The sequence below is a fragment of the Taudactylus pleione genome, unplaced genomic scaffold, assembly GCF_031769625.1.
Source record: "Taudactylus pleione unplaced genomic scaffold, aTauple2 ptg000478l, whole genome shotgun sequence".
NCBI classification, from domain to species: domain Eukaryota; kingdom Metazoa; phylum Chordata; class Amphibia; order Anura; family Myobatrachidae; genus Taudactylus; species Taudactylus pleione.
In genome coordinates this window covers 3640894-3785072 of record NW_028284880.1, presented here as the reverse complement: position 1 = coordinate 3785072, position 144179 = coordinate 3640894, and the positions used below count along the sequence as shown (strand labels likewise).

At 45.7% G+C, this 144179-nt stretch overlaps 2 protein-coding genes and 1 pseudogene across 2 annotated transcripts; 1 reads left to right on the top strand and 2 right to left on the bottom strand.

Annotated features, from left to right (window-relative positions):
* Nucleotides 1–28381: 28381 nt before the first annotated feature.
* Nucleotides 28382–29410, bottom strand: LOC148503036 (uncharacterized). Its single transcript, XM_088449021.1, has one exon. It carries the CDS (start codon nt 29408–29410, stop codon nt 28382–28384), a length of 1029 nt encoding a protein of 342 aa, XP_088305147.1.
* Nucleotides 29411–66107: 36697 nt separating this feature from the next.
* RAB38 (RAB38, member RAS oncogene family) lies at nt 66108–141367 on the bottom strand. Its single transcript, XM_088449033.1, has 3 exons — nt 141119–141367; nt 111297–111577; nt 66108–66627 (listed from the first exon to the last, which is right to left on the bottom strand). The coding sequence occupies exons 1-3, from the start codon at nt 141318–141320 to the stop codon at nt 66475–66477; spliced, it is 636 nt and encodes a 211-aa protein (XP_088305159.1). The 5' UTR covers nt 141321–141367; the 3' UTR covers nt 66108–66474.
* Nucleotides 107719–107836, top strand: LOC148503035 (5S ribosomal RNA; annotated as a pseudogene).
* Nucleotides 141368–144179: the final 2812 nt, after the last annotated feature.

Genomic DNA, 144179 nt, shown 5'->3' with positions numbered 1-144179 from the left:
CCGATGGTCGCGATGGTCTTGACCATCGAGACCATCATCCTGGCCGCTCGCATTAGCTGTGGGTGGCAACCCACAGCAATGCGAGCGGACAGGAGGCCTCTCCATTAAAAAAAAAAAAAGAGGCCCTGATTCAGAGCGAGCGTTCTGTCAGAGCGTCCGGCTCTGAATCAGGGCCTATATCCTGCCTTTGCTCATTAGCAAACACAATGCACTTTTAGACAATTTTATAATAATTTTGTGACATAAATTGTCCATAGAGACAAAAGAAAATCCCTGTTTTCTCTGTATCAATAAGAAACCTCTCCTACTTGAAATTGCTTCTGAATGAGCATTTAGTTGAGCATCCCATTAAACTCTAGGGAGGAGATTAATCCTCTGAAGTTCATTAAGTTGCAGCTTTGTGCCACTGATGGAGATCATTGCACTTCAAAGAAATTAAAAATCACTTGTTTTGCAGAGCATATTGGGAACATTAAATCACAATCTCTGTTATGAGATGAATCTACTGAGATTGCGCATTTAAATGTCCCCTGTAGCCTAGCTCTAAAGTCCATAACTGCCTGAGCAAGGAAAATTAAATTGTTTCCAAATGTTTTAATGTTCCTATGTAACAAGAGCTCTAAAGTCCATAACTGTCTGCACAGGAAAAATTGAATTGTTCTTCTGTAATAATGAAAGATAACTTGTAAAGCGTTTCTTATAAAACAATAAGAACAACAAAAAATAAGGTAAATTAAAACTAAACATATTCAACAACTGTGGATATAGTGGAAGAAAAACATTTCTCAGACTTAGGGGCCTATTCATTAAACGTAAAAATTCAATGGAGATAATTAGCTTTAGAACTCTCATGGAGTTCTAGCTAATGATAGGTGGAATTCATCATTCCACCTCTCCATAAGTATCTATTCCGAAAAGCTGTCATTTTTGCGATGACAGCTTTTCGGGAAATAGATACTTTTCCCTGCCTACACTACCTTATCGCATCTGGAAACAGAGCTGCGCATGCGCTGTTACATCTGTAAAACCAGCGCATGCGCAGCACTGCCTACAGATGCGTTACGTTTTGTACCCCCCCCGACCCTCCCCCCCTCCGCTCACCTTCCCCCCCCCCCGACTTACCTGTCCGCGCAGCAGCCTCCGGCTCCGTCCTGCTGGTCTGTCATGTGGTTTCCCAGCAGACCACATGACAGATTAGAAAAAAATTTTAAAAATTTTTTTTCTTTTTCTAAACTTTCTTGTGCTCTGCTGGGGAGCACACATGACAGACCAGACTCCGGAGCCGGAGGACGGAGCAGAGCGCCGGAGGGACTCGTCGGGGGACCTGCACACGCTGATACAGGTAAGTGGATTCTGCTATTCGCCACCTCACAGTGGCGAATAGTAACTGCATCAAATTCCGAAAATTTATAATTTTCGGAATTTGATGAATACCACAATTTCCACATCCCCATACTAATGTACTAATGTATGGGGAGTGTGGAAATGAACGCAGGGGAACTTAGCAAGGAGATATCTGTGATATCTCCTCTGTTAAATCTGTTCATGAATACCAAAATAACGTTATTTAAGGAAAATGTCCTTAAAAACGTTATTTTAGTGTTGATGAATAGGCCCCTCAGGGGGATATTTATCAAAGATGGGAGAGAGATAAAATTGTGAGAGATAAATTACTAACCAATCAGCTTCCAGTTTACATTTTGACAGGCTGTGTTTAAAAATTGATAGGAGCTGATTGGTTTGCAATTTATTTTTTACAATGTGATCTCTCTCCCAGCTTTGATAAATACCCCCCTTAATCTGGGTACACACTGAGACAATGTCGTTATGATTTGGCCAAATTGTAACAAAGTATCATGCATACCGTGCAGCGTGTATGCGTGATATGCGCGCTCCCTCGGTCGCATGTGGTGTCATCAGGTTTGATGTGCTGCACATCAAACTTGATATCGCTTGCGGCTCCATGCATGTTAATGAAGGACGGAATGAGGGGTCGTTCATTACATCACTCAAAGTGTACACTCGCAGTACAATATGTTGACCCGCTGGGCCAGTAGCAGATTCAGGGGGGGGGCGATAAGGGCAATCACCCCCCCCCATACCACACACAGCCCTAGCCCCGCCTACATACTGATCCTGCAGGCAGGAGAAGCTGGGGCCAGCTGCTGGGCGCCAGCCGGGACCTGGTCGCACCGGCCACATACAGTTAAGGGCGGGCAGCTGAGATGAGTCAGCTGCCAACCCAGGCACCAAGCCAGCCAGCGAAGGAAGTGGAGTGACATGGGATTTGTAGTCTTTCTTTTACTGCTAAAAGACTCTGAGCAGTAAAGATAAACTATAAATCCCATGAGTCATTGCGTCCTTTACAAAGATGGCTGGCGCTGGAGCAACCGAGCATGTGAATAGGGAGAATAAAGGTGAGACTCAGGGCCGTATTCATCATGATGAAGTATCCACCTTGCAGCGGCCCCGGTAGATTACACCATCTTCAGATGGTGCAAACTGCTGTAAGCCTATGGAGGCTTAGGAGCAGGAGTTAGATCTTCCGATCTCTCGCAGCCTACGACTGGCTCCGGAAGCTGACATTATGCTCATGAGCTGTGTCAGCTTCCCCAGGAAAAGTCTTATGGCAGAAGCAGTTTCTCTGTCCGTGTATGGTCTCCTGTATGTGTGCCTGTGTATGCAGCCACTTTCACCAACACGCCTGGGACACTCACATAACACACCCAAAAAGTGGACCATCTCCGTGCGATGTGTGTGCATTGCCTCCCTGTCACTGCCCAGGAACGCTCACTACATTTTTATTACATTTCTCCAAGCGTGCACCTGAAATAACAACTGCGACTCTGCACGGAGACAATGGGGGCGCATTCACGGTGTTACTTATACACATGCACAGTAGCAAAAAAAATTGCTACACTGAATCCAACATCAGCAGTGTGTGCACCTCCTAATTAGGCCCATAATGTGAACTGAAGACACCGTTTTTCTTCTGGAATATTGGGCCTGATTAAGAAGCAGTGTCCATGTTTGCGCAATTGAGCGGTAATTTGCTACGTGACAAATGCTGGAAGCCCCTAGGGTGAATGGGTACCACTGAGTGGAAACAGAGGCTGCTGTTGCGAACAGAGGGCCTGATCATTACTGATCGCAACTGCGAGTACACGCACGCAATCGGCCGATTGTTGCGTTCTGTGCATGCGTCTGCGCGAACCAGTCACTACGCAGACCCATCGCAGAGTGATTGACAGGATGTGCCATTTGCGGGAGGTGACGGGGGGTAGTCGACGATACGCATGAGGCTGCGATGTTACCGATGGTTTTGCAGTCTTGCTAAGGATTACGGATGTGTGTAAGGTAAAGTGGGCGTCCTTATGTGGTGCTGTGACGGCATAGCGATCGCAGTGGATTAGCATACTATCGCAGTCAGACTGCATCGCTATTGCAACCGCAGTTTTGGTCGGTAGTGAATCAGACTCAGAGTCACTTACAAAAGAGCTGGAGGTGGTCAGCCAATGGGTGTTTCTGGATGGTACCTGGGAGGCGGCTTGAATGCAAAAAAAGGCTCATGGGCATGTTATGGGAGGGTCACGGGCGAGTCAGTTACTACGACTGCATTCTCAAATGCAGAGCCGCAGCCACAGAGGCCATGCTTAGATAAAATACTGAAGGAGATACTAAGGGAGATGTACTAAGCTTTGCACAGTGATAAAGTGGAGAGTGATAAATTACCAGCCAATCAGCTCCTAACTGTCACTTTACAGGCTGTTTGAAAAATGACTGGAGCTGATTGGTTTGTTCTTTATCTCTCTCCAAGGCTCAGTACTGTATATCTCCCCCTTAGTCTAATTATGATGATACACTGTATCAAAACATTTATTATACTTACTGCAGGTTCCCATAATTTCTTCCAATACTGATATTTTAAAGCTGTGGGCTTTATCACAGAACCCATTTTTCTGTTTTCCATAGAGAAGTGATACTATGATCCTACTTTTGTAGAAATTAATTAACGAGCCATTCATTACAAAAGATAATATAGGAGATATCATGGATACTTCAGTCCAGATGTGGCTCGGCATCCACATACACCAGCATGAGGGGTGGGGTGGGGGCTAAATTCATCCAGATTCCAAAAACATTAAATTTTCAGAACTTAACAGCAGGAGCCTACACCGTCTTCAGGTGGCTTTGGTTCCCAGAAAAGGAATCCTTTTGGATCCCTCTGTCCCTGTACGGCTCTCTCCTTAGGACTAGAGATGTGCGCCTGCCCCAGTGTTTTGATTTTGGTTCTAAGTCAGCATCAGGTTTTGGTTTTGCCAAAACTGCCCTCAAGTGTTTTGGTTTTGGGTCAAAAATTTATAAAAACAACTACACATAATTTGGGCCTGTTTTTGTTCCAGTTCAATTTCAAACATGGTACATCTGGGAAAGAGAGTGGCACTGCAGTGGCTGACAGGATGGCAGTTTAATATAAACTATTCCAAGCTATAAAATGTTTTCATTAATCAAGAACTAGATCAGAGGCCTGAGGGCAGTACAGTTAAATGGAGGTGGAGTATGTAGTGGAAGAGATATTGGTTGGTTGATTGAGTGTGATTGATTGATTAATAATTATTTTATTACTGCTATAAAAAAACAAAAACAAATCAGAGAAGCACCCAAAATGGATGAATGAATGTGGTGCATTATTTAATTGATTCATTGATTAATTAATTATAATTGATTGATTTATTAATTAGGAAAATTTAATTTATGACCAAAAAAGATTACAATGTTAATAGCCAAGAATTCCTCACAAGAGCTGAAAAAGAAGCCAAGAAAATTAATAGTTGTACTGCAGAGCAGCAAACTCCAAATCAGCCTTACTTATACTAACAAATATTAAGAGGCTGACCTCCTGACCATACTACCCCCCATCCCCAATTGGGTAACACACTCCTGTAGTACATTTATGAGGTGCAGCAGAGAGTCTGACTATGAGGTAATACACACACAAAAAAAAGATTATTAAAATTGATTTTGATAAAAGTAAAACAAATAAAACAAAATACTGGCCACCAACTGCAACACACTGTGCAGATATTAAGACGGTGGCTCTTGACCTACTGATTATTAGTGTTCTTAAATACTTCTGTATCAAGGCCTTAATTTTTAGAACACACAAAAAATTTTTTGATTTTGATCAAAGTCAAACAAGAAACTGTCCACCAGCTGCAACACACAGGAGGCCCTTGACCTACTCACTGTTACTGACTGCTATATATCACAGAAACAGTATCACATAGTTTTTATCACAAAAAATATACTATTTTCACTCGTGGACACACTTAAACTCTCCTCAAGGATTTGTGATGTTTCTGAAAACACAGTTTGCTCAACTGGCTTAGTGGTTTCTTTCAGGACTGATTTCCCTGTTTTCATTTTTTTTACACCTCTTCTACACTCTGAGAAGGGCCTGCATTGTCATGAGAAGCGGAAGAAAATGCCTCACTGACAGCAGTTGCAGAACCACCAATCAAAAATAAAAGCCAAGGCCTGAGCCTTTCCTTGCCACTGAATGTGGTGAATAACATGTTGGCAATTTTATGTTTTTCTGCACTAAACTCTCTTTATTAGAGGTGTAAAATATTGTTTTTTTTTATTTCAGATGCCCTGACGCTTTAATAGATGATGTTAAAGGAATAGTATGGGATTCGTCATGACTGGTGGCAGCAGCTGCAGCACTAGTATTTTGTTGCTGCTCCTGCTCTTCTCTCGACTGATCTCAGGGCCTGATTCAGAGTTGGGAATAGAGAGAGAGATAGCACTTAACTGTGTACCTGGACAAACCATGTTGCAATGCAAGGGGTGTAAATAATTTTTTTTTGTATGTAGGGTAAATACTGGCTGCTTTTACATGTAGCCCACAAATACTGCACAGCTTTATTATTACTCTACAATTTAGATGTCAGTTTGGACACCTCCCTCCCAAATCTAAATCTCACTGCATATTTTAAATCTGCCCCACCTGCAGTGCTGCATGGTTTCATCAAGATGATCAGTTGAGAGAGATATCTCTCTCTATTTCCAACTATGAATAAGGCCCTTAATCCATATAGATGAATACACAGACATAGGGCCTGATTCAGACTTGGGAATAGAGTGAGATATCTCTCTCAACCGTGAACCTGAACAAACCATGTTGCAATGCAAGGGGTGTAAATCCATACATTTTATTGCATATAGGGTAAATACTGGCTGCTTTTGCATGTAGCCCACAAATACTGCACAGCTTTATTATTATTACTCTACAATTTAGATGTCAGTTTGGAAACACTCCTCCCAAATCTAAATCTCTCTGCACATTTTAAATCTTCCCCACCTGCAGTGCAGCATGGTTTCACCAAGATGATCAGTTGAGAGAGATATCTAACTCTATTCCCAAGTCTGAATCAGGCCCATAGTACAAACATTAGAAAATATATATATATATTTCTACTTTTTTTTAATTCACAGCTCAACTCACATTTGTATGTGAATAAACGCACTGGAGGGCAGAGCACAGAAGTAGTACAAAAAATAGAATATATATATGTCCAACACAGCATTGGATACTCTGCGGAACATCAGCCGGCTAAGGTGACACATGGGGTCACGCAGCCGGCCGCCGCAGATGAGAGGCAGAAGCCAGGAAATCTTCGTTACCCGATGGGGATCCCGGCTTCTTCCCTCCCCCCAACGGCTGAGACCCACCTCCCTTTTGGGAAACGGAGACCATCGCCGCACCCTCACTACCCACAAACAGCAGCAGACTGTCAATCACTGACAATCTGCTGCCAGTCTCCGTGCGGGATCACAGACCCGTTCTGCCCATGTGCAGAACAGGTAATGCGCCCGCGTAAAGTCCCAATCATCGGGAATCTGCGTTCAGCAGTGCACTAGCGTGCTCTGCTGAATAAGGCCCTATGAGCGGATGTTCTAATAAAGCTATGTGTATTTTCAGAACGTTACAGACATTCACTAATGTATTATACTTGTGCCCATATACTGTATCAGCTCACCTTTGATTGGTGGTAAACAAGCGTTGGACAGAGATCATGCCATTGTCCTACGTTGGTTGCTCGGCAACACTGCTCTTACTGCCGTACTGTTATAATCCAGGTTATATGTTATAAAAAAAAACGGTTTATTTATTGTAATAAAGTAATATATGCAATAACACAATTGTATACATATATAGAAAAAATATATAATAATCTCAAAAAATTAAAGCAATATAGAGCAGGAATTAGTAGATAATACCAGTATGTGGCTACATGTTTTGCAGAGCCTACATCTGCTTCCTCATGCTGTTAAATAGAGAGCGAGCAGTTTGGCTTTAGATAGCGGAACAGAGTGGCTAAATTAAGAGTGACAGGTCATGTGACCTCAGACTAAATAAATAGGATTAAAAAGAATAATGCATGAAAGTAAATATCCAAATTCACCATGACTGAGGAATCTGTGTCGGCATCTATAGGTTATCTCTTTACCCCGCGCAATATTTTTCTCTGTTTTGTTTTTATCGTCACTTGGCAAAGCCCCCTTTTACATCAAGGGCACGGCTCCAAGGGAAATAGATTCTGCTGAATAAATTAGGAGATGGAAGAGAATGATGTATCTCAGATTGTAATCATTTCTTGGCATTGATAAATGCTCCTCTCTTTGCTGATAAGGAAAGTGGTGGGCTGGAGAGGAAAGGAGAAAACATAATAAAGATTGCACATTTAACGACGCCAGAGAGAGTCTTTGAAATACACGTCAACTGTCTTATTGTCTTGCGGTGAATGAAATGTGATGGAATAAAGCAGCGAAATCATAAAACATTTATTCAGCCTATTCATATAGCCGCCAAGACAACAGTTTCATACTGTTCATACGTTTGTCATATAAAACCGGAGGTTTTCATTTTGTTTTAGAATAAATAACAGGATTTGCTATGGCTGCTCCTTTTCAGCAGGAAATTAGCAACTGAAAAACAAAGTAATTCTGTTTAGGAAACCACTTTGTAACGCACAAAAAACAAAAACGCGAGTGTAACAGATCCTGTCCTGGTTTCCAGGATCGCTTTTGCTATGCAGGCTGGAGCCAGGAGGGGGAGCTCTTGTACTTCTTCGGTCATGGAAGCGTCAGTGCGCTTTGGAAAACAAAAGAATGCTCCTAGTTCTTGGTATTAGCACCAAAACCAGATGACAAAGTGGACGCTTTGTTCTTGCACTCGCCCAGATGCCAGTGTTAAAGCACAGCTCCTGACCGCCCGTGGACGCAGCTCCAGTCCCTGCCTCCTGCTGCTCCAGCATCAGATAGATTGGAGGGAAGAAGGAGGTGCCAAAATTAAATTATATATTGCCCACCTAACATAAAAGCGTTCCGACGCCCCTGACTGCATGTACAGTATCAGGCTTGCCTACCCTCCCGATTGGTCGGGAGCCTCCCGATTATCGGGTGCCGCTCCTGACCCCCCGGAAAGGCAGGTAAGCCTCCCGGCTGCTGCCTGCCCCCCCCCCCCTGACTACCTACTAGAAACCCCCGCAGCGGGGGGCCCGATGACGCAATTCGCACTGAATTGCGTCATCGTGGCTCCAACCCCTGCTTCACAATGCCTTTATCTTTGGCATTGTGAGGAGGAGGCGGGACCATGATGACATAAATGTGTGGCCCCTCCCCTGGCCCCGCCCCCAACACGGACCCATTGCCCGGCCACGGCCCCCACTGTTTGCAGGCATTCAGCTCCCTCCCAGAAGGAGGGAGCTGAATGTCGGCAAGTATGACAGTAGGTGTGACTCTTTGTGTCTGTACACGTCTATGTGTGAATGCGACTCTGCTGTTTTGCATCTATGAGAATCTGTGCATGTCGGGGTGTCACCTGTGCATGCCTGTGTGACTGTGCCTGTTCGTGTGTGACTCTGTGCATGTCTGCATCTGTGTGATTGTCTGACTCAATATGCGCAATTCAGTTGTTAGGGTCGGCAGCTGTCCCCCCTTTGCGCCCTACGGAGCTATTCAATTGTTGCTCCTGTCTGACGCAAACAGTTGCCGGCGCTGGCACTTCAGCTAGCAGCCCCCGGGGGTGGCGAGCTGAAATGCGCGAAAAGTGACCAGTTTGGGCACCGAAACAGCACCTTTCACTAACGTGCCCAGCACTGTCGTCTGGTATAGCTGTTTTACGCGGCTAAACCTGCCCTCTTTGGGCGCTATCGGTGCGATATTCTGAATCCATTGAATATCACCCTGCGATCTCCCGTCACTTTAGACTGGGGATCGGCGTGATAAAATAAAATAAAATTATTACCTCATTATGTGTGTCTGTTTTGTTTATGTAGCTGTTGTGGAGTTTGGAATGACAAATTCTCATGTACAACTTATTATACAAAGACAAAAACGCCCTCTACCTTGGACTCCCAGCAAAAGAATTGCAGCGCTTGCAGATGGTACAAAACGCAGCTGCCAGGCTATTATCCAACCAGCCCTGTTCCAGCCACATAACACCCATTCTCTACTCCCTTCACTGGCTGCCTGTCAGATGGCAAATTATTTTCAAGATCGGCTTACTAACTTACAAAGTCCTACATGACCATGGCCCAGGGTACCTAAACCAGCTTCTGATTCCTTACCGTCCTACTCGATTACTGCGATCCGTTGACGAAGGACTATTAACAGTACCTAGAATCTCCCGGAATTCGTCTGGGGGGTCAAGCTTTCAGTTTTGGGGCTCCAACCTTATGAACTCACTTCCCCGCACAGTTCGAGAGGCCTCCACTCTAGAGTCCTTCAAAAATAGACTCAAGACTCACCTCTTCACCCAAGCATTTCACTAATGTCCCTTGTTTAAGCTTATTTTGTATTTTGTACTGTAAAGGCAAATGTAAAGCACTTTGAATCCTTTAGGAGAAAAGCGCTATATAAATAAAAATATTATTATTGTTATTATTCTTATTATAAATTATAATCTTTATCTATATTATTAATTTTATATATTAGGATTAAATATAATTTTGATTTATTTTAAAATATACCTGTATTAGACCTGTCATACAGTACGGCAGCTGTGCAATCAATTATTGTGTCATTAGTCAATACAATCTTGTGATTCATTGTTGGAAGTGTTAACACTAAAAATAAAACAATAATTAATCATAATTGATTTTTGTTAATTAAGTTCAATTTAGTTACATTGTACAATACTCATATTTGTTGACTGGTTACAGTTAAGCCATTGAGTAGTGCAGTCATTATTATTCTTTATTAGACATTCTCAACATATTATACCAAAACATAATCATCCTCAATCTGCATTATTCCATAAATTGATCTCCACTAGTTAATTACAATTTATTTGTACTATAAATGAATGTGAATTATAGTTGATATCCCAGTTAAGAAATTGGGAGGTGTACTGTAGTCATTAGACAACTTTCTGAAAATTATATACAATTTAGATTTTTTTATAAAATGAAAATATTTGGAGCATTAGTTGACTACATTGTGAAGATCACAGTCACTGGTTACTGATTGCAGAGGAAGATGCTGATGTTCACCTGGCCTGGGGTTACAGAACTGGTACACACAGAGCAATGTACACACTGTGGTGCTTTGTAAAACACGTTACACACTGTGGCCATGATTCAGACCCGCTCGCTGGTCTGAAGGGCATTTTTTTTTTTTGACCGGCCTTCTGGCCACACGCTAAGCTGTGGGTGACCACCCACAGCTTTAGTGAGCGGCCAGATGATGGCCGTGATGGTCCCGACCATCGCGACCATCAGGGCTTGCGACGAGACCCTTGTGGTAGGGTCTCGTCTGCCGCAAGCCCCAGTGAGCTTCCGGCTAAAATAGACCCGGAAGCTCACCACTGACATCACTCGTAATGTCAGTGGGGCCGCCCCCAAATGGCAGGCGTTCCTTCGGGAACGCCTCTGCTTGCAAGCCACCCCCCCGACCCGCCTACAAAATGGGGCGAGCTGTCGATCAACATCAACATCGACAGCCGCCCCGTTTGTAGCGAGCCCCGGAGCGAGTGAATTTCTCACTCGCTCCGGGGCTCGCACATGCGCAGTGCGCACTGCCCGGCCATCGACCCGCTTGCGAGCGCTATGCGCTTGCAAGCGGGACTGAATCAGGCCTTGTGGCCCTTAGGTGAAATAGTCCTAGTCCTACTCTACTCTATTATTTTGCCAGGATCGGCAATCCTTCTATGGTGTCCTCAGGGGCGCCAAGAGAGGGGGGGGGAGGTACTAATTACCCTGGCTCAGGCTTGTTGAAGGGGCCCATCGGGGGCCGGGGTCAGACATTAGCGCCAAAACCAGATGACAAAGTGGACGCTTTGTTCTTGCACTCGCCCAGATGCCAGTGCTTTCAGCAAATGACGTGTGAGTACTGGAAGATGCAGCAGGTTGTAGTCACACAATGTGCCTGTATGATGGTGTGATACATATGTAGGAGCATTTGTTATCACTGACTGTGATGCTGGAATCGTCATCAGTGTTGGTGGATCACGTGCAGTGCAGGGGCCGTGCAGCCTATTGCTATAAAGCACAGCTCCTGATTGCCCGTGGACGCCGCTCTAGTCCCTGCCTCCTGCTGCTCCAGCAACAGGTAGGTTGGAGGGAAGAAGGAGGTGTAAAAATTATTATTATATGCAAATATTCAAAATACGGAATATTCCGTTATCCAAAATACCCCTGGTCCCAAGCATTTTGGATATGGGAGACTCAACCTGTACTGTATAAAAAAACTCAGTGAGTGCCATTTTGTGGGCAAATGTTTAGGATTGAGGACAAATGCTCTCTGTACCTGTTGTGGAGTTTGGAATGGCAGATTCTCATGTACAACTTATTATACAAAGACAAAAAAAAGTAATCTTTATCTATATTATTCATTTTATACATTAGGGTTAAATATAATTTTGATTTATTTTAAAATATACCTGTATTAGACCTGTCATACAGTACGGCAGCTGTGCAATCAATTATTGTGCCATTAGTCAATACAATCTTGTGATTCATTGTTGGAAGTGTTAACACTAAAAATAAAATAATAATTAATCATAATTGATTTTTGTTAATTAAATTCAATTTAGTTACATTGTACAATACTCATATTTGTTAACTGGTTACAGTTAAGCCATTGAGTAGTGCAGTCATTATTATTCTTTATTAGACATTCTCAACATATTATACCAAAACATAATCATCCTCAATCTGCATTATTCCATAAATTGATCTCCACTAGTTAATTACAATTTATTTGTACTATAAATGAATGTGAATTATAGTTGATATCCCAGTTAAGAAATTGGGAGGTGTACTGTAGTCATTAGACAAGATTTTTTTTATAAAATGAAAATATTTGGAGCATTAGTTGACTACACTGTGAAGATCACAGTCACTGGTTACTGATTGCAGAGGAAGATGCTGATGTTCACCTGGCCTGGGGTTACAGAACTGGTACACACAAAGCAATGTACACACTGTGGTGCTTTGTAAAACACGTTACACACTGTGGCCCTTAGTTGAAATAGTCCTAGTCCTACTCTACTCTATAATTTTGCCAGGATCGGCAATCCCTCTATGGTGCCCTCCGGGGCACCGAGAGAGGGGTGGAGAAGGTGCTAACTACCCAGGCTCAGGCTTGTTGAAGGGGCCCATCGTGGGGCCGGGGTCAGACGCTGCCCCCCTCTCTCTTACCTGTCAGTAGCCCACTGCTGAGCTGTGGTTGGGAGAACAGAGAAACTGCCTGTGGAGGGGGGAGCAATCACACTGATCGCACCCCCCCACCCCCATACTTGCCCCTGGGCAGAGAGGCTCATAGCGCCCCCCTCCCCAGCATGCTGTGCTGCAAATAGAGTTTTTATTTGTTTTTTTTATAAGGGTTTGTGGCCACGCCTCCCTCTATTAAGCCACACCCCTGATATTAATGGGGCCTGGGCCAAACCTGGGTGTCCTCTGCCACAATATTTACCTTAGAGTCTCACCCATATCTGTGTTTATCTCCAAATATTTCTTCTGTCTTCTTATCCCTGAACTTGGGACCACCAACCCCATATCTGTGACCATGGGAGAAATGCGGAGGGACACACGTGACAGTGAAAGAATGGGGAATACATATATGACATATGCTACACTGCCACTCTGCCCTTGTCATGTGTACCACAAGCCCCACCTGCTGTGGCACCTGGTGAAGGAGGTTTCTGCTCATTACTGCACCCCCCACTTGTACTCCATAAGACAGTGATTCCCAACCTCGGTCCTCCAGGCACACTAACAGTCCTGGTTTTAGTGATATCCATGATTGTGCACAGATGGTTAAATAAATATAACTGAGGTACTAATTAAGTCACTTGTGCTCAAGTATGGCTATCCCTAAAACCTGGACTGTTAGTGTGCCTTGAGGACCGTGGTTGGGAACCCCTGCCATAAGGAGTAGGAGCGCCAGTGGCTCCTACTGATGATGTCAATGGGGCTCTACACAGACAGCCCACATCATGGAGTGGCATCATGAGTTCTCCTCCACCAGACACTGCAGCAGGCTCGGAGTTACTTGCAGGGATGGTTAGTGAGTGCGTCATGAAACAGGACATACCTTCAGACTGGCAAGAAGCACAATGTTGGGACTTCCATCACAGTCAGGAGAGTTGGCAGACTGTACTACTCTTTTCACCTACACATATTTGCAGTCTGCTGCTGCCAGCATGTGAAGCCCTGTTGGCCGGGTTCTGGAATTATGGGTCCCAACTGGAAAAGGGATAGTTACTCTATTTACATCCTGGAAAGCCAAGCCATTGGTGATCACTGTAGCTCCATCTCCCACTGATACCAGCTTTACCATTATACAATCAACAGGAACATAGTAAGATAAACCAAAGCGCTGTCTGAGAGAAGCTGGTGAAAAGGGGGTGTCAGCCCCTAACGTCACAAGGTAAACACTAAAAAAGAAAGGAATACAAGCGCTAGTAAATTTGAGCTATATTCTTATAAGACAGTCAAATGGACGGTTTCTAATAAAAAGTTTAACATTTATTAAAAAACAAATAACATCTTAGTATGTTTGTGTACATGTATCCATCAAAAAAGACCATTAAATATAAAAAGATCGTAATGGGGACCCCACATCTGAAAGAGCAATTAAGTCTCACAATTGAAAATCAAAGATTACTCCTCTGTGTCCAGAAATCCCAAATAAGCAGCAGGATATTACCGGTTCCAGAATCACAAAATTCAAAATTGGGAATGGCCACTATATGTTGCACGTTTCTAGTACTAAATAGTGTTACATAGCAGTACAATCCCCATTGTGCATACAGTACATGCTGGGCACTAGAACCCAGAGTATGCAGGGAGCTATGTCCTTCAACCTCATATGCTACTACACATGTGACTGCAGCCATCTTAGTACTGTGTGAGAGTGTCACAGTGGAAGACAGATGTCTTCAGATGTCTTCCACTTAGCTCCATGTTCAGTGGAGTTAAGTTCCAGCATCCAGCACCGCTACCTGCAAGCAGCATACACTCAGTCACCAGCTGGTGAGCTGTATAGGACCCAGTTCAAGCTTAGCTTTATTACCATTGTGCATATAATAGTGAGTACAGCTGCACATGTTATCTTTTGATAAACCAACACCACTGGTTTAGTAACTGGGCTGTTCATAGTTTGAGTTATCCATTGATGTGTGCCTATAAAACAACACCAGCACACACATCATTTCAATCAACATGCTGGAAAAATTCCTTAGAGACTCTGGTCCATGGCGAACATAATAGAATCACGCATTTGCTGCAAATTTGCCGGCTGCACATTCATTATGCAAATTTCCAATTTACCACATCTCAAACATGCTCTGTTGGATTGATATCTGGTGACTGTGAGGTCAATAGAATATACTGAGCTCGTTGTTATGTTCATGGAGCCAGCTTGAGACGATGTGTGCTTTGTGACATGGTGCATTATCCTGCAGGAAGTAACCATAAAGCATTGCACAAGGTTAGCAACAACACTTAGGTAGGCTGTGAACAAATACATAGGTGAGGTCGATACTTTGTTGACAGTGACTACATTGACAGCACAGTGTCGGTGGCACTATCCTGACATTGTAATAATACTACTTAGAGCATTCCCCTGTCAAAGTAATCACTGTCAACAAAGTGACCACGGATATTCACTGCATGCCAGTTGTGGCATTTGAGCAATGCTCAGTTGTTATTAATGGGCCTAATGGGTGCCAAGAAAGCATTCCCCACACCATTACACCACCACCAACCTGCACCATTGACTCAAGGATGGATGGATCTAGGCGTTGCACCTAATTATTAAAGGCGGGTGCTATTGATTTAATGCCAGGGCTGGATGGAGGGAAAAGGGCCCTAGAGTGTGTGCTCATTCCTAGGCTTCCCATATTTACTTTTCTTTTTCCGAACATGGATAAAACATCCCAAAACTTAAGATTAATATACAGGCAGCAACAGGTAGTGATAGCTACTTGAACAGGGAAGAGAGAGTGGGACAGTCTGCCAACTGTCCTGATTCTGGTGGGGCTGTCAAAACTTTCAGTGACTGTCCCGCTCACTCAGAACTTTGGGCCTGATTCGAAGATGTACGCTAACCTCATAGTTAGCGACATCTCCAATGGTGGGAGGACTGCGCATGCACTGGGTGTGTACTGCACATGTGCAGCTCTCCATCTGCGTTTGACAGGCTGCTACATCTGGGAGGCTTAGCGGGGGCATTCCTGGGCTGCGAATTTGGGGGCATGTCGTCCCCCCTGTTTTTCCGGGAGGGACAAGGCCATTGTCTTCCTGGCCTTGCAAGCCGCCAGGACCCAGTAAACTTCAGCTACCGCAGCCTGGCCAAAGGGGCAACAATCGCAACCGATGGTCGTGATTGTCCCGATGGTGAACCCAGGCTGTGACCTTGGTCGCTGCGCTGGGATCACACAGATGCCGCAAGGTGGTGTCTGCCACTCCCTTCTGCATTTGCATTTTAGATGGACAGAATTGGGCATTCGCTTGTGTGCGGCTCTGCAGTTCCATTGATCTCTTAATCAGGCCCTTTGTCTCAACTTTCCGACAGTTGGAAGATTTGTACCACTGCCCTGGCAGCACAGAATGGTTATTCTAGTTGTGGTTTTTTAATTTAAGTTATACGTATCTTAATATATGACTGCATGTTCTGCACCAAGTCAAAATTTGCACCTAACTCCAAGTCAGCCCCTATCTTTCTCTCCACTGTGGCCATACTGTACTATACTGGACGACATTGTGGTCATGCCCTAAACTTATCATTGCAACGTGGCCTTGTATAATAATTAGAGATTAGCAGCACTACACAAGGTTACCCACTTTACCTTACACAGATCCGTAATGTTTAGCAAGACTGCGAAACCATTGGTAACATTGAGTACCATCGCAGCCTCATGCACACTTGCACAAGCTCTGACCTTACTCAGAAATTGCTAACTTCATCACACGCTGTGAGTCCTCAGGCTGCGTATGGCATCACAGTGAATAATTTATGCACGCCCATGCAACGGCGTTCGGACGCACTGGCACGCCTGCGTTTCGCCGACCACCACCCACGTCACCTCCCACAAACGTCACTTCCTGTTAGTCACTCTGAAATGGGTCTGCCTAGTTACTGCGATCGCAGTCCCAATCACAGTGGCCGGTTCGCGTACGCGCACTGCACTGCATATGCATGCGTAGAACGCAACAATCGGTGGATTGTGTGCTTAACCGCAGTTGCGAACGGTATTCAAATCAGGCCCTTTGTTCCTACCATTTTATGAACTTCAATAACATTAATTTCCAGTAAAGATGTGCGGTTATCCAGAAATCCTAATTTTGTGAATCTGTAAAGATCTGAGGGCCTGATTCAGAGCCGCTCGTAAGCGGCCGCTCGTTCGCTCTGAGCGATGTTCGCATAACTGCGCATGAGTATGGGTCATAATGCGCATGTGTAAACCAGTCATTGCGGTTGGAAATCGTGCGCTCGCAAAACAGCGAGGGGCTGCTAATTTGATTGACAGAATGTACCGTTTGTGGGTGGTAACAGGGGAAGGTGCTTGAAAACGGGGGAGTGGAGATCCGAACGCAGGCGTGCCTAACAGTAAAAAGGGCGTTTAATGGGAGTGCATAATTAGTAAAGTAGCGTCATCGACCACGTCACTTGGTTGTCTTTTACCCTGAACTGCTCGCAGTGATTGCGGTAGGAAAATCCTGCCACAACCACTGCGAGCAGTTCTGATGCCTTTCGATGTTCACGATTAATCTAATAAATACTGGAGATGACGTGTGTTGCGAGCGGCAAAGAGGCGTCTTTACAAAATAGCGAGCGCACTTTTAGTTCGCTCGCTCAGACACAGAGGCGTCAACAAACCGCAAAGAGCGAGCGCTCAATTTAAATAGCTGGCCCCTTTCTTGGAACGACCGTCCGCAAATAGTAAAAGCCTAGTAGAAAAGCTAATATATTACCAACACACTTCTTCACACAGCAAATCACTGGCCTCAGATCAGTACAGGTGATTGCTATTGGAGTAATGTCTAGTTGAAAACTAGATCACCATCAAACTTCAAACAACAAATCACAGTCCCAATTCCAGTACAGGTGATTGGAGGTGGAGTATTTAGTGGAAGGTAAAGCATTTATTAATACAGATGTGTCCTCATACATCTAGCCTTAATTCGCCCCACAGCGCGACTTGTCTGGGGTGAGAAAACTGTTTGGTCATGTCCTAGTCTACTGGCATCAGGCGTCGTTTTTTGCCTCTAAGTCACAATACACGAGGATGCACCAGCATTTGAGTCTGTATATGAGGCACAACAGAACTTGGAATGAAAAATGCTGCGGCCACTACATTGTAACACTTTGTATACAGATTCACACAATTGCACACAGATATAGAAATGTTGCATATAAAATTAATCTTCAATCTGCTGGTGTGTCCTACTGTAGTTGCATCTCATGACACATTAGATGCATTTTTGGAAAAAGAGATGCCCAGTTCTAGCGGAGTTTCATGGGACCTGGCTAGAGAAGAGGGGCTTTTTAACATGACTGCAGCAAGAGGACATATCTGTATAAGGAAAAGTAAATCTGAAACATGGAACAAATGATTAAAGCTTCCATACAGTATGTGAGTTTTCAAATGAAAACTTCACCAACCAGCAAATCATAAGCCTCAGGCCAGTACAATAAATGGAGTAACAGGCTAGTAGTCTATACACCAATACAGCAAGGTGGACAAAGCCCATACTGAAAAGTGGTTCACAATGGAACTCTCCGTGGGTCATCCCATCTACTCTTATTTTGAATGTTAAAAATACATGATTTGTTTACCAAACCAACAGGAACTTCCACTTTTGTGACTAAAGGGCTTTGCTTGTTTGGACCCCCACAAAAGAGGTGGATTGGTTAAACCAAGCTACCAATGGGCTTAAGGCTAACAGTGTTAATCACCCTAAAAGTTGAAGATGTCATTATCCTCATCATTACCCACATTGCTGTTGTTAATATCATCATCACCACCACCACCACACAATATTAGCTCATCCCCACTGGAGTCCACCTTTACTTTGTTGTAATTGGCAGCAAAGGTCTGCCTCATAGAATTTGTAGTTCATTTTGAACATCAGTTTAAAAAAAAAAAAAATTGGAAGTAGCCTCCTACTCAGGTCACTGACAAGGTTCCCAGCTGTGCTAAACACTCTTTGCTTTCTAGGTACACACGGGAGGGTGGGCAGCTTTAGTACATCATAGCCAGATTGTACAGGGGCTCCAAATTGCCTTTTTTACCACCAGTATTGAAAGGGACTGTGTGACATCCTAGTTTGTATATTGTCATTACAATCCTCCACCATTATATTGATGCTTACTGTAACAGATTGAATCATGGTAGAAGTGTCAATATATGTGGGCATTTCCTTTAAGCCTGACAGATATCATAATGTTTCACTCAGGTGAGCTGAGTTGATTTATCATCATCACCAGTGGGTCTAAAAGGTCAGTGTTTTTCCACCCAGCAGTATTTGCAGGTGAAACTGAAGCAGGAGATATGCCATGTGCCACTGGAGCTTGCAACTTGCTCGCAAGGAGCTCTTTACAGAAAATTTGTCAGATTTCTCTGAATCCGAACCACTCATCTCTACTAATAATGTTTAATAAAAAAGCTTTCTTAGTGATCATGCCTAATTTTAGTTAGAGTAGAGTGGTTCTCCAGTCTTCTCGCCAAGTTTGGAACTCAGATTTAAAAACCGGATCTCAGGTATTTTAGATTGCATTTAAGTCCTTCCATCATGATTTCCAGTGCTGTGAGGTGGAAAAATGTTAAATGTTATTGATATTAATAATACTATAGGAACAAAAAAAGGTCCAAGTTACATGAGTGTAGCTGTTTTTATTAATTTTAAAAGAAAAGTGAAACCAAATCAAAACATTTGAGGGTAGTTTTGCCAAAACACAATGATTATTTAGAACCAAAACCTAAATACGGGGGTCTGTGCACATCTCTAATTTTAGTATCAGCCAGTGGGCTGGTATTCCAGTGACAATGTTTTACTGTCTGCACACTTAGCAAAGCTGTAGCTTGCATAACTATATTTACATAATAATTATGGGAAGTAAAAAAGATCAAGGCCATGGAATTCCTGACTCTCGTCACTCCTTTGTAGTGTAACATGAGCGTATCCTGCGAGTTACTGGATGAAATGAGTGCATTGACCTACATGACCTTAGCTTTGATCAATTATGAAAACTTTCCTCAGATTAATGAACCACTTTAAAAAGAAATTGATTATTGCGAATAACCATGTGCTGTGCAGTGCTGGAGGGGGGAGGCGAGACTTCAGTTACACAACGCAATTTAATTGCACAGAATCATTGCACACCATTATTGTGCAACTTTGTAATCACCACAACGCCCCCCTCCTCTTTTAAACCGCCCCTGCTATCAGATATACCCTGGGCCTGATTCAGAGAGGTACGCAATGCCGATTATTACGCAGAACGAGCAATTTTTTGCTATTGCATGTGTCAAAGTGGCGCTTGTCCACGTGCTGCGATTGTCCTGCGATTCTGCACGCACAGAGAACCCATACATATGGCAAAAGCTTACTACAGTATGAATAACAACAGAGCCTGGCATAGTGTGACATTAAATGTCTGAGCAGGGCATGCTGGGACTTTTAGTTCCACAACAGTTACTGAGACCCAATTTGCCTAAGGCAGGCTTACATTATAATTGTAACAAACAACCTAAGGTTCATTTCCATATTTATACACAAAGCTGGTGATGAGTGACAGAGCTTCTAATCCTGCGCTTAGAACACTATAAGCTCTTGTCACACAGTCACGACTTCCGTTCTTGAATACTGTATGTATTCTCTCCTGGCAATCTGAGCTATGTTACTGCAGTAGCATGCCAATGACAAGTTACTCGCCTTTAACTCTCACTTGCACAGTGTCCTCATTATATTATTCCTACAGTGCATGATTTGAATACATATAAGTGGTCATTCCAACTTGTTACAAGTTGGAGCCTTGACCAAGAGTCTCTTTTCTTTTCTAAACAGAATTTCTTGTTTATCTTTTAATGGTTGGTCTGATACTATCACTAGCAAAGTGGGACTGCTGAAGAGTTGGCGACAATATCAGCGTAACCGCAAAAATAGTGTTTTCCGCTCATATGCAAAGTTGGAGATGAGTTCTGGTTGATGAGTAGCATATGTGACTGCTTTATGCCAGGCACTTGTCACATAAATCCTTGCTCCCATTTGTAAAGCATTTATTTAACGTGCAACAAATGCATTCGATATTAGAGCCTGATTCAGTACGTATCGCTATTGCGATAGCGTATGCAAACGAGCGATTGTTACGTACTGCGCATGCGTAAAAGCCGCAGTACACGTGCGTGACCGCTGACATGCGATGGCACTGCGGATCACGCAGAGCACAGTAATTCCATTGCAGAGTGAGTGACAGGTAGTGAGCGTTTGGGGAGCGGTGATGGGGGAGTGGGTGACAAAACGTAGGCGTGCCGGCCCGTTTGAATGCCGTTACATGGGCGTGCATAAATTAGCCACTGCGATGGCATATGCAGCTTGAGTACTCACTGTGTGTGATGAGGTTAGCAATTTCTGAGTAACCTCAGACTTGCTGTAATTTTGCATGAGGGACTGATGTTCCTTGATGGTACCCAGTGGCGTATCTATAATGGGTGCAGTGTGTGCGGGGGGGCCCCGTACTGCACACACTGCACCCATATTATTTTAGACTTACCTGCTCGTGGTCCCACGTCAGGTGTCTGCGCTGCTCAGAGCATGGGAAAATGGCCGCCACGGCCATTTTTCCCGTGTTCTGTGCATGCGCAGTAGACTCCAGGCACTAGAGTGTGCCCGGAGTCTACTGCGCATACGGAGAATGCCAGAAAAATGGCCGCTGCGGCCATTTTCCGGTGTTCTGTGCATGCGCACTAGACTACGGGCACACTCTAGTGCCTGGAGTCTACTAAGGCTCCGGTGGCTGGCTAGCCGCGTCAGTCGGCTGCCGGCCACCGGGGAGAGAGGAGGCAGTGGCAAACGCAGGTTTTCTAGAGGCCAGTCCATGAAGAGGGTATAATTAGCACTTATCCAGCTTTAATATGCATCATACAAAATGTATTGTGTGTCATAATTCCAGCATGTACAGGACCAGTGATCACAGTAACCCATTACATGCCTCATACATAGTGTATTGTGTGTCATAATTCCAGCATATACAGGACCAGTGATCACAGTAAGCCATTAGATGCGGCAGTAGGGCCATCCTGCCTGAGCTGAATGCTTTTATTTTAGATGTGGGCACCATTCCAGAGTATTAGAGCAAGTCCGGGAGTCTGGGAGCAGCAGACGAACCTATCACTGCCCTGGACATATATGTACATATTGGGCTCTATAGCAGCACATCCTTAACAGTGCATGTTTTCCAGAGCTCCTAGTTGGTGCACAGGTTATTTATTACTGGCTGATACATGTTAAAAGATCCACAGGTAGTGCTAATTATTACATTTGTGATACTGAGAATAAAATGCAGCACTTGTAAAATTGTATTATATTACTATTTCTATTGTGGCCATGGTGTGGGCTTTCCAGGCAGACGGAAACCCCCTCTGCTTTTGCCTATGGGAGGGGGGCCCCGCACGGGGAGTGCACACGGGCCCCCTCCTCTCTTAAGACGCTCCTGATGGTACCGATGAATACGCTGGACAGCAAGGTATTACGGATGTGAGATAGGGGAAGTGGGTGTCCTTATGTTTGCCATCGCGATTGTAAACATTAGCATATTTGGCAGCGGATCTGCTTACGATTATAGAGCCTCGATCGCAATAGTGATCCGTAGTGAATCAGGCCCTTAGACATTAATTAAACCTCACAAACTTCTCTAATACAACAGAAAAGACACCACATCTAGTGCTTGCAATTACATAAAAGCCTTTTGATTAACCTCGATCACAAAAGCATAATCATCAGTGCCCTCGAGGCAGAAAGCAACATAAATTACAAGTAATTTGCTAGACCGTCATCTGCGTCATCCGCTGTTTGCACCCACAAATTATACGGCTTTCTCAGTCACATATGCGTCATTTTTCCCTGGTATTCATCTGTTCACAGTTGCGCAAACATGCCATTGCTGTACTTGACCTAAGATACACTACCTCCGTCCTCCCCCATTATGCCCATCCAGCAGGGGCCGCCAACAGGGGGGACTGCCGGGACTAGAGTACCGGGCCCAGCAGCAGATGGCGGAACAGCAGCCAGGCATTGAAACAGCACGAGCATGATGGCATTTCAATTCTCGAAGTTGGTGTCAGCCGCAGGCCAATCACAGCTCGCGACGCGGAGGCCAGTCCCGGTTGGCTGCCGGTACGCGAGCTTTGATTGGTCCGCTGTCTCTCCAAGCCTGGGCCCTGGCTGCCAGTCCGCGATCTGCTGCCAGGCCTCCCTTTCTCTCCAGACTGATGGTTCTCGCACAGAAGAGGACATAGAGAAGGGACCTTACTGCAGAGAGCAGCGGTGTGTCTGTACAGTGGGATCCCACTGAGAGGCAGCATCTAGGGGGGCTTAAACACCGGCATCAGACCCTACACCCACCTCACCCCCAAACACCAAAACTCCCACCTCACCATATTGGGGACAGAATGCACAGTGCACTTCATGTCCATCACTGAACTCCATCCCAAGAAGCAGCTGCAGCAGATTCCGGCTCTATCTCATATATTAAAACCCACTGAGAACAAGTATTATGAAAAACATGTGTCACTCACCGAGGGTTGTACTAATCTCTTCTTCTGGACAGAGAGGTGAATTACAAAATTCTCTAACACTGTAAATAACACTTTACACTTCCAACAATGAATATATTTTAAACAATATACACACAAGTAAAGTAGGTAACGCTTTACAATAATCAGTTTTATTAGACAGGAACTCCGGAACTGGAGCTATGAATGGAAAAGTTATCATGTGACAGAATTAACAATAACAATACATGTAATTTCCAAATAACATTGCTTCATAAATAAACATTCTTCCACTTTCAATTTTACCTTGCTAACTATCTACTAGTAGTTATCTCCCCTTCAATCAGCAGGGATTCCATGCAGAAGCAGTGACAGCTCCTGCTGTCACTCACTGGAAGCTAGACACTCCCCTCCAGCTCTATTGGAGTCCGGAGTCCGCCTCCTCTCACCAGGCCACGCCCGTCAGTCCCCTCCGGTCGCTGATAGACAGCTGTGCTTCCACCCCCGGCTGTTAGTGATCGATCGGGAGGCGGATCAACAAGCCTGGTTCCACCCACCTAATGGCCGCCGAGATGCAGGGTGAACCACCGCACTGAGATCTCCAGCACAGCTCCGCTTTCCGCACCCCAGCCGCACAGTCACCTCCAGAGGATCTCCCCAACCGACCCCACCAACGGTCAGTCCACCTATTTAACTCCGGTGCTCTTGTACCCGGATGTTTACCGCTGGGCCCGCGGGACACTGTGCAACTGAGCACGTGTTGCTCCAGCATCCCCACACTCATGCCGGCTCCCGCACCCGCCACTCCAGTGCCCACTGACACCAATACACCCCAACGCAAGGCTGCATATGTTTAATAAAATCAATAGGGCATACATGCTCCCATGGGAATGCACCAATCCCAACACCCAACCCTCTAGTGGGGTATCACATACTTCCTTGCTTGAATTTTGCGTGTCCTCACGCAACTATCAATTGTCAAAGTTCATTAAAGAATAGTTTGTTCACATATTTTTCATGAAACATATTTACAAGGAATACATATAATCATATCATACAATTTGTATCAGAATGTTACCATTAAAAGTAGGAATTTTAGCATCTGTATCTGAGAGGTAGAATTCCTTTGGTAGTTCGTTCTGACCTTCTCATCACAGATGTAGGATCTGAGATAACATGACTCTCTATTGACACATCACACTCTGAAACATCTGACATGGGAGTAAATTCCTTACTAGCAGGACAGAATATTCCCCACAACAGGCCACAACATATGCATGGGGTTAATTAGGGTAACATCAAGGGGTTGTCCAGTTATTAACGTCAACCTCTCTGCCTCATTGTACTCATTGTCTTTCTCATCTTCTTGTAAAGGGGCCGAATGGATGCATTTCTTAAGTTGGTTTCGATGGACCACCAGAGAGTAACGTCCATCATTCTTGGTGATTCGGTATACAGCAATATCAGGTCTTGGTATCTCAGTTACAACGTAAGGGTTTTTTTCCCAATGACTATCCAGTTTGCTACATCGTTGGTTGTTTTTCTTCAAAACAGTATCACCAATAACCAAAGGTGTGGCCAAAGCGTTTTCATTATAATGTTCAGCTTGTCTCTGTCGCACCTGGTCCATTCTTCGGCCTACAATAGTTTGCGCCGCTTTCAATCTTCGTCTGTGCTCTTTTACCCAGTCAGTCTGTGGAATTATTTCCTGAGCAACCTCTTGAGGTACTTCTAATCTTACATCCACTGGCAATTTGCCTTCCCGTCCGAACAGTAAATAGAACGGCGTGTATCCAGTCGAACTGTGCTCTGTATTATTGTAGAGAAAGGTGATCTCTGTCAGTAGTGTAGGCCACTCCTGTCGTTCCGGCGATGGGATAACTCTCAGCATATTTATCAAGGACTGATTCATCCTTTCACATAGGCCATTACACTGCGGGTGGTAGGCAGTAGTCCTCAATTTTCTGCATCCGTATAAGTCACACAATTCTTTGAACAATTTTGACTCGAATGCGGGTCCCTGATCTGTTAAGATATTTTCCGGATATCCGTAGGGGCGCACCAATGCCCTCCAAAATATCTCAGCTGTTGTTTTGGCTGATAAATCTCGAACAGGGAGAGCCACTGCAAATTTGGAAAAATGATCTATCATTGTTAGCGCATACTGATATCCGGTTCGACTGGCCTCCAATTTCACATGATCAATGCATACTAATTCCAGAGGATGACTGCTGACGATGGGATGTAATGATGCTTTCTGGTTAATCCGTGATTGCCTTCGAATGGCACAGTTGAGACAATTTTTGCACCATCTTTCGATATCTTCACGCATGCCAATCCAGAAGTACCGCTTACGTAAGTGGGCTTCCAATTTTTGGGTACCGAAATGACCCGACTGGTTATGATATGCCTGAAGAAGGAAGTGGGTCTTTTCACGAGGTATGATAATCTGAGTGGTAGGACAGTGTGTTTTAGGGTTGACACTACGGCGGATTAAGAGACCCCTTTGAATCCGAAGGCGCTCTCTCTGTCTCCACAGCTTCATAAGTTCAGGATCCGTGTCCAGTCTCTCTTGTTTTGTTAAAATCCTTCTAGAGTGTAAGAGAGTCTTTAGTTGAGAAAGTAGTGGACTCTCTTCCTGTAGCTGTCTCCACTCCACAGGAGGTTCTTTTTTAGCCATTTCTTGACATTTACCCTTAGATGGGGAATTAACTTTTGCTGACACTGATTGCTGATGGGTGAATAATGCGTAGAAGGCTGGCATCTCCACTTCCTCCCACTGATCTTTCTCCTCTTCTCTTTTGCCCTCGTGAGGAAGTCGTGACAACGCGTCTGCATTAAGATTACTTTGCCCACTTCTATATTTAATGGTAAATTGGTAGTTGGCCAATCGCGATGCCCACCGTTGTTCCAGTGCTCCCAGATGGGCAGTTGGCAGATGGGACAGCGGGTTGTTGTCTGTAAAAGCTATAAAAGGGGTGGCCGTCAAGTAATATTTAAATTTCTCGGTGACGGCCCAGACCAAAGCCAGAAATTCTAGCTTAAAAGCGCTATAATTGGAGTCATTACGTTCAGTCCTTCTTAAGCTTCTACTGGCATAAGCGATGACACGCTCTTGTCCATTCTGCATCTGAGATAGAACAGCTCCTAATCCCTGGTTACTGGCATCGGTGTGTAGAAGGAAGGGCTGACTATAATCAGGGTAGGCCAACACTGGCGTTTCAGTCAACAGATGTTTTAGTTGATCGAATGCGGCCTGCTGCACCTCTGTCCAAACCACTGGGGCATTTTTACTGTGCTTAATATTAGAGATTCCACGGAGTAGTTCATGCAGAGGGGCTGCAATCTCAGCAAACTTCTTCACGAACCTCCTATAATATCCGACAAACCCCAGGAATCTGCGTACTTCTTTAAGAGTCCTTGGAACTGGCCAATCTCGAACGGCTGAAATTTTCTCTGGATCCGGGGTAACTCCTTCTTCGCTCACAACATGCCCAAGGTATTGTACACTGGTCTTCAAGAGATGACATTTGGAAGGCTTTACTTTGATGCCGTATTCTGCCAGCCTGATGAAAACCTCCCGGAGGTGCTGTAGATGTTCATGGTAAGTCTTTGAGTAGATTATGATGTCATCTAAATACAATAAGACCATTTCGAAGTTCTTGTGGCCCAAACAGTGTTCCATCAGTCTTTGAAAAGTTCCCGGGGCATTACATAGGCCGAAGGGCATCCGATCAAATTCATACAATCCCATTGGAGTAATGAATGCTGGTTTTTTCCTATCTTCAGGTGCCATTGGGATTTGCCAGTATCCACTTGTTAAATCGAGTGTCGAGAAATAGGTTGCTGATTTCAGTGCTGTTAAAGACTCCTCTATTCTGGGCAATGGATAGGCATCTTTATGGGTAATTTGATTCAATTTCCGGTAATCTACACAAAAACGTAGACTCCCATCTTTCTTTTTCACAAGGACCATAGGTGCTGCCCACGGGCTATGGCTTTCTCGTATAACTCCCGTGGCTTTCATCTCTTCTAACATTTTACGGACCGGCTGATACAATGCTGGTGCCAGAGGTCGGTGTCGCTCCCTAATGGGAGGGGCGTCTTCCGTCGGAATATGATGTTGAATATGGACGACTCTCCCAAAATCGGATGGGTTCTTGCTGAAAGTGACGGAATTCTCCTTCACTACACGCAAAACACCTTGTTTCAGTTCTTCTATTGTGTCGTGGTCCCCGACTTCAATCTCCTCCCACCATGCAAACTCTTTTTCACTTCCTTGGTTCTTCTCAGCTGTTATGCTCATTTGAATTGTGTCTGGAACAGGGTCAATTACATCTTGGAATGTAGTCCAGGTCAATTTTGCCACTGCATGGTTACGATATAACTTCACTGTATAATCATGAGGATTGAGAATCCTCATCGGAACTCTTCCTTTCTCTACAGTGACTAGAGCACGGGCTACTACCACATAATCTCTGGAAGAAATAATACAAGGTTCCACTAAAGCATAATAGCTTCTTCCTTGAGGGCCACAACGAGCTTTTCCCCAAACTATGGTTTCTGTGTTAGGATGTAAGATCACTGGTCTTCGGTCCGTAATTCTTACTTTTCCAACATCTCCTGTGGGGCTGACAAACTGCTTCTGATTTTTAAGAACTTTAATGGTCTTTTGCATAACCTGTCGAGCTACAGGGGATGCATTGGACAGCTCCGTTGTCAGAGCAGTGATTAGTTCCTCTAAACAATTTTGTAGTACGTTCATCCCTATTATAATAGGCGGCATAGTATCATCATCTACTTTTGTGATAATACAACCTTGCCGTGATAGATTAACTTTTCCGATCTTGATATTGGCTTCACAGTACCCTTGGTAGGCAATACTCATCCCATTGCTGGCCATTAATTGCATCCAAGCAGGTGGTGGGGGAATCACTTCTTTCTCACCCCACAGTTGTTGAAAGGTCTTTAATTGAATGGTTGTTACTTGAGATCCGGTGTCAAGGGTGGCAGGAACTTCAATCCCATCAATTTGGATTCTGATAACGGGGCATTGTCCCACATAACGGGGCCACCAATCTTCTCGACGCGGACCTATTCCATCTGTTCCCCCCGAGGAGTGGTCTCCGGCCTCGGGGTGCTGGCGTTTAAAGTCTCTCGGTTACACACCCGCTCCACATGGCCACTTCGGTTACATCTCCGACAAATAGGCCTTCCCTGCGAATCAAAGCAGTCAGTTGGTCTACGCCCTCTCCCTTGAGGTGGTTCCCACCAGTCATTCTGAGATCTACGTCTCTCTGTTTGCCAGCTGGATTCAAATTGCTCTTGAGGTTGACGTTGGATTAACTTCTGTAGTCCTTTACTAATTTCAGTCACGCCCAAGGTAAGTTCCTCCATCTGTCCCTTTAGTGCATTAATACGGTCTGGTGCTTGAGTCTGTGCGCTTTGGACTATAGCATTTTTTATCTGGTGTAAGTCTCCTGAAGTACAATAATTAGTTGCAGAATCGAAGTTTCGTTCTTGGTATCCCGGCATTTCAGGGAAAGATGTTTCTTTAACATGAGTATGGCCGACCATCTTAATGGCTGCTTCCTTAAAATCCAGAAATTCACTATTAGGCATTTGCATCTGCAAGAGACGTAACTGAGCTCTAACAGTTTCACAGCTGGTCCCTTCTATAAACTGATTTACTAGTGTTTCGTTTACTCTTCTCATTTCCGTATCGTCAATTTCTTGAATAGATCGTAAAGCTTCTTGTAGACTTAACGCAAAGTCTCGAAGTGATTCTCTGGGCTGTTGTTTTCGAGCATAGAACCGAGACTTTAACTCTGCTATTGTATTAACATCAAATGTTGTTGCTAATCTCTGAAATATTTTATCTACAGTATCTTTTTCTTCTGGAGGCCAAGAGGTCACCTCCCTTAATGCTGATCCTTTAAGTTGACCGATTACGATCTCTACTTTCTGCTGCTCAGATAGTGGGTACAGGCGGAACATAGACTGAATCTTCGTTTTAAATTCTCTATATACATTCGAATTTATCCCGCCTATATCTCCCGAGAACGTGGGGAGCCATGGGGCCCCAAAATAATAGGGCAATGTAATGGGGTTAATATTAGCCATGGCTGGACGCACGTTTGATGAATCTCCTATCGACATGCTATATTAAGCTTTTCCTTCACCTTCTGTTCTGCTAATCCTGTTCGGGGACGCCAATTTTTTGTCACTCACCGAGGGTTGTACTAATCTCTTCTTCTGGACAGAGAGGTGAATTACAAAATTCTCTAACACTGTAAATAACACTTTACACTTCCAACAATGAATATATTTTAAACAATATACACACAAGTAAAGTAGGTAACGCTTTACAATAATCAGTTTTATTAGACAGGAACTCCGGAACTGGAGCTATGAATGGAAAAGTTATCATGTGACAGAATTAACAATAACAATACATGTCATTTCCAAATAACATTGCTTCATAAATAAACATTCTTCCACTTTCAATTTTACCTTGCTAACTATCTACTAGTAGTAGAGATAACAATAAGATACCAATAAGATAACAATGAATATTTCTAACTCAACTTATCGTTAACTTTAAACCTTAGTCCGGACTAATGTAACTCTCCCTTAAAGTCTACACTTATTGGCCAATTTGCTGTCGGTGGTGCACAGTTGAGGTAATGGACAGTTTGACAAACTGAAGAATATTAACTGAATCCTGAGCTTCCTGACAGCTGATATCGTGCTTAATAATAATGTCAAGTTATTACGGTTCTAACAATCCTGAGCTAACTTAATGTTATTAAATCTTTCCGGTGTGAATTTGATCACTGTGTGTGTGTGGCTTGTTAAACAGTTCTCTCCTGCTATGAAGATATTTCACAGTAACTCTCTACCTTCTGGCTAACAAGGGGTTATCCGAGCACTACTATCCTGGCTTTGTTCAGTGAAGAAGTTTTCTGTTACTTTTGGGGCTCATATATGCGGAGAAGTGATTATAAAATAGTCTCTATATCACTGCCTAATAATTTCTAGTCTGCTTTTGCCTAGGTAATTATTTCTCAGTCTCTGAATGTTATCTCCTGTATCTTCTAACAAATGCTGCAGTAGGAGGAGTAAAGTAATTCGTCCCCTAGTACTCACAGATCAGAGCCTGTTATCTCCCCTTCAATCAGCAGGGATTCCATGCAGAAGCAGTGACAGCTCCTGCTGTCACTCACTGGAAGCTAGACACTCCCCTCCAGCTCTATTGGAGTCCGGAGTCCGCCTCCTCTCACCAGGCCACGCCCGTCAGTCCCCTCCGGTCGCTGATAGACAGCTGTGCTTCCACCCCCGGCTGTTAGTGATCGATCGGGAGGCGGATCAACAAGCCTGGTTCCACCCACCTAATGGCCGCCGAGATGCAGGGTGAACCACCGCACTGAGATCTCCAGCACAGCTCCGCTTTCCGCACCCCAGCCGCACAGTCACCTCCAGAGGATCTCCCCAACCGACCCCACCAACGGTCAGTCCACCTATTTAACTCCGGTGCTCTTGTACCCGGATGTTTACCGCTGGGCCCGCGGGACACTGTGCAACTGAGCACATGTTGCTCCAGCATCCCCACACTCATGCCGGCTCCCGCACCCGCCACTCCAGTGCCCACTGACACCAATACACCCCAACGCAAGGCTGCATATGTTTAATAAAATCAATAGGGCATACATGCTCCCATGGGAATGCACCAATCCCAACACCCAACCCTCTAGTGGGGTATCACACATGGGAATTATTTAAAGCTATTGTCTTAAATCTGACAGGGGCACAGTTTAAGTGACATTGTAATGTCCTGTGCCCCCTTCCCCTGGTGCAGGCTTCCCAGTCTTGGGGCGGATTGGGCCGCCGGGAAGCCGAGCTGGTTCCCACTGGGCCGGTCCCTTAGCTGCCTTTAGGGGCCGGTGGCCACACCTCCCTCGCCCCGGAAGCCCGGCTGCCGCGAACGGGGCTCAGCTCCGATCGCGCAGCGTTACAGGCTGCTTCCTGTATCTAATGTAAAATGGCCGCCGGGGGCAGTGGCGGATTGGCCCCCCTAGCACAGACAGTCTGCATCATGCACTGAGCTGAGCAGTCTGTGTTCAGCCTGTGCTGTGATCGGAGCCTGTGTAATGCATGGAGCGCATTACACAGACTCCGTTCACAGCACAGGCTGAACACAGACTGCTCAGCTCAGTGCACGATGCGGACTGTGCGGTAGCCGGAGGCTGGAGTTCTCCTCTGAACTCCAGCTTCCGGCTCTCCCCACAGGCACTATGGGAGAAACGTCATGACCGTCTCTCCCATGGTTCCGAGGAGCAGCCTGGCGGACCAGAGGGCGGAGGAAGCAGGAGCAGGTTTACGGTAAGTTTTTTTTTTGTTTGTGTGTGTGTGTGTGTCAGTGGCTATAAGGGCACTCCAGGGGGCATCGCTATAAGGGCACTCCAGGGGGCATTACTATAAGGGCACTCCAGGGGGCATCACTATAAGGGCACTCCAGGGGGCATCACTATAAGGGCACTCCAGGGGCATTACAATAAGGGCACTCCAGGGGGCATTACTACAAGGGCACTCCAGGGGGCATTACTACAAGGGCACTCCAGGGGCATTACAATAAGGGCACTCCAGGGGGCATTACTATATGGGCACTCCAGGGGGCATCACTATATGGGCACTCCAGGGGGCATTACTATAAGGGCACTCCAGGGGCATTACAATAAGGGCACTCCAGGGGGCATTACAATAAGGGCACGCCAGGGGGCATTACAATAAGGGGACTAAAGGGGGCATTACTATAAGGGCACTCCAGGTGGCATTACTATAAGGGCACTACAGGGGCATTATTAATAGGGTATTACCATATGGGCACTACAGGGGCATTACTATAAGGGCACTACAGGGGGCTTTACTATAAGGGCACTACAGGGGCATTATTAATAGGGTATTACCATATGGGCACTACAGGGGCATTACTATAAGGGCAGTCCAGGGGGCATCACTATAAGGGCACTCCAGGGGCATTACAATAAGGGGACTCCAGGGGCATTACTATAAGGGCACTCCAGGGGCATTACAATAAGGGCACTCCAGGGGCATTACAATAAGGGCACTCCAGGGGGCATTACAATAAGGGGACTAAAGGGGGCATTACTATAAGGGCACTCCAGGCGGCATTACTATAAGGGCACTACAGGGGCATTATTAATAGGGTATTACCATATGGGCACTACAGGGGCATTACTATAAGGGCACTACAGGGGGCATTACTATAAGGGCACTACAGGGGCATTATTAATAGGGTATTACCATATGGGCGCTACAGGGGCATTACTAATGGGGTATTACCATATGGGCGCTGCAGGGGCATTACTATGGGGTCATTTCCATATGGGGACTACTACAGGGGCAATACTAAGGGGGCATTACTACGTTTAGAGTGCCACTCATCCATTTGCTATTATATATATATTATGGATATATATATATATATGGAATGCCACCACTCAGGATCCCGGCAGTCAAAATCCAGACTCCGCTCCTGGTTACTAAAGCTAACCTCCCCATCCCTGTGCCCTAACCCTAACCCTTTTCCCTCAGTTCCTAACCCTAACCCTCCCCCTGGTGCCTAGCACCTAACCCTCCCCCTAGTGCCTAGGCCCTAACCCTCCCCCTAGTGCCTAGGCCCTAGCCCTCCCCCTAGTGCCTAGGCCCTAACCCTCCCCCTAGTGCCTAGGCCCTAACCCTCCCCTTAGTGCCTAGGCCCTAACCCTCCCCCTAGTGCCTAGGCCCTAACCCTCCCCCTAGTGCCTAGGCCCTAACCCTCCCCTTAGTGCCTTGGCCCTAACCCTCCCCTTAGTGCCTAGCCCCTAACCCTCCCCCTAGTGCCTAGCCCCTAACCCTCCCCCTAAACCTAAAAATGGTGTGGCACTCTTGACTGTATCTGTATTGCTGTTTCGCTGTATTTATCGCTGTGCATCATGCAAGGGATTAGTAGTAGCCGCGACTGCATCCAATTTTGAATCAGGTACTATAATGAGGGAGTACCCTGTCCCCTCACCATACCCCGTCCTCTCAACTGAGCCTGTCCCATTAGGGCTGCTTCCAAAAATTTCCCGGGCTGGTTTTCCATCCCAATCCGCCCCTGTCCAGCCCTCCCGGTCCTGCACTTCCCCTTGGTCTAGCCTGCCCTGCTCTGTGCCCCCAGATCCAGCCGTCCCTGCCCTGGATCCCCCAGGTCCAGTGTTCCCTGTATTGTGACCCCCCAGTTACAGCTCTCCCTGCCCTACCATATCTAGACATAAACGATCTCCCATATATCGCCCCCACCACCCACATAATGGTGGTACTTTATGTGGAAATGGATATTTTAATATTTTTTATGTGAAACTATTTCAATGTATTTTATGTAAATTAGGATTTTTAGAGGTATTTAATTTGCATCCATCTTGTCCAATGTATTTTATGTGGATCCGGCTATATATGAATTTACAGCAGTGTTTTCTCCTATATTTCTGTATTTGTATAGCTTCATATAATAGATTAACAAGATATAATAACACGCACCCCCCCCCCACAGCCCAAACTTTGTAATTTTTTTTAAACTAGTCACCAATTAATGCGCCAGCTCCGCTGTAGCTCCACCCACATTATCCATAGCTCCGCCCACATTGAGCTGCCTCTGCCCCCTCCCAGGGGGGCCCTGCCTGTTTTCTCAGTCCCAGGCACCACAATTTCTGATAGCAGCCAGTGGCAGGTAGGGGTAAGTGGCAGAATCGTGCCAATCTACATTGGCGCATCAGCTCAGTGCAAAAGTCTCACAACATACACGATGCCAAATTGCATGTTACTGGTATTCAGTCAGCAAGTCGACAATGACTATATAGACATCAGAAGGACAAATTTTACCATGTCGATATGGTTAAAAAATGTTGACGTTCTACATGTTGACACCTGCACCATATTGGCAAACTGAAAATGTCAACATAAGAAATGTCTACATAGTGTCAGTGTTAGGGTAAGTGTTAGCATTAGGGTCAGCGTTAGGGTCAGCATTAGGCTATACTTGCCTACCCTCCGACATGTCAATTCCCCCCGCAGTTACAGTATAAATGCCGGCAGCGGGGGGGCGGTGACGCGATTTGCACTGAATCGCGTCATCGTTGCCCCGTCCCCTGCTTCACAATGCCATTAATATCTGCATTGTGTGAGCCCCCAATGATGCGTCATCTGTCGGGCCATGCCTCCTTTTACAGCGACGCACACCCCGCTGTGAAAGCCCGACAGCTCCCTCCCAGAAGGAGAGAGCTAAATGTCGGCAAACATGCATTAGACTTAGCATTAGGTTAAGTGTTAGCATTAGGGTCAGTGTCAGGGCTAGGGTTAGTGTTAGGATCAGCGTTAGGGCTAGGATAGGGTAAGTGTTAGCATTAGGGTTAGCATTAGAGTAAGGGTTAGCATTAGGGTTAGCATTAGGGTTAGTGTCAGGGTTAGTGTTAGGATCAGTGTTAGGGTTAGTATTAGGGTTAGTGTTAGGGCTAGGGTTAGTGTTAGGATCAGTGTTAGGGTTAGTATTAGGGTCAGTGTCAGGGCTAGGGTTAGTGTTAGGATCAGCGTTAGGGCTAGGATAGGGTAAGTGTTAGCATTAGGGTTAGCATTAGAGTAAGGGTTAGCATTAGGGTTAGCATTAGGGTTAGCATTAGAGTTAGCGTTACGGTTAGTGTCAGGGTTAGTGTTAGGATCAGTGTTAAGGTGCATACACACTAGACGATATGCTCCTTGAGCGATATCGTCTAGTGTGTCCCCGGCAGGCTGTGCTCAGTGTCGTTCATGACATTGAGCACAGCCGCTGAACGATATAATTAACGATATCATTCAGCGCTGGGCTCTCTCCCCCATTCCCTGACATGCAGCAACCTGACGAGATCGTCAGGTTGGCCTGCATGTCAGCCCGATGAAAGATGATGACGAACGACCCGCGGGAACGCGCGTCGTCGGCATCGTTCATCTTTTTGGGCTTAAAAATGGATGATAAAGTGGACAACTGAACGATAACGTTAGGGCTAGGATAGGGTAAGTGTTAGCATTAGGGTTAGCGTTAGGGTTAGTATTGGGGCTAGATAGGGTAAGTGTTAGCATTAGGGTTAGTGTTAGGGTCAGTGTTAGGGTTAGTGTTAGGGCTAGGATAGGGTAAGTGTTAGCATTAGGGTTAGTGTTAGGGCTAGATAGGGTAAGTGTTAGCATTCGGGTTAGCGTTAGGGCTAGTGTTAGGGTTAGTGTCAGGGTTAGTGTTAGGGCTAGGATAGGCTAAGTGTTAGCATTAGGGTTAATATTAGGGTTAGTGTTAGTGCAAGGATAGGGTAAGTGTTAGCATTAGGGTTAGTATTAGGGCTAGATAGGGTAAGTGTTAGCATTAGGGTTAGCGTTAGGGTTAGTATTGGGGCTAGATAGGGTAAGTGTTAGCATTAGGGTTAGCGTTAGGGTTAGTATTAGGGTTAGATAGGGTAAGTGTTAGCATTAGGGTTAGTGTCAGGGCTAGGGTTAGTATAAGGATTAGCATTAGGGTTAGTATCAGGGTTAGTGTTAGGGCTAGGATAGGATGTGTTAGCATTAGATTTAGTGTTAGGGCTAGACAAGGTAATTGTTAGCATTCGGGTTAGTGTTACGGCTAGATAGGGTAAGTGTTAGCATTAGGGTTAGCGTTAGGGTTAGTGTTAGGGCTAGGATAGGCTAAGTGTTAGCATTAGGGTTAGTGTTAGGGCTAGGATAGGCTAAGTGTTAGCATTAGGGTTAGCGTTAGGGTTAGTGTCAGGGTTAGTGTTAGGGCTAGGATAGGCTAAGTGTTAGCATTAGGGTTAATATTAGGGTTAGTGTCAGGGTTAGTGTTAGGGCTAGGATAGGGTAAGTGTTAGCATTAGTGTTGATATTAGGGTTAGTGTTAGGGCTAGGATAGGGTAAGTGTTAGCATTAGGGGTGAGCGGGTTCGGATTTCTGAAATCCGAACCCCCCCGAGCCCCCCCGATCCGAGTCCGATCCGAGTCAGGCTCGACTTTTCCCGCCTGACTCGGATCTAAAATCGAGGCAAAACGTCATCATCCCGCCTTCCGAGTCTCGCGGGTTTTGGATCCTATATAAGGTACCCGCGTCGGCGCCATTTTCTCACTCGGCTGTGGACAGTGAAGAGGGAGGGTGGGAGTTAGGGCTGTGTAGTGTAGTGTAGTGTTGTGCTGCTGTTGTCCACTACTTCAAAGTCCATAGGGGCTGGCTGTGTTGTGCTGTGCTGCTGTTGTTAATAGGGGCTGTGTCCACTACTTCAAAGTCCATAGGGGCTGGCTGGACTGTGTTGTGCAGTCAGTTCTCCATAGGGGCTGTGTCCACTCCAAAGTCCTGTGCAGTGTCCCAGTCCTAAAGGGGTGCTGTAGTGTTGTCCAGGGGGTGCTCTGTCCATCAGGGGTGCTCCCCCCAAGTGCTAAAAAAATAATATATTTTCTGTGTTTGTGAATTGTGTGCGCAGTAGCCGCACGTGCATCAACAAAGTAGTGCCAAGCGTGCGCCTGTGTCATAAGTAAAGGGCCGGCTGGCTTGACCGTTAAAGGGTGCTGTAACCCCCGAAAGTACACTCCAGTCCAAACCAAAAAAAAAATTATTTTCTGTGTTTAGCCGCACGTATATATCAAATCGATATAACATAAATGGAGGACCAAACTTTCTCCGATAAAAATAAAATAGAGAAAGATCAAGAACCACTTCCTCCTAGTGCTGAAGCTGCTGCCACTAGTCATGACACAGACGATAACATGCCATCAACGTCGTCTGCCAAGGCCCATGCCCAATGTCATAGTAGAGGGCACATACAATCCCAAATGACAAAGTTCAGGAAAATGACCTTGAAAAAAACATTTAAATCAGCTGAAGAGAAACGTAAACTTGCCAATATGCCATTTACGACACGGAGTGGCAAGGAACGGCTAAGGTCGATCCCTAGTATGTTCCTGACTAGTGGTTCAGCTTCACATGACGATGGAAGCCCTCCTCCCACTAAAAAAATCAAAAGAGTTAAGCTGGCAAAAGCACAGCGAAGAACTGTGCTTTCTAAGAAGATATCACAAATCCCCAAGGAGATTCCAAGTGTGGTGGTGGTTGCGATGCCTGACCTTCCCAGCACTGGACGGGAAGAGGTGGCTCTTTCCACCATTTGCACGCCCCCTGCAAGTGCTGAAAGGAGCACCCACAGTCCACTTGCTGATATGCAAATTGAAGATGTCACTGTTGAAGTACAACAGGATGAGGATACTGGTGTAGCTGGCGCTGAGGAGGAAGTTGGCGAGGAGGATTCTGATGGTGATGTGGTTTGTTTAAATCAGGCTCCGGGGGAGACAGTTGTTGTCCGTGGGATGAAAAAGCCCATCACGGTCATGCCTGGGCAGAAGACCAAACATTCCACCTCTTTGGTCTGGCAATATTTCTATCCAAATCCAGACAACAACTGTCTTGCCATATGTACCATATGTAAAGGTGAAATAAGTAGGGGTAGGGACGTCAACCACCTAGGAACATCCTCCCTTATACGGCACCTGCAGCGCGTTCATAAAAAGTTACTGTCAAGTTCAGAAACTTTGGCTAAGACCGTAAGCAGTCCAGGGACACCTAAATCCCGTTGTCCTGTTGTATCCAAGCGCCTGCAAACCACACCGTCAACTCCCTCCTCGTCAATTTCCTCCTTAGTCAGGATCGGAAGTAGTCCTGCAGGCCATGTCACTGGCATGACTGACTCTCCTATCCGGGATTCCTCCGGAGGATCCTGCATTGCTACGCCTACTGCTGCCGCTGCTGCTGTTGCTGCTGCTGGGAGTCGTTCATCATCCCAGAGAGGAAGTAGGAACACCACTACTTTTACTAAACAATTGACCCTCCAACAGTCCTTAGCGAGGAGGATGAAGTACAACAGCAGTCATCCTGAAGCAAAACGTATAACTGAGGCCTTGACTGCTATGTTGGTGTTAGACGCGCGTCCGGTATCCGCCATTAGTGCAGTGGGATTTAGACAATTGATGGAGGTAGTGTGTCCCCGGTTCCAAATCCCGTCTAGATTCCACTTCACTAGGCAGGCGATACCGAGACTGTACAGAAACGTCAGAAAAAGTGTCCTCAGTGTCCTGAAAAATGCCGTTGTACACAATGTCCACTTAACCACGGACATGTGGACAAGTGGAACAGGGCAGACTAAGGACTATATGACTGTGACAGCCCACTGGGTAGATGTATCACCTTACGCAGCAACAGCAGCAGCGTCACCAGTAGCAACATCTCAGAAATGCCAGCTCGTTCCAAGGCAGGCTACGCTGTGTATCACCGGTTTCAGTAAGAGGCACACCGCCGACAACCTCTTAGAGAAACTGAGGGAAATCATCGCCCAGTGGCTTACCCCACTTAGACTCTCCTGGGGATTTGTGATATCTGACAAAACCACCAATATTGTGCGGGCATTACATCTGGGCAAATTCCAGCACGTCCCATGTTTTGCTCACACAATAAACTTGGTGGTGCAGAATTTTCTGAAAAGCGACAGGGGCGTGCAGGAGACCCTTTGGGTGGCCCGAAAAATTTCTGGCCACTTTCGCCATTCAGCGACTGCGTACCGAAGACTGGAGCACCAGCAAACACTCTTGAACCTGCCCCGCCATCACCTGAAGCAAGAGGTTGTGACGCGGTGGAACTCAACCCTCTATATGCTTCAGAGGATGGAGGAGCAGCAAAAGGCCATACAAGCCTATACATCCACCTATGACATAGGCAAAGGAGGGGGTATGCACCTGACTCAGGCGCAGTGGAGAATGATTTCCGTGTTGTGCAAGGTTCTCCAGCCCTTCGAACTTGCCACACGTGAAGTCAGTTCAGACACTGCCAGCTTGAGTCAGGTCATTCCCCTCATCAGGCTTTTGCAGAAGCAGCTGGAGAAAGTGAAGGAGGAGCTAAGACGGAGCGATTCCGCTCGGCATGTGGGACTTGTGGATGAAGCCCTTCATTCGCTTTGCCAGGATTCCAGGGTGGTCAATCTGTTGAAATCAGACCACTACATTTTGGCCACCGTGCTCGATTCTAGGTTTAAAGCTTATGTGGTGTCTCTCTTTCCGGCCGACACAAGCCTGCAGAGGTGCAAAGACCTGCTGGTGAACACACTGTCAGCTGAAGCGGAACGTGACACGTCAACGGCTCCTTCTTCATTTTCTCCCGCAACTGGGGCTGCCAGGAAAAAACTTAGGTATCCTAAGCAACCCGCTGGCGGTGATGCAGGGCAGGCAGGACCAAGTTTGGACATCTGGTCTGGACTGAAGGACCTGGCAACAATTTCTGACATGTCTACTGTAACTGCATATGATACTGTCACCATTGACAGAATGGTGGAGGATTACATCGGTGACAGCATCCAAGTAGGCATGTCAGACAGTCCATACCTGTACTGGCAGGAAAAAGAGGCAATTTGGAGGCCCCTGTACAAACTGGCTCTATTTTACTTGAGTTGCCCCCCCTCCAGTGTGTACTCCGAAAGAGTGTTTAGTGCAGCCGGGAACCTTGTCAACGAAAGTTGTAGGAGGTTGCTTCCACAGAATGTGGAGAAGATGATGTTCATCAAAATGAATTATCAGCTCTTCCAGGGAGACCAGCCTCCAGAACGTACAGAGGGACCTGTGGTGGTGGATTCCAGTGGGGACGAGTTAATACTCTGTGAGGATGAGGATGTACACACTGAAGAGGGTAAGGAATCGGTGGATGAGGAGGATGAGGATGACATCTTGCCTCCGTAGAGCCAGTTTGTGCAGGGACAGATTAATTGCCAGATTGTTTTGTGGGGGCCCAAACGAACCAATCATTTCAGCCACAGTTGTGTGGCAGACCCTGGCGCTGAAATGATTGGTTTGTTAAAGTGTGCATGTCCTGTTTATACAACATAAGGGTGGGTGGGAGGGCCCAAGGACAATTCCATCTTGCACCTCTTTTTTTTCTTTGCATTATGTACAGTTTGGGGCCTAGTTTTTCAAACTGCCATCCTGTCTGCCACTGCAGTATCACGCCTAGATGGGTCACGTGTTTGTGCCGCCCACTCGTGTCGCTTAGCATAGTCATCCAGCTACCTCGGTGCAACCTTTTGGACATAAAAACACTATTGTGAGGTGTGAGGTGTTCAGAATAGACTGGAAATGAGTGGAAATTAAGGTTATTGATGTTAATAATAGCATAGGAGCAGAAAAACCTACAAATTCTGTGATTTTAGCTGTTTTTATGCTTTTTTTCAAAAAAATACAGATCAAAAACACAAAACCCAGAACCCAAAACACGGAAGGGTGGTTTTGGCAAAACCAATCCAGATCCAAAACACGAAGAAAGATCCAGATCCAAAACCAAAACACAAAACACGAAAAGTGGCCGGTGCACACCCCTAGTTAGCATTAGTGTTAATATTAGGGTTAGAGTTAGGGCTAGGATAGGGAAAGTGTTAGCATTAGGGTTAGCGTTAGGGTTAGTATTAGGGCTAGATAGGGTTAGTGTTACCATTAGGGATAATGTCAGGGCTAGGGTTAGTATTAGGATCAGCATTTGGGTTAGTATTAGGGTTAGTGTTAGGGCTAGGATAGGGTAAGTGTTTGCATTAGGGTTAGCGTTCGGGTTAATGTCAGGGCTAGGGTTAGTGTTAGGATCAGTGTTAGGGTTAGTATCAGGGTTAGTGTTAGGGCTAGGATAGGGTAAGTGTTAGCATTAGGGTTAGTGTTAGGGTTAGTGTCAGGGTTAGGGTTAGTGTTAGGATCAGTGTTAGGTTTAGTATCAGTGTTAGTGTTAGGGCTAGGATAGGGTAAGTGTTAGCATTAGGGTTAGTGTTAGGGCTAGATAGGGTAAGTGTTAGCATTCGGGTTAGCGTTAGGGCTAGTGTCAGGGTTAGTGTTAGGGCTAGGATAGGCTAAGAGTTAGCATTAGGGTTAATATTAGGGTTAGTGTTAGGGCAAGGATAGGGTAAGTGTTAGCATTAGGGTTAGTGTTAGGGTTAGTATTAGGGCTAGATAGGGTAAGTGTTAGCATTAGGGTTAGTATTAGGGCTAGATAGGGTAAGTGTTAGCATTAGGGTTAGCGTTAGGGTTAGTATTGGGGCTAGATAGGGTAAGTGTTAGCATTAGGGTTAGTATTAGGGCTAGATAGGGTAAGTGTTAGCATTAGGGTTAGTGTCAGGGCTAGGGTTAGTACAAGGATTAGCATTAGGGTTAGTATCAGGGTTAGTGTTAGGGCTAGGATAGGATGTGTTAGCATTAGAGTTAGTGTTAGGGCTAGACAAGGTAAATGTTAGCATTAGGGTTAGTGTTACGGCTAGATAGGGTAAGTGTTAGCATTAGGGTTTGCGTTAGGGTTAGTGTCAGGGTTAGTGTTAGGGCTAGGATAGGCTAAGTGTTAGCATTAGGGTTAGCGTTAGGGTTAGTGTCAGGGTTAGTGTTATGGCTAGGATAGGCTAAGTGTTAGCATTAGGGTTAATATTAGGGTTAGTGTCAGGGTTAGTGCTAGGGCTAGGATATGGTAAGTGTTAGCATTAGGGTTAGCGTTAGGGTTAGTATTAGGGCTAGATAGGGTTAGTGTTAGCATTAGGGATAGTGTCAGGGCTAGGGTTAGTATTAGGATCAGCATTTGGGTTAGTATTAGGGTTAGTGTTAGGGCTAGGATAGGGTAAGTGTTTGCATTAGGGTTAGCGTTCGGGTTAATGTCAGGGCAAGGGTTAGTTTTAGGATCAGTGTTAGGGTTAGTATCAGGGTTAGTGTTAGGGCTAGGATAGGGTAAGTGTTAGCATTAGGGTTAGTGTTAGGGCTAGGATAGAGTAAGTGCTAGCATTAGGGTTAGCGTTAGGGTTAGTGTCAGGGCTAGGGTTAGTGTTAGGATCAGCATTAGGGTTAGTGTTAGGGCTAGGATAGGGTAAGTGTTAACATTAGGGTTAGCGTTAGGATTAGTGTCAGGACTAGGGTTAGGATCAGCATTAGGGTTAGTATTAGAGTTAGTGTTAGGGCTAGGATAGGGTAAGTGTTTGCATTATGGTTAGCGTTCGGGTTAATGCCAGGGCTAGGGTTAGTGTTAGGATCAGTGTTAGGGTTAGTATCAGGGTTAGTGTTAGGTACTAGGATAGGGTAAGTGTTAGCATTAGGGTTAGTGTTAGGGTTAGTGTCAGGGTTAGGGTTAGTGTTAGGATCAGTGTTAGGGTTAGTATCAGGGTTAGTGTTAGGGCTAGGATAGGGTAAGTGTTAGCATTAGGGTTAGCATTAGAGTAAGGGTTAGCATTAGGGTTAGCATTAGAGTAAGGGTTAGCATTAGGGTTAGCGTTAGGGTTAGTGTCAGGGTTAGTGTTATGATCAGTGTTAGTGTTAGGGCTAGGATAGGGTAAGTGTTAGCATTAGGGTTAGTGTTAGGGCTAGATAGGGTAAGTGTTAGCATTCGGGTTAGCGTTAGGGCTAGTGTCAGGGTTAGTGTTAGGGCTAGGATAGGCTAAGAGTTAGCATTAGGGTTAATATTAGGGTTAGTGTTAGGGCAAGGATAGGGTAAGTGTTAGCATTAGGGTTAGCGTTAGGGTTAGTATTAGGGCTAGATAGGGTAAGTGTTAGCATTAGGGTTAGTATTAGGGCTAGATAGGGTAAGTGTTAGCATTAGGGTTAGCATAGGGTTAGTATTGGGACTAGATAGGGTAAGTGTTAGCATTAGGGTTAGTATTAGGGCTAGACAAGGTAAGTGTTAGCATTAGGGTTAGTGTCAGGGCTAGGGTTAGTATAAGGATTAGCATTAGGGTTAGTATCAGGGTTAGTGTTAGGGCTAGGATAAAATGTGTTAGCATTAGAGTTAGTGTTAGAGCTAGACAAGGTAAATGTTAGCATTAGGGTTAGTGTTATGGCTAGATAGGGTAAGTGTTAGCATTAGGGTTAGCGTTAGGGTTAGTGTCAGGGTTAGTGTTAGGGCTAGGATAGGCTAAGTGTTAGCATTAGGGTTAATATTAGGGTTAGTGTCAGGGTTAGTGTTAGGGCTAGGATTGGGTAAGTGTTAGCATTAGTGTTAATATTAGGGTTAGTGTTAGGGCTAGGATAGGGTAAGTGTTAGCATTAGGGTTAATATTAGGGTTAGTATTAGGGCTAGATAGGGTTAGTGTTAGCATTAGGGATAGTGTCAGGGCTAGGGTTAGTATTAGGATCAGCATTTGGGTTAGTATTAGGGTTAGTGTTAGGGCTAGGATAGGGTAAGTGTTTGCATTAGGGTTAGCATTCGGGTTAATGTCAGGGCTAGGGTTAGTTTTAGGATCAGTGTTAGGGTTAGTATCAGGGTTAGTGTTAGGGCTAGGATAGGGTAAGTGTTAGCATTAGGGTTAGTGTTAGGGCTAGGATAGGGTAAGTGCTAGCATTAGGGTTAGCGTTAGGGTTAGTGTCAGGGCTAGGGTTAGTGTTAGGATCAGCATTAGGGTTAGTGTTAGGGCTAGGATAGGGTAAGTGCTAGCATTAGGGTTAGCGTTAGGATTAGTGTCAGGGCTAGGGTTAGGATCAGCATTAGGGTTAGTATTAGGGTTAGTGTTAGGGCTAGGATAGGGTAAGTGTTTGCATTATGGTAAGCGTTCGGGTTAATGTCAGGGCTAGGTTTAGTGTTAGGATCAGTGTTAGGGTTAGTATCAGGGTTAGTGTTAGGTACTAGGATAGGGTAAGTGTTAGCATTAGGGTTAGTGTTAGGGTTAGTGTCAGGGTTAGGGTTAGTGTTAGGATCAGTGTTAGGGTTAGTATCAGGGTTAGTGTTAGGGCTAGGATAGGGTAAGTGTTAGCATTAGGGTTAGCATTAGAGTAAGGGTTAGCATTAGGGTTAGCGTTAGGGTTAGTGTCAGGGTTAGTGTTAGGATCAGTGTTAGTGTTAGGGCTAGGATAGGGTAAGTGTTAGCATTAGGGTTAGTGTTAGGGCTAGATAGGGTAAGTGTTAGCTTTCGGGTTAGCGTTAGGGCTAGTGTCAGGGTTAGTGTTAGGGCTAGGATAGGGTAAGTGTTAGCATTAGGGTTAGGGTTAGTATTGGGGCTAGATAGGGTAAGTGTTAGCATTAGGGTTAGCATTAGGGTTAGTATTAGGGTTAGATAGGGTAAGTGTTAGCATTAGGGTTAGTGTCAGGGCTAGGGTTAGTATTAGGATCAGCATTAGGGTTAGTATCAGGGTTAGTGTTAGGGCTAGGATAGGATGTGTTAGCATTAGAGTTAGTGTTAGGGCTAGACAAGGTAAATGTTAGCATTAGGGTTAGTGTTACGGCTAGATAGGGTAAGTGTTAGCATTAGGGTTAGCGTTAGGGTTAGTGTCAGGGTTAGTGTTAGGGCTAGGATAGGCTAAGTGTTAGCATTAGCGTTAATATTAGGGTTAGTGTCTTGGTTAGTGTTAGGGCTAGGATAGGGTAAGTGTTAGCATTAGGGTTAATATTAGGGTTAGTGTCAGGGTTAGTGTTAGGGCTAGGATAGGGTAAGTGTTAGCATTAGTGTTAATATTAGGGTTAGTGTTAGGGCTAGGATAGGGTAAGTGTTAGCATTAGGGTTAGTGTTAGGGTTAGTATTAGGGCTAGATAGGGTTAGTGTTAGCATTAGGGCTAGATAGGGTTAGTATTAGAATCAGCATTAGGGTTAGTATTAGTGTTAGTGTTAGGGCTAGGATAGGGTAAGTGTTTGCATTAGGGTTAGCGTTCGTGTTAATGTCAGGGCTAGGGTTAGTGTTAAGATCAGCATTAGGGTTAGTATTAGGGTTAGTGTTAGGGCTAGGATAGGGTAAGTGTCAGCATTAGGGTTAGTATTAGGGTTAGTATTAGGGTTAGGGCTTGGATAGGGTAAGTGTTAGCATTAGGGTTAGTATTAGGGTTAGTGTTAGGGCTAGGATAGGGTAAGTGTCAGCATTAGGGTTAGTATTAGGGTTAGTATTAGGGTTAGTGTTTGGGCTAGGATAGGGTAAGTGTTAGCATTAGGGTTAGTGTTAGGGTTAGTGTCAGAGTTAGTGTTAGGATCAGTGTTAGGTTTAGTATCAGGGTTAGTGTTAGGGCTAGGATAGGGTAAGTGTCAGCATTAGGGTTAGTGTTAGGATCAGTGTTAGGTTTAGTATCAGGGTTAGTGTTAGGGCTAGGATAGGGTAAGTGTCAGCATTAGGGTTAGCGTTAGGATCAGTGTTAGTGTTAGTATCAGGGTTAGTGTTAGGGCTAGGATAGGGTAAGTGTCAGCATTAGGGTTAGTGTTAGGATCAGTGTTAGGGTTAGTATCAGGGTTAGTGTTAGGATAGGGTAAGTGTCAGCATTAGGGTTAGTATTAGGGTTAGTGTTAGGGTTAGGATAGGGTAAGTGTTAGCATTAGGGTTAGTATTAGGTTAGGGTCAGCATTAGGGTTAGTGTTAAGAGTGGAAATAAGTGACTTAATGAATATGTCAACAAGTGCTCTGTCAACATACACTACCTGCAGACATAATCTTGTCGACAGTATGATTATCAACATTTTGAATATTTACAAATCATAGTGAACCCCACAGAACTCTGGTTCAGCCTCATTTGTCTAAGGGCAGCATCAGGTGGGCATGTTAACTTATAACACTGCTGTTAGCTGTGTTCTACAGCTCTTAAAATACCTTTACAGGTACCTGTGTGTAGGAGTCTTTATTTTCAGAATGTTGATTTTATGTAGTTAATGGAATACATGTACAGCCCATCACTTCATCATCTGCCCACCTTAAGATATTTCAAAGCACTTATGAAGGTAAGTTTACCTATTTGCATATGATAAAGTGCTAAACTGAATACATGGGGAACAGTTGCGTAACAGGTTGATGGCACCGAGGACAATAAAAAAAATGTCCTAAGTTGAAAACTGATCTTCAAAACACTGGGCCTGATTCAGAGCCGGACGCTATTTGCGCTCGCTCGTTCTAAAAAAGGGGCCGGCTATTTAAATTGAGCGCTCGCTCTTTCCGGTCTGTTGACGCCTCTATGTCTGAGCGAGCGAACAAAACATGCGCTCGCTATTTTGTAAAGACGCCCCCTGGCCGCTCGCATCCTACATCATCTCCGCTATTTATTTGATTAAACGAGTACATCGAAAGGCGTCTGAACTGCTCGCAGTGCTTGTGGTTGGATTTTCCTACCGCAATCATGCGAACAGTTCAACCAAGTGACGTGGCCGATGACGCTGCTTTGTTAATTATGCACACCCTTAAAATGCCCGTTTTGACCGTTTGGCACGCCTGCGTTCGGATCTCCACTCCCCGTTTTCAAGCACCTTCCCCTGTTACCACCCACAAACGCCTCATCCTGTCACTCAAATTAGCAGGCACTCGCAATTTTGTGAACACACGTTTTCTGACCGCACTGACTGGTTGGCGCATGCGCATTACGACCCATACACATGCGCAGATGTGCGAACATCACTCGGAGCGAACGAGCGGCCGTTTACGAGCGGCTCTGAATCAGGCCCACTGTCTGAATTTTTATATTGAACCACAAAATTAACACACTGAAAACACAAATTAGGGAAACGCACGAGGCAAAACTTCGAATACCTTGTGCACAATCATTTCCAACGTCCACGGCTTCCAAAACCCTTCAGTGCTCTCAGAACCTTCATCCCTACATCATATATTCACCTCATCTTTATTTATATTCCTTATTGCTGGCACATGATGCATCTCTGTGTACTGTACATTAAACTTCTCTACCTCCTTCAACACCCTCCTTACAAGCAAACTCTAAGTTGGTGGTGTTACCTTGTCCCACCATCACCTGACTTTGATGTGCAGATGTGGTACCCCAGGTGTTGGTTTGGGCACAGATAAGTTAGGTGTAGACGGTACCTTATGGCAGCTTTAGCAGACTTTCCTTCTTTGGCAAGGACTTCTCAGGCTGTAGCAGAGAGGCTAGCCCCACATACTTACAGTAAAATTACATAACATGACAGAATCGGTATGTAATGCCTCCGGATGTATTGCTGGCGGACTAAATACTGATGCTGGAAGCCCGTACTGTCAGGATCCCAAGTGGGGCTGGTAAGTATCCTAACCCTCCCCTCTCCCCCCCAACCCTCCCTTAATGGTGCCTAACCCTAACCTTCCCCCAGTGTTGCCTAACTCTAACCTCCCCCAGTGGTGCCTAACCCTAACCTACCCCTGGTGATGCCTAATCCAAACCTCCCCTTCCCGCACCCTAAACCTAACCCTCCCTGGCGGTGCCTAACCCTAACCTACCCCCAGTGGTGCCTAACCCTAATCCCCCTTCCCCTAGCCTAACCTTCCCCTGGGGGTGCCTAACCCTAAGACCCCCTCAGGTTCCTAAAACTAACCCTCCCCCCCACAGCTAACAGCTAACAGTCCCCGCTTACCTTTGTTTGAGATGCCGGGCATCTGGCTAAAGATAAGCATTGGTATTTAGATGCCTATCATTAGTACAGAGTAGGGATTTCAGCATCGGGATTCCGGACGCTGGTAAATGAACTGCATCAAGAATAATCAAGTTTAATTAAAGGGGTTAAGAGGACATGAAGCCAGGGAGGGTCACTATATGATGAAAATAATGATCTCCATACATATGACATTAAATTACAGCACAAAAGGGATGTAGCAAATAAAACAGTAGTTTGCAATATGGTGAAAATTAGGCAAAAGGTCATAACTTTCTTGGATAGTAAAATAGACTTGTTTATGTTATCTGATGCAGCACCTCTTTGGCTATGACTAGGAAAAACGCAATTTCTCAGTGGTCTTTCCTGATTCCAGAGAAACAATAGCTTTGTTTTCCAAATGTTAATGCACAATAAACACAGTTCCACTTTCAATAGCACAATTATCTTCAGCACTTCACAGTAGCTCGGTCCCAAAGTGCTCTTTTTTGTCAGTTTAAGATTTTCTCACAAAATGACCTTCTCTCTTTACACTGATAAAGTTTAGCTGAATGTCTTTATTAAGTTAGGGTTACACATTACTTTCAATATGCTTCTTAATATACTTATACTTTATTTGCACTTAACAGTTTTCAGTATCTCAGTAGGGATATCTCCATTTTACAGCTTTTACTCACACACAGCCTCCAAGGATCTTAGCTGCAGCTCGCAATGCTGACACACTGCACCCAGATCTCAGCCTCACTCTGCTGACACTCTGCATCAGTCCCCAATACACAATAAGTGTTCAGGGGACCTGTGGCAAAACACCCCACTCTGCTACTTTGATCTTTATGTTTCTCCAACGCTACTGCACAGTAACTCCCTGTTGGCTTGTTTCTTTTTGGTGCATTGCGGCTACACCTAGTTGCAGCCTCCTACTGTAAATGACAATGTTCATTGGCAAGCACCTGACTGTGAAGTGCACCATCACCTTACTCTGCAGTGCACCATCACCTTACTCTGCAGTGCACCATCACCTTACTCTGCAGTGCATCATCACCTTATTCTGCAGTGCACCATTACCTATTTTCTACAATCACACATACAGTACCTACACATAAATGTGAAGTGGGATAAATGCCATTTTCAAAATATAGAAATGGAATTTTTGCTCTTTTAATCATAAAAATGCTGCACCAAAATTTGCCACACATGGCACGTGGCCCACTCTAGTTAAGTCACTAGCATGGACCCTCTAAAAATGGAGTCCATGGATTTCAGCCCTCTAATAGATGGTTATTTAACCAACAATTAAAGTGAAGTCATGGACAAGCCATGGATCCAATTTAAAATAAGTGCAAGAGGAGTGCTTGTCCTGTGTATTAGTTGAATTGCAGCAGTGAACCAACTCTAAGAATAATATAAAAACTGTGCACATTTACTGACAGTATATTTGCAGACAGTATAGGGTTTAAGATTGAAACATGTTCAGAGACACTGATGGAATATTGGACCTCATTCAGAGTCAGTCGTAAGCGGCCGCTCGTTCGTACCCAGCGATGTTCGCTAAACTGCGCATGCGTAAGAATCGCAATGCGCGTGCGCAAACTAGCTGTTGCGATCAGAAATTTCTCACTCCTAGAACACAGCCAGGTCATTAGTTTGAGTGACAGGATGAGGCGTTTGTGGTTGGTAACAGGGGAAGGTGCTTGTGAACGGGGGAGTGGATATCCGAATGCAGGCGTGCCTGACTATGCAAACTGAGTTTAATGGGAGTGCATAATTAACAAAGTAGTGTCATGGCACACGTGACATGGGAGGTTTTTACACTGACTAGATCGTAGTGCTTGAGAGAGGGTATGGTCAGTCTTAAGCTCTGCGATCAGCTCCGATGGATCCTGATGGGTTCGATTAATCCGTATAACCCCGGAGATGATGTGTGTTGTGATCGAGAATGGGGCGTGTTTTTAGTCTTACGGCCGCTTCTTACCCTCGCTCGTTCAGCTAACGATCCCATCTTAGCGACGTAACTTGCGATCGCTTCATTTGCATATCCGATCCATTTCCCCTACGACCGAGCGGCCGCTTACGACCAACTCTGAATGAGGTCCATTGTCTCAAATGTAGCATAAATAGGTGCCTGGGTATCCAAACGGTGCACGTGTTAAATACAGTAACTCCTGAGTAGGACAGAGCACAGCATCTGATATAAACAACACAAGTATAGTAAAGTACGGTTTATACTGCCTGTAATTTGGTTGTGGCATAACCCTTTAATCTGCACAACAATCGATGTGACACATATTGTATACATTTAATTCAGTCCCATGTAAGCATTCAATATGTTGATATACACTTGTATTGGGAACTTCACCAGATAATTTTGTGCAGTATGTGGTGAACAGATCAAGAATATCTAACCAGTCGCTTGTAAACCGTGAATGTGTAGCCAAAGGGTACAATTGTCCCATACAGTTAACAGTCGGAGACTCAGAAGACTAGCGGAAACCAAGAGCCGGTAAAACACAACAACAGGTATGGCTAACGCATTTCTCCCATGGGCTACCAGTTGTAGAAAGGGTCTATTATAAGTAAAAAAGCTAATAATAATTTAATGCTTTTAAAATTTTTATTTATAAATACGTTTTGTCATATGCCTTAAAAAACTAACCCCTTGGAAGACTTTCTGTAGTTTTTGCTCTCAATATTTTTTTTTCTTTAGTTTTACTCTACATGTTGTCCTGGATTTAAACCAGACGACCTGGTGACCCCACTTAAAATTACAACTTCACACGAACAGAAATTTGGATGATTATCTGTTAAAGACAAATTGAAGCTATTGCAATTTTCTATTGTCACCTCTACTGGGTAACAAAATGTGTCATCACCTGCAAATGGAAACTGTCATCACCTGGTGGACTTTCCATTGAAAAAAAATTGTTTCAGAACAGATGTAATTTTACGTGTTTGCGTGTTCTTTCTTACATTATTCTCTGGAAAGCTGGTAAAATATATGCTTGCAGGATTTTTTGCAAGCGACCCTTCAAATTATTGTTAAAGCTTAAAATTAACTGATTACCTACATACTATAGAGAAAGGAATCGTGTGCAACTAATCAGTTCACTTTTAATGTGTGCCTTATGCGATCCACTGATCGTCAATCAAAAACGCTGATCGGCGGACATTGATAATTCGTGATCCATCGGGGAATCAGCAAAATGCAGCATGTTAAAAATCCCTGGCCTTCCAATTACGATCATTTTTTGGCCAGAATCAGAGAATTGTAACATGTTGGTTTTACCGATGCCCAAACCCAGGCATCGTTAAAACAGGGAATTGCCCTGACAGTGTGGATTGTGGGTAGTTTTTATCTTGCCCCCAATTTGCTTTGGTTGTGAGGGTATGCATTGGTATCTAATTAATTAGTTGGTTAAATTTCAGTGATGTCACTGGTCTTAGTAAAAATAAAAAATAAAAATTTTCATCGCAGGTGGGCGGTAGGGTGGTCATACTGCATTGCTTACCTGGCTTATCATATTCAGATGCCCATGTCTGTATGTACAGTAGGAGAGAGCTTCAATACATTGTTGAAATAGTGTCACTATAGGTTTTTTTTTTTTTTTTTTAAACAAAGTTTTATGAATTTTATCAAAATTGTGGGGTACACAATGACAAAAAAGGGGAGGTGGGAAAGAAATACAATCAGAAAATAGATAAAGGATGAAATTAGAATCATAATATTCAACATAAAGTTTGCAAATATTGAAAGATGAAAACCGGTCTTGTACTGTAGTTAACAATGGAATCTAAGAGTGATTGGGTACATTAGGGAATCGTCCGGACAGAAGGGAAAATGATTGACATTAAGGGAGTCAATTAACTGTAACAGAGTGTATCAAGCTACAGTATGAACAAAGATCCAATATAGCCTAAGTTTCGGGCACAACCACCATATGTGGGCCAGGGAGCCCTCATTGCCACAGTTCCTCCAGCACCTGTCAGTTGAGGAAGGGTAAATGACTTGGAGACGGGTAGGGAGCATATACCACCTACGGGTAGGGGATGCCAGCACTCGGAATCCCAACGCCAGCATCCCGACAGGGTTAGCGCACCGACACTTATTGGTCAGTATGCTAACCCTCCTCCACTCTCTACCCTAAACCTCCACCCCTAGTGCCTAAACTTAACCTCCCCCTCCTCGCACCCTAAACGTAACCCTTCCCTCTTAGTGCCTAAGCCTAACCCTTCCCCTAGTGCCTACCCTAACCCCTAAACCTAAGCCTTACCCCAACCCCGCTACTTACCTTCGATATCCTGGCGATCGGGATGCGACGCCGGATTTTGACCGGCGTCGGGAATGTAAGCGCTGGCACCCCCAGTGGCAAACACAGGATTTCTTGTGGGGGGTTTCCAAATGCTTGATTTTAGAGTGAGTGTGGCCAGTCCATGAAGAGGGCATAATTAGCACATAACCAGCTTTAATAAGCGTCATACAAAGTGTATTGTGTGTGATAATTCCAGCATATACAGGACCAGCGATCACAGTAACCCATTAGATACGGCAGTAGGGCCATCCTGCCGAACCTGAGTGTGTTTATTTCAGATGTAGGCTCCATTCCAGAGCATGGGAGCAAGTCCGGGAGTCTGGGGTAGCAGCAGAAGAACCTAGCACTGCCCTGGTCCTATATGTACATATTGGTCTCCTTATGCACTGGATAGTGTATTATTATACAGTATTAATATTTAACCCTATTGTTGGTCTATAGCAGTGCACCCGTAACAGTGCATGTTTTCCAGATCTGCTAATTGGTGTATAGGTGTATTTATTACTGGCTGACACATGTTAAAAGATCCACAAGTGGCGCTACTGTAACTGTTTCATTTGTGATACTGAGAAGAACATGCAGCACTAGTAAAATTATATTATATTACTATTGTGGTCATGGTGTGGGTTGGGGAGGGGGTTTCCAGGCAACTGGAAACCCTCCCTGCATTTGCTTATGACCCCGACCGCCGGGATGCCAAACGTATCCCAATCAATCACTTGTAAACATTGTCCTTTTCCCTAACACAAATGGATGATTTTGCAGCAATTACTCTAATCCGATCCCATTCCTCAGGGTCCAAGGTCTTCCCTATGTCCGCCTCCCAGCCCCAGGCCAACTCATGCAGGTCCTTTTCAGGTTGGATATGATCAAGTAACATACTATATAATAAGGAGATCAAGCCCTGAGAGGACGAGCGCTACAGATAGACTGATTCCAGGGGAGAGTACAGGGTACTTGTAGCAGTGCCAACTAGCACGGGGTAAAGATCCTTCTAGGATGCTAGATCGTCCATTGTGAGGGTTGTGAGGGTATGCATTGGTATCTAATTAATTAGTTGGTTAAATTTCAGTGATGTCACTGGTCTTAGTAAAAATAAAAAATTAAAATTTTCATCGCAGGTGGGCGGTAGGGTGGTCATACTGCATTGCTTACCTGGCTTATCATATTCAGATGCCCATGTCTGTATGTACAGTAGGAGAGAGCTTCAATACATTGTTGAAATAGTGTCACTATAGGTTGTTTTTTTTTTTTTTTAAACAAAGTTTTATGAATTTTATCAAAATTGTGGGGTACACAATGACAAAAAAGGGGAGGTGGGAAAGAAATACAATCAGAAAATAGATAAAGGATGAAATTAGAATCATAATATTCAACATAAAGTTTGCAAATATTGAAAGATGAAAACCGGTCTTGTACTGTAGTTAACAATGGAATCTAAGAGTGATTGGGTACATTAGGGAATCGTCCGGACAGAAGGGAAAATGATTGACATTAAGGGAGTCAATTAACTGTAACAGAGTGTATCAAGCTACAGTATGAACAAAGATCCAATATAGCCTAAGTTTCGGGCACAACCACCATATGTGGGCCAGGGAGCCCTCATTGCCACAGTTCCTCCAGCACCTGTCAGTTGAGGAAGGGTAAATGACTTGGAGACGGGTAGGGAGCATATACCACCTACGGGTAGGGGATGCCAGCACTCGGAATCCCAACGCCAGCATCCCGACAGGGTTAGCGCACCGACACTTATTGGTCAGTATGCTAACCCTCCTCCACTCTCTACCCTAAACCTCCACCCCTAGTGCCTAAACTTAACCTCCCCCTCCTCACACCCTAAACGTAACCCTTCCCTCTTAGTGCCTAAGCCTAACCCTTCCCCTAGTGCCTACCCTAACCCCTAAACCTAAGCCTTACCCCAACCCCGCTACTTACCTTCGATATCCTGGCGATCGGGATGCGACGCCGGATTTTGACCGGCGTCGGGAATGTAAGCGCTGGCACCCCCAGTGGCAAACACAGGATTTCTTGTGGGGGGTTTCCAAATGCTTGATTTTAGAGTGAGTGTGGCCAGTCCATGAAGAGGGCATAATTAGCACATAACCAGCTTTAATAAGCGTCATACAAAGTGTATTGTGTGTGATAATTCCAGCATATACAGGACCAGCGATCACAGTAACCCATTAGATACGGCAGTAGGGCCATCCTGCCGAACCTGAGTGTGTTTATTTCAGATGTAGGCTCCATTCCAGAGCATGGGAGCAAGTCCGGGAGTCTGGGGTAGCAGCAGAAGAACCTAGCACTGCCCTGGTCCTATATGTACATATTGGTCTCCTTATGCACTGGATAGTGTATTATTATACAGTATTAATATTTAACCCTATTGTTGGTCTATAGCAGTGCACCCGTAACAGTGCATGTTTTCCAGATCTGCTAATTGGTGTATAGGTGTATTTATTACTGGCTGACACATGTTAAAAGATCCACAAGTGGCGCTACTGTAACTGTTTCATTTGTGATACTGAGAAGAACATGCAGCACTAGTAAAATTATATTATATTACTATTGTGGTCATGGTGTGGGTTGGGGAGGGGGTTTCCAGGCAACTGGAAACCCTCCCTGCATTTGCTTATGACCCCGACCGCCGGGATGCCAAACGTATCCCAATCAATCACTTGTAAACATTGTCCTTTTCCCTAACACAAATGGATGATTTTGCAGCAATTACTCTAATCCGATCCCATTCCTCAGGGTCCAAGGTCTTCCCTATGTCCGCCTCCCAGCCCCAGGCCAACTCATGCAGGTCCTTTTCAGGTTGGATATGATCAAGTAACATACTATATAATAAGGAGATCAAGCCCTGAGAGGACGAGCGCTACAGATAGACTGATTCCAGGGGAGAGTACAGGGTACTTGTAGCAGTGCCAACTAGCACGGGGTAAAGATCCTTCTAGGATGCTAGATCGTCCATTTGAGGCCAATCGTTTGATACTTTATGCAAATTACGCTACAAAGTTCTTCCCTGGTGTAGATCCTATTAGCAGACTAGAATTAACAAGATGCTGGCGGTCTGGGTACTGGATCCATAACCTATTAGCCATTTGTGTTAGCAGAGTAGTGTTGTAATATAACACATAGCAGAGTGTGCAACAGACAGTGGTGAATAAGTGTTTGTCCTAGACAGCTTGGTAAACCAGGGTGATGATACACTGGCGCAGAGGTCTGTGTTGCCCAGTTGTTTGGTGCTAGTGGCGGCTAGTCTTTACCAGTTATCAGGTGTATTGAACCTGGTAGAAACAGCAGGTAGCAAATAACACAGGGATAGAGCAGATACAATTGCAAGAGAGTAAAAGCAGGCTGGAGCTTTTTGGGGTATTGCTGGGTGTTGTAGTGCACATGTGGGTAGTGTTAATGCCCCTCTAATGCAGCAGTGGTAGGATAATCTACTTGCGGCAGCCTAGGATGCTGATACTACTAGTGACTGCAGGAGAGTCTCAGGGTTCCATCTGCTCAGTATGAACGCCAGTGAGAAGGATGCGCGTAACGCAGGGCTTGTGAGTTGGGCCTGCTGGTAGCGCTCCGGTAGGTCCTAGAGACTGCCGGATCAGCCTGTCTACTTGCCTCATCCAACAAATCCGCGCGTCCGAATGTGCAAGGACTGAAACGTCCACTTTCCGCTACCGTAGGGGCTGGAAATACCAATTGATGCATCTTTAGACGCACTATGGAAACTTGCACCAGCCCTTTGGCAGGTACAGTTACTCCATCCGTGTATGGCCTCCTATGTGAGTGGTTGATCGTCTGTGTGCGCTACCAATTGTCCGCAACACTCCTGTAACACGCCCATAATGCGGACCCCCTCCGTATGGGCGCTAAGGAGCGCCCAGCACTTTTCCAAGACATTTCCAACATCGGCGGCAGATCAGTTGATTATCGGCCTTCTCAGTAACCCTTTGGCCGCATAGAACGGCCGTGGAAACTGAAACGCCGCAGCCATTTTTCTTGTGAACAGGGTCACAATCACAGGCTGAAACATGCCCTCACTAACAATGACAGCATGCTGCCCGCGTTTGAGTCGCCACAAGTCCTCACCACAAACTACATCGGTAATGAAACGTGACGCGTGCGCAGTGCGACTCAGAGGCATGCACAGATCACCGATAATTTCTCAACTGCGCAAACATTGGCAATGCGCTTATCTCTGGATCAGGGAATGTTGCGATCGGTACAGACAGGAAAAGGTTATCGGTGAAGAAATATCACATAATTGAGTAAAAATAGGCACAACCACATTTATAAGGTTATATTATCAAAGAACAAAACAGAGGTAGAAATACAGTCTATTGGTGCAACAATACTCAACTTATATGTGGTCACACATGTCCTATCTTCATTCATGGGACGTCTGCTTCATATGGATAATGGATGGTCACACCTGCAGACAGCTAAGCACAGGTGCATGCCGTTCCAGTGCCTTACACCAGGGGTTCCCAAACTTTTCGGCTCTGGGTCCCCAGTCTAACAATAAAAATGATTACAGAACCCCAGCAAGTTACTGCAGAACGCTAATGGGATCACTTCATTTCTTGCACATCGCAGGGTCGAGCTCCTTTCAAAGCCCCTATCTCTGCAAGGAGAAGCAGGGAGGGACTGGGAAAATAGTAGGTGACTGGGGAGGCAAAAGGGTGACGTAGGAGGCAGCAACAGGGAGCAGCAGTGGGTGAAAGGAGAAACAGAGGGTGACGGGGGGATGCAGAGGATTACTGGGAGAGGCAGTGGGAGACAAAGGCTGACGTAGGAGGCAGTGGGTGACGGGGAAGCAGTGGGTGACAGGGAGGGGCAGGTGGTGACGGGGGTAAGTAGAGTGTTTTACAGGGAGAGGCACAGGGTGACTGGGGAGACAGTGAATGACTAGGGAGGCAGTGGGAGGCAAAGGGTAGCATAGATGGCAGAGGGTGACAGGGAGATTCAGAGGGTGGCAGTGGGTGAGGGAGAGGCTATGGGTGGCAGGGAGAGGCAGAGGGTAGCAGTGGGTGACAGGGGGTGGCAGTGGGTGAAAGGGGGGTGGCAGTGGGTGAGAAGAAGAACCAGTGGGTGTCTAGAAATTGTGGGGGGATTTTTTGCACCCACTTCAAATCCCACACTGTGTGCAGCTCTCCTTCCTCCTCATGCTCCCCTGCTGCTGTTTCTACCCCCTCCAGAGCAATCATAACACAATTCGTCACCCCCACCCTGATAGTCGCAGTCCTCCTCCCCTTCCACCCCCCAGGCTGCATTTACTTAAGAACATCTTCACAGACTTTAAGAGAGAGTCTGATTCTGACCATTGCTGGTGATGGGTGCAGCTGCCTATGTGTCAGCTTCTGCTGCTGGGCAGGAGGGCAGGAGATGCTGACCACCGACGTGGGGTCGGGGCTGCTGACTGCTGCTGGGAGGTAGGGCAGGAGGCATTGAGCACTGGGATGGGGGCAGGGCTGCTAACTGCTGCTGGGAGGTAGGGCAGTAGACAATGAGCACTGGGATGGGGCCAGGGCTGCTGACTGCTGCTGGGAGGTAGGGCAGGAGAGATTGAGCACTGGGATGGGGGCAGGGCTTCTGACTGCTGTCAGGCAGGAGGACAGGATACGCTGAACACTGGGGTGGGGGCGGAGCTTCTGACTGCTGCTGGGAGGGAATGTAGGAGACGCTGAGTGCTGAGGTGGGGGCGGAGCTGCCTAATAACTCCTCGGATCTCTCCACCAGTCATCCGAGGAGTTTGAAGTAACAGACAGGTCAACTGGTTTCAGACTTCTCGTATAACTGGCTGAGAGATCCGAGGAGTCATCACCCTGATACCTATGGGAGTCGTGTCTCCAAGCTGAGATGGCCGTGACCCACTTTGGGGACATGACCCACAGTTTGAGAACTGCTGCCTTACACAAATCCCCTATTCTTCCTTCTGTTGGATTCCCTTCCTCTTGACCTCTCTTCAGACAACTCTTCATAAAGCATTCTGACCACGCTATTCTGTGTCTCTCTCACACTGACCATTCATGGCATGTGGTTTGCTCACACCATATAAGGTACTTCTATTACCAACTGTTTCAAATGAGCTCTCCACTGTACCTAGGTCCTATAATGTCCTGTTTGACCTAACAGTTGGCCATTCTCTAAAAATAAACATGAACATAGACTGCATGGTACATTTGCTGTTTGAGATAGGTAGAAATTAAATTATTCAACCCATGATTACAGACAGAGCCGATGGCGGCACCTAAAGAAACACCAGCGGTGTTTACAGCGTGAAGAAAGTCGCTTAAGGTGTGCATCTCCTGAGGAGATCCGGACAGATGCAAGTTGCGGTTAAATCCGAATTTAGTGGTTGGGATTGCAATAATTACATGATTTTAGCTGTTTTTAAAAACTTTTTAGCAATTTAAAAAACAAACAAAAACAAAACACAGGCCCAAAACCAAAACAATTGGGGTGGTTTTGCAAATCCAAAACCAAAACACGAAGATGAGTCTAGATCCAAAACCAAAACACGGGGGTCACTGGACATCTCTAATAATAATATTGTCCAATTGTCCTGCAATGTTTTGTACTATATAAGTCACTGATCTCTTGTTCTGCTCAACTGTTTATGTACTTTGTTAGCTGCTGTGAAACTATTGTGGCACCATATAAATAAAGGATAATAATAATGATAATATTTTCGAACTCATAACCACTATTATCCAGCCCAGGGGCGTAAATAGGTATTTAAAGTCCCCATAACAATAGTTTTTAAGGGCCCCTATGTATCACCAAATGGGAAAAAATGTATATAACACATGTAACTGTGACAAGGAAAATGAGCCCCCTCCAATTCCGGGCCCCATAGCAGCTGCACCCCTTGCATCTATGGTAGTTACGCCCGTGACAGTTAAATAGGAGTCTTGTCATTAGTAGAAGGCTCACATTGATAAGAGGCTATCATTTAAGTATTGTACTATGGGCCTGATCTAGAGATGTACGTTAATCCAACGATTAACGTACATCTCCGATGTTAAGGGGTCTACGCCTGTACAAGATCCATTCTGTGCATGTGCAGAACGGGTCCTGCGATCTCTCTCGCTGACCCCCCCAAGCTGCAGCATGATTGACATGCTGCAGCGTTTGGAGGGGCAGAGCGGGGGCGTGCCTAGTCCCCGTACACGGAAATGGGGGCAGGTTTAGTACAGATGTAGCCACGCTCATTCAAACCGCGATGCGTGTGCATCGCAGCATGGATGGTGTGACTAGTGTGCACGCATGTGCATGCCATAGACTTCTATGGAGTGAATGCCGGCTGCGACTAGTCACGGCCCGGCGAATGCTGCGCTATGCCGTGATGCGTATGCCCATGATTATGCATTGCGCCAATGATGACTGTTGCTACATCTGTACATCTTCCCCAAAGTTGCCAAGTATGACTCAAGAATAAGAAAACCCTGAAAAAAACAGAAAAGAGGAGAAAACAGAGAAAAAAATAGGAAAGAAAGAAAGAAAGAAAGAAAGAAAGAGAAAGAAAGAAAGAAAGAAAGAAAGAAAGAACTGACATTTTTCCAGGTAAGTGCATGTATGGTATTGTAATATATTATAATTATTAATTCATGGCTAACCAGCTGATGTGCCCGTTGTTATCCGGCTCATTTCTTACATTATTTAGCAATTTTTAAGAAACGCAATGCGCAGTGGACAAAGGATTTCTAACGTTATTGGGCAGTTTTCAGAATGTTGTGTGAACGGATCACTTACGTTTTTTTGGGGAAAAAATGGCTCTAACAGTCAGAAACGTATGAGAAAACAGAAAGGACTACATGAAGATTGAAGTTAAAAAGTTTACATTAAAGACAGAACTAAGATAAATCGTTCATATACACAGATAGCCACATCAAACACCGTATTGTGGGCCTGATTCAGAGCCGGACGCTATTTGCGCTCGCTCGTTTAGAAAAAAGGGGTGGCTATTCAAATGAACCATTCGCTCTGTGCGGTCTGTTCACGCCTCTAGGTTTGAACGAGCGAACAAAACTGTCGTTTTTTGGAAAACTACGCCCCCTGGCCGCTCGCATCCTACATCATGGCCCTGATTCAGAGCCGGATGCTCTGACCAGAGCGCTCGTTCTGAATCAGGGCCCACCTCCATAAATATGGAGCGTCCTCCTGGACACTCGTATAGCTGAGGGTCACCACCCACAGCCTATACGAGCATGCAGGATGATGGTCGCGATGGTCTTGACTATCAGAGCCAAAATCACTCCCACTGACATCACTAGTGATGTCAGTGGGGCCGGCTTCTTACGGTAGGCGTTCCGTCTGGCAGACACGCCCCCGGCACGCCCACCAAAGGGGGCGTGCTGTCAATCAACATCGACAGCACGCCCCCTTTGATCAGACACAACGAGCGAAGGAAAGTCCTTCGCTCGTCGCGTCTCGCGCATGCGCACGACAGAGCTCCCTCCGTCGTGCGCATGCGCAGTGCACACCATCGACCCACTTGCGAGCGGACAGCCGCTCGCGAGTGGGTCTGAATCAGGCCCCATGTCCGCTATTTATTAGATTAATCGAGTACATCGACCAGCGTATGAACTGCTCGCTATTCTTGTGGTTGGTTTTTCCTACCACAATCTTGCGAGCAGTTCTGGCTATAAAATAACCCAGTGACGTGGTCAATGACGCTGCTGTATTAATTATGCACACCCATAAAACGTCCGTTTTGACCTTTAAGCACGCCTGCGTTCTGATCTCCACTCCCCGTTTTCAAGCACCTTCCCCTGTTACCACCCACATACGCATCCTCATGTAACTCAAAATAGAAGGCATTCGCTATTTAGCGAAGAAACGATTTTCGGCCGCACTTACTGGTTCGCGCATGCGTATTACGATCTGTACGCATGCGCAGTTGTGCAAACATCGCTCGGAACGAACGAGCGGCCGCTTACGAGCGGCTCTGAATCAGGCCCTGTGTACCATACTGTTACAATGTATTGCAGTGGGAGGATTTCTTCCCTTTGAAAACAATTGTCTGTTCCTGTGCTTGTGATGGAAGCGCTTATTTGAAACTTTGCTGACACACAATCATGAACTTTCAATGCTGAGAATGTCAAGAAATTCAAGAAAGGACCTAATTATAATCAGCATCTCTGGTTGTCTGTTTGGAGCGAGGAATTGTTTTCTCAGGTTTAATGCGGTGTATCCACTACACAATATAATGAACGATTGAACGATAACAATATCGTTCATTATATTGTGCAGTGGACATTGAGCCCACACTGAGTGATATATCGTTCAGTGCCGGCACCCTCCCTCATCCCCGAACCTGCACAACCTGACGATGTCACAAAAAGGGAAAGAGGGCCTGATTCAGAGCCGGACGCTATTTGCGCTCGCTCGCTCAGAAAAAGGGGCCAGCTATTTAAATTGAGCGCTCGCTCTTTGCGGTCTGTTGACGCCTCTATGTGTGAGCAAGCGAACGAAACATGCGCTCGCTATTTTGTAAAGACGCCCTTGGCCGCTCGCATCCTACGTCATCTCCGCTATTTATTAGATTAATTGAGTACATCGAAAGGCGTCTGAACTGCTCGCAGTGCTTGTGGTTGGATTTTTCTACCGCAATCATGCAAACAGTTCAGGCTAAGAGACAACCAAGTGACGTGGCCGATGACGCTGCTTTGTTAATTATGCACACCCATAAAACGCCCGTTTTGACCATTTGGCACGCCTGCGTTCGGATCTCCACTCCCCGTTTTCAAGCACCTTCTTGTTACCACCCACAAACGCCTCATCCTGTCACTCAAATTAGCAGGCATTCGCTATTTTGCGAGCGCACGATTTCCGATCGCACTGACTGGTTGGCGCATGCGCATTGCGACCCATATGCATGCGCAGATGTGCGAACATCGCTCGGAGCGAACGAGCGGCCGCTTTCGAGCGGCTCTGAATCAGGCCCAGAGTCCGCACAGACCACTTTCTCTATATCATGAAAGTAGTTTATATTATGTCCTACCACTTACAAATCATAGGCTATTCTACTTATTTATCACCAAGGGGGGGTGCACCTAGGAATAAATGGATACCAAAAGAAGGGAAACGAAAAAAAGTATTCCTATCACAGGGCACTCCAGGACAAATATAATATATTCAAATGAATCTAATTCAACCTAATCACAAGCTATAACAGTGACCCAATTAACAACAATTGTTTAAAACTTAACCTTTAATAAATCCTTAAAATAGGATGCCGCAAAATATTATTATGTAATTTTTAATAAAATTAATCAATGAATAATACCACTATTACACGTCTTATATAGGAATGGGTTCGATTCCCGTCAGTGGTGGCCCGACAGGAGCAGAGTGCGACGCAGCGGAATCCCGACAGCACTGGAAATCCCTATCTTGGATAGGTAAGTATCCACTAACCTAACCCCCTAACCCTAACCCTCCTTAGGGGTGCCTAACCCTAACTTCCCCCCAAGTGCCTAACCCTAATCCCCCCTCTAAGTGCCTAACCCTAACCACCACCTTCCCCGCTACATAAACCTAAGTTCCCCAGGGGGGTGCCTAACCCTGAGTCCCCCCCGGGGGTGCCTAACCCTAACCCTCTCTCCCCCTAGCCTAACCCTAACCCTCCCGGGGGGGTGCCTAACCCTAAGTCCCCCCCGGGAGCCCTAAACCTAACCCCCCCCCCCCACGGCTGTCCGCTCGCGGGCGCCCGGCATCACTACGATCGTGATGTCGGGCACCGGTCTCCCGGCGTCGGGGAAATGCGGGCGTCTACATCTAGACGCCCGGCATTTCACCCATGCCGGGATAAGACAGTCGGGAAGCCGGCTGCCGGTATATAGGCAGTCGGCTTCCCGATTGCTTCCCCTTATATATTGTGTATTTGTTGGACTAACCACATTGATTTATGTGATATCACAACTATCACTATTAGATTAAGAGGTAATTTATAAATGGCATATTATTAGTGATGGGGATTATTACAAATTATATATTTGAGTTTTCACTTATAATTTTATTATTTTTATCCAAATTAATATTTATAGTATCATGGGTGTACATATATATTTATTTTATATTGTTAATTATTATTAGTTTAAATTGGGTATATTAATTAATAAATATTATATATTATTATATGTTATAGGTGAGAAATATATCACCAAAGTCCTGTTATATATTAATAACTTGGGTTATGTTTAATTTTTATGGTGGTATATCGATACAATATTCATGGCAATTATCTCATTATGGATTACATAGGAATGTATGGAGTATTTGTGATAGTGATTACTCCCTACAATATATCATGTCACTCTAGGATGTTTAACGTTAATAGATCTTTGCATTTTGGCCAAGATTATGTGCTGACCCACTGGATCACTGACAGTCTCAGCTGATTGGATGTATTTTCTGTCAGTCTAAAGGTATACTCCGATTCTATGTGGAAATCACTGCTAGACTCTGGAAACCAATGAAAATGCTGACACGCTGAGTGGATTGGCCAACAGTCAGAATGGAGCAAGCTGATTGGTGGCAATGAGGAATATAGGATCTTGCAAACCGACGGACGGGTTGCTCCTATGATTAAGCCACAGAGTGAAACGCGCGTCAGGAGACACGCGATGCACGCTGGCTGGCGTGTTTAATGTCTGTCTAAATGTATTACTCAACGTTCAAAATTACATGTTGTTAATAGTTCAGGGCATGTGTTAGACTACAGGACATAATGAGCAGGTGCGTGTGATCCTGCATAGATAGTACTCGGGCATTTATGTCAATACATTTAGTTAGAGAGTACTGGCCATACTAGTGAATATCAGTGTTGCCCGCTATATCACACTAATAGTCATACAACTGCGAGGCTTCTCTTTATCATTTATTAATGGGATATTCATCTGTGTACCAAGGTCCATATGATCTTTGGTAATAGGAGAGTGCATTTGTTATTACAGAGCTTACTTGTTATTACGCCATAACAAGAACTACACTGTTTCAAAGGGCACCTTAGTAACATTGCATCCATAATACTGATCCCATATATTCATAAGATTAGTAGATATTAATGATACGGATATTAAGGGGATAGATCATCTCATTATATTATTCATAATATAGCATTACAATATCAGACACTCAGATGTCAGGCCTTTCTCTGTAATTTAATAATGGGATATATATTTGTGTACTAATATGCATAGGTCTTTCAATAAATAGAAAGTGCATTTGTTATCACAGAGCTTACTTGTAATTATAGCAGAATAAGAGCTACACTGCCTCAAGGGTCATCTCAGTAATAATGTACACATTGTATCCATAATACTGATTTCATCTAGTTATAAGATTAGTGGATATAAATATAACGGACCTGTTGTGGAACAGCAACTTATTTTTGAGAATAAGTAATAGCAGCATTGCATGAATCATATGCCCATTTATAACATAGCATCAGTCCATGATCCATCATTACAATACGGTATTGGGAGACTAGTGCAAAGAGCAATTAATTAATAAGGCTGATATAGTTATGTGTGAATTCACTATGTATATGCTATTTATTTGTTTAGGTGACCTTGCTATATATATAGGACGGATGTCATATGACAATAAGGTCCTCATGATGTATTGGATTGATATATCCCCTAATTTAGTATCCGTTTGTGAGTGGGACAGTTAGGATCCTATTATAGGACCTCCCATTAACATAGATATAGTGGAATTTGAAGTTACATTTGTCTGTTTTCTACAAACGCCCATATGAGACGTGATATCACATGAATCAATGTGGTTAGTCCAACAAATACACAATATATAAGACGTGTAATAGTGGTATTAATGATTGATTAATTTTATTAAAAATTACATAATAATATTTTGCGGCATCCTATTTTAAGGATTTATTAAAGCTTAAGTTTTAAATAATTGTTGTTAATTGGGTCACTGTTATAGTTGTGATTAGGTTCAACCTGACGATATCGTCAGGTTTGACAGCCGGTTCGAGCGATGAGCGACGGCATCACTGACCAGCGGGAGCGCGCATCGCTGGTCATTGACGGCATATCCACTGCGCAATACTGCGGACGATGATTGATAACAATATCGTTATCATTCAAATCGTCCAATTTATCATGTAGTGGATATGCGCCTTTACCCTGGAAATTGCACTTGTAGGGCCTGATGCAGAGTTAAGAGCAAAAAAAAAGAGCAATTTGCACCTTGGCAAAACCATGTTGCACTGCAGTTGGGGCAGATTTAAAATGAGATTTAGAATTGGGAAGGGGCGTGCCCTAGCTTAATTCTAAATTTCAGTATGAAATCAAAGCTGACCAGCATTTGTTACATGCAGAAGCAACCAATATTTCCCCTGTATGAAAAAAATAAAAAATGCATTTCCACCGCTTGCATTGCAACATGGTTACCGTCACCACCCAACAGCCGTTGCTCCTGGCTAGCCAGCATTGCTGTTGCAGTACCCGTGGAGCGTTCTATGGACGCTCCACGTGGGAACCCGCACAATCGGACGGCCTAAGGATGCCTGGTCAGTGCTGTACATACCGCAGCTACTGGCAATGCCTATTTTGCGCAACGTTGTGACGTCATGTGTGCGACTTCATGACGTTGCGCGCTCAGTGGGCGGGGCCGGCACAAGTCGCTGCTGTGCCCAGTTACGGCCCTGGTCAATGCTAAGGAAAAACGTACCATTAATTGTAGCCTTTTGAAATGAAAGGACAGATATGGTTGGTGTTAAAGGTAGTTGGGTTCTTCTCCTTTTATCAAAGCAAGTTTTCATACTGTATTAGCTCTATAATATATTTGGTGCAGTTTTGAAATACATTATATAGTTCATTAAACAGATTCCTAAGAAGCAGGGACGTCGAGAGGGGGAAGGTGGGTATATAGACAAACCCTTCTGCTGGTGAAAACATCTATCCTACAACAAAAGGGCCCCTGTGTTCTCTAACTAAATACATATTACTTTAAAGAAATTTAATCAAACTGCTAATTTTGAAAATCCATTAGAGAAATATTTATTTTTAGTCATTGTCATAAAAACGAAAAATTATACAGTTATTCCATTTAGTAGTCAAAACTCCTGTTATTGCAAAATGTGATTTTATGTGTATTAATTCATTTGGGGTTTAGATCAGGTAGTGCAGTACCTCACTATACCCTGTAGATGGCGCTTGAAGAACCTTTTTTTTTTTTTTTTTTCATCAAACCCCTGTATAGTTAATATCTTGCTTTCCATTCTTCTTTGACCCAGGTATATAAAACTGAAACGGTTACTGAATGGTGTTTTGTGCCTTGACAACTCACAAAGCACGACCTTCATACATATTGTAACATGTTGTACAAGGGATGAATCATCACTCAGAATGGTCGCTGTAACTACACAATGTATATTGGAGTTTATTTAATAACATTGGCAAGGAGGAAAAAAAAAAAAAAAAAGACCAGAAGACTTAGAACTTAATGCAAGCAGAACAACTAGCTATTTTGGACGAATTCATTTGGGGCTTTACAACGTCTGGTTCCACGGACTGCATTAAATCGCTCTCGCTGGCAATAATGTGTTTTACCAGACATCTCGAGGCTTCGTCGATGTTTATATTTTCCTGTAAAAATAAGAAAACAAAAAAAATTGCAATTAAAATGAGAACAGTGCAATAAGGCATGGTATGTGCATGTTTTTAGATCCTGCCAGAACATGAGATTGAGCGGCACTTTGAAATGCAATTGGCGGACATACAAAAGTATTTGTCAAAAATTCTGTGCATATTTTTAGCTCCTGAGGGCTGGATTGCTTGCGGGTTTCTAACTACCGTACCTTATGTGCGCTTATAATCAAATTCTGCTTCTGATTTGTTAATAAATATTTAAATTTGCCTTTAACGCTACTTAGCGATTGCCCACAAAGTTACTGCATTTGGAAAATAAGTTGGAGAAGCAGAAATAGACTAACATCACTATGGGGGAGATGTATGAAGCCTGTGAGAGAGACAAAGTGGAGAAGTTGCCCATAGCAACCAATCAGCTTCTAAATATCATTCATCTAGCCCAGTCTTTGAAATGACATAAGCTGATTGGTTGCTATGGGTGACTCATAGTTGACGATATTCTGGGGGGGGGATTTTCTGGGGCCGGTGCATGGGGCGTGATGGCATGATCACATCATTGTGGCCCTATCTCCTATTCACAATGCTGATTACCATCATTGTAAAGCGGGGGCGTAGCTACAATGATGCGTTTCAACGCAAATCGCGTCATCTGCCGCCCGGCAGACGCAGCAGTGCACAGTGCAGTCTCCGGGGAACTTGAAAGCTCTTCCAGGCATCCGGAAGCCTCCCGGCTGTTCCAGGACAATAGACAATTATGGGGAAACCCTTTATATCTCTCAAAGGCTTTATACCGGTGAAAAGAGGTGAATTTGGCAGGTACAGTAAGACACAAGCAGCGTTGGACTGGGACACGAATGGCCCTCTGGGTGTTAAGGGACTAGGCTTAAGGGGGGTTGCTAGTCCCCAGAGGGGGTGTGGCCAGCCACTACAGAGGGACTTAGCCAACTATTAGAGAGGAAATAGCCTGCCTGCAAAGAACAGGCACTCTATATAAAGGTCAGGAGAGGGGTGTGTCAGAACCACCCACTTTGATTGGCAGGAAGGCTAATCTTAGTGTAACTTAGTGGAACAGGACCTGGGGTGCTTTGGTAAGTTACTGACCCTCCAGTAGTGTAAGAATGTATAATTTGACTGCACCGTCTAGAAACTAACTCCTAGAGAAGGGGTGGGGGCCCTCAGGCAGTGGGGGATTTCACCTGTACACATTGGGGCTAGTCTAACCCTGGAAACAATTAATGAAATGTCAATACATTTAAATAATAAAAATAATTAATCCGCAATAGAATTTATAGCAACCTAAGAGTTCTATTATACAGTAGCTCACCAGATAATACCCAGTTACATCTTCCCAGAAGTACAGTAAATATTCTGCACTGTGTCAAATGTAGTGAGGGAAAGTAAAAAATGAGCTCATTTCCTAGCTTGTCTGTGAGTAATAACCATTGCCGAATATAGCTCAAGTCCTGAAAACTATTAATAAATCACAGGAGGGTATTATGAGGCCGGGTGCCCAGATTCCACAGCTATATAACATCATTTTCAGAGTGGTGTGAAAATCTAATCAGTTGAAAGAGCCAATCAGAGAGCAGGCCCTTCACAGCGGGTTACATGGCTAACAGAAGATTAGGAATGCACAGATGAAAATATTTATAGCTTCTGAAACATCACAAGGGTTTAGGTAGACCTCGGCGATTAAAGGAGGGATGCCTCGGTTCCCGCTGACTTTTGTGCAGTGCTGTCCCTCAGGTCTAATACATTTGTTTAGAAGTAGCTTGTGTGACCTAGTTTCTCACAGGTAATCTGGGACCAACGTTATTCTAGGTCAGAGGTTCTCAAACTCGGTCCTCAAGGCACCCTAACAGTCCAGGTTTTACAGATATCCATGCTTGACCACAGGTGACTTAATTAGTACCTCAGTCAATTTGATTTAACCACCTGTGCTCAACCATGGATATCTCTAAACTCTGAACTGTTGGGGTGCCTTTAGGACTGCGTTTGGGAACCTCTGTCCTATACTCTAACATTTCCAGTGGCCATTTATGAAAAAACCGCAGTCAGAGTCAGATATCGATGGTGCATTAGATTGTTTGCTGATGTCTAAGTTTTATGCTAATTATGCACACTTTTTTTTGACTGGATTGTTCCGACATTGCAGTGTGTGTTATCAGACCATAGATTAGGTTTCATCAGACAGAACTGATAACGTAGTCAGCAGAAAATCCACTGCAAAACAGGAAAAGCAACTTAGTTTTGCAATATTTGCAGGGCCGGATTATCGGTTGTGAGATCCCTAGGGCAACTGACATTTGGAGGCTCCTACCAATAAAATTACATTAACTCACATAATTACCAGGTTACATTATGCCACACACTGTAGTGCCCCCAGTTCACAATATGCCACACTGTAGTGCTTGCAGTTCACATTATGCCACACACTGTAGTGCCCCCATTTCACATTATGCCACACACTGTAGTGCTCCCCAGTTCACATTATGCAACACTATAGTGCCCCAGTTCATATTATGCCACACACTGTAGTGCCTGCAGTTCACATTATGCCATACACTGTAGTGCCTGCAGTTCACACTATGCCACATACTGTAGCGCCTGCAGTTCCCATTATGCCACATACGCAGTTCACATTATGCCACACACTGTAGTGCCTGCAGTTCACATTATGCATGTGCATTGTAGTGCCTCTCAATTATGCATTGTAGTGCCTCTCAATTCACATTAGCCACACTGTAGTGCCCCTCAATTTACATTATGCCACACTGTAGTGCCTGCAGTTCACATTATGCAATACACTGTAGTGCCCCCAGTTCACATTATGCCACACAGTGTAGTGCCCCCATTTCACATTATGCCACATACTGTAGTGCCTGCAGTTCACATTATGCCACACTGTAGTGCTTGCAGTTCACATTATGCCACACACTGTAGTGCCTGCAGTTCACATTATGCCACACACTGCAGTGTCTGCAGTTCACATTATGCCACACACTGCAGTGTCTGCAGTTCACATTATGCCACACACTGTAGTGCTCCTCAATTCACATTATGCCACATTGTATTGCCCAAGTTTGCATTATGCCACACACTGTAGTGCCTGCAGTTCACATTATGCCATTCACTGTAGTGCCCCCCAGTTCACATTATGCCACACAGTGTAGTGTCCCCCAGTTCACATTATGCCACATACTATAGTGCCTGCAGTTCACATTATGCCACACTGTAGTGCTTGCAGTTCACATTGTGCTACACACTGTAGTGCCTGCAGTTCACATTATGCCACACACTGTAGTGCCTGCAGTTCACATTATGCCACACACTGCAGTGTCTGCAGTTCACATTATGCCACACACTGTAGTGCTCCTCAATTCACATTATGCCACACACTGTAGTGCCTGCAGTTCACATTATACCACACAGTGCAGTGCTCCCCAGTTCACATTATGCCACACACTCTAGTGCTCCCAGTTCACATTATGCCACACACTGTAATGCCTGCAGTTCACATTATGTCACACACTGTAGTGCCCCTCAATTCACATTATGCCTCATACTGTAGACTGTAGTGCCCCCAGTTCACATTAAACCACACACTGTAGTGCCCCCATTTCATATTATGCCACACACTGTAGTGCCACCAGTTCACATTATGCCACACACTTTAGTGCCACCAGTTCACATTATACCACACACTGTAGTGCTTCCCTGTTCACATTATGCCACACACTAGTCAGATTATGCCACACACTGTAGTACCTGCAGTACACATTTTAGTGCCCCTCAATTCACATGATGCCACACTGTAGTGCCCCCCAGTTCACATGCCACATTGCAGTACCTCCCAGTTCACATTATGCCTCATAGTGCTCTCAGTTCATATTATACCACACAGTGCCCTTAGTGCATCACCACTGCTCTCACCTTCTGGTGTGTTAATATGGCCACTGTCAGGCAACCGCTGCTGATTTTGGGCTACTGAACCTATGTGGCTGTGCTGTATGCAGCAGACAGAGCATCTCTCGACTCCCTTGAGCATCAAGGTTGTGGCGTAACATTTAAGAGAATCAGGAGTTGCTCTGCATGCTGGGTCTGTGGAACAGATTCTCGGAAAGTGGGTGAGAGACACAATAAAGTAGGACCCACCGGGGATCAGTCTGGCCATGTGGGGTTCATTGTGTTAGGGCCAGGGGTGTCTTCCCCGGCTGACTCAGTGGTAATCCGCCACTAAACCATTGACTCAATCCCCAAACACCTATTGTGTAGTTTAGGTAATCATATTTTGTGGCCAGATTCGTCATTGATGCAGTCATGTAGCTATCAGGCTCAACCACCATATTGCACAGTTAGCGTTATTAATTGCCTGATGTCTCAATATCTGATAGTCCCACTGGGAACATAATATTAAGAATATTCTTCTTATATATATATATATATATATATATATATATATCAATATATTCTAAACTATCATGAGCAGGGCCCTTCCTCCTCCTACCTCATCCCCCAGTGCTTCCTTCTTTTATGCCTTTTGGATGTTAAATACTAAAGTTTTGGGTTGCAATATTAAAGCGGTTGACCACATTTGGACAAGCGCCTAAATTTACATACTACCCTCAACATGTAGCAAATAGGAGACGTTCTCACCTCCCCAGCATCATGCTGTTTTTGTGAGGGTAGATGCAATATCTCTCACTGCAGGAGCACGCTGGTTAGGATGGATTGAGGTCCTGATTCAGCAAGGAACACACGGTTGCAGACGCACGCACCCGGCCGCTGCGAGAATATGCTAATGAATGCATACGCACGGCAATCGCAGCAGAATAAGCAGACGCCCAGCACTACATAATACCACCCTTCCCTTTACTTGCGTCCTCTATACCTGACAAGACAGAGGAAACATCGGTAACCATCGGACCCATACACACAATAGTGGTTGACCCGACCCTCGCGCAGACATAGCGAGACTTCCTGTGTGCAACTAGACCTCAGGCTGCATCCACCGCCGCAAGGGCTTAATTATGCACGCCCTTGAAACGCCGTCCAAACAGCGTTTGCCCGACCACTCCCCCGTCACCACCCACAAACGGCACTTTTTGTCAATCACTTGAGGATGCGGACTCCCTGTGTACGCTGGTTGGTTCGCGCAGTGCGATGCATATGCATGCGCAGAGCAAAACCATCGACCGATTGCGCGCATCTGCATCCGTGCATTCCTTGCTGAATCAGGCCCTGATTCCCAAGATGTAGCAGTTGCTTCACCCACTTTCTCTGTTAGGACATCCCTTTATATATCGAAGGGTTAGCGCTGATGTTAGACCACTCTGGAGAGAAGAGAAGCATGGGGACAATTTTTCATCAATGTCTGCCACAGTACATGTATCGCCGCAGTCCACCTTTTGCGCCATACCATCTCAGAAAGGTGATAGAGAGAATGCTTTTCTCTAATTATAATTGCAGCCACCTAATTATGTTTTTTTTTTATATAATATAATTTTTTTTTACATTTATTTTGCTTTTTATTGTTATTGTTTTAATTTAAGTCAGTGATTCCAGGGCCTGATTCAGAGCCGGACGCTCTTTGAGAGCGCTCGCTCTGAATCAGGGCGTCCCTGTTTTTTTTTTAAAGACAGCCTCCTGGCCGTTCGCTAAGCTGCGGGTGACCACCTACAGCTTTAGCGACCATTGGGGCTTGCGACGAGACCCTTGTGGTAGGGTCTCGTTCCCGCAAGCCCCAGTGAGCTTTCGGCTCTAATAGAGCCGGAAGCTCACACACTGACATCACTCGTGATGTCAGTGGGGCCGCCCCCAAACGGCAGGCGTTCCTTCGGGAACGCCTCCGTTTGGCCAGCCACCCCCCCTGCCCGCCACCAAAATGGGGCAAGCTGTCAATCATAATCGACAGCTGCCCCGCTTTGGTACGAGACCCGTAGCGACGGAGCGCCCGTCGCTGGCCAGGTCTCGCGCATGCGCACGTCGGAGCCGGCTCCGGCGTGCGCATGCACAGTGGGGGGACCATCGACCCGCTTACGTCCGCTGTGCGCTTGCGAGTGGGTCTGAATCAGACCCCCAGTTCTAATGTTCCCGGACAAGTCATGTCATGCATATGCAGGTCCATTAATACTGAACTCCTTTTACTGCTGTCAGCCACTATTGGTGGGCAGCTCCACTATTGATGGGTTTGTTCCGGTGCCATTTTAATTACAAATTGCGTCGCTATTGGTTGTCGCATTTCAGAAAATAGACCCTATAGACAATGCGGCATACTTGCCTACCCTCCCGGAATGGCCAGGAGCCTCACAAAAATCGTGCAGCGCTCCCAGCCACCCGGAATGGTGAACAAGTCTCCCGGGGCTGGGGTCACTAGGCGGTGGCTGCCCTCTTCCCCAGTGAAGTGGGAGGCACAGACAGCCAATGGCTCGATTATAATTGAATCGTGTCATCGTGGCTCCGCCCCGCAGCTCCACAATGCTGGTAATCTCGGCATTACATAGGGGGCGGGGCTACGGTGACGTGATCGCGTAATCATGCCCCCAGACCCGCCCTCCTCAGCCGAGACCCACCCTCTTTTGACCCCAGACAGGTCACCTCTGCTGAGCCTCGGCCCCTGCACTGCCTCCTTCTGGAGAAGGCAGCCAAACCATCAGCAAGTTTGCAATGAGGTCTACTGTAGCTCCTGGATGCGCTGGGTAAGAATCTATTTTCTACTGTATATGAGGGGCAGGATGTAGAGCAGGGGTGGGGAACCTTTTTTCTGCCAAGGGCCATTTTGATATATATAACATTATTTGCGGGCCTGGTGCAAACCACGCCCCCTCTCCAGTGATGTCACAAGGGGCGGGGCCAAAATCACCGGTGACTACAGCAATGCCCGAAGCATGCTGAGGATGCTCCAGGGAGCTGTAAGAGCAGCGGTGTGACCATCTGAAGCATCCTAAGGATGCTATAGATGGCACTGCTGCATAGATTCTGGCTGCAGGGTGCCATTCTTGGCACCCTGCTAGCCAGATGAGGCTAGCAGAAAAGAGCTCAGAGGGCCATACCAAATGATTCCGAGGGCCTTATACGGCCACCAGACCATACTTGCCGACTATCTGGCTGCTCTTTCCGGGAGGGAGCAGCCAGATCGGCAGAACAGGGGGCGTGGCCAGCAAAAGGGGGCGTGGCCAGGCGGGCTGAAGGCAGTTTGCGGGTTTGACAGGAGGCGGGGCCATGCGATCGCGTCATTTTGGCCCCGCACCCGCTACACAATGCCGAAAAAACAGGCATTGTGAAGCAGGGGACAGGGCCAAAATGACGCAAATCGTGCCAGCGGCCCCCCCGCTGCGGGGGTTTAACAGGTACTGGCGGGGGGGAGACGGGGGATCGGCGGCAGGCGGGAGGCTTGCCTGCCTTTCCGGGGGCGCGGGAGCTGCTCCCGTTTATCGGGAGGCTCCCGCCCGAATCGGGAGGGTAGGCAACCCTGCCCCAGACCAGAGGTTCCCCATCCCTGATGTAGAGAGAGAGGCGGGTAAGCAAGGGTCAGCAAACCAAATAAAGTAGGAAACCTGTTTCTAAAATAAAATGGGCTGTAACTGTCAAAAGCAAATACAGAAGCTTTCCTGCCTGATAGTTCAGCCTGACTCCTAAATTCTCGGTCATGTTATTGTCTGTCGCATACCATAAATACAGTCCTGGTAAACACTTCATTTCATTTACGTAGTAAACAATAACTAGATTTTCTGTAGCAATCGTTATTTCCAAGGTCAGTCTGATGAAATGCCTCATTGACAAACAATTGTGGAGCGATTTAATGGGACTGTAAATTTCCAACAATCAGAGCAATGGAGGTCGGATCAATGCTTTACTGTGTCTGACGATCGCTCAGGACTTTATTTATTGGTAGCCTAAGCTGTTTGTGATTATATCGTCTTCAGGTTTTAATAGCAGCATAAGAGTGTATGGACCTGAGGCAGATTCAGGTCACAGTCACACTATGCAGGCATACAGTATACAGTGCAGAGGAGAGCACTGATGTATATGGCAATATTCACAAAATGCTGCTGACAGTAATCCACTTGTAAAATAATTTGTATCATGCAATGCTCATTAGTGATCTAATGGTAAGCCTAGGTTTAGGCAACCAGGCATGCTTGGACATGTAGTTCCTCAAGAGATGGAAAGCTGTATGTTGCCTACTGTACCTCTACAGTACCTAATATTCTAAATCAGGTGGGGTACGATATCCTGGCAGTGACCATCCCAACGGTGACAATATTGGCAGTAGAAACCAAATGGTCAAAATCCTGACAAATTTTGGTGAATATTGTAACCCTAACCCACTCCTCCAACAGCCTAACCCTAACCCACCCCTCCTGCAGCCTAACCCTAACCCACCCCTCCCACAGCCTAACCCTAACTGTCCCCTGTCACAGCCTAACCCTAACCCACCACTCCTGCAGCCTAACCCTAACCCACGCCTCCTGCAACCTAACCCTAACCGTCCCCCTCCCGCAGCCTATCCCTAACCCACCCCCTTTCGCAGCCTAACCCTAACCCACCCCTCCCACAGCCTAACCCTTACCCACCCCTCCTGCAGCCTAACCCTAACCCACCCCTCCCTCAGCCTAACCCTAACCCACCCCTCCTGCAGCCTAACCCTAACCCACCCCTCCCACAGCCTAACCCTAACCCAGCCCTCCCGCAACCTAACCCTTACCCACCCCTACCGCAGCCTAACCCTTACACACCCCTCCCTCAGTCTAACCCACCCCTCCTGCAGCCTAACCCTAACCCACCCCTCCCACAGCCTAACCCACCCCTCCTTCAGCCTAACCCTAACCCTCCCCTCCTGCAGCCTAACCCTAACCCACTACTCCCGCAGCCTAACCCTTACCCACCCCTCCCACAGCCTAGCCATTACCCACCCCTCCTGCAGCCTAACCTTAACCCACCCCTCCTGCAGCCTAACCCTTACACACTTCTCCCGCAGCCTAACCCACCCCTCCCGCAGCCTAACCCTAACCCACACCTCCCGCAGCCTAACCCTTACCCACCCCTCCCTCAGCCTAACCCTAACCCACCCCTCCAACAGCCTAACCCTAACCCACCCCTCACATAGCCTATCCCTAACCGTCCCCTCCTGCAGCCTAACCCTAACCGTCCCCTTCTGCAGCCTAACCCTAACCCACTCCTCCCACAGCCTAACCCTCCCCTTCGGCAGCCTAACCCACCCCTCCTGCAGCCTAACCCACTCCTCCTTCAGCCTAACCCTAACCCACCCCTCCCGCAGCCTAACCCTAACCCACCCCTCCTGCAGCCTAACCCTAACCCACCCCTCCCGCAGCCTAACCCTAGTAATTTATAACTAGGCTTACCATATTATCCCTTTAAACCGGAACACTCATGAATTACATAGGTTCTGTGGCTGGCTGACTTCAAGTCTGCATTTCACTTGGTTTTAATCAGCAACAGTACATGTGTAATTCATGATGGTCCCGATTTAAAGGGATAGTACGGTAAGCCTATTTATAGCTCATGTTCTACCACTTTGTCCAATGAGACCCAGGGGTAGTTTTACTAAAGATTTTAAAAATGAAAAGTGTTGCCCATAGCAACCACACAGAGGACCTCATTCAGAGACGGTCGAAGCGGCCGCACGGTCAAACGGGAAAAGGGGGCCGGATATGCAAATGATTCCCTCGCAAGTTGCGTCCCTAAGTTCGGATCGGTAGCTGGCCGACCAAGGGGAGGAAGCGGCCGGAATTAAAAAAAATACGCCCCCTTCTCGTACGCATTGCACGTCATCTCCAGGCATATAAGGATTAATCAAGACCATCGGGAACCATCGGAACTGGTCGTAGAGCTTAAGGTTGACCTTACCCTCTCTTAAGCTCTACGATCATGTCAGTGTAAAAACCTCCCATGTCACATGTGCCATGACGCTACTTTGTTAATTATGCACTCCCATAAAACGCTGTTCGCATAATTAGGCACGCCTGCGTTCGGATCTCCACTCCCCCGTTTTCAAGCACCTTCCCCTGTTACCACCCACAAACGCCTCACTCTGTCACTCAAACTACCGACCTGGCTGTGTTCAAGGAGAGAGAAATTTCTGATCGTAGCGGCTAGTTTGCGCACGAGCATTGCGAACTTTATGCATGCGCAGTATAGCGAACATCGGTGGCGTACGACCGTGCGGCCGTTTCGACCGACTCTGAATGAGGTCCAGGTGCCCTGATTTAGAGCCGGACGCTTTGACAGACCGCTCGCTCTGAATCAGGGCTGTCCTTCTGAATTTTTAGAGGGGCCCCCTGGCCGCTCGTATAACTGTGGGTGACCATCACGACCATCGGGCTTGCGACGAGACCCTTGTGGTAGGGTCTCGTTGCCGCAAGCCCTGGAGTGCTTTTGGCTCTATCAGAGCCGAAAGCACTCCCACTGACATCACTTGTGATGTCAGTGGGGCCGGCCCCAGACGGTAGGCGTTCCCATGAGAACGCCTCCGTCTGGCCAGCCACGCCCCCGGCACGCCCACCAAAGGGGGCGTGCTGTCACTCACCATCGACAGCACGCCCCCTTTGTAGCGAGACCCATAGCGACAGCTTGCCCGTCGCTATCCGGGTCTCGCGCATGCGCACGACGGAGCCGCCTCCGTCATGCGCATGCGCACTGGGCCAACATCGACCCACTTGCGAGTGCTCAGCACTCGCGAGCGGGTCTGAATTAGGCCCAGAGGGCCTGATTCAGAGACTTACTGTACGTTCATCCGATGTTGAATGTACATCTCCGATTGTTAGGTCTTTGCTTGCGCGTGACCCATTCTGCACAGATGCTGTGGTGCTTGGAGGGCGAAGCAGGGGCATGCTTGGTCAAAGTTCCCAGAAATGCCTGAAAAGGGGTGGGGCTATGCATAAAGGTGGTGGAACCTGTTGAAAACAGGGCAGAGACTGATTAAAATGGGGCGGAGCCTCGCTGCACCCCCATTTGCGGCACTGCAGGGGCAGACCCAGCACTCTCTGAGATGCTGGGCAGACCACAGGCTCTCCCTACACTAGTGAACAGATGCCGTGCGTATGCGCACGGCATCTGTTCTACCTCTGCATACCCGCTGCTCTGCTATGCAGAGCAGTGTTGTTTTGCTCCCCCAACTTCCCCCACAACGCGGGACACTCTGGCCCGCAGGTGGGACAGCAAGACAGCCCCAGTTGGGAGGTATGCTTCTGCATTTGCATCAGAGATGGACGGATTTGCACAGCTGCTTGTGTAAGGCTCTGCAAATCCATCCGTCTCTGAATCAGGCCCAGAGCCTGATGCAGATGCAGTAGAGAAATAATAGCTACAGAATCTGGTCGGTTGCTATGGGTAACACCACCGCTTTTCATTTTTAGTAAATCTACCCCCCGCTATCTCAGACCTGCTGATAAAATCAAGGTCATCATTGGGATTTTGGACATGCCACAAGTGGCTCCAGCATAGGGAGGCCAATCCTGGGCCATATTTCCAATCCCGGGATTCGGGATTGAATAATGCTCAATCTCTGGATTCCCGGGATCCCAGTATTGAGTTGGTGGTGGCACTAGCAGGCAGCAGGTGGCTGCATCCATCTTTCTCCCATCCCTCAGTCTTTATCTCTCTCTCGCCCCCTTCCCTGCAACCTTTCCCATCCCCCGAGTACCTGCCATTGCTTGTGTGCTGTGCTCCTCTCTCTGCTTAGCATGGTGCGGGCGGGCAGGTGCAGCTAACATCGGGCTGCACGGGGTGACTTCTGACATCACGTCACGCTGCACACAGCAGGGGCAGCCGGGCAGTGTCTGAGCTGTCTGCTGCAGGTGCTCAGCGCTGCCCAGCATTAAAAAAAACCTAAACAGCGAATGCGCTGACTAATCCCGATATCCTGGGATTCAAAGTGAATCCTCATGATTTTAGGCCAAAATCCCGGGATCCCGACAATCCCAAGATCGGCCACCCTATTCCAGCAAGATAGGGTGATCCCAGCCAATCAGCTCCTGTCATTTTTCAATTACAGTCTGTGACATGGCAATGAGGCGCTGATTGGCTGGGACTTTAGCCTGTAGAGGGACAGTATCTCCTGTTCCATAGCTTCCTAGGCTGACTACCAGAGTTCTTCTCATACATACGCATTCTGAATTTTTGCCTTCGTTGGCTGTCTCTTTAGAAAACTAATTCTGAAACTTTTGCCACAACTACACCACCAGAATAAGTTGGTGGCACAGTACGTACTCCCCAACAGGCTAATTCAGATACACTGGACCGCCGAATCTCAGCCCTGCGGATCAAATCCCGACACTGGAAGGCCGGCAGATGAAGATCCCGACTACGGTAAGTAACTACCCTAGCCCTCCCCTCTCCCCCCCTAACCCTCCCTTAGGGGTGCCTAAACCTAACCCCCCCTCCCCGCACCCTAAACCTAACGCTCCCGGGGGGGGTGCCTGACCCTAACCCCCCCTTCCCCTAGCCTAACCCTCCTGGGTGTGCCTAACCCTAATTCTCCCCGGGAGACCCTAACCCTCCCCCATCCCCCACGGCTGTCCGCTCCCGACTTACCTACGATCGGTATGTCGGGTGTCGGTATTTCGGCGTGGGGCTAATGATAGGCATCTGTATATAGACGCTTATTGTTAGTCCCATGCCGGGCTATCAGTTTCGAGAAGCCGGCGGTCGGCAATTCGACCATCGGCTTCCTAACTACATTGCCACTGGGCCTGACTCATCAATCAACGCAGTGTTGGTGTGTCGGACACAGGCACTGGGGACTATAGTGGGCGTTCCTAAGAGGCGACTGAGGGGGAGATCTGTGAAGCAGTGAAAAACGTGGAGAAGTGTGCCTATAGCAACCAATCAGCTTCTACCTATCATTTTATAGAATGTACTTGATAAATGCAACCTCAAAGCTGATTGGTTGCCGCGGGCAACCTCTCCACTGGCACACTTCTCCACTCTTCACTGCTTCATACATCTACCCTTGAGAGTGGCAAAACCGACGCACCTACCATAGGGCAGGTGCAAGTTTTGATGGTGTGACCGATGGTGCGTCAATGATGTGTATAAAGACGCACTGGACAGAATTCCGCTGTCTGAAGGTGCTGTGCGTGGATGGCTCAGGGTTTGCACCGCCAGGCGCACGTTAGTACACCATACTTGCCTACTTTTCAAAAGCATTTCAGGGAGATTGTGAAAGCAGCGCCTATGAGCGCGGCGGTAAAGTGGGCGTGTACCGCTACATCTGAGAGGCGTGTCATAAAATGTACTTACATCCAAATGTAAATGCGCCCCAAAGCAGTTAGTAAGATCTATTTCTTGATGAAAACACACTGATACATTTCAGAAAATGCATGTAGCCTTAGGGATCAGTGGGCCTGATTTAGACCCGCTCGTGAGCTCTGAGTGCTCGCAAGCGGGTCGATGTTGGCCCAGTGCGCATGCGCACGACGCGACCATCTTTTTGGCCACTTGCTATAGCTGTGGGTGGTCACCCACAGCTATGCGAGCGGCCTGGAGGCCCGCTCTAAAAAAACAGAAGGACGGCCCTGATTCAGGGCCAGTGTGCCTTATACCCAATACAGGGACATGATATTAATGATCCCATCTGAATGTATATATCTCTGTTTTTATTTTTAATATACTGTATGTAACAGTTTCATACTGGGGGTAAGGTGCAATCAGGGAGATTGTAAGACTCTTCAGGGAGGCAGGGAGATTACTACTATTTCAGAGAGTCTCCCTGACAATCAAGTTTGTAGTACACAGAGATGGGATTTGTAGCGGCATTAGCATAATGAGGCAGAGGCGACGGCGACAATAGACGCATCCGCGGCCGCCTCTACGTCCATCTCTGAATCAGACCCATTGTTTCAGAAAATCTAAACATTTGACTACCAGGCAAAAATTGGAAGGAAGAAAAAAAACTTAAATCACATAACGCAAATACAACTCGCGTCTCCCGTTACATTGTATGGACAGCAGCTTAAAGCCTGACATGAGAAACAACACGCATATTTACAAACACACATTATTCTGCGCACGCGGAAGGGCCTCTCCACTGTCTCCAGACTCCATCTATAACAGCACCAGAATAATGAAAGGCCCTGTCCTGCCCAGCTACACCGCCTCTACCAAGGAGAGCTCTCCAGCAAATTACCACCTCTCAGTAAGTGCACTCCACTAAATATAAGCTCTGCAGATGTTACTCTTATCCGACTCTCGGGGAAATTAATGTTTAACTTCGGCCTCAGCAATTCCAGAAAAAACTATTTCTGACTGTTCATGTACAAATATTGATAAAGGGAAACACACAGCGTAAAGTATGGGAGCATTTTATAAATACAGATAAATAAGGAGGTGCGTAAAGAAAAATGCAGTGGTGTCCCGGTCGTTTTTCGGGGCATGTCGTAGCCTGCGTCTGTGATCCTGTAGTTCCGATGGCTCAGTTCAGGCTGCCATTCCGCACCATTATAGGGCCAATCAGATGGACGATCATCGATTGATCGGCGACGGCAGCTGCATATTTTAAAGTACTTTCTTGGATCTGCCTCACCGTCGGTGGGTGTCTCTATACAATTACAGCTGGCAGGTGCGGCTCGCGGGGCGTGCTGACAGGGCTATCGCCAGGAACGCTGTAGCCTAAAGGGCAGACACTGTGGGGTGGTAAGAAAAACAGAAGTGCTGGACATTTTAAACACTGTTTTAACGGCGTGGATAAATTAGCCACTGCGTTCTTGCTCACAGCAGGTGAGCCTTCTGCATGCCTGGAGACCCGCTGTGTCTGCGGCATCTTAAGCTGGGTACACTGACAGACATATCGCACTGGCTGTGCTGCACAGCCAACGGACAGATATTTCTGCAGACCACCCGTACACATTCAGCGGCAGCCGCGGGGGCGGACACGCCCTTGTCCCGCCCCCCAGACAGCGGGACCCAACCCCTCCTACACACTGAACACAGAAGATGGTTGTTCAGTGTGTACGAACAACCATCTGCAGATACAGTCAGGTGCATAAATATTGGGACATTGACAGAATTTTCATATTTTGGCCTCTATTCACCACCACAATGGCTTTGAAATGAAACAAACAAGATGTGACTTAACTGCAGACTTTCAGCTTTAATTTGAGGTTAATTACATCCAAATCAGGTGAACGGTGTAGGAATTACAACAGTTTCTATATGTGCCTCCCACTTTTTAACGGGCCAAAAGTGATGGGACTATCAACTCAAAAGCTATTTCATGGACAGGTGTGGGCTATTCCCTCGTTATTTCATTATCAATTAAGCAGGTAAAAGGTCTGGAGTTGATTCTAGGTGTGACATTTGCATTTGGAATCAATTGCTGTCGACTCTCAATATGAGATCCAAAGAGCTGTCACTATCAGTGAAGCAAGCCATCATTAGGCTGAAAAATCAAAACAAACACATCAGAGAAATAGCAAAAACATTAGGTGTGGCCAAATCAACTGTTTGGAACATTCTTAAAAAGAAAGAACGCACCTGAGAGCTCAGCAACACCAAAAGACCCGGAAGACCACGGAAAACAACTGTGGTGGATGACAGAAAATTATTTCCCTGGTGAGAAAAACCCCTTCACAACAGTTGGCCAAATCAAGAACACTCTCCATGAGGTAGGTGTATATGTGTCAAAGATAACAATCAAGAGAAGACTTCACAAGAGTGAATATAGAGGGTTCACCACAAGATGTAAACCATTGGTGAGCCACAAAAACACAAAGACCAGGTTAGAGTTTGCCAAACAACATCTAAAAAAGCCATTACAGTTCTGGAACAACATCTGATGAACAGATGAGACAAAGATCAACTTGTACCAGAGTGATGGGAAGAGAAGAGTATGGAGAAGGAAAGGAACTGCTCATGATCCAAAACATACCACCTCATCAGGGAAGCATGGTGGTGGTAGTGTCATGGCGTGGGCATGTATGGCTGCCAATGGAACTGGTTCCATTGTATTTACTGATGATGTGACTGCTGACAAAAGCAGCAGAATGAATTCTGAAGTGTTTCGGGCAATATTATATGCTCATATTCAGTCAAATGCTTCAGAACTCATTGGACGGCGCTTCACAGTGCAGATGGACAATGACCCGAAGCATACTGCAAAAGCAACCAAAGAGTTTTTTAAGGCTAAAAAGTGGAATGTTAGGCCAAGTCAATCCCCTGACCTGAATCCGATTGAGCATGCATTTGACTTGATGAAGACAAAACTGAAGGGAAAATGCCCCATGAACAAGCAGGAACTAAAGACATTTGCAGTAGAGGCCTGGCAGAGCATCACCAGGGATGAAACCCAGCGTCAGGTGATGTCTATGCGTTCCAGACTTCAGGCTGTAATTGCCTGCAAAGGATTTGCAACAAAGTATTAAAAAGTGAAAGTTAGATTTAGGATTGTTTAGTTTGTCCCATTACTTTTGGCCCCTTATAAAGTGGGAGGCACATATAGAAATCGTTGTAATTCCTACACCGTTCACCTGATTTGTATGTAATTACCCTCAAATTAAATCTGAAAGTCGGCAGTTAAAGCACATCTTGTTTGTTTCATTTCAAAGCCATTGTGGTGGTGAATAGAGGCCAAAATATGAAAATTCTGTCAATGTCCCAATATTTATGCACCTGACTGTATATCTGATTAGTGTGTACCCTGCTTTACACTTACTTATAAGGCTGATGGCCGTCAGATCTGCGTTTCATGTTTCCTATGTTTCCAGTTTTGTGCATAAGCTACGAATGATGCTGTCAGTGAGCGTCTCTAAGTACGAGTGGCTTAATAGCACATATTTGCAATTGTGAATCCGTGAGAGATCTCAGCTGCGGGTATAGAGGGGTCAGAAATGCAGTGTAGGGTATAGAGGGGTCATTAGTGTATGGTATAGAGGGGTCAGTAATGCAGTGTAGGGTATAGAGGGGTCAGTAATGCAGTGTAGAGTATAGAGGGGTCAGTGAAGTAGTGTAGGGTATAAAGGGGCCAGTGATGCAGTGTAGGGTATAGAGGGGTCATTAGTGTATGGTATAGAGGGGTCAGTAATGTAGTGTAGGGTATAGAGGGGTCAGTAATGTAGTGTAGGGTATAGAAGGGTTAGTAATGCAATGTAGGGTATAGAGGGGTCAGTAATGTAGTGTAGGGTATAGAGGGGTCAGTAATGCAGTGTAGGGTATAGAGGGCTCAGTGATGTAGTGTATGGTATAAAGGGGTCAGTGATGCAGTGTAGGGTAGGGTATAGAGGAGTCAGTAATTTAGTGTAGGGTATAGAAGGGTCAGTAATGCAGTGTAGGGTATAGAGGGGTCAGTGATGTAGTGTAGGGTATAGAGGGGTCAGTGATGTAGTGTATGGTTTAGAGTGGTCAGTAATGTAGTATAGGGTAGGGTATAGAGGGGTCAGTAATGCAGTGTAGGGTATAGAGGGGTCATTAGTGTATGGTATAGAGGGGTCAGTAATGTAGTGTAGGGTATAGAGGGGTCATTAATGCAGTGTAAGATATAGAGGGGCCAGTGATGCAGTGTAGGGTATAGAGGGGTCAGTGATGTAGTGTATGGTATAAAGGGGTCAGTGAAGCAGTGTAGGGTAAAGAGGGGTCAGTGATGTAGTGTATGGTATAGAGGGGTCAGTAATGTAGTGTAGGGTAGGGTATAGAGGGGTCAGTAATGTAGTGTAGGGTATAGAAGGGTCAGTAATGCAGTGTAGGGTATAGAGGGGTCAGTGATGTAGTGTAGGGTATAGAGGGGTGAGTGATGTAGTGTATGGTTTAGAGTGGTCAGTAATGTACTATAGGGTAGGGTATAGAGGGGTCAGAAATGTAGAGTAGGGTATAGAGGGGTCATTAGTGTATGGTATAGAGGGGTCAGTAATGTAGTGTAGGGTATAGAGGGGTCATTAATGCAGTGTAAGATATAGAGGGGCCAGTGATGCAGTGTAGGGTATAGAGGGGTCAGTGATGTAGTGTTTGGTATAAAGGGGTCAGTAATGTAGTGTAGGGTAGGGTATAGAGGGGTCAGTAATGTAGTGTAGGGTATAGAAGGGTCAGTAATGCAGTGTAGGGTATAGAGGGGTCAGTGATGTAGTGTAGGGTATAGAGGAGTCAGTGATGTAGTGTATGGTTAAGAGTGGTCAGTAATGTAGTATACGGTAGGGTATAGAGGGGTCAGAAATGTAGTGTAGGGTTTAGAAGGGTCAGTAATGCAGTGTAGGGTATAGAGGGGTCAGTAAGCAGTGTAAGGTATAGAGGGGTCATTAATGCAGCGTAAGGTATAAGGGGACAGTGATGCAGTGTAGGGTATAGAGGGGTCAGTAATGCAGTGTAGGGTTTAGAAGGGTCAGTAATGCAGTGTAGGGTATAGAGGGGTCAGTAAGCAGTGTAAGGTATAGAGGGGTCATTAATGCAGTGTAAGGTATAAGGGGTCAGTGATGTAGTGTAGGGTATAAAGGGGTCAGTGATGCAGTGTAGGGTATAGAAGGGTCAGTAATGTAGTGTAGGGTATAGAGGGGCCAGTGATGTAGTGTAGGGTATAGAGGAGTCAGAGATGCAGTGTGGGGTATAGAGGGGCCAGTGATGTAGTGTAGGGTATAGAGGGGTCAGTGATGTAGTGTAGGGTAGGGTATAGAGGGGTCAGTACTGTAGTGTAGGGTATTGAGGGGCCAGTGATGCAGTGTAGGGTATAGAGGGGTCAGTGATGTAGTGTAGGGTATAGAGGGGTCAGTGATGTAGTGTAGGGTATAGAGGGGTCAGTGATGTAGTGTAGTGTAGGGTATAGAGGGGTCAGTAATGTAGAGAAGGGTATAAAGGGGTCAGTGATGCAGTGTAGGGTATAATGGGGTCAGTGATGTAGTGTAGTGTATAGAGGGGTCAGTAATGTAGTGTAGGATATAGAGGGGTCAGTAAAGTAGTGTAGTGTATAGAGGGGTCAGTAATGTAGTGTAGGGTATAGAGGGGTCAGTAATGTAGTGTAGGGTATAGAGGGGCCAGTGATGTAGTGTAGGGTATAGAGGAGTCAGAGATGCAGTGTGGTGTATAGAGGGGCCAGTGATGTAGTGTAGGGTATAGAGGGGTCAGTGATGTAGTGTAGGGTAGGGTATAGAGGGGTCAGTACTGTAGTGTAGGGTACTGAGGGGCCAGTGATGCAGTGTAGGGTATAGAGGGGTCAGTGATGTAGTGTAGGGTATAGAGGGGTCAGTGATGTAGTGTAGGGTATAGAGGGGTCAGTGATGTAGTGTAGTGTAGGGTATAGAGGGATCAGTAATGTAGTGTAGGGTATAAAGGGGTCAGTGATACAGTGTAGGGTATAATGGGGTCAGTGATGTAGTGTAGTGTATAGAGGGGTCAGTAATGTAGTGTAGGGTATAGAGGGGTCAGTAATGTAGTGTAGTGTATAGAGGGGTCAGTAATGTAGTGTAGGGTATAGAGGGGTCAGTAATGTAGGGTAGGGTATAGAGGGGTCAGTAATGTAATGTAGGGTATAGAAGGGTCAGTAATGCAGTGTAGGGTATAGAGTGGACATTAATGCAGTGTAAGGTATAGAGGGGCCAGTGATGCAGTGTAGGGTATAGAGGGGTCAGAAATGTAGTGTAGGGTATAGAGGGGCCAGTGATGTAGTGTAGGGTATAGAGGAGTCAGTGATGCAGTGTAGGGTATAGAGGGGTCAGTGATGCAGTGTAGGGTATAGAGGGGTCAGTAATGCAGTGTAGGGTATAGAGGGGCCAGTGATGCAGTGTAGGGTATAGAGGGGTCAGTGATGCAGTGTAGGGTATAGCGGGTTCAGTGATGTAGTGTAGGGTATAGAGGGGTCAGTAATGCAGTGTAGGGTATAGAGGGGTCAGTAATGTAGTCTACAGTATAGAGGGGTCAGTAATGTAGTGTACAGTATAGAGGGGTCAGTAATGCAGTGTAGGGTATAGAGGGGTCAGTAATGTAGTGTACGGTATAGAGGGGTCAGTAAAGTAGTGTAGGGTATAGAGGGGTCAGTGATGTTGTGACGGGTATAGAGGGGTCAGTGGTGTAGTGTAGGGTATAGAGGGGTCAGTATTGTAGTGTTGGGTATAGAGGGGTCAGTAATGCAGTGTAGGGTACAGAGGGGTCAGTCATGCAGTGTAGGGTATAGAGGGGTCAGTGATGCAGTGTAGGGTATAGAGGGGTCAGTGATGCAGTGTAGGGTATAGAGTGGTCAGTAATGCAGTGAAGGGTATAGAGGGGTCAGTAATGTAGTGTAGGGTATAGAAGGGTCAGTAATGCAGTGTAGGGTATAGAGGGCTCAGTAATGTAGTGTACGGTATAGAGGGCTCAGTAATGTAGTGTAGGGTATAGAGGGGTCAGTGATGTTGTGACGGGTATAGAGGGGTCAGTGATGTAGTGTAGGGTATAGAGGGGTCAGTATTGTAGAGTAGGGTATAGAGGGGTCAGTAATGCAGTGTAGGGTATAGAGGGGTCAGTGATGTAGTGTAGGGTATAGAGGGGTCAGTCATGCAGTGTAGGGTATAGAGGGGTCAGTGATGCAGTGTAGGGTATAGAGGGGTCAGTTATGTAGTGTAGGTTATAGAGGGGTCAGTAATGCAGTATATGATATAGACGGCTCTGTAATGTAGTGTACAGTATACAGGGGTCAGTAATGTAGTGTAGGGTATAGAGGGGTCAGTGATGTTGTGACGGGTATAGAGGGGTCAGTGATGTAGTGTAGGGTATAGAGTGGTCAGTATTGTAGTTTAGGGTATAGAGGGGTCAGTAATGCAGTGTAGGGTATAGAAGGGTCAGTGATGTAGTGTAGGGTATAGAGGGGTCAGTCATGCAGTGTAGGGTATAGAGGGGTCAGTCATGCAGTGTAGGGTATAGAGGGGTCAGTGATGTAGTGTAGTGTATAGAGGGGTCAGTGATGCAGTGTGGGGTATAGAGAGGTTAGTAATGCAGTGTGGGGTATAGAGAGGTCAGTGATGTAGTGTGGGGTATAGAGGGGTCAGTGATGTAGTGTGGGGTATGGAGGGGTCAGTGATGTAGTGTAGGGTATAGAGGGGTCAGTGATGTAGTGCAGGGTATAGAGGGGTCAGTAATGCAGTGAAGAGTATAGATGGGTCAGTAATGCAGTGTAAGGTATAGAGGGGTCAGTGATGTAGTGTAGGGTATAGAGGGGTCAGTGATGTAGTGTAGGGTATAGATGGGTCAGTAATGCAGTGTAGGGTATAGAGGGGTCAGTGATATAGTGTAGCGTATAGAGGGGTCAGTAATGCAGTGTAGGGTATAGAAGGGCCAGTGATGCAGTGTAGGGTATAGAGGGGTCAGTGATGTAGTGTAGGGTATAGAGGGGTCAGTAATGCAGTGTAGGGTATAGAAGGGTCAGTGATGCAGTGTAGGGAAGGGTATAGAGAAGTCAGTGATGTAGTGTAGGGTATAGAGGGGTCAGAATTGCAGTGTAGGGTATAGAGGGGTCAGTAATGTAGTGTACAGTATAGAGGGGTCAGTAATGTAGTGTAGGGTATAGAGGGGTTAGTGATGTTGTGACGGGTATGGAGGGGTCAGTGATGTAGTGTAGGGTATGGAGGGGTCAGTAATGCAGTGTAGGGTATAGAGGGGTCAGTGATGCAGAGTAGGGTATAGAGGGGTCAGTCATGCAGTGTAGAGTATAGAGGGGTCAGTGATGCAGTGTAGGGTATAGAGGGGTCAGTGATGCAGTGTAGGGTATAGAGGGGTCAGTGATATAGTGTAGGGTATTGAGGGGTCAGTAATGCAGTGTAGGGTATAGAGGGTTCAGTAATGTAGTGTACGGTATAGAGGGGTCAGTACTGTAGTGTACAGTATAGAGGGGTCAGAAATGCAGTGTAGGGCATAGAGGGGTCACTAATGTAGTGTGCAGTATAGAGGGGTCAGTAATGTAGTGTAGGGTATAGAGCGGTCAGTGATGTTGTGACGGGTATAGAGGGGTCAGTGATGTAGTGTAGGGTATAGAGGGGTCAGTATTGTAGTGTTGGGTATGAGGGGTCAGTAATGCAGTGTAGGGTATAGAGGGGTCAGTCATGCAGTGTAGGGTAGGGAGGGGTCAGTCATGCAGTGTAGGGTATAGAGGGGTCAGTGATGTAGTGTAGGGTAGAGAGGGGTCAGTAATGCAGAGTAGGGTATAGAAGGGTCAGTGATGCAGTGTAGGGTAGGGTATAGAGAAGTCAGTGATGTAGTGTAGGGCATAGAGGGGTCAGTAATGTAGTGTAGGGTATAGAGGGGTCAGTAATATAGTGTAGGGTTTAGAGGGGTCAGTAATGCAGTGTAGGGTATAGAGAGGTCAGTGATGTAGTGTAGGATATAGAGGGGTCAGTAATGTAGTGTAGGGTATAGAGGGGTCAGAGATGTAGTGTAGGGTATAGAGGGGTCAGTAAAGCAGTGTAGGGTATAGAAGGGTCAGTGATGCAGTGTAGGGTATAGAGGGGTCAGTGATGTAGTGTAGGGTATAGAGGGGTCAGTGATGTAGTGTAGGGTATAGAGTGGTCAGTAATGTAGTATAGGGTATGGTATAGAGTGGTCAGAAATGTAGTGTAGGGTTTAGAAGGGTCAGTAATGCAGTGTAGGGTATAGAGGGGTCAGTAAGCAGTGTAAGGTATAGAGGGGTCATTAATGCAGTGTAACGTATAAGGGGACAGTGATGCAGTGTAGGGTATAGAGGGGTCAGTAATGTAGTGTAGGGTTTAGAAGGGTCAGTAATGCAGTGTAGGGTATAGAGGGGTCAGTAAGCAGTGTAAGGTATAGAGGGGTCATTAATGCAGTGTAAGGTAAAAGGGGTCAGTGATGTAGTGTAGGGTATAAAGGGGTCAGTGATGCAGTGTAGGGTATAGAGGGGTCAGTAATGTAGTGTAGGGTATAGAGGGGCCAGTGATGCAGTGTAGGGTAAAGAGGAGTCAGTGATGCAGTGTGGGGTATAGAGGGGCCAGTGATGTAGTGTAGGGTATAGAGGGGTCAGTGATGTAGTGTAGGGTAGGGTATAGAGGGGTCAGTACTGTAGTGTAGGGTATAGAGGGGCCAGTGATGCAGTGTAGGGTATAGAGGGGTCAGTGATGTAGTGTAGGGTATAGAGGGGTCAGTAATGCAGTGTAGGATATAGACGGCTCTGTAATGTAGTTTACAGAATAGAGGGGTCAGTAATGTAGTGTAGGGTATAGAGGGGTCAGTGATGTTGTGACGGGTATAGAGGGGTCAGTGATTTAGTGTGGGGTATAGAGGGGTCAGTATTGTAGTGTAGTGTATAGAGGGGTCAGTAATGCAGTGTGGGGTATAGAGAGGTCAGTGATGTAGTGTGAGGTATAGAGGGGTCAGTGATGTAGTGTAGGGTATGGAGGGGTCAGTGATGTAGTGTTGGGTATACAGGGGTCAGTAATGCAGTGTAGGGTATAGAGGGGTCAGTGATGTAGTGGAGGATATAGAGGGGTCAGTAATGCAGTGTAGGGTATAGAGGGGTCAGTGATGTAGTGTAGGGTAGAGAGGGGTCAGTAATGCAGTGTAGGGTATAGAAGGGTCAGTGATGCAGTGTAGGGTAGGGTATAGAGAAGTCATTGATGTAGTGTAGGGCATAGAGGGGTCAGTAATGTAGTGTAGGGTATAGAGGGGTCAGTAATATAGTGTAGGGTTTAGAGGGGTCAGTAATGCAGTGTAGGGTATAGAGAGGTCAGTGATGTAGTGTAGGATATACAGGGGTCAGTAATGTAGTGTAGGGTATAGAGGGGTCAGAGATGTAGTGTAGGGTATAGAGGGGTCAGTAAAGCAGTGTAGGGTATAGAGGGGTCAGTGATGTAGTGTAGGGTATAGAGGGGTCAGTGATGTAGTGTAGGGTATAGAGTGGTCAGTAATGTAGTATAGGGTAGGGTATAGAGGGGTCAGAAATGTAGTGTAGGGTTTAGAAGGGTCAGTAATGCAGTGTAGGGCATAGAGGGGTCAGTAAGCAGTGTAAGGTATAGAGGGGTCATTAATGCAGTGTAACGTATAAGAGGACAGTGATGCAGTGTAGGGTATAGAGGGGTCAGTAATGTAGTGTAGGGTTTAGAAGGGTCAGTAATGCAGTGTAGGGTATAGAGGGGTCAGTAAGCAGTGTAAGGTATAGAGGGGTCATTAATGCAGTGTAAGGTATAAGGGGTCAGTGATGTAGTGTAGGGTATAAAGAGGTCAGTGATGCAGTGTAGGGTATAGAGGGGTCAGTAATGTAGTGTAGAGTATAGAGGGGCCAGTGATGTAGTGTAGGGTATAGAGGAGTCAGTGATGCAGTGTGGGGTATAGAGGGGCCAGTGATGTAGTGTAGGGTATAGAGGGGTCAGTGATGTAGTGTAGGGTAGGGTATAGAGGGGTCAGTACTGTAGTGTAGGGTATAGAGGGGCCAGTGATGCAGTGTAGGGTATAGAGGGGACAGTGATGTAGTGTAGGGTATAGAGGGGTCAGTGATGTAGTGTAGGGTATAGAGGGGTCAGTGATGTAGTGTAGGGTAGGGTATAGAGGGGTCAGTAATCTAGTGTAGGGTATAAAGGTGTCAGTGATGCAGTGTAGGGTATAGAGGGGTCAGTGATGTAGTGTAGTGTATAGAGGGGTCATTAATGTAGTGTAGGGTATAGAGGGGTCAGTAATGTAGGGTAGGGTATAGAGGGGTTAGTAATGTAATGTAGGGTATAGAAGGGTCAGTAATGCAGTGTAGAGTATAGAGTGGTCATTAATGCAGTGTAAGGTATAGAGGGGCCAGTGATGCAGTGTAGGGTATAGAGGGGTTAGAAATGTAGTGTAGGGTATAGAGGGGCCAGTGTTGTAGTGTAGGGTATAGAGGAGTCAGTGATGCAGTGTGGGGTATAGAGGGGTCAGTGATGCAGTGTAGGGTATAGAGGGGTCAGTGATGTAGTGTAGGGTACAGAGGGGTCAGTGATGCAGTGTAGGCTATAGAGGGGTCAGGAATGTAGTGTAGGGTATAGAGTAGGGTATAGAGGGGTCAGTGATGTAGTGTAGGGTATAGAGGGGTCAGTAATGTAGTGCAGTGTATAGAGGAGTCAGTGATGTAGTGTAGGGTATATACGGGTCAGTAATATAGTGTAGGGTATAGAGGGGTCAGTAATGTAGTGTAGGGTATAAAGGGGTCAGTGATGTAGTGTAGGGTATAGAGGGTTCAGTAAAGCAGTGTAGGGTATAGAGGGGTCAGTGATGCAGTGTAGGGTATACAGGAGTCAGTGATGCAGTGTAGAGTATGGAGGGGTCAGTGATGCATTGTAGGGTATGGAGGGGTGAGTGATGTAGTGTAGGGTATGGAGGGGTCAGTAATGTAGTGTAGGGTATAGAGGGGTTAGTAATGTAGTGCACGGTATAGAGGGGTTAGTAATGTAGTGCACGGTATAGAGGGGTCAGTAATGTAGTGCAGGGTATAGAGGGGTCAGTGATGTAGTGTAGGGGATAGAGCGGTCAGTAATATAGTGTAGGGCATAGAGGGGTCAGTAATGTAGTGTAGGGCATAAAGGGGTCAGTAATGCAGTGTAGGGTATAGAGGGGTCAGTGATACAGTGTAGGGTATAGAGGGGTCAGTGATGCAGTGTAGGGTATAGAGGGGTCAGTGATGCAGTGTAGGGTAGAGAGGGTTCAGTGATGCAGTGTAGGGTATAGAGGGGTCAGTAATGCAGTGTACAGTAATGCAGTGAAGGGTATAGAGGGGTCAGTAATGTAGTGTAGGGTATAGAAGGGTCAGTAATACAGTGTTGTGTATAGAGGGCTCAGTAATGTAGTGTACGGTATAGAGGGCTCAGTAATGTAGTGTAGGGTATAGAGGGGTCAGTGATGTTGTGACGGGTATAGAGGGGTCAGTGATGTAGTGTAGGGTATAGAGGGGTCAGTATTGTAGAGTAGGGTATAGAGGGGTCAATAATGCAGTGTAGGGTATAGAGGGGTCAGTGATGCAGTGTAGGGTATAGAGGGGTCAGTCATGCAGTGTAGGGCATAGAGGGGTCAGTGATGCAGTGTAGGGTATAGAGGGGTCAGTGATGTAGTGTAGGTTATAGAGGGGTCAGTAATGCAGTGTAGGATATAGACGGCTCTGTAATGTAGTGTACAGTATAGAGGGGTCAGTAATGTAGTGTAGGGTATAGAGGGGTCAGTGATGTTGTGACGGGTATAGAGGGGTCAATGATGTAGTGTAGGGTATAGAGGGGTCAGTATTGTAGTGTAGGGTATAGAGGGGTCAGTAATGCAGTGTAGGGTATAGAGGGGTCAGTGATGTAGTGTAGGGTATAGAGGGGTCAGTCATGCAATGTAGGGTATAGAGGGGTCAGTGATGTAGTGTAGGGTATAGAGTGGTCAGTGATGCAGTGTGGGGTATAGAGAGGTCAGTAATGCAGTGTGGGGTATAGAGGGGTCAGTGATGTAGTGTAGGGTATGGAGGGGTCAGTGATGTAGTGTAGGGTATAGAGGGGTCAGTGATGTAGTGTAGGGTATAGAGGGGTCTGTAATGCAGTGAAGAATATAGATGGGTCAGTAATGCAGTGTAAGGTATAGAGGGGTCAGTGATGTAGTGTAGGGTATAGAGGGGTCAGTGATGTAGTGTAGGGTATAGAGGGGTCAGTAATGCAGTGTAGGGTATAGAGGGGTCAGTGATGTAGTGTAGCGTATAGAGGGGTCAGTAATGCAGTGTAGGGTATAGAAGGGCCAGTGATGCAGTGTAGGGTATAGAGGGATCAGTGATGTAGTGTAGAGTATAGAGGGGTCAGTAATGCAGTGTAGGGTATAGAAGGGTCAGTGATGCAGTGTAGGGTAGGGTATAGAGAAGTCAGTGAAGTAGTGTAGGGTATAGAGGGTTCAGTATTGCAGTGTAGGGTATAGAGGGGTCAGTAATGTAGTGTACAGTATAGAGGGGTCAGTAATGTAGTGTAGGGTATAGAGGGGTTAGTGATGTTGTGACGGGTATGGAGGGGTCAGTGATGTAGTGTAGGGTATGGAGGGGTCAGTAATGTAGTGTAGGGTATAGAGGGTTCAGTAATGTAGTGCAGGGTATAGAGGGGTCAGTGATGTAGTGTAGGGTATAGAGGGGTCAGTAATATAGTGTAGGGTATAGAGGGGTCAGTAATGTAGTGTAGGGCATAAAGGGGTCAGTAATGCAGTGTAGGGTATAGAGGGGTCAGTGATGTAGTGTAGGGTATAGAGGCGTCAGTGTTGCAGTGTAGGGTATAGAGGGGCCAGTGATGCAGTGTAGGGTATAGAGGGGTCAGTGATGCAGTGTTGGGTATAGAGGGGTCAGTGATGTAGTGTAGGGTATAGAGGGGTCAGTAATGCAGTGTAGGGTATAGAGGGTTCAGTAATGTTGTGTACGGTATAGAGGGGTCAGTAATGTAGTGTACAGTATAGAGGGGTCAGTAATGCAGTGTAGGGCATAGAGGGGTCAGTAATGTAGTGTGCAGTATAGAGGGGTCAGTAATGTAGTGTAGGGTATAGAGCGGTCAGTGACGTTGTGACGGGTATAGAGGGGTCAGTGATGTAGTGTAGGGTATAGAGGGGTCAGTATTGTAGTGTTGGGTATAGAGGGGTCAGTAATGCAGTGTAGGGTATAGAGGGGTCAGTCATGCAGTGTAGGGTATGGAGGGGTCAGTCATGCAGTGTAGGGTATAGAGGGGTCAGTAATGTAGTGCAGGGTATAGAGGGGTCAGTAATGCAGTGTAGGGTATAGAGGGCTCAGTAAGGTAGTGTACAGTATAGAGGGCTCAGTATTGTAGTGTAGGGTATAGAGGGGTCAGTGATGTTGTGACGGGTATAGAGGGGTCAGTGATGTAGTGTAGGTTATAGAGGGGTCAGTATTGTAGCGTAGGGTATAGAGGGGTCAGTAATGCAGTGTAGGGTATAGAGGGGTCAGTGATGTAGTTTAGGGTATAGAGGGGTCAGTGATGCAGTGTAGGGTATAGAGGGGTCAGTGATGCAGTGTAGGGTATAGAGGGGTCAGTGATGCAGTGCAGGATATAGACGGCTCTGTAATGTAGTGTACAGTATAGAGGGGTCAGTGATGTAGTGTAGGGTATAGAGGGGTCAGTGATGTTGTGACGGGTATAGAGGGGTCAGTGATGTAGTGTAGGTTATAGAGGGGTCAGTATTGTAGCGTAGGGTATAGAGGGGTCAGTAATGCAGTGTAGGGTATAGAGGGGTCAGTGATGTAGTTTAGGGTATAGAGGGGTCAGTGATGCAGTGTAGGGTATAGAGGGGTCAGTGATGTAGTGTAGGGTATAGAGGGGTCAGTAATGCAGTGCAGGATATAGACGGCTCTGTAATGTAGTGTACAGTATAGAGGGGTCAGTGATGTAGTGTAGGGTATAGAGGGGTCAGTAATGTAGTGTAGGGTATAGAGGGGTAAGTGATGCAGTGTAGGGTATTGAGGGGTCAGTGATGCAGTGTAGGGTATAGAGGGGTCAGTGATGTAGTGTAGGGTATAGAGGGGTCAGTAATGTAGTGTAGGGTATAGACGGGTCAGTAATGCAGTGTAGGATATAGACGGCTCTGTAATGTAGTGTACAGTATAGAAGGGTCAGTAATGTAGTGTAGGGTATAGAGGGGTCAGTGATGTTGTGACGGGTATAGAGGGGTCAGTGATGTAGTGTAGGGTATAGAGGGGTCAGTATTGTAGTGTAGGGTATAGAGGGGTCAGTAATACAGTGTGGGGTATAGAGAGGTTAGTGATGTAGTGTGAGGTATAGAGGGGTTAGTGATGTAGTGTAGGGTATGGAGGGGTCAGTGATGTAGTGTAGGGTATAGAGGGGTCAGTGATGTAGTGTAGGGTATAGAGGGGTCAGTAATGCAGTGAAGAGTATAGAGGGGTCAGTAATGCAGTGTAAGGTATAGAGGGGTCAGTGATGTAGTGTAGGGTATAGAGGGGTCAGTAATGCAGTGTAGGGTATAGAGGGGTCAGTGATGTAGTGGAGGGTATACAGGGGTCAGTAATGCAGTGTAGGGTATAGAGGGGTCAGTGATGTAGTGTAGGGTATAGAGGGGTCAGTCATGCAGTGTAGGGTATAGAAGGGTCAGTGATGCAGTGTAGGGTAGTGTATAGAGAAGTCAGTGATGTAGTGTAGGGCATAGTGGGGTCAGTAATGTAGTGTAGGGTATAGAGGGGTCAGTAATATAGTGTAGGGTATAGAGGGGTCAGTAATGCAGTGTAGGGTATAGAGGGGTCAGTGATGTAGTTTAGGGTATAGAGAGGTCAGTGATGTAGTGTAGGATATAGAGGGGTCAGTAATGTAGTGTAGGGTATAGAGGGGTCAGAGATGTAGTGTAGGGTATAGAGGGGTCAGTAAAGCAGTGTAGGGTATAGAAGGGTCAGTGATGTAGTGTAGGATATAGAGGGGTCAGTAATGTAGTGTAGGTTATAGAGGGGTAAGTGATGCAGTGTAGGGTATAGAGGGGTCAGTGATGCAGTGTAGGGTATAGAGGGGTCAGTGATGTAGTGTAGGGTATAGAGGGGTCAGTAATGTAGTGTAGGGTATAGAGGGGTCAGTAATGCAGTGTAGGGTATAGAGGGGTCAGTGATGTAGTGGAGGGTATACAGGGGTCAGTAATGCAGTGTAGGGTATAGAGGGGTCAGTGATGTAGTGTAGGGTATAGAGGGGTCAGTCATGCAGTGTAGGGTATAGAAGGGTCAGTGATGCAGTGTAGGGTAGGGTATAGAGAAGTCAGTGATGTAGTGTAGGGCATAGTGGGGTCAGTAAAGTAGTGTAGGGTATAGAGGGGTCAGTAATATAGTTTAGGGTATAGAGGGGTCAGTAATGCAGTGTAGGGTATAGAGGGGTCAGTGATGTAGTTTAGGGTATAGAGAGGTCAGTGATGTAGTGTAGGATATAGAGGGGTCAGTAATGTAGTGTAGGGTATAGAGGGGTCAGAGATGTAGTGTAGGGTATAGAGGGGTCAGTAAAGCAGTGTAGGGTATAGAAGGGTCAGTGATGTAGTGTATGATATAGAGGGGTCAGTAATGTAGTGTAGGTTATAGAGGGGTAAGTGATGCAGTGTAGGGTATAGAGGGGTCAGTGATGCAGTGTAGGGTATAGAGGGGTCAGTGATGTAGTGTAGGGTATAGAGGGGTCAGTAATGTAGTGTAGGGTATAGAAGGGTCAGTAATGCAGTGTAGGATATAGACGGCTCTGTAATGTAGTGTACAGTATAGAGGGGTCAGTAATGTAGTGTAGGGTATAGAGGGGTCAGTGATGTTGTGACGGGTATAGAGGGGTCAGTGATGTAGTGTAGGGTATAGAGGGGTCAGTATTGTAGTGTAGGGTATAGAGGGGTCAGTAATGCAGTGTGGGGTATAGAGAGGTCAGTGATGTAGTGTGGGGTATAGAGGGGTCAGTGATGTAGTGTAGGGTATAGAGGGGTCAGTAATGCAGTGAAGAGTATAGAGGGGTCATTAATGCAGTGTAAGGTATAGAGGGGTCAGTGATGTAGTGTAGGGTATAGAGGGGTCAGTAATGCAGTGTAAGGTATAGAGGGGTCAGTGATGAAGTGTAGGGTATAGAGGGGTCAGTAATGCCGTGTAGGGTATAGAGGGGTCAGTGATGTAGTGTAGGGTATAGAGGGGTCAGTAATGCAGTGTAGGGTATAGAAGGGTCAGTGATGCAGTGTAGGGTAGTGTATAGAGAAGTCAGTGATGTAGTGTAGGGTATAGAGGGGTCAGTAATGTAGTGTAGGGTATAGAGGGGTCAGTGATGTAGTGTAGGGTATAGAGGGGTCAGTAATGTAGTGTAGGGTATAGAGGGGTGAGTAATGTAGTGTAGGGAATAGAGGGGTCAGTAATGCAGTGTAGGGTATAGAAGGGTCAGTGATGCAGTGTAGGGTAGGGTATAGAGAAGTCAGTGATGTAGTGTAGGGTTTAGAGGGGTCAGTAATGTAGTGTAGGGTATAGAGGGGTCAGTAATGTAGTGTAGGGTATAGAGGGGTCAGTAATATAGTGTAGGGAATAGAGGGGTCAGTGATGTAGTGTAGGGTATGGTAGAGGTCAGTGATGTAGTGTAGGGTATAGAGGGGTCAGTAATGCAGTGTAGGGTATAGAGGGGTCAGTGATGTAGTGTAGGGTATAGAGGGGTCAGTGATGTAGTGTAGGGTATAGAGGGGCCAGTAAAGCAGTGTAGGGTATAGAAGGGTCAGTGATGTAGTGTAGGGTATAGAGAGGTCAGTGATGTAGTGTAAGGTAGGGTATAGAAGGGTCAGTGATGCAGTGTAGGGTATAGAGGGGTCAGTAATGTAGTGTAAGGTAGGGTATAGAGGGGTCATTGATGTAGTGTAGTGTAGGGTATAGAGGGGTCAGTAATGTAGTGTAGGGTATAGAAAATGCGATGCGTAGTACATTCTGCCCTGTGTTTGAAAGATGAGCTGATTGGTTGGTGATTTCTCTCTCTCCGCGGTTTGATAAATCTCCCCCATAGCTGTTCCGTGTGATCGCATTGTACTGCACAGTTCCCGACCCAAAACTCACATTTCACGTAAAGACAGATCCAGCTAAGACCGGTCTGACTGAGAATTAGATGAAGATACGCAAAAAGATGTAGATTAGATATGTGCTATATGCTAAAACTGGTTATTTGTGTCAGTGAAAAGAGACCTGTCTGATTGAGAATAAACCCCATTAGGCTTTTAAGCAAAGCTATTGCAGTAAGACAGAGGTGGGGAACATTTTTTCTGCGAAGGGCCATTTTGATATATATAACATTATTTGTGGGCCTGATGCAGGCCACGCCCCCTCCGTGTGATGTCTCAAGGGGGTGGGACCACAATCGCCAGTGATTACAGCAATGCGCGGAACATCCTGAGGATGCTTCGGGTAGCTGTTAGAGCAGTGCTGTTCTGTCAAAAGGGTCCTAGGGACGCTCCTGGCGGCACTACTGAATAGATTCTGGCTGCAGGGTGCCAATCTAGGCACCCTGCTAGCCAGATGAGGGAAGCAGAAAAAAGCTCTGAGGGCCAGACCAAATGATTCTGCGGGCCTTATACCACCCCGGGCCTGAGGTTCCCCACCTCTGCAGTAAGAGGAGAGGGTTCCTAAGATTTTTAGTAACCATTGAGATATGCATTGGTTAAGGAACTTTCCAGTGGCAAAACCAGGCTGTCTTAGAAAATCAAGGGCACACTGGAACCACAAAACAGGGAGTTTACTTTTCTTTCATATTACATATTTATTTATTAGTCAAATTTACTGTTATTTTAAATCTTTACATGGAAAAATAGAAAACATAAATGTCTTTTATTTTGTACTATTCTATACGTAGGAACGAGTCAGTTGCTGGTAGAAAATGTCAAAAGCTGAAAAGCCTACGGTTAAAATAATAAGCTTACTGATAGGAAACCCTGTGGACACAATTCTAGGTCTGCTGCTACAGTACCAGCAACTACATCAATTGTTTCTGGGAAAAGACTTATTGAACATGATGGAACTTCTCTATCCCATTTCATTCTGGTGGGAAAAGTTAATTTTAGCAAATTGCTACAGAGGAGGCAGCTTGGAGCCGAAGTAAACATATTAATTCAGCCCTGTGCAGCGTTAACATGATCTAAAATACTGCTTAACATTGAAAGAACACAATTTTATTAAATTCTGTAATAAACCAGTCAGAATGAGAAATGTTTTCAAAGATACATTGATCCCAGGAAACCTAACTGCAAACATTACATGATATATGGAGAGTGCTGTCACATGTTTCTCAATCATATTTTTTATTAATAAATGTTCCTTTGCTTCTTGTATTTGTCATGCATTACATATACATAATATACACATACATAATATACACATACATAATATACACACATACATATACATAATATACACATACATAATATACACATACATAATATACACACATACATATACATAATATACACATACATAATATACACATACATAATATACACATACATAATATACACATACATAATATACATATACATAATATACACATACATAATATACACATACATAATATACACACATACATATACATAATATACATGCACATACATAATATACACATACATAATATACACACATACATATACATAATATACACATACATAATATACACACATACATATACATAATATACACATACATAATATACACATACATAATATACACATACATATACATAATATACACATACATAATATACACATACATAATATACACACATACATATACATAATATACACATACATAATATACACATACATAATATACACACATACATATACATAATATACACATACATAATATACACATACATAATATACACACATACATATACATAATATACACATACATAATATACACACATACATATACATAATATACACATACATAATATACACATACATAATATACACACATACATATACATAATATACACATACATATACATAATATACACATACATATACATAATATACACATACATAATATACACACATACATATACATAATATACACATACATAATATACACATACATAATATACACACATACATATACATAATATACATGCACATACATAATATACATGGATGCCGAACTGTAGATAGACAGTAATTAGTTAGACAATGTCTAGACCGACCCCAGTTGTTAGATAGTCAATAGATCGACAGGTACAAAAGGTCGACAGGTACAAAAGGTCGACACACTAAAGGTCGACATGTAAGAAGGTCGACAGGTACAAATGGTCGACAGGGTCAAAAGGTCTACATGAAAATGGTCGACACAAAAATGATCGACACAATTTTTTTTTTTTTAGGGTTAGGCACTCAAGATGAGCCAGTGTCCAACATCATTCCCTACCATCCAACGTCATTCCCTACCATCCAAGTGGGCATGGAGGGGGAATAAATCCATGTGGCGAGCGAAGCGAGCCACCGTGCCCGCAGCGTGGCAAGCGAAGCGAGACCGCAAGGGGCTGAATGGTATTTACGCAAAAAAAATAATTTAAAAAAATGTGTCGACCATTTTCGTGTCGATCTTTTGACCCTGTGGACCATTTGTATCTGTCGACCTTCTTACATGTCGACCTTTAGTGTGTCGACCTTTTGTACCTGTCGACCTTTTGTACCGGTCGATCTATTGACTGTCTAACTAATTTTTGTCTATCTCTTATACCACACCCAATATACACATACATACAAATACATAATATATACACATACATAATATACACATACATAATATATACACACATACATATACATAATATACACATACATATACATAATATACACATACATAATACACATACATAATATACACATACATATACATAATATACACATACATACATATACATAATATATACATACATAATATACACACATACATACATATACAGTGTTTATTCTTTATACATAGTATACGTGGGAACTGTCAGTAGCCGGAGCCAATCAGCGGCCACTCTACAGTAAGCGCGGCCGCTGATTGGCTCACGGGACGTGCCAGCTCCGTGCATGTTCCGTCAGCTGGCATTCGGGAGCTATCAGTATGTGTGGCAACACACATACTGATAGCTGTTGCATAGTTCGGGTAAACGCGTTTTTTTGTTTTGCCAAGTCCCGGGGATGCTGCAGAGACCAGCGCAAGGATATAGGTGAGTATGAAATCTTCCTTGCAGGGCCATGTTTTAAGGATATTCTACTGGAGAAGAAGACAGATACATCTGGAATAGGTAAGTATGTGTGAGTGGGTAAGTGTGTGTAATAAAGTTATACTGGACATGGTGTGTGTTTTTTTTTTTTTTTAACTATTTATTTTACAGTGAAGTTACAAGTACCGCATGTCTGCTGGCACTTGTAGTTCCACAAGTGCAAAATGGCAGGCATGCTGGCACTTGTAGTTCCACTGTAAAGTACAGTAGTCTTACATTATTTGCCCCCCCCCATTACCCCCATACCCACCAAGCCAAGGGTATGGGGAGGAGCCCCGGCTTCAGCGTAAGCCTGTGGTGCCCGGGAGAGGGGGGACCCTTTTTTGGTGGGTTCCCGACACCCCCCGAGATCACCGGCTTGCGCTGACCGACTTGGGGTGCTAATGCTTTGGACCTAGAGCCCCGGTGATTGGGTCTACGGGCTGTGGCATTACACCCCGGTCGGTTGGTCTGGTGCTGGTCTTAAATATAGGGGGTACCCCACGTCTTTTATGCCCCCTATATTTAAAACCAGCACTAGTCCCTGCAGCCTGGTGTTGGTTTCTAAAATACGGTGGAACCCTACACTTTTTATTCCCCATATTTTTAGAAACCACCACTGGCTGGCAAGCCTGGGGCTGGTTTGGCTTTTGGGGGGGGACCTTTTTTGTAAATTTTTACTTTTTTTACAGGTTCAACACAATGGGAATTTTCGGGAAATATTCTAGGGACCCCCCTAAAGATTTGTAGACATGGGGGATCACTATGGGTACCCCCATTTTTAACTCCTGAAGGAAGTCGGGGTTTCAAATAGCCGCTGGGCCTAAAAAACATGCTAGCACCCATTTTCATGTATCCCAAATTTGATGGGAACATTTTTAAAAACGAAAAAAATAAGCTAAATGCTCTTCTGCATCACTTCTTTAAAGTTGGAAAAAAAAACACCTGCCGCGGCTATTTAAAAACCCGACTTTCTTTTGCAAGCAAAAACGGGGGTACCCATAGTGATCCCCCATGTCTGGACATCTTTAGGGGGGGTCCTAGGATTATTTCCCGAAAATTCCCGTTTTTTCACCACCGATCCAAGTATCGCCGGGTTCCGTTTTCACCTACTTTCAAATTGAATACGGGGATACGCGGGCACGCGTGTGATACTTTAACGCCTGGAAAACAGGCGAAGTCGGCGTTAAGTCCAGGCCGTGTTAAGTTAACGCAGCTCAGCTCAAATTGAATACGGGCCTTAATGGGAAAAGTTTGACATTCAAATGTTGCACTCCAACAGAAGAAGCATTTCCAGATTTATCCAGGTACCTGTAGCTAGGGATGACCAACAGATGGTCTCCATCCATGGTGTCATCAGTGCTTTAAATAAATAACAGGAAACTAGAGACGTGCGCCGTACCATTTTTGCTGGTTTTGGTTTTAATTTATCATTCGGGTTTGATTTTGGTTTTGCCAAAGTGCAGTGACTGGTTTTGGTTTTGTATTTTTTTTTTTAAAAATTGACAAAAAGAGCTAAAAAACAACTAAATTTAGGCCTTTTTTAGTTCTTAGAGTATAATTAACCTCAACAACATTCATTTCCAGTCCATTTTGACCACCTCACAGATTACAATATTGTTTTTAACTTTTAACCAATTTGGCCAAAGGCTGCAGCGACTAAGTGACAGAGCAGCGGCACAAATACACGGCACTTTACACATTACGCCGCACAAGAGAGTCCGTTAGTCATATTACACCACAGTAGAGCCGCTTATACACATTACGCCACAGAAGAGCCCCTTATACATGTTAAAGCCACACAGTAGTACACCTTATACATGTTACACTACTTTAGAATGTCTTATACACATTACGCCACAGATGAGCCCCTTATACACATTATACCATTGTAGATCCCCTCCTCCTCCTCATTGCTCATCATCATTCCTCCTTCCCTTCCTCACACTTCACCACCTCACACACACAGGGTTATAGAGTAGTCATCACAGCACATAGCAATCAGATGGTCACAGCAGGGGATCTCTGACACCAGGGGCACTATAGGGGGAAGCGGGCACTCAGGGGGATCAAGGTTGGGGGGAGTGGGAGTTCAGGGTGGAGGAGGAAAGTCAGGGGACACAGGGCTGAGGGGGTGCTCAAGGGTCACAGGGTTGGGGCAGATGATCAAGGGGGCACAGAGTAAGGGGGTGACACTCAGGTCAGCACAGGTTTATGGGGGGATGCTCAAAGGGCACAGGACGGGAAGGGGAGCTCAGGGCGACACAGGGTAAGGGGGGAAGCTAAGGGGGAACAGAATGGGGGAGGGGAGCTCAGGGTGGGGGAGACAGAACCCCATAATGCCAGGATCCTCTGCATCTCCTGTCAGCTCGCCCCCCTGCTCTCTCACCTCAGGCATTTGCAGGTTCTACTCGGGGCGGATGCATATCCTGGCCGGTGCTCGCTTCCTTCTCCCCTGGGGTGCAGCCCAGCATGGATGTTGGGGCCAGTGGGTTAGGGGCAGAGACAGCATTGAGCTTCTGTCTGCCAGATCCAATCAGTGGCTGCTACCATGGTAACAGGCCGCTGGTTGGCTGAGAGACAGCCATTCTCAGCCAACCAGTGGCCTGTTACCATGGTAGAGGCCGCTGATTGGATACGAGCAGCCAGCTTTCCGACCAAAACACAGAGGTCCGACCCTGAGATCTCATTTCTGGATCCGGATCCGGGCCTGACAGGAAAATCTGAGCCAGGACTCGGATCAGCTCAGATCCCCTAAGTTCGGACGGGTTAGGATTTCCTAAAATCTGAACAGTTCATCTCTACAAGAAACCATCAATGGAGAACAAATTATTATTTTTTAGTTATCCCCACTGTGGGTCTTGGGTTTGCAGTGGGTCAATCAGGGAAGGGGCAGGGCAAAATAGTGCAAGTTCTGCCCCATAATGCCACCCTCCCTCCCACAAAAGAATTGCATGACAGTGGATAACCATCAGACCTACACTATCAATGGTTTTTAGGAAACAGGATTTTTAACTGCGCTCTCCTTTGGGTGGTTTCTGTTTGTAAGGACTAATTAATTCTTATTGCTGCTTGCAAGGGGTTGTGTCTATTTCCAAAGTCACAGGATTTAATAATGAAAGGTTATGTTTTTGCTGGCAACTATGTATATGGAAACAAATGGAATAACAGGGAACACTACAAGAACCATTATACAAATGATAATATACAGAACCAAAAATCACCACTTATAAAAACACAACCCAGATAACCAGCAAAAGGAAGAATTTGTCAACCATATAACAGAACACAATTTGTTTATGGACACAACCAAAACAATTATGGGGTAAACACAGAAAAAGTAAGAGAAAATTTCAGAAAAGAGATGGAAGCAGCACAAGAACAAGATGCATTGAAAACCAAACAACTTATAGAGATAATAAAACAACAACACAAAGTTCAAAATGAGAACAATCCGGAAGATAACCTGAATATTTTTTTAGAACTCCTAGAGGGGGAACTAGCTCCGGACAAACAACAAGACAGTCTACAAAAAAGAAAACTAGATCTAACGGACACTGGGCCTGATTCAGAGCCGGACGCTATTCGCGGACGCTCGTTCAGAAAAAGGGGCTGGCTATTTAAATTGAGCGCTCGCTCTTTGCGGTCTGTTGACGCCTCTATGTCTGAACGAGTGAAAGGTGTATGAACTGCTCGCAATTCTTGTGGTAGCATTTTCCTACCGCAATCATGTGAGCAGTTCAGGCTAAAAGACAACCAAGTGACGTGGTCGATGACGCTGCTTTGTTAATTATGCACACCCTTAAAACGCCCGTTTTGACCGTTTGGCACGCCTGCGTTCGGATCTCCACTCCCCGTTTTCAAGCACCTTCCCCTGTTACCACCCACAAACGCCTCACTCTGTCACTCAAATTAGCAGGCATTCGCTATTTTGCGAGCACACGAATTCCGACCGCACTGACTGGTTCGCACATGCGTATTACAACCCATACGCATGCGCAGATGTGCGAACATCGCTCGGAACGAACGAGCGGCCGCTTACGAGCGGCTCTGAATCAGGCCCACAGAACAATCAGAAGAAGAACAAAAGGTGGAACGCACAGGAACAAGAAGAAAAACAAATCAGCGAAAGAAAATGAAAAATTAGAAGGGTTCTTTAACCTTAGTAAATACACATTAACAAAACCACAAATCAGCGTTCTTAAGAAAGGTCTAAAATTCGCACCATCTAACAATATGAACAAGCTCCAAGTGTATATTGATCTACAAAAATGTATAAGGAAATTAACCCTCAAAAAATTCTTCAAAAGAAATCAAAAGGTTATAAAAAGCCCAGAAGCTTTAAAAGACAACTTCAAACACACTTCGTTAAAAACAAAATCCACATTCTTTCCGAAACACACAAAGGGACTCTTCATCGAAGCCTTCCAGAAGTCAGTAGAGAAAGACCTGAGAAACCTAGACCTTAAGAATGTGAAAACCACAAAACATCACAAATCAAAATGGAACTTAACAAAAAAAGAAAAAGAAGGACTTAAACAACTGAGAGACCACAAAGGAATAGTTATCAAACCTGCTGATAAGGGAGGCCGCATCATTATCTTGGATAGAGAAACGTATGATAAAGAAGCTAAGAAAATATTGGAAGATGAAGAAACATACATAATACTCCCTACAGACCCAAAAGTGAATGATCAGGAAGAATATGACATCCTAATTAAAAAAGGACACAGAAAGAAAATCCTCAACAGAACAGAATACGAATTCCTACAATAACCAAACCCCAGAACACAAGTATTTTACTACTTGCCCAAACTCCACAAAAACCAACAAAATCCCACGGGCAGACCCATAATCTCAGGGGTAGGATCCCTTACTACATATTTATCCGAATACATCAACAATATACTACAACCGTTAGTTTCCGCACAGTGAAGCTACTTAAGAGATTCAACTCAAGTACTAAAAGTAGTGGAGGAAACTAACTGGAGTACAAACCTAATCTTGGCAACATATGATGTCAAAGCTCTCTACACCTGCATAGACCACCAAGACGGCTGTAAAGCAATCAAAACGGTACTTGAAACTCAATCAGAATTACCAGAAGAACAAATAAACTTCATAATAGAGGGTATACATTTAATTCTCACCCACAACGCTTTTTGGTATAACAACTCCCACTATAGACAGGTTCGCGGAACAGCTATGGGGACCAAATTTGCACCTAGTTACGTGAACCTGTTTATGGCAAAGTGGGAGGAAGACTTTATATGGACCAACAAACCACATCAAGATAAAATGAAAGTTTGGAGAAGATACATAGACATCATATGGAAAGGAAGAAAGAAGACCTAGAAGACTTCTCAAAACACATTAACTCCAACAGAATTAATTTGGAATTTACAGGCACTCACAGTGAAACTGCTGTGAATTTTTTAGATCTCACTATATTCATAGAGGAAGAAAAGATATCAACAAAAACATGCACTAAACCTGTACACTGCAACAACTTTATTCCAGCTAGCAGTAACCATCACAAGAAATGGATTGATGGAATACCAGGCAGCCAATTTAAACGCCTGAGAAGGAATTGTTCTAACATTAAAGATTTCAAAGACCAAACATGCATCTTAAAAGAAAAATTTCTAGAAAGAAAATACAATAAACAAATAGTAGACACTGCATTGGAAAACACAAAAAGACTGGAAAGAAGAGACCTTTTAACACATAAAACAAATGAGGAAAATAAAGATGAAGTACTTTTCATAACCCAATTTAACAGTCAACATAAAGAACTGGAGAAGATAATTAGAAATAACTGGTTGATCCTAGAAAAAGAAGAGGACATCCAAAAATGGTGTACAGAAGGGCACCTAACATCAAAAATGAACTGGTATCAAGTTTTTTAAAAGAAGACACAAAACAAAATGAAACATGGTTAAAAGAAAATAAGAAAGGCTTTTTCTACTGCAATAGATGCATACCATGCCGAACGACCAAAAAACAAGGAACAAAACCCATCACCAAGTTCACTGCAGGATCAACAAGAAAAGAATTCTCAATAAAAGACAAACTTAGCTGTGATTCAAAAGGAGTGATCTATCTCCTAACATGTCCCTGCGGTCTAAAATACGTGGGCCGCACAACAAGAAAACTACACATAAGAATAAGAGAACATCAAAGAAACATAGAAAAAGGAATCATAACACACAGTATACCGGACCATTTCAGCAAAATACACAACAAAGACCTTAACATTCTAAAATTCATATCCATAAAAAAGTTGACACTCCCTGGACAGGAGGCAACTACACGGACATCATCTCACGTGAAGAAAACAAATAGATTTATAACCTTCAGACACTTGCACCAAGAGGATTGAACATAGACCTTGACCTGGCTAGCTTCTTTAAAGAGAAGTAATTATACACTCCCAAATGAATGGTCTATCACCTCGAATGTTTGTAAAATATACAATCATACCTCCCTGACAACGCCCAACCACTTCCGAACTTGGAAGCTAAACAGGGTAGGGCCTGGTCAGTATTACTAAGGGAGACCTGTAAGAATACCAGGTATTGTATGCCCATACAAGAGGTTAGAATGACACATTGGGAATATAAAAAGAAAGATGCAACTACATAAGAAAGCAAGGAAGAAACCAGAATATAATCCTTTGTGAATTACAGAACATAAACAGAAACAACCGAAAAAAGACAAGACAAGAATCCATCCCATCCCAACCACAATCAAAAAAGAAGAATTATCTCTACAACATACAACATTAATAAAATACAGAATGAAAACACAAAAAGAACACCCCAAATACAACTTTAAGGAACATCCAACAATTACCATTCCCTCCTTCCATAATTTCGCCATCCCAAGTCACTTAAGACTAACAGAAAAACGTTCTCCCAGTGCTCACAATTAATCACCTTTCACAATATATTCTTTTTCCAAATCACTACTTTATCATCAACTCACACCGCAATTACTTTATCTAACAAATTCACTACTTTATTATAAGCTAATACCGGAACCATCTTACCTAACAAATATCTACTATTATTAACTTATACTAGAATTAGAACTATACCAATATACACCTTTCCCCTCAAATCATCATTTACAAGTATAACACATTTTCCTCTTTCCTTCCTTTGACATTCCCCCTAAAAAAATCAACAAATTGTTTTTTTTTGACATATCAGACCCCTTCTAAGAAGCTCTTAGATATAATTAACAATTAATTATCTTTTAAAGCAATCTGGGATTGTTTTATAGTTTCTGTTGTTAATTTTTTAAATAAATGAAAACAATAAACAACTTCATATTTATAATGCATTGTCAAACAGTAACAACCTTTAAATATCATCACACTTGCCAGTTAGTATCATCTTAAAATTGTAACATCCAACTGTATTAAATGAATACTGGAAACTATGTTGCGGTACAAACTGACAGATACTTTAACCAGAAGGAATAAATGAGCCCACATGAAAACCAAGCAAATGATTGACATCAGGTACGACCAATAAGGAAACAAGGACTCCTATAAAAGAAAGACCGGTAGACAAGCTATCAAACTGCCCTGATGAAGATCACCTCCACTTTGGAGAATGAAACGCGTTGGACACAACAAACAGCATCCACCTACTGCCTTACACACTCTCCCCAGGAACACCGAGTTACAGGGATGCCTGGGAAAACAAGCACCAGCCGCGACTCGGAGAAGGAGACCGTGACCACCGTGCCACTTACTACATCTGTCCGCGCTTCACCAATCCCCATCCAGACGCCGGAGACACATAACAACCAGGCGGCCGCCTGAAAAACATCTAGGTAAGAGCCAGAGTGCCAACCTATCTTTTTTAAATACTTAGCAGGCTCACACCATTAGCAAACCTGCATTTATACAGACTTCATCCTGCTTCAAATAGGAACGTCAGGAAACAAAACCTCTCATTTGTCAAAATCTTTTTATCCACTTCAAGACTTTTAAACAACTTTTACCCTGCGCACAAGGAAAAAAGTGAACTCTTTTTTTCATACCATATATGATGAACATTTATCTTTGTGATGATCATGGTTTATTTCCATGTACAATTTCGCACTGATATCCGTAGGTGATATATTTTAAATCTCTCAATTCTCATGTTTAATTTTTCATATGTAAAAAAACTGTACGGTTTTAAAGAATTAAATAATTTGTGCCCAGCAACAAATTATTTTATACTATTAAACAGCATTATTATATACTATACACTCCCCTTCCATTTCATTATACTTCCTAAGAGATACACCAGTTACAATTTTACTAATTGTTATTTGCGCCAGCAAAAACATAACCTTTCACTACACTATCAATGGCTGATCCATCAACCATCAGTAGCAAATCATCATGGTTGCTTAACATCAATGGTCCATGGCCATCGCTAACTGTAGCTGGATTTGCCCCTACCTGTAAATGAGGCCCAGAGTGCACCTCCAAAATAGCCTTCAGCATCACTCCAGGTGTCTGCCTCTAATCCTATAAAGATGGAGGGGTAAATGCAATACCCTGTGGGATGTGGGCACTGGCAAGTTTCTGGTGAGTCTGCCTGGTGTTTTAGAGGGGCAATCCTTTAAAAGCCAAAACAAGTTCGGTTTTGTCTTTCGAATGATTGCCCCTTAAAAACAGCGGCCAGACTCGCCGAAAAGGTGAACAGTGCACCAACAGAGAATATTTTTCATTGACATGAATATTAATTGCTAAACGTGCCTTTCACACAATAGCATGGATCCTTCCCCGAACGCCATTGTACACTGCAACAAATTTCTCGCCACCCTTTTATAATGGATGATGTTATGCAAGCAGGCAAGACAGCAGCCAATTCAGAACTGGATTCAAGTCAGCTGCAATGGCACCCGCATAGCATGCATGGAACTACAGTATGGCGAGTTGTACGCATCTACACAACCTCGCCAGTGGTGTAAGTTCATCCCAGACGCCCGGAGGCAAGTTATAATTCAGTTCCCCCCTGCCTTTCCCCCGCCCCGACACAGCCGCTAACACTGTAATGTAGCAATTCGCATGCAGACAGGCTATAGACAGACAAAGGCAGCAGCTGATGGACTGACATGGAGCTCTCCACTAGTGTATGGTGGCTTCTCAGGTGCCGGGAAGGGGTGTCATGTATTGGGCGACCGGGACAGTACACTCCGGGTACATAGTTATATCCCTAAGTGGGGTGAATATGTGGTGGACAATGTAGGAGGTGCCCCTTCAGAGCTGGAGCCTGGCGGCAGGCGCCTCCATTGTTTCCCATAGTTCTGCCCCATAACCTTGCAGCCCCTATCCATATGCTTGCTTGAGAAGCCACCATCAATATCAGCGCCCACTTGCGCCAGCCATATACTTGGCGCAAAAGATCCATCTGATATCAAACAGCTCTGTGTATGTACAAATCAGCCTAGCTCACAGTCACCTCTACGCACCGTCACTAAACTTAGCCAACATATGTACACCTAGGGCCAGATTCACAAGTGGGTGGATGGAACTGCAGCTCCTGGCCTCCACGTAAAAATAGGCCCATCATCATGTCAGCATGGTGACTAGCTGGCTACACAGTCAGCCATAAATCATTATTAGTAAGTATTAAAATAGTATGTCTAGATTGCCCACAAAATGATGCAATTTTTCTATTTTGTATGTATTTAGGGAGCCAGTGGGGTTGATAGTGTTGGGGACATAAGCGTATTTATAATGGGTACAGGGTGTGCGGATCACATGGGCCTTTGGGTCGCACACCCTGCACCCAAAGCATACTCACCTTGCTCTGTCAAGTGGGTTCCTCCTCCTCCACATCGCCATCTTCCCAGTGACATCTTTGTGAGAAGACACAAGATCCGTCAGCTACATGAACTTGTTTTCAACTTGTGTGGATCAGCCCCACCGTTTTTAGCACATTATCAGACAAAATCAGGCCGGTGAAATCAGCGACCCTTAAATGCATAATAGGTATTCTTTTTACTTGTTTAAAACAGAATTCACTGCAACTCTACCTTTGCTGAAGTTTCAAACCAACCGACAAAGCCATGTTCCTTGCAGAACTGGTCCATTTTGGTGCAGTTGTTTTTAAATCCGTCTTTTCCTTGGTCACATTTGTTGGCGAGAAGTACCGCTGCTACTGGCAAGCCATTAGAGAGAGTCAATTTTGAGTCTAAATCCTCTTTCCATTTCGTTACAGCCTCAAACGTGGCTGGCCTTGTCACATCAAAGACGATGAATGCTCCGACAGCTTCTCGGTAGTAGACCCTTGTCATGTTCCCGAATCGTTCTTGACCTACCAATGTAGAGTTGAAGGAGTTAAAATAAAATACTTCGTTTTTGCCCATAGAGAACAAACGGAGAATACAGAATGACTAAATTGGCTATATGACCTCCATATCATACTGAGGTGCTCCAGCGCCAGTTTGACAGGTGCCTGGTTACATTTTTGCTCGTTATTTGTTCTTTCAACAATATTTTAGTCTGCAGCTTAACTTACAGAGGAATTAAAACTCTGAATTGAAGTTATTAGAAATCTCCATGTATAAGAAAATCAACACTTGGACGTTAAATTGTCACAAAATTAGCGCAACGCCTATGTCGTCCATAAACTTCCACTTTTGCATAAAACCCCACCCACTTTCATATACGCCCCATCCCTTTTTATGACCACAAATCCTGACTGTTCCTCCAAATTACGGTAGGTACAGTCAGTAGTAGGTATGGCTTAGATGCTTGGCTTCGCTACATATTGGTTTATCTCTGTCTATTTCAAACCTACCTTCCTTGAGGAGGACAGTTTACAAATGTGTCACTATGGCTTCAGTTGCGCCAAATGGGTTGGGTACGGGATGCCGGCGTTCGGGACCCGGCGGTCAGAATGCTGATGCACGCATCCCGACAGAATAAAAATACTGATACTTTGTTGGTCGGTATCCTAACCCAGAGCTGTAACTAGACTTTTTGGTGCCGTGTGCCAGAGAGAGCATTGGCGCCCCGCCCCCCCCATTTTTTAAATAGGGATGCAAGTGCATCTGAAAGGGGCCATGGCCTCATGAGAAAGGGCCAGGGAAGAGATAGGGGAGGCCAGGAGATGCTGGGGATAAAAGAAGAGGCAGCTACAAATGAGAATGATAATAAACAGGAAAACTGACAGACCCATACAGTCGCACTACCGTAGTTACGGCCCTGTCCTAACCCTCCCCCTCTACCTACCCTAACCCTCCTTCCCCAGTGCCTAAACCTAACCTCCCCCTCCCCACACCTTAAACCTAACCCTCCCCCTCTAGTGCCTATCCCTAACTCTCTCCCTAGTGCTTAACCCCCAACCCTAACACTAACCCTCTCCTAACCCCGCTGCATACCTTCGGGATTCCGGTGGTCATGATGCCGGAGCTGGAATTCTGACAGGTGTCCCCTCCATCTGTATATTAACTGCATATCGCGCCAAACAGTCCCTCTTTGCGCGCCAGGTCCCGAGTGACTCTTGCTTGTGAAATGTGCGTCTTATTTGCACAGATAAAACAACTGTAAATAACAAAACTATGCTGCTGGACTGCACTGATCAATCTGATGTGTGACGTTAGTACATGTGTGTGTGTGACTGAGTCCGACTCTGTGTACCAAGTGCTAGGATTCAGAGGCCGCGGCTTTTTCTCGTGCCAAATTCCATTGTGCCTCATCTGTAACATCTCTAGCGCACTGTGAGTGATGTTTCGCTGTGTGTGTGATGCAAATAAGATGCAACATGTAAAGAATAGCACTGTGCTCTACACCACTCAGGGGGTCTCAGTCACGCCAGACATCTCGCGCCTATGGTGTATAGACTCTAGGGGCGGGATGCATCAAAGAGAGAAATGCGGTCAAACCCCGAAAATGCGGGATGACCACATTTCTCATATGCACCAAGCCCCAGAGCGCGATGCATTCTGGGGCTTGGTTGAGGTGTGTAACGTCATCTTCCTAAAGGCTTCTATCGGGAGAGTGCTGTTGAGAGGGATCCAATCAGATCCCTCCCAGCACCCACCGAGGCGTGTTCCTCCTTCTGCGCATGCGCAGAAGGACGCCTGAGGGGCTTCTGGGTCATAGACCCAGAAGCCCCTCCACCGCAAAGGACCGCTCTTACCGAGAAAGCTGTCCTTTGCGGTGTTTGTCATGCATACTGGCGTTGGTAACGCCGGCATTCACGCGAAGAGCGGTGGGATGCATCACATCCCAAACACGATGCATCATGCATCCCACCCTAGGTGTATGAGGACTCATCTATAAAGGGCCTGATCTCGCCAATCCTGAAACCGACTGATGCAGAAGACACTTACAAAAGATGAGCCCTCTTAGTCCATATCATTTGGTGATCACCAGATAATTACACTGTATACTACAGTAAGCTTTAAAAAATGCAGTAATGGGAGGGTTCCAATGCTCAGATGTTGCCTATCCCTGGCTTCAGTATACTCAGCGATGCCCTCATTTTCTGCAGTAGATTGTCAGCTCTTGAAAAGTGTATGCCTTGTTGCATACTGTACCTCCCAACATTGGGGAGGACAGGGTCAGGACTTCATGGCACACCCCAACCTCCTCCCAGCCCGCAGGACACTGCGGCCTGCGGGTGGGACAGTGTTGAAAAGAGGGACTGTCCCGGTTGGGAGATGTACTTGTTGGGCTAATGGTCCATATACACTTAGCGATCTGCCAGCGATACGATATCGCTAGCAGATCATTATGCACCCTCCCTGGTATGCTGGATGATCAATATCGATCATCCAGCACACCACCAACTTGCCGTCGACTATAGCGATCCGCGATCAATATCGATCGTGAATCACTATAGTAACTTGCTCGAAATCGAGCAAGTTGACTGGCTTGCACGGCCGATGGACGATATCACTACGTGGCCGCGCATCACTGGTCGACGGTAAGTTGGTAGGGACCAAGAACGATTTAAAAGATAACAGTAACGATATCGTATGCACCATTAGATATTATCACTACACATTTTATGCTTTTTATTCAAACAAAAAATAAATTTAAATTTTTTTTTCGAGTGTTAAAAAGGCCAGGTCTTTATAATGTTACATTTATGAAAGGAATTGTTTGGTTTATAGTAACTAAATAGTATCAAAAGACTTCCTAAAGCTGTGAGCTCTGGAACTACATTTTAATGGTAGCAGGACTGGGTGGTTAATAGTGAATGTGAATATAATTAACCATTTTGCACCAACATGCCTCGTGTCAGGGCCATAACAGGGTGGCGCGCCAATGCTTTCTCTGGCACAGGGCACCAAAAAGTCTAGTTACGGCTCTGCCTTGTGTGTCCAGGTGGGTGCTGGCGTGGCATTAAAGTAAGACAGAAATAAGGCTCAAAGATTGCAGCCCTAAAGAGGTAGCAGAATGGATGTTTCATTTTATAATGTGTAGTGTCAGTAAGCACCCTTCCATCTAGCAAAAATAGTTGTGGACTAATTTTTATGGGGTAGTTCCAAAAAATAATGAATTGGGAGTGCACCCACTAATTCTTTAAAAAGTGAAAAAATATATACACATATATACTACTAAATAAATGTACCCAGCATCTGCCAGGTCACCTTAGCAGCCCAGCCCCCTCAGCAACTTCCCCTGTCCCTGCCCACTCCCATCTACGTCCCCTCCCGACCCATCACATTTACCACCCCACTTCCCAGTCCTCTTCTCTCCCGTCAGTGTGTTGCACACCCTGGCCCACGCCCTGCACCTATAGATAGTTACACTTACCTCTCCGCAGTCGCTGGAGTCCTTCGTCTGCCGGCGGCCCAACATTGCTGAGCATTTTCCGGGTGATTTGCTCATGCCCCGTAGAGCTGTCCCCTAGAATAGTTATTTTCCCAGAGACCTGCGCAGTAGATCCTGGCACCAACTCAGAATCTACTACGCTGCCAGAGAGGACGGGGCCCGCACGGAGACTGCACCTGGGCCCCTCTCCTCTCTTAAACTGCCCCTGACGTTCACGTGCCACAGCCACATGATAAGCCACAGTGCACGTGCCACAGCCACATGATAAGCCACAGTGCACGTGCCACAGCCACATGATAAGCCACAGTGCACGTGCCACAGCCACATGATAAGCGGTATGCAAACATACATGATGGCCCAATTTAGATCAGGGACCAATTTTAGAATATATATATAGTTTATATGCACCACACCACACAACTATGAAATATTGCCCGGTCATGGTTCATTAAAAGGGCTTTTAAAGGTAAAATACATTTGAATATGGGACCTGATTCAGACCCGCTCACAAGTTGCAGTCGCTCACTGGCAAAAAGGGGCCGGATATTTAAATGAAGTGCTCGCACTGCGTCACGTAAGGACGCCCACTATGTTTTTGCGAGCTACGGCAAAATGCGCTCGCAAGTGTCTAAAGACGCCCCCTTGCCACTCGCAACACACGTCATCTCCGGGAAATGTAGGATAAATCGGGACCATCGTGAGCCATCGGAGCTGCTCGCAGCCCTTGGGGTTGCCTTAGCCTTCCGCAAGCACAGCGATCAGAGCTGGCTGAAATACACACAGGTGGCATGTACAATGACGCTACTTTGCTTATTATGCACGCCCTTTTAACGGCGTTTTGGCGGCCTGAAACGCCTGCGTTTGCACATCCACTCTCCCGTTCACAAGCACCTTCCCCTGTTACCACCCATAAACGGCGCAATCTGTCACTCAAAGCAGCGACCTGATAGTGGCTTACGAGCAACCAAAATCAGATCGCAATGAATGGCTTGCGCATGCGCACTGCGAATTATACACATGCGCAGATGGGCGAAAATCGATCGTGACTTAGCGAGCGGGTCTGAATCAGGTCTATAGTGTTTAGCTACAGTAATGAATGTGCATCCAATAGATTTCCTAGAAGTATGCTGTAAAGTTACACAGATGCCATTCATATGTTGAGCACATCAGAAGAGGAATTGTTTCCTAGGTTTCATGTATAGGAACTAAGCACTAACGTCTCTTTGTGAAGGAAGAGATGAACGTGGGGGCAGCACGTCAGCTTATCCGTGAAAAAAAAAAAAAAGAAAAGGTTTTGCACGTGGCTTCAACTATTTAACGTTTAACTGTCTTTAGTTCATAAGTGTCTCATGACCAGGCGGATGAGCAGTTACATCATGTGCTCAACAATGGACTGGTTATGGCTTAATTTACTAATCATTTTGACAGATTATATACTTACGGTGAAAATATCCATAATAAACCAAATGCTTTACATTGTTCTACATTATTAATATTATTATTATGGGCTGGCTCTATTTATTAACATTATTTTTAACGGTCGCTGTCGCAGGTGGATTTGTATGGTGAGCCGGTTGGCGCAAAACTACAGTGAGAAATCTGCGGATTCGCAGCGACAGAGCTTTATCGCAAGCTCTGTCCCTGCAGGGGATTTTTGATAAATGTGCAATGCGAATTTAGGCGAAAATATCAGACTATAATCTGGTGGTAGATCCAAGGGGGGGGGTCAAGGGTGATCGGGGGAGAGAGGTTGACGCAGCATTAGTCTTTTCTCTCTTCCTGCCCGAAGTGCCGCATCCTGGAGCAGGGGCAGACGGGGCTGCATGACCTGAGCCCTCAAAGTGCCCCTCCAACGGGCCTAGGCCAGGGTGAAGAGTACCTGTCCCCCCCCCTCCTTGGCACCTCTGGGTACCAATATGCTCTTCTATGTAAGCAGTGTTGTCATGAATGGGTCTGCATTGTTCCAATCGCTGCGCAGTTGGGGAGGTACAGTATGTCCGTCCACTACTGCCCTGCATGGCAAAGAAGTTGTGAATGGGTGCTGTACACGCCTGCCACTCAGCCTTTAATATGTTATGTGCAGGGCTGCTACCAAGGGGGTATGAGGGTACACTTGTAAGGGGCACATGCTCTCAAGGTGACGCACAACTGATGATCCGAGAATGTTATACTATAGTTATGACTATCTGAGAACGTTTTATCCTTCACTCACAACTTGGTGATCAATTTCTCCATCTGTTTGTTTCCAATCCAGCACCAAAAGAATGCCAAACCCTGTAATAGATGCGGGCAGAGGCAGGCTTCCGTGCCCTAAGCATCGTTTGAATTACAGAACTAGAAAAACCTTTTGCTCTTAGGATGGAAGGTTCAAGAGCCCACCGTCAAAGCCAGATGAGATAAGTCCGGATGCCGGCAGGGACCCTGTGTTAGCAGATCCTGCCAAAGAGGAACAGGATACGGAGTGTTTACGGACAGATTCTGTATGTCCGGGAACCAATGACGTCTGGGCCAACCCAGTATTACTGCTCCGCTTTCCTGCTTGAATTTCCTGAGAACTCTTGCAACGAGAGAAGTTGGAGGAAAGAGATACGCCAGCTTGAAGTCCCATCTTACTGCCAGTGCATCCATGAAGGCTGCTGATGGGTCTCTGGACCTGTACCTAGGGACCTTGTGGTTGTGACGTGACGCCATGAGATCTATCTCTGGTAGACCCCATTTGTTTACCAGAAGCTGAAACACTCCTGGATGGAGAGACCACTCTCTGGTGTGTATGTCCTGGCGACTTAGGATGTCTGCTTCCCAATTGAGTACTCCCGGTATGAATACTGGCGAGATGGCCGGGAGATGACATTCTGCCCAAATCAGAACCTTTGTCACTTCTTTCATGGCTGCGTAACTTCTTGTGCCTCCCTGATGATTGAGGTAGGCCACTGTAGTTGCATTTGTCAGACTGGATCTGGACCGGCCTGCCCTGCAGCAGGTCCTGTGCCATGATAAGTTTCTTGTACAATGATCGCAGTTCCTGAATGTTTATTGGCAGATGAATTTCCTGATTTGTCCATATTCCCATAAATTGTGATGACCAATCACTGCCCGCATCCGCGAAGACTGGTGTCTGTGGTGAGATGCAACCAATTTGGAATCCAGAATGGGCGCCCTGTGTTCAGATGATCCTTTTTCAGCCACCACAGAAGAGAGTGACATACCTCTGGAGTAAGAATGATCCTCTGAGACCTTATTAGATGATACTGTCTGTTCCACTTGCAGAGAATCAACTTTTGCAGAGGCCTTGAATGGAACTAAGCATACCCCACCATGTTGAAGGTGGATACCACTGATCCCAGGACCTGCATTTCTAACAGAATGGATACCCTTCGCTTGCATATTCATAATGACAGTGCCACAATCTTGTACTCTGGCAGAAACACTGTTTGTGCCAGAGAATCCAGCAATGCTCCCAGATGTATCATCTGCTGTGTTGGAGAAAGTGATGACTTTGTAAAACAACCGGAGTATGTGCCAATATCAGAAGGTCTTCCAGATATGGCAGAATTATGATGCCTGAGATAGGCCGTCATGACTGCCATTATTTTGGTAAACACCCAGGGAGCCGTAGATAGGCCAATGGGTAGAGCCTGAAATTGGTAATGCTGCTGAAGGACAGCAAACCGTAAAAATTGCTGGTGGGATGGTATAATAGGAACGTGCGGATACGCATAATGAATGTCCAGGGAAACCATTTAATCCCCTGGCTCCATTGGCAAAATAATTGACTGGGGAGTTTCCATAGGAAACTTGGGTACATGGATAAACTTGTTGAGAGTTTTCAGATTTAGTATAGGGCGATAAGCCCAATTCGGTTTCTGAACCAGCAATAGATTGGATTAATAACCCCATCCCTTTTGCTACACAGAAACCGGGACTATTAGCCTCGCCTGCAGCAGGGAGTGAATGGCTTCCTGAAAGGCCAAGGCCTTAACCACATCTGACGGAGGATCTGTGCAAAAGAACTTCTGGGGAGGATGCCTCCTGAAAGTGAGGGCATACCCCTGAGAGACCACTTCTCGGACCCAGGCATCTATTGTTTGATGGCAACAATCCACAAACTGAAGAAGTCGGCCTCCCACCCTGGGATCCCCAAGGAGGAAGCCCGCCCCATCAGGCCGAAGGTTTGTCGTCCAGTTTAGAAGCTGGATGTCTTGCCGGGCCAGACCTCTTAGTTTGTTGCCTTGTTGTCTTGCAAAAACTAGTCAACGTAGAGGAAGACTGTTCCCTTGCTCGTCCCTGAGGACGGAAGGACCGAAAATATACCTGCCTAGACTTTATAGTCACCGTAGGTGGCAGACCTGCTGATTTTGAAGCCGCCAGAGTAGCTATAATTTTATCCATCTCTGCTCAAAAAATGACCTTTCCATAGAAAGGTAAGACTTCTAGCGCCCTCTTTGATCCTGTATCAGCTTTCCAGGATCTTAATCAAAGGACCCTGCGTGTCACTATTGAAGCTGCTGATGCTTTAGAAGCTAAACTTCCAGCATCTTCTGCAACTCATCCCTGATAGGAAGACGCTTCCTGTATGTAGGAGATATACATCATCTGTTCTCTGGTAGCATCTGGTAGAGAGTCTTCCAAAGCCCACATCCATTCTTCAACAGCTTTAGCTACCCAGGCTCCAGCCATAGCTGAACGAGTAACAACTCCAGATTATAAAAATATTGCCTTAAGACATGCTTCAATTTTCTTATCTGTGGACTCCTTCAGAGAAGATGCTGATGGAATAGCATTTCTGATTAAATGCGTTACATGAGCATCCACAGTAGGAGGTACCTCCCACGTAGTACATACAGAAGCTGGGAAAGGATACAACGATGTTATTCTCTTATTCACATAAATACATTTGTCATGGTTACTCCATGCCTCATCCATAAGCTCAGTGAGCTGTTTAGAGACAGGAACTCCGTCTTGACCACCTTTAGGTGGTGATTAAACATTGGAGCCTTCTTAATATAAGCAGGTTCATCATCCTGCATATCTAGGACTGGTTTAACCGCCCTGACCAAAGAAAGAACATCCACTGTGGACGGATGGTTCTCCTCCCCCGAGCTAGACCCTGGAGAAGAACCCTGCGCATCATCTGATTCCTCTGATGATGCGTCTGAATCCATATGTTGAGCAGACTGATAAAAAGATAACTTGTGCTTAGGCGCCTTAGTAACTACTGGTCTGCTTTCAACATTAGATGGTGCCATACTCTGACTATAATGGCCATAAACATCTTTCCAGGAAAGATGCATAGGAGGTGCAAACATGGCATGCTGTGGACACCCCATCCAAGGAGGCAGTGTGGTAGCAGCCATACGATCCACAAACTGCTTCATTACCTGGGACAAAGAGGATACCCAAGATGGTTCTTGTCCAGAGACAAGTAAACTGGACTGGTGAGGTGGCTCTTTATAACAGACAACACACAAACCATCCTTTACATCCTGAGAGGACACATAGGCCATACATTATTTACATGCAACCAGCATGGGTGTTTCTCCCTCCTGTTTCCCTTTATCTTTAGACATGTTCATAAAGGTAATAAATGCAATGTTATGTCTCAGCCTTCACAAAATCTCAAATGAATGTGAAATACTCAGAAAATGACCTCCACCCCAAAAGGATGGAGAGAAAAAACAGCGATAGTTATAATTGACAGACAGATATAAAATACAGTGTCAATAGCAGCAAGCACACAGTCACATACAATGTATATGTAATATAATTACAATGGAATCAACTACACACACAACAGGAATGGTAGGATACCTTAACCATGGGAAAGGTATACACGGAGACTGACCCAAACCCCCCTGAGACCAATAGCTACAGCAGCGCACTGATAGTGGATGTGAGCGTCTCATACACGTAGCGAGTAGGCGGAGCAACCCAGACGCGCAAAACCCTTTGTAGGAACTGCGTCTGGGTCGGGGGAGGAGCTTCTGGGGGAGCGCCTACCTCCCCATAGCTGCGTTAACCAGCCGGATACGCTGGCCTCGTGGCAGCAGAAGTGTCTGCTGTCGATCCCCGGCATCAGACGATAAGGCCCCGGTGGTGTAGTGAGGATGCGGACATTCCCGGGCCCTGAGGCAGCGGCTTCTGGTGCGTCTCTGACACCAGAAGCAAGGACTGCCGCACGCGATTCCCAGTAAGTAAGGAACCACCTTACCTGACATCTCCGTGCATCTGGTTGTAGTCCAGGTCACAGCATTGTGGCTAGCAAGCTCAGCCGCGACCTGCCAAAATCACCAGCCCAGTTACTGGTGTTGTGGCCCGGCGAAGGTAGATAGAGTCGCAGTACATGCATCTAAATTGAGACGCATAGTACTGCCAACCCAAAAACATAAAATAAAATAAAAGCTTAGGACTGCCTGAGCAGTCCCCTGTTACAAAGGTCCGACTCCTGCCGCATCAAACGAACAACTGAAGGCCTACGGCTAGGATCGGGGTATATATGGAGGAGGAGGACCCGAGGCATCTTGGGAGCTGAAAGCTTTAACTGTTTGGTGCCTGGATCTCTCCAACCATAATATCCCCATGGTATTCCTGTGGATACCTATGGACCCTGAAGAAGAAAATAGAATGTTTCTTTATTATTCCTCCCAAACTTGGTCCTCAAGGCACCCTAACAGTCTAGGTTTTATGGATATCCATGGTTGACCACTGGTGACTTATGGCCTGATTAAGCAAGGAGCGCAAGTGCTAAGACGCACGCAATCGGACGATTGTTGCGTACTGTGCATGTGTATGGCCACTACGCTCGAGAATGAGATTGCAGTGACTACGCAGACCCATGGCAGAGTGAGTGACAGGAAGTGCCGTTTGTGGGTGGTGACGGGGGGGGTGGCCAGGCGAGCTCAGGCGTGCCAGTGCGTTTCAACGGCGTGGCAGGGGCGTGCATAAATTAGCCACTGCAATACCATGTGCAGCCTGAGGCCTCATAGCGTGTGTGGCCGTTCCTGTGGTCAGGGCTTGTGCAAGTGTGCGTATGGGTCCAATTTTACCGATTGTTTCACTATTTTGACAAAGTATACGGATGTGAGTAAGGGGAAGTGGGCGTCCTTATGTCAGGCTGTGATCGCAATGCGAATGCAAACATTTACATATCACCACTGATATTAGCAACTGCTTTGCGTGCGTATAAGCAGAATTGCGATCCGTTGTGAATCAGGCCCTTAATTAGTTCCTCAGTCAATTTGATTTAACCACCTTTGCTCAACCATGGATATTCCTAAAAAATTACCTGTTGGTGTGCCTTGAGTACTGTGTTTGGGAACCTCTGCACTAGGTGGAGGGTTAGGGATTAGGGTTAGGCAGAAAATACTCTCTCAGGTCGCCGCTCTGTCAGACGTCTACGCTGGAAGTGACGGTCACATGACCGCTGGGACCCAGGAATGGAGGCAGCAGGAAGCCACAGACTGAGAGTTATATAGCGGAAGAAGCCTGGTCCCCAGCAGAACAGATTATATTAGGAGATGACTGATGTGTTAGTGAGGACAGATGGGGGCTTTTCTATAATGGATGTACTGTAGGTTGTGCAGGGACCTGCATGGACACTGCAATATATACTCTCTTAAAATGTCCCTGAGCACAGGGCTGTATGTGGCAGCAGCGTATGTTGATGTGAGGATGGGAATGGATGTACTCTAAAGCTGCATACACACACAACGATTTTTTAAACGATTATCGATAACGATATCGTTTATAGTTCAATCGTTGAAAAAAATCGTTAATTTTCTGAGTTAAAATGATGAACGATTATCATTCATGCGCGTTCACGTTTGTAGTTTGTAGTTCAGTCAGACTGACCAACGCAACGATTTTCAGTAAGGGAATATGCAATAATAGTTTGTAGTTCAAAAAAAATCGTTCAATACATTTAGTAAACGAACGATTTTAGTAAACGATTTTCGTTCATTTTTCCCTTGAAAAAATGAACGATAATTATTTACTAAAATCGTTCATTTACTAAATTGTTGTGTGTGTATGCATCTTAAGTGCTAATCCACAAACATAATAAAATAAACAGGGTCCCCAACAGCACCAACAAACTAATACAGGAGGATTGTAGGGTCAAGAGTCCATCTCTACAGTATATGTTATCAAATTTCTACATCCAAATACATTTTTTATTTTATAGCAACACATTTTAGTGTTGCTTTATCAGCTGAATTCAGGAACTGTAATAAGCAGCAAAGTGTATTCATAGTACTCATTGTGTCTACATGGTACTCGCTGGGTCCTGATCATTTTTGGGAAACTAACAATGCTATTCCCCTGTGTGAAATTACCATCTGCATCGCTTTAATCCTCTGACAATTCTAGATCAAATTACTGTCGTAACATGCTTTATCTAGGACCTGGTAAATTATAACCTTTGCGAATCAAGAGTCATAATTATGCAGAATATTCCATCAAGCCTACAAATAAAATCTGCTCAGAAAAAGCCGGCAGCCTGTTGGGATAATTTGATAATTCCATTCACTAGCAACTCACACTGAGATATTATTTTCACATGATTTATGATGATATTCCTGACGACCGACGTACTAAAATGAAATGTAACCATTATATCAAAAGTACAATTCTGTTTAGGAAACAAAGACATGTGACGCTGGCCTGACATTGACCCTCGGATCAGTTGACAGAAATAAGTAGATGAAGGAGTAGATAAGACTACTAAAAGAGTAGGGGTCTCATTATATAAATACAGTACTATGGGCGGGATGCTGCAAAGCATATTTTGCGGTCAAACCTTAGAAAATGCAGTTTTCTGAGATTTGGCTGCTTACAGCATATGCACCAGCTCTGGAGCTTGGAAGCGGCGGGCTTATATTCGCATTTCCCCCTTAGATGGATCTAATCGGATCCCTCCCAGCATCACCTGCGGCGTGTGCGTCACTCAAATGCGCAGAAGTACTCCCGGGTCATATACCCAGAATTAAAGGACAGCTTTTACCAGGAAAGCGGTCCTTTGTGATTATATCATATGGCGTTAGTAAATGCTTGTGATGAGTGGCGAGATACATTGCATTCAAAATGTGATACGTCATGCATTCCACCCTATAGATGAAGTATGGAATAAACTTTTTGACTGCACCCTCCTCAGGTGGACGGTGTGTTTAGTGGCAGGACGCAGGCTAGTAGGTGTTGCGGTGATTAGCAGCATTGTAAAGTGTGTGGGAGGGGCCAGAACGCAATTCAGCGTGAATCGCATCACGCACTCAATGCCGATATTCACTTAAATGGTTGATGTCATTTAATTGTGAATGTGTATAACTCATTAAAAAGTCACACAGCACATGCGTTTCACAATGCCTCGATTAACGGTAATGTGAAGCAGGGGGCGGGGCCATGATGACGTGATTCAGCGTGAGTCACGTCACGGGTTGGAGGGGGGGGGGCCCTGCCTATTTTGTCAGTCCTGGGCCCCACAATTACTGATGGCAGCCCTGCTGATGCCGCTTGCATGCTGCACAGCTAACCACATACAGTCCCTGGCTAGTGACCTGTATGCTGCACTTCACTCATGTGACAAATGTCTGTACATGCAGAGTAGGCTTTCCATGTCCCAGGGCATCCGCTGGTGTGTACATACACTCTGCCCTACCACCGCCAGTTATACACATATATTCCAACATTAATTGCATCCGGGTCTCAATCAGGCCCTGAGTACTCTAGGCATAGTCTACAAAATAATAACAATAATTATAATAGTAATGCTGGGCATACACTGCCAGATAAAATGTCTGTCAGAGCGACAGACATTTTATCTGGCAGCCTGCCAGCCGCAGATGTCGCCGGCATACACTGTGAGATTTCTCTCACAGTGTATCAGCCGACATCCGCGCTCCGCCCCCGGGGGAGGAGACATTTCCGTAGGAAGGAACACAGGAAATGTCTGTCTGTCGGCCGCGGCTGGGCATACACTGCCCGATGCGGCCAACAGTTTACCGGGTAATATCGCATCGGACGGGCATGCTGGACAATCCAGCATGCCCGACCGAGCAATATTTAACCCTCGGTCACCCCCCCACACGCTACAATTATCGCGGCGATCCGCCGATATCGGGCGGATCGTCCCGATAATTGTAGCGTGTATGGCCAGCATAACACAGATAATAATATTAATAATAATAACAACTGTTTTATAATATTATAGCATCTGGTTGGCTGCTGTAAGTTACAGATCATTTATTATATAACACTGTTTTACTAATCAAGGGCCTGATTCAGCTCGGATCGCAATTGCAACCGCATACTCAGATCGGCTGATTGTTGCGTACTGCGCATGCATTGCAGTGCGCAGTGAACGCACTGCGATCACGCACACAGGAATCCATCGCTGGCTAAGCAGGACTGCGAGGTATTACGGATGTGGGAAAGCAGCAGTGGGCGCCTCCATGCTGGCAGAGCGATGGCAGGCATTAGCATATTTTCATTGCGTGCGACTACGCAGCCGCCATCACCATTGCGATTCGCCCTGAATCAGGCCCTAAACTTCACTGCATACTAAAAACAGCAAAGAGAATTTCAAATATTCACATTTTAATACATAAAATTGTTAGGATAAAAGATTCTATGTAACACTGCTTCCTACAATCAGAAAGCGTGCATAGTATTCATGTGATTCTGCTTTATGGGATTGGATTGGATTGAATGGGTATCCCTATGTTGTGAGCTGCAGTAGAAGCCATTACTAGTATAGAGCAGCCCAGGTCACAGCTGCTGGTAAGTGTACAGCTCCGACTTACACATTCTAATTGGTACTTAAAGTCAGTTTTTTAAAAATGAGCCTGCTAATCTTTCTGACTAATACGAATCATTGTAGCAAAACAAATGTGTAACATACTTTCAGCTATTTGCTTAAATTAATATAATCCCTTAGAAGAATTTCACAAAGTATGGGAAAGAAAAACAGCGCTAAGCTGCCTGAACGGCTTTCATTTTCATTCACAAGTTTTACCGACGCCTCGTGGTGGAAATCTGAAAAAAAAAAAAAATTTTAAAACTTTTTTTTTTTTATTACTGTGGAAGAATAGCGGTTTTATGTGAACATTTGTTTTTCTTCCTGTGGACATCAATATGCTGTTCTATGCATTTAACATAAAACAAATCCTGGAATAGACTGCACAAGACTCTGCACTACATATAAACAGGAAGAAATATATACCACGTGTCATATAAATGCTTTTAGATACTTGGGTTCTCATTCAGAGGTGGACACAGAATTGGCGCGTCTATTTGTGGTTACCTGTCTGTGACTAAATAAAAATGCCACTACAAGGTCCTTCCCTGGTGTACATTCATGTGTCCAAATGTGCGAGGACTGGGACTGCCATGTTCAGCGCTCAAAAACTCTGAAATACAGATTGCTGCATCTTTAGATCGGTCGCATCATCGAAACTTAGAACAGCCCCCTGGCAGGCGCAGTTTCTCCTCGTGTATGGTCTCCTATGACTTCTTGTGTTGCAATTGGCTGCTGATTTGTAGCACCTTCCCGCCACAGCCAGGTTTCACAAAAAACCTGGCCCGCCACCCAAAAAACACGTATCTCAATCCAGAAACGACAACAGACCTTTAAAGAACAAACCTAGACCCAAACTGTTCACTGTTCTGGCTGATAGTACTAATGACCAAACTAGCTGCCAACAACACAAACAACAACACAACACAAAGCAAGAAACTGCTATATTAACTTTTCCTGGCTTTCTCTTGACCCTCTCTAGAACAAACGAGACACTAATACCCCTTTTACACCAGAGCAAAAACCTGGGTTTTTGCTGGGTCTACCCGGGTCGCAGCTCAGTGTAATAGGGTCCCTGAAAAATAACCCAGGTCAAGTGACCCAGCAATCCAACCCAGGTAGCTACCAGGGTTGGACCCAGGATGGACCTGGGTAATGGTGCAGTGTAAATGGCACAACCCGGGTTACCTGGGTCATGCCTAAAATGAGCTGATTGGTGGTTGTGGAGCAGTCACCTCCCACTTTTTATAACCTCACAAGTTTAGCAGGGCAGAGAATAGCCTATAGGCTACTATAGGCTAATGCCATCTTTGGAATGCAATAGTGGCTGGAGCCTGCCTGATGAGGAGCACTCGGTGCTGCCTCCATCCGTAAGGTAAGAGTCCGCAGTCACTAAGATCCACCACAGCTCTTCCGGATGTCTGGCCTCCAACATGCGCTACTGCACATGATGTGCGCCCTCTCTCGGTACATATTCTCCATTGGTGACCTGCATGTTAGAGCGTTTCCTGAAACTCTACTCCTCCATTATAGCGCCTTACAAGCCCCAACAGTGATTCCAATACCCTATGCAACCACTGCTTCCATGAAGGAGCATACCGCTATACACCATTAGAGTACATGCTGTTATGTTCTGGGTTGTTTGTGGACCCGGGGTGGTAGCAGGAGCCATCACAGAAGCGGATTTGTATAAAAAACTAGGTTTTTTAATATGTGCTTGAGTAGACATAAAATATGGCAGTAAATAAAAGTCCAGGAATATATAAATCTGCATAAGAGTTCTGTGGTGGGAGTAATGGGTTAATGTCCAAGTAGAAACAATTAGAGCTGTCCAGGTGTGCAGGTAGTGAGACTGAAAATAATCCAGCAGGTATGCAGGTAGTGATGCAGGAAATAATAAGCCAGGTATGCAGGTAGTGAACTAAGGCAAATGAGCTGGATGTCAGCAGGCACAGGCACTCAGGTATGGGCAAGGGTGATGGAGGAAGCGGGGTATTCCAGCGGAAGCTAGGAGCTGACTGTCAGACAGAGAATTTTACAGGAACAGGATAAGCACAGAGAACTCCCTCTCAGCTAGGCTGAGATACACGTTGCACTGGCAAAGAAGGAAGGCACTGACCCTTCCTAAATACCCCATGCCGTGTTGTTACTGGCCGGAGGGAACATGTGACTCACCAGGATTGGCCAGCCGCATCACATGGCCAGAAGGCAAGATGGCGGCGCCCATGCCAAACGGAACGGAGACGCCGCCAGGCCTTACCAGCGCAGAGTGACAACAGGCCCGCACAACAACACGCGCAGCCAAAGCCCCCCGCCAGACACCAGCTCCGCCACCAGACAGCCCGCGCCACAACGACCTCACAGGTAACACCCGCCTAGCGCCATGCTGAAATACCCTGGCCGTGACACATGCGCGGTTACAACCTGGCACACTACACCACTCAGCATCGCGGTTCAAATCGCGGTTCAAATCCCGACGCCGGAAGACCGGCAACCGAAGATCTCAACAGGTAAGTATTTTTAACTATTACTAACCCCCCCAACCCTAACCCTCCCTTAGGGGTGCCTAACCCTAACCTCCCCGCAAGTGCCTAAACCTAACCCCCCCTTACCCTAGCCTAAACCTAACCCTCCCGGGGGTACCTAACCCTAACCCCCCCTTACCCTAGCCTAAACCTAACCCTCCCGGGGGAGCCCCTGACCTTTCCTCCCCATGGCTGTCCGCACCCACCTTACCTTCGTTCGGTATGCCGGGTGTCGGGCTCCCGGCGTAGGTAAAATGACGCCTGTCATTAGACTCCTGCCGGGATTAGACAGTCGGGAAGCCAGCGGTCGGCATTTCGCTCCAGGCTGCACCTACCACTATAACTTTAGACCTGTTTCATTCTGTCTACAGTCACCTGTTTCTACCTGGCTATTAAGCCCGAAACCCAGTTAAGTTGCCTGTTGATAGGACTAACTACCACTTGCACACCCACTGAGCACCTGTTATATCATCGGGATGTGGTTTAAATTCCGGCTGTTGGGATGTCGGCGCTCAGTATGCCGGCAGAAGAATCCCAACACCAGAAAGAATCCCGGAGCCAGCAACCTGACCACCGGCATCCTGATAGTAAGTGGTGTGAATATGGGGAGGGTTAGAGGTTAGGGTTAGGCACTAGGGGAGGGTTAAGGTTATGCACTAGGGGGAGGGTTAGGGTGCAGGGGGGAGGTTAGGTTTAGACTGCGGGGGGGGGGGGGGGGTAGGTTAAGGCTGCGGGGGGAGAGTTAGGTTTAGGGGTAGGGTTAGGATACTTACCGACAGATGTCAGTATCCTCTTCACTGCTGAATGGCTCCCCCCGTCTAATTCTTCTGCTGGCTCACCTCCTCCCCCTCCCGCAGCGCCTCTGGTGTCCGATCCCCTCCCAGCCACCTTGGGTGCCTGATCTGAATAGATCCCTCTGCTGTGGCTGGCATTCAAATCTTCACAGGCTGCCATGTAAACAGCAGCCTGTGAAGGCTATCGGGGGCTGAATGCCATCTCAGACTGGGCTTCAGTAACACCATCAAGTTCTGACAAAAATGCTTTTTCGGAACTTGATGAATGGCCCTGACACTTATTTTTCACAAAAGTATGTGAAAATGTTAATCTCCACATGCTTTTGTGAAAAATAAATTATGATGAATAGGCCCCTTGGAGAGAGATAAAGTGGAAAAAGATAAAGTACCTACCAATCAGCTCCTAACTGTCATTTTTTGAACACAGCCTGTAAAGTGACAGGAGCTGATTGGTTGGTACTTTATCTCTATCCAAGGCTTAGTACACCCTTAAAAGTAGATGTTGTGTCTACAACAAAAAGAGGATCAGGGATTGTAGGTAAGGGGTTCACAACCATCGTAATGCCCCTGTCCTGCCTATATAAGTGTAACAAGCGTGGACACTCCTGGTAACGCTGGGAGTGAAATCACACAATGTATGCGACACAAACTGGCACAGTGCACTCTCTGCATCAGCTCCTGTATCCAGAGACTCCAGGACAGAGTCTAGGGAAGAAAGTCCTAAAAGGGTGTCACTCCTACAGAGGGAGAGTATCTCTTTCAGCTGCTACCACCTGCAGCCATACTGTATTTCTCTGAGTAGCCCTAGTCCAACATCCCTAGTTACCAACTTGGGGCCTGATTCAGCAAAGAACGAAGCCGCGATTTCGCACGCACCCGGATGATTTTTTTTCACATTGCGCATGCGTATTTATTAGCCAATTAATTAATTTTTTTCAGTGGTTCTCTTTGGTTAACTATCTTGAGATGATAAATAGGCATTTGCATGTGGCAGCCTTTGCCAACAAGAAGAGAACTGGGTTACCGCAGGGAGCAAACCTAGTGCTATAGACTGAGGATGAGCAAAGACAATTATATTTATATATAATTGTGCAGTACAGTCTACATCATGGCAGCTCCCAACAGCAGATGCAGAGCTCATAGAACTAATGTCAGTCAGGATCCATTAACCATGTCTGGTATCACTTTCCAATGTATGAATAGTTTTCTCATACACAGAGTTTTAAAATCACACTTTTCGATTTGGGGTTTTAGTTCCACTTTAACTTAAGCTGAAGCCTAAAATATTGCTGAAAGACCGTGTTCTTTCTGTGTGCGATTGGAATGTTTCACGGCCATCACACCCCAATGCTCCACTTGTTGTCAAATACCCAGAATTCCAGCTTTTTTTTAATGATTTCTTTTGGAGTTACAGCAGGAAGCTGGATCATCTGACCGGACAGCACATGACTTGCGGCATCTCACACAAGTCTACATTGTGTAAAAAGATATTATTAATTTTTTTTAACCTGATCTTGGTAATGATGTGCACCGGATTCTACTGTATGTTACTATCTACAGTACTTACATACTGTAAAGAAGTAGAATAAATCCGCTTAACCAAAAATTTAGGATTGCTGTAACTAAAGTAAATGAATAACCCTTAAACAATCATTGTGCACTTCCCAAGGCAGCCTGGGTACTAAATCAAATACTTTTTAGACTGTAAGCTCTCACGAGCAGGGCCCTCTTCCCTCATGTGCTTTGCCTTCCCTCACTAATACCATCATCCCCTCCCCACTGCCAACAGCATCAAACGGTATGCAGTCGGGAAGCCGGCGGACCTAATCCCGACAGCCGGCTTCCCGACTGCTTAATCCCGGTGAGGGTTAAATGACAGGCGTCTTAATCTTGACGCCTGTCATTTTACCGACGCCGGGAGACCGGTGCCCGGCGTCCCTTCGACCGGCGCATGGCATCCCGATCGAAGGGACGCCGGGCACCAAACGCAGATAGCCGCGGGAGGGGGGAGTTAGGTTTAAGGTTCCCGGGGGGGACTTAGGGTTAGGCACCCCCCCAGGAGGTTAGGTTAGGCTAGGGGAAGGGGGGGGTTAGGTTTAGGCACTTATAGGGGGGATTAGGGTTATGCACTGGGGGGAAGGTTAGGGTTAGGCACCCCTAAGGGAGGGTTAGGGGAGGGAATTAGGTTAGTCAATACTTACCTTAGGGACGATCTGGATTTTCACCCATGTCGCGCAGCCGCTGTCGGGATTCCAACCGCCAGATGTGCGTCCGGAGGTAAATCATACCGATTCCAACCAAACTGATGCAGTAATGTTTATAAACCCTGGGGGAGATGTATTATAGCAGCAAATATCGTGCCTCTATAACGCTTCCTGCTTCGCCTCTTTACCAAGGCGAAGCAGGTAGCGCTAACGATGAGATGTATAAACACCTCATCTGCCGGAGTGGGGGAGTGAAAACTCGCCCCTCCGGCAAACCCAGCGCTGAACACACAGCGCATCAGCCTAGTGCTGAATGAGGCACTGTCTCTCACTCCAGGCCGGCTCCACCAGACATGTGCGGGATCTTGCATGCATCAGGAGCCGGCAGCCAACGCAGCAGGGGCAGCGCTGTCCCTACTGTGGTGGTAGGGCAACGCTAGCTGCAGCTGTCAATATCAATAGCTGCAGCTGACGGAACGGTCAGGCGAACTGACCGTTCATACATTTCCCAGCTTATTGGCGCCGCTACCTTGTGGATAGCAAAGTGCCCCTGTCATTTGTCGCCCAGCCCGCCCATAATACATGGGAGAGAAGCAGTTTCAGCGCGCCTAACGTGCACTGATACTGCTTCGGTGGTTCATACATCTTGCCACATGTTAAGTGTGCTGAAACCGCTTCCCCACCATGTATTATTGAATGGCTGGGCGGTAAATGACAGGGGTGCTATGCGCCCCTGTCATTATCGGCACTGCTATCTGCAATAAGCTGGGCAATGTATGAACGCTCAGTTCTCCTGAATGTTCCACCAGCTGCGGCTATCGATATCGACAGCGGCAGCTGGCGCGTTGTTCTACCACCACGGCATGGACAGCGCTGTCCCTGCTGCTGCGGCTGCCGGCTCTGTGGGGCTGCACGCGGGATCTCGAGGTGCTTGCAAGATCCCGCGCATGCCTAGTGGAGTGGGCAGGGAGTGAGACACAGCGCATCAGCACTACGCTGATGCGCTGTGTGCTCAGCCGGAGACAGCTGTAGGAGTTTTTACTCCCCTGCTCTGGCAGATGAGATGTTTATACATACATTGATGCAGACCCCTTGTGGCGCTATATAAATAAAGTATAATAATATGTACTTTCCTGGTCCCCTGGAAGGTGCGGGTGTCTCCCAATTCTTTGTGTAGTCCCCTTGAAGAGTGGCCGGATTTCCCACATCCCACCCACTTTCTAGTGAAGTGGGCAGGATGAAGAAATAATTGCCGGGTCCGTAGGGAGGGGGTGGGGCCACAATTTTGAGAATCGCAATTGACTGCATTTTTGCTGTTTTAAGGACTAATGACGTGGGAATCTGGCCCCGCCCCACCACCTAAAAGTGGTAACCTACGGCTCCTTACTAGGTCTCTCCCGGATAGGAAAAACCAAAAGTAGGCAAGTATGTAATAATAATAATAATAATAATACTTCCTCTTCCTCTTTGGAAACCTCACTGTTCCTGCTCAGAAACTGAAGCACTTATTACACAGTGCAGGAAGAAACACCAAGTGGTTGTCCTATGTATCCATGCACTTGTAAGGCTTGATTCTGACTCGGATACAATGCAGATTTATTGCACAAATGGTCAAATTTTTTCATGCAAGTTTTGATGGTGCGACCGATGGCTGCATCTAATGACGTACCAAGCAATATTGTTGCATCTAAAGACACACAAAGTGGGTGTATCAGTCCTTGCCCATTTATACGCATACCTGTACACTCTAGGAAGGGCTTGTAGTCGTAAAAGCATAAAGTCGCAGATGTGACTATGGCAAAAGCACAAAAACAGTTTCATCAGTTTGTGACTCTATATCAGGCCCGAAGTAATAAGCTGGCCCTCGGCATAGGCTATATAGGCGAATGTGGAGGACACCATTGCTCCAGGGGGCTCCCATGACAACCCGCCCCCACATTGCTCTGCACACAGTGACAGGTGGAGCCACCAACTAATATTAAACAAAGAAGCTGCAAGCTATAGCAGCGAAACGCGTCAGGGACACATTTTATCAGCAGGGACTCTATTTCAAGAACCTCCATTCCACTTGGCATTGGACTCATTTCATATTTGGGACTTCCAACGGACTTACCGTGCACCAGGGGAACCATCAATCTTTGGATTACATTGCTAATTTGGACCCCACCATTATTCCCATGGAACTTTTAAGAAACCATTCTCTAAAAGCAGAGCCGTAACTAGACTTTTTGGTGCCCGGTGCCAGAGAGAGCATTGGCGCCCCCTTCCCCCATTTTTTAAATAGGGACATAAGATAGTGCACCTGAAAAAGGGCCACGGCCTCATGGGGAAGGGCCAGGGAAGAGATAGGGGAGACCAGGAGATGCTGGGGATAAATAGGGACATAATATAGTGCACCTGAGAGAGGGCCATGGCCTCATGGGGAAGGGCCAGGGAAGAGACAGGGGCAGCCAGGAGATGCTGGGGATAAATAGGGACATTATATAGTGCACCTGAGAGAGGGCCATGGCCTCATGGGGAAGGGCCAGTGAAGAGACAGGGGCGGCCAGGAGATGCTGGGGATAAATAGGGACATTTTATAGTGCACCTGAGAGAGGGCCATGGCCTCATGGGGAAGGGCCAGTGAAGAGACAGGGGCGGCCAGGAGATGCTGGGGATAAATAGGGACATAATATAGTGCACCTGAGAGAGGGCCATGGCCTCATGGGGAAGGGCCAGGGAAGAGATAGGGGAGACCAGGAGATGCTGGGCATAAAAAAGAAGAGAAAGCTACAAGTGAGAATGATAATAAACAGAAAATTGACAGGCCCAAATAGCGCCCCCTGCCCTGCGGTGCCCTGTGCCACGGCACTAGTCGCACTACCCTAGTTACAGCTCTGACTAAAAGGCTGGACATTTTTCTCACCTACATCCGTATTTGAAGTCCATGTTTTGCCATACTGGACTGGAGGAATATGTCTTCTTTTGTATAATATTTCTTAATTATTATTGTTACATATTATGTACAATATCTGCTGTTTCATCTGTAAGAGGCCTCTTTATGTGCCCATCAGAACCTTAGCTATTCATCTATGTATCAGGCCTAAGGCTATTTGTGCGCTGCTTATATATTTATATTTACCTTCTTTTGTTGAGATTGACTCCTATGTTACAGCTGCCTTGGTAGAAACACCCATAGTAGTGGCTGATCGTTATATCATTTTTTTATATATAACATCTTGCACATCTCTCCTTACTGTACCTCATGGGACAGCTGCCTTGACTGTCGGTAGTTTGAAAGGGGCATTAATTCGCTTATCTGCCAACAGTCCCAATTATTTTTGGACCATCCTCACATCTGGTGGGCAAAAGAGGTATAGAAAGAGATTTACTAGCCTTTGGAGAGAGATAAATTACCAACCAATCAGCTCCTACCTGTCAGTTTTCTAACGATTGAAAAATGACAGGAGCTGATTGGTTGGTACTTTAATCTCTCTCTCCAAGCATTAGTACATCTCCCCCCTAGTCTGTTTGTTGTTACCTCACCTTCATGAGAGTTACATTTCTGGCACGGTAACACCTGAGCATAGTTTGGGCAATTTGGGGCATCTCCTAAATTTCGCCAATATTTCCATTCAGGAAATAGTAGGACGGACATTGCTCTCAATAACTGCAACTAACAGACCAACTATCTAACAATATCACATGTCTGAATACCATTGTGAGCTCCTCGTGACCTTTCAACGTACGTTTAATTTTCCTGTGTCCAGAATAATAGAGTTTGACTGGGCCCGTGTACAGCATCCATGTACAACAATAGACTGATTATGTTCAATTCCGGTGACGCAGATATCTACGTTATCAGTAAGCCTGGAGGGGTTACTGGTTACACAGATGACGTTGCATTACACCAGAGGTCATTGGTGACCTGCAAAGCTGCAGTGCGAGTGTTCTTTTGTGATCTCATGCACTTACTTTTGCACAAGTGCGTTCCGTTTAGCAGGGAAAAAAAACATGGACATGTGGACCAAGATGGTGGCATCTGCGCCAGGCGATGGGAGGAGTTGGGTGAATCTAGAATATTCCTTAAGCCGGGTACACACTAGATGTTATGTCATCCGATCAGATGACATATCGTCCACATTGGCCAGTGTGTACCGGCTATGTCGCTCACGATGGGCGCTCCCACGCATCGTCAGAGACATCGTCTGTCAGACCTGCATGCAGGTCTGACGGGCGATATTGTCAACGGGGGCCATGCTGCTGTTGCTCCGTCACTCCCGGCATCGGCAAGTGTGTATGCACTTGACGATGCCGGGACCCCTACCGGGTCCCACCAATGTCGTACACACACTAGACATCGTCTAGTGCAGGGATGGCCACCCCCTGGCTCTCAAGCCGCATGCGGATCTTTTGTTTTTCCGATGCAGCTCACGGCTCGGCAGACCCCTACTGGAACTGTGAACGTTGGCCTCTGAAGCGATGAAAGGCTAAAGACGTCACCTGCGATGTGAGGAGCCTGCACACCTGCTGGGTCTCGTTAGATCCAGCAGGCAGCAGCAGCGAAGGTTGGAGTCGGGAGCCCAGATGGCGTAGAGCAGTGCCAGCATGAAGGCAGGTAAGTTTCTTCACAGGGGTGAGGACGGGGAGGAGGAGCTAGGACTGGGAGCACTACTTTAGGGGGTGTGACTACAGGGAGCAGTGCAGAAGGCGCATAACTACTGGGGGCATTGCATAATGGGCACAGCTACAGGAGGCATTGCAAAAGGGGCACAACTATTGGGGGCATTGCTTAATGGGCACAACTCAGGGAGCAGTGCAGAAGGGGCACAACTACTGGGGGCATTGCATAATGTGCACAGCTACAGGGGGGCACTGCATAATGGACACTACTATAGGGGGGCACTGCATATGGGGCACTACTCCCTGAGAGCCAGTGGGGGGGGGGCAGCCTGAGAGCTGGGGGGATGATGCCTGATTTTGTGCTTATGGGGATAGATTGGGGCTGTTGAGATAACTCTAGGGGGGGGGGAGGCTGGAGTGACACGAGAGGCCACTGCAGTGGCAAGGGGGTTGCAATGACACATGAATGTGGGCTGGAATGGTAAGGGAGCAGACATGGAGGAGCTGAAGTGTGTATTATGTGAATCTTGCTTTTTCAATGTATTTTATGTGGTTCTGGATTTCAAAATGTATTTTACTGTATGTGGATGTGGTTTTTAAAACATATTTTATGTGGCTCTGGATTTTTCAATGTATTTTATGTGGATTTCGTTTTTTAAAACATATTTTATGTGGTTCTGGATTTCAAAATGTATTTTATGTGGATGTGGTTTTTAAAATGTATTTTACGTGGATCTGGCTTGTTTCTGTGTATTTTATGTGAACGTGGCTTTTTCAATGTTTTCTATATTACTCTGGCTTTTTCTTTTATGTCAACAGTGAAAAAATTATATTGGGAAGATTATGTAAATTCAAATTGTGTATTTTCAATGTGCTGTGCTCGGCCCCAGCGTGACTAAAAACGGGGGTGTGACACAAGGTCATGCTCCTGCAAATGTCATACCAAAGGCGTGCGCACAAAAATGGGGCGTGGCCTTGTGACAGCTAGTGCATGCTATCGGCTCTTTAACTTGACTACAGATATTTTTTGGCCACCCCTGGCCTAGTGTGTACCCGGCATTAATAAGCCTGGATTATGAACAGTAGGGCACTGACTTAGGCCCTCATTCAGAGGCGGTCGCAAGGAGCGATCGCTCTCTCTGAATGAGGGCGGCCGCTTCTTTTTTTTAGTGCGGCCTCCTGGTTGCTAGCTAAGCTGTGGGTTACCAACCACACTTAGCGACCAAACAGGGTGATGGTTGCGATGGTCATGACCATCGCGACCATCGGGGCTTGCGACGAGACCCTAAGGTTGGGTCTCGGCAGCCGCAAGCTCCAGGGCGCTTCCTGCTCTGATCGAGCAGGAAACTCCCCACTGACATCACTGCTGATGTCAGTGCGGCTGCCCACAAAACGGCAGGCGTTCCTTAAGGGGGTAGTTTGTGAAACTACCCCCCTCCCCGCCCCACCTACAAAACAGGCCGAGCTGTCGATCAACATCGACAGCCGGCCCTTTTGTAGTGAGCTCCGGAGCGAAAGAGTTTCTCTCTCACTCCGGGGCTAGCGCACGCGCAGCGCGGCCTCTGCGTATGCGCAGGGCCTAACCATCGACCCGGTTGCGAGAGCTCAGCGCTTGCGACCGGGTCTGAATGAGACCCTTACTTCTGAAAGAGAGGATCATTTTACTGAAACAGAGGGCTAGATAGGGTGCATTTAAAGGAGTGCTACCTGATATTCGGGAGAAGGAGCAGCATGTTTGTCGCAATACGACATGAAATATCGGAAATCAAGTTTTGTTCTTATGTTTAGAATGGACGGCAATTTATGCAGTAAAACATATTTCTAGACTCACTTTGACCAATGTCATAAAAAGCCTCAATGCCACAAAAGTGACACATGTCATATACACAGACCCCTTATTCATCGGATAAATTTAAGTGAGGCTAAACCAAGTAAGAGTTTAGAAAAAGTAAAAGTTCAAACATATATTGTATAATACGGTTGCACTTTAATGTGACGTTTTAGCTATTTAAAATTGTAATCAAGCTGTTTAGAATGCAAATGAACCTGACTAACATGCTCTTCCCAGCCATTGCCGCCCACTTGCTCTATATCAGAGCCAAACACCAATCAGAAGTGCTGGCATGCAGCGGAGAGCTTAGGGGGCAGGGCTACCGTGTTACTTCATGTTATCAGCATATTAATCCCATTGCCTAACTGTCTTTCTCCTGACTTTAAATTCCACCAATGATATCTGCAGTAATTACAATGTTTCGGAAAATGTTTGTATTGATGCACATACTATTCAACAAAGGTTCACTTATTCTCGATGGCTTTCATTTGGTATGGCTGGACAATTGATTGCGTTGATTCATAAGATAACAATATACACTGAACCTTACAGCATATATGGCAGACACACCACGGGCAGAAATTGCTGCTACCTGCTCTGTTAGGTATGCAGTTGGGAAGCCGGGGGGCCTAATCCCGACAGCCGGCTTCCCAACTACTTTATCCCGGCGAGGGTTAAATGACAGGCGTCTTAATCTAGACACCTGTCTTTTTACCGCCGCTGGGAGACCGTCGCCCGGCATCCCGATCAAAGTGATGCCGGGCGCCAAGCGCGGACAGCCGTGCGGGGTGGGGGAGGGTTAGGTTTAGGGCTCCCGGGGGGGACTTAGGGTTAGGCACCCCACGGGAGGTTAGGGTAAGGCTAGTGGAAGGGAGGGTTAGCGTTAGGCACCCCCGGGGGGGACTTGGGGTTAGGCACCCCCCCAGGGGACTTAGGTTTAGGCGGCGGGGAAGGGGGGGTTAGGTTTAGGCACTTAGAGGGGGGATTAGGGTTAGGCACTGGGGGGAAGGTTAGGATTAGGCACCCCTAAGGAGGGTTAAGGGAGGGAATTAGGTTAGTGAGTACTTACCTTAGGGACGATCAGGATTTTCACCCATGTCGGGCAGCTGCTGTCGGGATTGGAGGTAAATCATACCGATTCCGGTATGTCAGTATATATGATAGAAAATAAGACCACCTGTGAAGTAATACATTTCATAGGACAGTAATAATTCTGCTTCCGTTAAAGAGGATTTATCGCTCCCTCCCTTTCATGTTTTTCTGGTGCCATGGTGGTTCCACCCATCTAACAGGATAGTGCTGGTTCTGGGAAGGAGGCGATCAGGGGGGAGGAGGGGGGGAGTCATCATTTCTATTTGATTATTATGAAATGTCAGCTTTACCTGCCTACAATATATAGTACATAACTGACTGTGTTACAGACTCTGCATATTATTATTATTATTATTATTATTATTATCCTTAATGGTTGGTACTTTGGAGTCTATTTACTAAGCCTTAGATGGAGGTAAAGTGGACAGAGATAAAGAACCAGCCCCTGTAATTTTTTAAACACAGCCTGTGACATGGCAGTTAGGAGCTGATTGTCTGGTACTTTATTTCCGTTCACTTTATCTCCATCTAAGGTTTAGTAAATAGACCCCCTACATCTTTATCCACTTTATCACTCTCCAAGGCTTAGTGAAGAAACCCCAAAACTACCCAAATAAGCAGCGGGGCGGCTGAACCCAAAGGATTGGCACTGTTGTTGGCGATGGGAAGGTGCATATAAAAAAAAAATATTTCCTATACATAAAATTAAATATGAAACTAATGCAGTACACTAAGTAAAATTCACTGTGTTTACTAAACGGTAACTAAATTGTTATAAAACTGGCTGCTATAGAGATACAGTATCTGTTACATATAATTTCGTAAAGCGTATTATGCCCTAGGAATTTCTCGTTCAAACCAGGGCATGTAGATGCAGAATACTATATAATATATAATAAATAATAATACAATTATATAGTGATGTCTGAAAGGTCGGCCAAACCGCCCCATTCATTCAAGCTTCTAAACATCATCCTGTCGCCCCATGCTAATATTCTTCATGCCATCTACAATCTAGAGATGCTTAGTAAACATTACGAGACCACTGCAAGAAAAGGTTAAAATATAATAGGAAATGAGTAGGATACTGTACAAATGTACAATTTCATAGTGCACTGTCTAATTGAACCTACTGCTACCAGCATGGTCATTTAGCATGGCCTTTGAAAAAAGTACTATCATAAGTACGAATAACACAAGTGATTTCAAAGTATTATTGCCTTTAATGGCTAGCTACAGATGGAGTAGCGTTTGTTGCAGTGAACAATACACTATGGCTAAGGACAAAGGAGGTAGTCCATACTATCCTGTAAGATCAGCTCAGACTTAGCTCCAGATATTAAAGTTGAGGTGCAATTTTATACTGCCACTGTCCATCACTCATACTGTAGCAATAAACTCTTCTCCATCTGTATTCATGAGGTCCCTTTTTTTTTGGTCGATTATGTCAAATTAACTATGATGATATTTTTTTTTTTCCTTTTTCTCAAGTACACAAAGTAAGCGTGCTGATGAAGTAGAGACAATCTGTAGTGAAATTTGTACTAGGCATGTGATATTTAACATATTCGTGTAAATGTATTTGCAAATGACTGTTACAGGCTGAGCTGTCAAGGACTTTATGCAGATAAAAAAATACTTACTAATACAGCGCAACAGAATATGCTGGCGCTATACAGATAAATGTAAATAATAATAATAATAATATTAATAAAGAATAAAACAAAGCCAAACAATTTGAACAAATTATGTAATCAAAAATATTTGATGGTTTATCAGACTTTTTTTTAACTTTAATTTTTTGTTAAAAGTTTAATTTTCTATTGATTGGTAAAAAGAGAAAATTGAGGCAAAATTATTACCTCAAACCACAAGTGAACTGTATGCTATAAATTGTGACTATGTCATTGTTTCTTGTCATATTTGCTTGTGTACCAGAGTGTATTTGATGACTTCAATAAAAACATTTTTGAAAAAAAATTAAATAAAGTCAAATTCTAAAACAATTCCCATTTATAATGTAGTCTTGCTATCACAATATTAAAAAAAAAAAAAAATTTCTTCAACTGTGCATTGAAACAATTTCTGAGTTATCTTATATATAATGAAAAAGTTTTAAACAAAAAGTTTACGTTAAATGAAAGCAACAAATTTTGTGCTGGGCTATGGGTATAATGGAATGGAAATTATCTAGATTTAGACCCTAGACCAACTCTAGTCCTTGGTGCACTCACCTGCAATGTCCCATAGCTGCAGCCGGACGACCGTGTCTGAGTCCCAGCTGAGAACTTTTAAAGCGAAGTCTACCCCGATGGTAGCGCGGTAGTGCGGCGAGAAATTCTGGTGGACATACCGCTTGATAATACTTGTTTTGCCAACTCCCAGGTCACCGATCACAAGGATCTTGTAAAGGTGTTCTGTGTGATGGCTCTGCATCTTAATTCCCAAACTCCCAGCAGACTGATCCCATGCTCCGTAGTGAATTCTTGCCAGGGTCAGGAGGATGGGAAAGGGGGAGGGATGAGGGAACAGCACAAATAGAAAGAAGGAGACGGACCCAGAATGAGTGACATCAACATGAGTTTGGAAAAGGAAGTCAAAGTTTAATGTTATAAAATAAAAAAAAAAACATAAAACAACCCTGCACATGGAAAAGATTAAAGGAGATTGAGGCGTGCGTGGTTTAGAGGAGCTCAAGATAAGTGGCAGCGAGATGGGTATCTGAAAACGGAAAGCTTTTATTTCTCAGTTCAGATAACTCTTTGCCACCAGCGTATATGTTTGTGCTTTTTAACGCTTTGCCCATCTTTGTAAATAAGTGTCGTCGGGTTGACGTACATATTTAAATCTGCATTTGCACTTATTAGTTCAGAATAGTCCCAAATCCTATTTTTAAATGGACACTTCATATATATATATATATATATATATATATATATATATTATGATACAGAACATTTGGGCTGATTCTGCTTAGGATGGAATTGCAAAGCTGCACGTAAGCAGCTTTGCAATTCCGTCCTTGCTAATATGCAAATGCAGCAGGAGGTGTATGACGCCCCCTGTATGACACCCCCTGTATGACGCCCCCTGCTGCACTTGCCATCGCAGCACTACGACCGAGGTCACAGGCTGGGATGGTGGATGGCGCCGGGCCTCTGGCCAGCTGAGTACATGGACGCAGCCCCTGGCCTTGCCACTCCCGGAAAACGGGGCGGACACGCCCACGTTTCCGGGAACGCCAGCCCTCCCCTCAAACCGCTCCTTAAGTGCCTCTGTCTGTCAATCAAGCAGAAGCATAGAAGGGGCTGAGGAGCTCATTCAGACCCGGATGCTAAGCTGCGCTCTCACGCAGCTAATAGGGCCGGGTATGCAAATGCCGCGATCGCACTGTCTGGTGTTTGGACGCACTCTATGTCTTAGAGAGCGACTGCAGAGCGAACGCACGCCGGTATAAAGACGCCCACTTTTCTCTCTTAACACACGTCATCCAGGAAGTGTAGGAACAATCGGAACCATTGAGAGCCATCGGAGCTGCACGCAGCGCTTGAGGAATACCTTACCCCGCCGCAAGCACTGCAGGCTGAAAAACAACCAAGTGACGTGTACAATGACGCATCTTTGCTAATTATGCACACCTATAAAACTCAGTTTTGACGCCCAGACACGCCTGCGTTTGCAGCACCACTCCCTCGTTCACAAGCACCTTCCCTTGTTACCACCCACAAACGGCGGTGTCACTCAAAGTAGTGTCCAGTTTGTGTATTATGAGTGCACGATTACCATATCGCACTGAGTGACGCACGCATGCGCATATTTACGCATACGCAAACGGGCGACTATCGCCCAAAGCGTGTGTCCGCGGGTTATTGAGCGGGTCTGAATCAGGCCCTAAATGCGATCACGCAGGACCCATTCTGCACATTCTCTGAACGGGTCCTTCGCATGCGCAGTTTCCCGATAATCGGGAATCTGCGTTCAGCATTGCACATACGTGCAATGCTGAATCAGCCCCATTGACAGGTGCACATAAAAGCTAACATGGCAAAGTTTATACGACGTAACATACATGCATGTTTTACAGCATTTTTAAAAAATGCACGTTTGCAGATGGGTGGATGATCTCAGGCCCTGATTCAGAGCCGGACGCTCTGAAAGAGTGCTCGCTCTGAATCAGGGTCGGGCTATTTTTTTTTTAAGAACTGCCTCCTGGCCCTCGCATAGCTGTGGGTGACCACCCACAGCTATAGCGAGCGCCCAGGAAGATGGTCGCGATGGTCAAGACCATCGCAACAATCGGGCTTGCGATGAGACCCTTGTAGTAGGGTCTCGTTGCTGCAAGCCCCAGAGAGATTTCGGCTCAAACAGAGTCGAAATCTCTCCCACTGACATCACTCGTGATGTCAGTGTGGCCGCCCCCAAACGGAGGCGTTCACATGAGAACGCCTCCGTTTGGGCAGCCACTCCCCCGGCCCGCCCACCAAAGGGGGCGTGCTGTCACTCACCATCGACAGCACGCCCCCTTTGGTACGAGACCCGGAGTGACGGCTTGCCCGTCGCTATCCGGGTCTCGCGCATGCGCACGACAGAGCCGGCTCCGTCGTGCGCATGTGCTCTGGGCCACCATCGACCTGGTTGCGAGCGATCAGCGCTTGCGACCGGGTCTGAGTCAGGCCCTCAGTCACTCCACAAAAACACTTGAACTTTACACATAAAGGTGCCTCATTCAATAAAGCCAGTCCCACACTCTATTGGTGTGACTTTTACACATTTGCACTAATAAGCATTTTCTATTGTATTTTGCTGATTTTGATGGAAAGTAGGAGTGCACAATTCTGTTCTTCACCTTCCTAGAAAATTACTTACAACTCCAGATCTCTTCTGATCTTATTCATAGGCCAATGAAAACAAAAAAAACAAAAACCTGCTGTCAATTATGAACTGGGAAAACACGTTTGTGAAAATACTGGGTCTCATTCAGACCCGCTCGCGAGCGCAGGACGCTCGCAAGTGGGTCGATGGTACCCAAATGCACATGCGCACGACGGAGCCAGCTCCGTCGTGCGCATGCGCGAGACCCGGCGAGCGACGAGGAAGCCGTCGCTCGGGGTCTCGCACCAAATGGGGCGTGCTGTCGATGGTGATTGACAGCACGCCCCCTTTGGTGGGCGTGGCTGCCAGATGGAGGCGTCCCCATGGGAACGCCTACCGTCTGGGTCCGGCCCCACTGACATCAGTAGTGATGTCAGTGGGAGTGATTTTGGCTCTGATAGAGCCAAAATCACTCCAGGGCTT

Bases quoted from the DNA above. Each gene is read 5' to 3' on its own strand.
- LOC148503036 (XM_088449021.1), bottom strand. From the start codon at position 29,410: ATGGCTAATATTAACCCCATTACATTGCCCTATTATTTTGGGGCCCCA.
- RAB38 (XM_088449033.1), bottom strand. From the start codon at position 141,320: ATGCAGAGCCATCACACAGAACACCTTTACAAGATCCTTGTGATCGGT. The intron at 111,578-141,118 runs GTGAGTGCACCA...CTACATTGGTAG, and splicing joins GCAGCTATGGGACATTGCAG to GTCAAGAACGATTCGGGAAC. The intron at 66,628-111,296 runs GTAGAGTTGCAG...TTATTTTTACAG, and splicing joins GGTTTGAAACTTCAGCAAAG to GAAAATATAAACATCGACGA.